This window comes from Salvelinus fontinalis, chromosome 31 (genome assembly GCF_029448725.1).
Source record: "Salvelinus fontinalis isolate EN_2023a chromosome 31, ASM2944872v1, whole genome shotgun sequence".
Lineage (NCBI taxonomy): Eukaryota > Metazoa > Chordata > Actinopteri > Salmoniformes > Salmonidae > Salvelinus > Salvelinus fontinalis.
Window position 1 is genome coordinate 49011731 of NC_074695.1, and position 121896 is coordinate 49133626.

The following is a 121896-nucleotide window of genomic DNA, read 5'->3' on the forward strand; positions in this document are numbered from 1 at the left end:
TATGTAGATTGATGAATAAACAAAAATGTAATACATTTTAGTATAAGGCTGTAACATAGCAAAATGTGGAAAAACGGGTCTGAATACTGTCCGAGTATACTGTATTTTCAATCCTTTGTGCTCCATGGCATTTATCCCTTCAAAAGACCATGTAATTGATAAACCCAAACATGATTATACAACACTATATAATTTTTATTTATTTCAAACATGTTTCTTTAACTCCAATTTGTTATCTTAAAAGCAGGACATCAAGACAATAATGCCAAAGTAACATCTGACCACAACCCTGACCCCGCTCCAAAAACATTGTGTTCATTAAAAACATCAGCATTTTGTTTTCCTCCTCACTGTGGTGATTAATCATGTTGTCCAATTAGAGAAGCAACTGAGGCACTGTCCTCGTGCATCTATCTCCTCCATCATCTTAAAGGCCATTGTTTACAAGCACAATTTCCACTGTTGTTATACCAGAGAAACAGGAAACACCAAGGCAAAACAGACAGAGAGGAACCAAGAGGGGAAGAGGATGATTTCTGGGTCTGTAGCGTGCCACTGAGGTTATAAAGTTGGATGCAGAAGTAAGTAATGCAACGGGCCCAGACTTCTTGGCTTTGTGGCATGAAGCATAGACAACACTTAGCCCTATGCGGTTTTGGTTGCAATAACAGGCTCTCACCCTTGACAACAGAGTCGGTAGAACGTTCCCCGGTGGAAATGTACTACCATTCTCTTTTTCTCATGTCTGCAGTCCCTCCTCAGAACAGTACATGCGAGAAGAGAGATGTTGTTTTCAATTCAGCTACATTTCCTTACCTTCACTCTTCAGCAATCGATCCTTTGCAGAGATGTGATTCAATTGCCATGTTTTGTGTTTGGAGGACATGCAATGCTGTTCCATACAATACATAGCCTACCATCTGTCGGCCTTTCATGCCAGGGAACAGCTCTGCTCATTTTAACGTACCTAACACAATTAGTTCATATGGAAGCTTCAATAGATACCAAACAGATGTACAGCGTTGCAGATGGTACTGGGCTTAAATAGGGTATGGTTAGTGAAACAGCATATTTGTTAGACATGAAAAGCAGACTTCAGTGCATTAGGAGTAACATTGGTGTCCCGGGATGCCGCCCCCACCTGTTTCTATGGGCACAGGCACTGTTCATGACACACACTGTCAGCACCCTGCTTATTTCCTGCAATTCTACAACTGTTGTCATTTGGTGCAGAGAAAACGTTCCTGTTTAAAAGCACATTTTCTTGAAATTCTATACATTTTGCCTTGTGCAATGTGTATTCGTGTGCTATTTGAGTGACTTGAACATTACTACAAAATATATGGGCTAAAAAAAACGTAGCTAAGAAAAGTTAGATGACATGGGCTAGTTGATCTGGTCATTTCTGACAAGTTATACATGGCTCTATGGTATGCGATGACTGACATGATGAAGAAAACTGAAGATGCCGTATCCAATTTCAAAATGTGCACCTTGTGCATTCTACAATTACAACTTTCAAGAGTAAGTTGAACGCCGGGACAGAGGTTACATTTTTTAAAATAAATGGTCTCGCCACACAGTTTGGGGACCACTGGACTAGAGTAAGGGACATAAATAACATCCTGACCTGTGCCCTTGTCTGCGTGTTTATCTGTCTTCCCAGGAGACCGAGAGACAGACAATAGACATCATTCACCGCTGCTGTCAATGTCAAAATCCTAATTTGCTATTATTTACGGATTACTACCAGAGAGATAGTGGTAAGCCCCCATACTTAGCCAGAGACTGACCTGGAAAGCTATCTCTCTCTTTACTCGGTCCCTCACCATCTCTCCTTTCTCTCTCTCTCTTTACTATGGCCCACTCTCTTTTTTATTTTTTGCTTTATTTAACCTTTATTTATCCATGGGAGTCAATTAAGTAAAAAATATTATTTACAATGATGGCCTGTGTCTCCCTCACCTCTCTCTTGCTCCCTCCCTCTTCCACTCTCTTTATTTCTAATCTGTTCTCATGTCATCTTAATCCCCTCCCAATCCTTAATGTCAATCGTCTCATTGCTCCCACACAGAGACACACACGACACCCCTCCTGCGACTTTGACACCACATGAAGGCAGTGGCACTCTCTTTAGAACATTTAATCAGTATTAACACCCCTTTGCCTTGAGTTTTAACGGCACAGTATCAATCAGACTGATGTCTATGGTTTAGTAATCATGATCAAACCCTCTCTGTGACATCTGAGACCTGACAGGTACATCCCCGTCTTCAAACAATGTCTGACATTTTGTGATTCAATTTCGATGCTTAGCGGGCATGGGTCCAGGGATTATTTAATATAAGGTAATATATGTTGAGCTAAGCTTTTTGTCAAGAGGATCACAAGATTGTGTCCTGAAAGGCAAGGGATTTAGGCCCAAGTGTGGGGAGTCCTTTCATATTCTTTCTTTCCCTTTCCTCAATGTCAAACCATGACCAAGGCCACGCTGAAGTTGAAGATGAAGATGTATATACAATTTCAATAACAGTGTTTATAGTGTAGGAGGCTTATCTACTTGGAAATCTGTTTATTTCCATGCTCTGCGTTGAAGCTCCTCTTGACATTGTGTGAGAGTCAGATGCTTACACTTCACATGACTTAGCCCAAGTATTATGGGATTAAACCTTACATGCTCACTTAAATCATTAGGCACCAAAACACAGACATCAGGCTTCCCTTGAAGAACATCTGATATTCATGTTTATGCACACAGTGTGTTTATATCTGTGTGTTCTACATGCATGTTTCTACTTTTTTTTTTTTTTACATTTCATTTTCAGACAAGTGTGAAGTTTCACATGTTCATTTTTCAGGTGTTTTTCTTTTTTTCACACATTTATTTTACACCACTTCCAGCCATATCTGGTCTCCCATCCAGGGACCACCAACCAGAATGACCCTGCTTAGTTTCAGAGGCAAACCAGCAGTTGGATGCAGGGCGATACAGTATGTTGCTGGAGTGAATGTGTCAAAACTTGCAACTGGAAAAAAGGCAGCGAAAGCAAAGGCCAGGGTAACAACCAAAGACAAGGAAAATTGCAGGAAAGAGGGAGGAGTTTTATTTAATTGTTTCTTTTTTTTATTCCATTTACGGTAATTTGCTCTCGCATTTAAAATGTATTTCTTTGCAATATTTTGTTTTGCTATCAATACTTTTGGGTTTATGTATTGCTTTCAATATCATTATTTCTGTTTGCAATGCTAATAATGTTGTCCTCGGCTTCAGAAATGTTGCTTGATATTAATGGCACAAAAATAACTAAGTACCATACCACCATCATGCCTGACCGTTGGTACAAGGTTCTTACTGTGGAATGCAGTGTTTGGTTTTCACCAGGCACAATGGGACCCATGTCGTCCAAGAAGTTATACTCTGACCATAGAACATTCTTCCAAAAGTCTTGATGATCATCCAGGTGCCGCCAGGTGCTATTTGGCAAACTTCAGTCAACTTTTTGGACAAGATGGGTCCCATTATGTCTGCCAAAAACCAAACACTGCATTCCACAGTAAGAACCTCATACCAACGGTCAAGCATAGTGGTGGTACTGTGAAGGTTTGGGAATGCTTTAATGCCTCAGGACCTGGCCAACTTACCTTAATAGAAGGAACCATGAATTCTGCTCTGTATCAGAGAATTCTACAGGAGACTGTCAGGCCATCTGTCTGTGAGCTGAAGCTGAAGCGCAGATGGGTCATGCAGTAAGACAACGGTCCAAAACACATAATAAAGTCTACATGAAAATGGCTAAAAAGTAACAAATTTGAATTTTTGGAATGGCCTAGTCAAAGTCCAGACCTAATCCCAATTGAGATGTTGTGGCAGGACTTGAAAGGAGCAGTACATGCATGAAAACCCACAAATGTCGCTGAGTAAAAGCAGTTCTGCATGCAAGAGTGGGCCAAAATTCCTCCACAGCGATGTGCGAGACTGATCAACAACTACAGAATGCATTTGGATGCAGTCATTGCAGCTAAAGGTGGCACAACCAGTTATTGAGTGTAAGGGGCCAATTACTTTTTCACACAGGGGAATTGGGTGTTGCACAACTTTGTTAATGAAATAAATAAAATAATTATATATATATTTTTTTGGGTAAATTCAGGTTCCCTTTAGCTAATAGTAGGTTTTGGTTGAAGATCTGATAACAATTAGTATCAAAAACATGCAAAAATACAGAAAATCAGAAATGGGGCAAATATGGGTCTACATTTTATGTGTGTACTGTACGAGTTATTAATAATGTTTGTGTGTGCATTTGTAGCTGTGTGTGTTTATGTATTTGTGTGTACATGCTCTCTTTGAAGTGAGTCACAAGTTTGATAGTCGGGGAACAGGCTGGGCAGCTGTGAAGGGAAGATTCAGACAGCAAGCGTCTGCATGTGAGAGACAAAGAGGATTACATCGTCACCATGTGACTGCCCTCAGACAGACCTCTAACAATAGACAGACCTCTAGGACCAAGCTGGTAAACATAGGCAACAACCCATGCATGGAAAATCACTGGAGAACATCCCTCCCTAAACTACCTCCATAGTCAGATAACACTTCTTGTCGTGAGTTAACCCTTAAGTGGTGTTCATGTTTTTGGTGTTCACCAATGTTTGCGGGTCTGATGAACCCACAACATTATTGGATTTTTAAAACAATACAGCCATAACAATTTACGTAAAAAATACTTAATACTTAGATGTTGACTTATATCAATTACAAACAATATAGACAGCATACATGGTTAATATTTGCCATTTAAATCTGATAGATGACATTTATCAATAAAGCGCTATTCATTTTTTGATGAAATATGATTTTTGTAAATAAAAATCAATGATAATCAAGACATGGATGGAATAAATCGAGTTTATCTTGAACAAATATAAATGAAATAAGGTTGGACAGGCAAAAGGGTCAAAACCAGTTCAGAGTCCAAAAGGTACCGAAGGGCAGGCAGAATCAAGGTCAGGCCAGGCAGGATGATCAGGCAGGCGGGAAAGAAGTCCAGAGTCAGGCAGGGGTCAAAACCGGGAGAACTATCAAAAAGAGAATAGAAAAAGGAGTATGGGAAAAACACGCTGGTTGACTTGACTAACATACAAGACGAACTGGCACAGAGAGACAGGAAACACAGGGATAAATACACTGGGGAAAACAAGCAACACCTGGAGGGGGTGGAGACAATAACGAGGACAGGTGAAACTGATCAGCGTGTGACAGTACAGGTTTGCAGGACTCTACCCGTAGGGGCAGGTCCCGTGTGGACAGCCATACCCTCTGCCCAATGTGGTAGCGGGGAGCTGGGGTCCGGCGATGGTACGCTTGTCGACGATACCTGGAGTTGGTCTTGAGAATAGCTGGCTCTTCTCCAGGTACGTCGACAGCGGCAGACAAACATCTGGGCCGAGGGTACACTGACCTCCTGCTCTTGTTCAGGGAAGAGTGGAAGCTGATACCCCATGGAGCACTCGAAAGGGGAGAGTCCCGTGGCAGAACTGGGAAGAGTGTTCCGGGCATACTCCACCCAGACCAGTTGACGGCACCAGGTAGTCGGGTTGGTTGAGACCAGGCACATTACGGTGGTCCCCAGGTCTTGATTGGCTCGCTCAAACTGTTACTTTGGGGATGGAAGCTGGATGACAGGCTGGCCGACAACCCAGTAAGGGTGCAGAATGCCTTCCAGAACTGAGACGAGAACTGAGGACCCCGATCGGAGACCATGTCTACCGGGAGTCCATGGATCCGGAAGACATGCAGGACCACAAGCTGTCCGTTTCCTTGGCAGAAGGTAGTTTGGGGAGAGGGATGAAATGGGCAGCCTTGGAGAACTGATTGACTACCGTCAGAATGACAGTGTTGCCATCAGACGGAGGGAGCCCAGTGACAAAGTCCAGAGATATATGAGACCAGGGACGATGAGGAACTGGTAATGGCTGCAGGAGGCCAGAAGGAGCGTGGAGTCTTGTTTTGAGCACACACAGTGCATGCGGTGACAAAGGCAGAGACTTCAGGGACCATTGTGGGCCACCAGAAACGTTGTCAATGGAAGGCTAGTGTATGCCGGGACCCTGGATGACAGGTCAGCCTGGAGGAATGAGCCCATTCCAGGACCCGGGACCAGACTGGATTAGGGACAAGCAGCCGGTTAGCCGGGCCCCCTTCAGGTCCAGGCTGGGAGCATTGTGCCTTGCGGACCGGGTTCTCAATGCCCCAAATCCACAGTGGCAGCAAGGCATGAGGTAGGGAGAACGGTTTCAGAGGTTGAGGGTGTGGCAGAGGAACTGTATAGGCGGGAGAGGGCATCGTGCTTCACATTTTTTGACCCTGGGTGGCAGAAGATGGTGAAGTTAAATCTGGTGAACAGGAGGGCCCACCGGGCCTGCCTGGAGTTGAGGCTCTTGGCTGTATGGAGATATTCTAGGATTTAATGGTCGGTCCAGACCAGGAATGGCTGTTCTGCTCCTTCCAGCCAGTGCCTCCACTCTTCCAACGCCATCTTCACCACCAGGAGTTCTAGGTTGCCAATATCGTAGTTCCTTTCAGCAGGATTGAGATGGTGGGACAGGAAGGCACAGGGATGAAGCTTCTGGTCCTGGGCAGATTGCTGGGACAGGATGGCCCCCACTCCAACATCCGAAGCACCCACTTCCACCACAAATTGACACAAGGGGTCCGGGTGGATGAGAATGGGTGCTGTTGTGAACCGATGCTTCAGGTCCACAAAGGCTTTGTCGACAGCTGGAGACCATTTGAACGGTACCTTGGGAGAGGTGAGTGCCGAGAGGGGAGCCGCCAGGGTGTTGTAATCCTAAATGAAATGGCGGTAGAAGTTTGCAAAACCAAGAAACCGTTGCAACTGCACCCTGGATGTTGGTTAAGGCCAATCCAACACTGCTTTCACCTTTCCAGGATCCATTTGAACATTGCCCTCAGCAATGACATATCCCAGAAAGGTGATACTAGAGTGGTAGAATTCACACTTCTCGGCTTTCACGAACAGTTGGTTCTCCAGGAGGCACTAAAGGACCTCTCTGACATGAAGAACATGTTATTGTGCAGATCGGGAAAAAAACAGGATGTCGTCCAGGTACACGAACACAAACCGGTTTAGCATGTCCCGAAGCATATCATTAACCAAAGCCTGGAAAACAGCGGTGAGTCCAAATGGCATGACCTGGTAGTCATAATGTTCACTGGCTGTGTTGAAGGCTGTCTTCCACTCATCCCCCTCGCGTATCCAAACCAGGTGGTAGGCATTTCGAAGGTCCAACTTGTAAAATATGGTGGCCACCTGGAGAGGTTCAAGCGCCGAGGAAAGGATAGGTATGGGGTAACGATTCTTTACAGTAATGTCATTAACTTCGTATAGCTGAGATCCCACTAACGGGGTCGATATGACAACAGCCAGTGAAAGTGCAGGGCGCCAAATTCAAACAAAAGAAATCTCATAATTAAAATTCCTCAAACATACAAATATTCTACACCATTTTAAAGATACACTTCTTGTTAACTTCTTTGGGATAGGGGGCAGCATTTTCACTTTTGGATGAATTGGTGCCCATAGTGAACTGTCTCCTACTCTGTCCCAGATGATAATATATGCATATTATTATTATTACTATTGGATAGAAAACACTCTGACGTTTCTAAAACTGTTTGGATTATGTCTGTGAGTATAACAGAACTCATATGGCAGGCAAACTTCCGAAAAGGAAGTGAGAATTCTGAGAAAGGTCGATGTGAAAGTCATCGCTTATTCAATTCCCTGTAATATATGGATCTGTTTGCACTTCCTACACCTTCCACTAGATGTCAACAGTCTGTAGAACGTGGAATGAAGCCTCTAGTGTGATGTGGGGCCGGATGGCAGCTATTTGAGTCAGTGGTCTGGCAGAATGCTAGTTCCTGGTCACGCGCGCTAGTCATAAAATGGCCATGTGTGCAATTACTTATACAGACATGAAGAAATGCTCCGGTTGGAACGTTATTGGATATATATGATAACAACATCCTGAAGATTGATTCTCTACTAAGTTTGACCAGTTTATTCAACTTGTAATATAACTTTTTGAAGTTTTCGTCCAACGTTTGCCTGCACCTGCGCCAGCGTTTGGACACGTGTACTACACATGCTAGCAAATGTTGCTAATTGGACATAAGTAATGGACATTATTGAACAAAACAACGATTTATTGTGGAACTTTGATTCCTGGCATTGCATTCTGATGAAGATAATCAAAAGTAAGGGAATATTTATGATGTAATTTCGTATTTCTGTTGACTCCAACATGGCGGACAAATTTTGTTAAATCTGAGCGCCGTCTCAGATTATTGCATGGTGTGCTTTTTACTAAAGTTTTTTAAAAATCTGACACAGCGGTTGCATTAAGAACAAGTGTATCTTTAATTATATGTAAAACATGTATCTTTCATCAAAGTGTATGATGAGTATTTCTGTTATTTGACGTGGCTCTCTGTAATTACTCCGGATATTTTGGAGGCATTTCTGAACATGGCGCTTATGTAAACCGATATTTGTGGATATAAATATGCACATTATCAAACAAAACATAAATGTATTGTGTAACATGATGTCCTATGAGTGTCATCTGATGAAGATTATCAAAGGTTAGTGATTAATTTTATCTCTATTTCTGCTTTTGTGTGACTATCTTTGGCTGGGGAAAATGGCTGTACTGGCAGGAGATGCAGACGGACGGCCCCAGTGGCCAGAGACTCCTCTATGTATTCCTCCATAGCTTTGGTCTCTGGACCAGACAGAGAATACAATCGACCCTGAGTTGGTGTAGTACCTGGGAGAGGATCAATGGCACAATCATAAGGACCGTGCGGGGGAAAGGAAGTAGCTCGTGCCTTACTGAACACTTCCAGGAGGTCACGGTATTCTGTGGGATAGCAGAGACATCCACAGTCTTGCTAACATCCTGAGGAAGATGACTTGAGGAAGGCTGTGCTGCTTGAAGGCAGTGGGAATGGCAAACTGGGCTCCAAACCAGGATGGAGCTTGTAGTCCAATCAATCATAGGATTGTGCTTTTGAAGCCAGGAAAATTCCAAAACAACCGGAACATGAGGAGATGTAATGAGGAGGAACTGTATTGTTTCACTGTGGTTACCAAAAACCCGTAATTGAACGGGCACAGTACTATGGGTCATTTCCCCTATAGAGCGGCTGTTCAGTGCCCTAGCATCCATGGGCACAGAGAGAGGCTGAGTGGGAATACCAAGCTCCGAAGCTATCTTGGCATCCATAAGATTTTCATCAGCCCCAGAGTCAATGAGCACTCGGAGAGACTTAGATTGGTCTCCCCACAGCACAAGAGCAAAAACGGGTGTGAGGGTGATGGGAATTAGGGAACTCCCAGTCTGACTCACCATAGTACTGGTACCCACTAAAGACAAGGGTTTCCTAATAGGGCAGATAGCTATAAAATGTCCTGCCCCTCCACAGTACAGACAACAGTTACTGTACATCCTCCGTGAGTGCTGCCAAACTGATAGCCTAGTTCATCCCAACTGCATAGGCTCAGGCGTATCCAACTCACCCGTAGTAGATTCACGAGCGAGCTTAGGTGGCTTCGACTCCTCTCGAAAGAGCTGCCTTCGGAAACTTATGGATTCCATTGGATTGGAACGCGCCATATCGGGTGCACAAGTGTTCCCGAGACCAGACCTCCTCTCACTCTTGCGTTCCCTTAGGTGTCCATAAATTTTAATGGTTAAGGCAATAAGGGAGTCGAGGTCCACCAGCAGTTCCCGAGCAGCTAGCTCATCCTTAACCTCCTCAGATAATCCGTGCAGAAAAGTATCGAAAAGAGACTCCTGATTCCAGGCACTCTCGGCAGCCAACGTGCGAAAGTCCACCGCGTAGTCTGCCACACTGCGGGAGTCTTGATGTCAAGTCAAGCAGTTTGCTGGCCGCCTTTTTCCCGGATACCGGAGACTCAAAAACTTCTCACCTCTGCCATAAATTCCTCCAAATGCACGCAAATGGCAGACTGTTGTTCCCAAACTGCTGTAGCCCAAGAGAGCGCCCTTCCCGACATTTGCATAGTTATATACGCTATCTTCGATCGGTCTATAGAAAAGAAAGATAGCTGTAGCTGAAAAATAAGCGAGCACTGAGAAAGAAAGCCCCGGCAGGTACCAGGATTCCCCGAATATCGCTCTGGAGGAGGTAAGCGGGGTTCACGGGGAATCGGGATAGGCTGTACAAACTCACCACAGATAGGGGGAAAAAATTACTGGTTGATTGAGGTTTTTCAGAGGTGGCAGACAGTCTCTGAGCTAACTCCCTGACTTGCTCCATAATAGCCTTTAACCCATGATCGTGTCGTTCCTTCAAGGAACTGAGCCCTTCCAAAAGGCCCTGTAGCAACTCCTGATGTCTCCCAATGGTGGCTCCCTGCTGGGAGACAGCGTGGCGGAGCTGGTCCAAGTCTGCTGGGTATGTCATGGCCAGTTCTATCATGACACACTATCATGACACAAGGCGAGACCCAGATGCAGACACAGGAGGCAGATGGTTGGAGTCTTACAATAGGCAGGGAGACAGACAGGTTCTTGGTGCTATGTTGAAACAGCAGAACCAGGGAGGAGGAAGACATAGTGAAGGCACACAGTAAAAAGTTTTGTTTAATTTTTTCTTATTTTCAAGTGACGCAGTCCAGACGTATAATGGAGTTTTTGTTTGGTTAGAGCACAAGGCTGCAGTACAGAAATCTATGAAAAAGTTCAAGATGGACATTTGCATCTTGGGCTGCACCACTTCCTGTTCCCCTTTCCCCCCCTCTGCTTCTAGTTTGTTTCTTTGTCTTGTGTCCTTCATTTGAAATAAAATGCAGCTAAGAAGTCATGGAATGGAAGAACTCATGGAAAGGAAAATGTATTTAAAGCCTGCTGTCTGTCGTTACTGAATTCACACTACATGCAACACCCAGATTCAAGAACCTGTCATATAAGCACCTTGTTAGAGAACCTACAGCATGAAGCTCATTCATAATGACACCCTTTGCAGTTAAGTAAATAGTGGACTTGAACAGGGTAGGCTATTACACAGCCACAGTATAAGGCTGACATGAAACAACACATATGATTTCACAAAGCAAGCTCGTCAGGTGATCCAGATTCCAAATACAGCTTTAGAACTGTTCCCACCATTTTGTTTGTGTTTGTTCCTATTTCATGTTCTGCAGCTACTTTAGATGCAAGTTCAGTTGCAGTCAAAGTCACAGTCACAAACACCGGTACAAAACACTGCAGATCCTCTTTCTCAGCCATTTCCCTTTCGCTGAGAGAAAACAACGGGTCCTGCAGACAGAGTGTATTGTTCTCTTATGGGAAACGGGCGCTGTAACTCAGGGGACTGGTCGGACCAGCCTGACAACAGTATTTGCTTTGCAAGAGGCTGTTGCATGCTGGCTAAAAGGCTGTGCCAAGGTACCCAGAAGAGGCCACCATGGCTGCTGCCCATCTACAGAAACAATAAAGAAAGGCTCTTTTGATTCAATTCTGAAGATGAAGAAATGACATGTAGCCTTGAACCGGCTGCTCAATGTTACACAAGAAATGAGTCATTGTTATAGAGGGCCCGAAATCACAATTTCCCGTGATATTGGCCATATGTAAAGAAAAAACTCTTTGCAACCATGGAATACTTTCCAAGGCCACATTGTCACGACATGTCATGACATTCTTTGTTTGCAGAATTGAATTTGCATAGTGTAGGCCCTACAATGTCTCATTTGGTACACCACGCATGAAGGTAGCACTGTACCCCCAAACATAACTCTGCATGGAATATATACATTATGTCACAAACCACATAGCTACACAAATGGTAAGTGTGTCCTGCCCTCGCCATAGAGAGGCTTTTATTCTCTATTTGGTTAGGCCCGGGTGTGACTAGGGTGGGCATTCTAGTTTCTGTATTTCTATGTTTTCTATTTCTTTATGCTTGGCCGGGTTTGGTTCTCAGAGGCAGCTGTCTATCGTTGTCTCTGATTGAGAACCATACTTAAGGTATCCCTTTTTTCCACCTGTTTTTGTGGGAAGTTGACTTTGTTTAGGGCACATAGCCTTTAGCTTCACGGTTTGTTTTTGTAGTGGTTATTGTTTTGTTCAGCGTCATTTTGATTGGAATAAAGAAAATGTACGCTCACCACGCTGCACCGTGGTCCTCTCCTTTCAACAGCTGTGACAAAGTGATAGTTCACTCCAAAACCAAAGTTTGTCAGATGATTGCAAAAGTGGTTTAATGCTGGGTAGTATTGTTGTGAAGATCCAGGTATGTCTCAACCGGAAATGCATGGTATAGGCACAGTAAAAATTATAGTGTGCCTTTCTTTTCCATTAATTTGGGACTGAGGCAAAAAGCTTCACAACAGATGGCATGGGGTTTTGGAGTAAACTATCACTTTGACATCTACCTTCTGTGGTTCACATATAGAAATGTAGAATGCATTGCATTTGGTGTGACTGGTTTGTCCCCAGTGACTGAAAAAGTGTGTCCCACAAAGCTCCGCCATGCCAACACATAGCCTTGCCATCTGTTTGGGTCTGGTTTGTTGTCTGTCGGCACTGGATAGCTTACTACATGCACTGAGCTGAACAAACACGCTAGCTAGGCTACTTTAACATTCTTAGGTTGTGCTATGCTGAAGACAGATGTGATGGTACTTGTCCTTGCCTATGTTTTAGGAATTATTGTTTGTGTAGGCTGTGTGGGTTCTAGCTAATGTAATGTTTCACTGGTTACTATTAGCCTGTGATGAAAACACCACAGCAGTCCATCAAGTCCTTTGCCCTTTCCATCCCATTCTTGGCTGCATTTGTGAGTCAGCATGCGCATGCGTCCCTTGCTTTGAGACTTGATCGAGAGGGATGAGAGCTCCGAGCAATGCAAATTGAAAGGTACCTGAATAAGCTCTCCTGATGCACTGAGAAGCTGGTGATTTTCCCCTCAAACTGATATTAAATGCGCACAAAGGAAAAAAGGGTCAGAGAGAGAGAGAGAGAGAAGCTTGTATTTAATTTTCCATACAATTGTTTTATTGAGCACTCACTGCACAGCACAAAACAAGGAACGAGGGGCATCTCAAGCTATAAAAATGGTTTAAGACAGTTATAAAACCCGATAATAGATTGCATGCCTTGACCTACTTCTTTTGTTTCCACTCTTCTTTTTTTCAGAGTTGCAAAGAAAAAGCCGTATCTCAGACTGGCCAATAAAAAGAAAAGATTAAGATGGGCAAAAGAACACAGACACTGGACAGATTAACTCTGCCTAGAAGGCCAGCATCCCGGGGTCGCCTCCTCACTTGACGTTGAGACTGGTGTTTTGCGGGTACTATTTAATGAAGCTGCCAGTTGAGGACTTGGGAGGAGTCTGTTTCTCAAACTAGACACTCTAATGCACAACTCTTGCTCAGTTGTCCACCGGGGCCTCCCACTCCTCGTTATATTCTGGTTAGAGCCAGTTTGCGCTATTCTGTGAAGGGAGTAGTACACAGCGTTTTACGAGATCTTCAGTTTCTTGGCAAATTCTCGCATGGAATAGCCTTCATGTCTCAGAATAAGAATGGACTGACGAGTTTCAGAAGAAAGTTCTTTGTTTCTGGCCATTTTGAGCCTGTAATCGAACCCACAAATTCTGATGCTCCAGATACTCAACTAGTCTATGGAAGGTCAGTTTTATTGCTTCTTTAATCCGCCCAACAGTTTTCAGCTGTGCTAACATAATTGCAAAAGTGTTTTCTAATGATCAATTAGCCATTTAAATGATACACTTGTATTAGTTAACACAACGTGCCATTGGAACACAGGAGTGACGGTTGCTGATAATGGGCCTCTGTACGCCTAGATAGATATTCCATAAAACATCTGCCGTTTCCAGCTGCAATAGTCATTTACAACATGAACAATGTCTACACTGTATTTCTGATCAATTTGATGTTATTTTAAGGAAGAGTACTGATGTAGAGTACTGATGTATTGAATACTGATGTTAACCTTTCTGGTTATAACCTTTTTCGGCAAGACAGATCTTCCAAAGGTGGGGGAGTGGCAATCTTTACCAAGGATCACCTTCAGTGCTCGGTTGTCTCAACCAAGTCTGTCCCCAAAGAATTTGATTTCCTTGTTTTAAGCATTAAACTTTCAAATAGCTCTTCGTTGACTTTGCTGGGTGCTTTCGTCCTCAATCAGCACCGGCCCATACACTACCTGCCCGAAGCTCTCTCCTGGCCCCTTACACTAAGTCTGAATTTGTCCTACTAGGTGACCTAAACTGGGACATGCTTAAACTACCTGAGCAAGTACTAAAGCAATGGGACTCCCTAAATCTTTCTCGATTATTACCAATCGCCAAAGGTATGACTCCAAACACCCAGAAAAGGATACTCGCCTCAATGTTATCCTCACCAATAATCCTGATAGGTGTTTTCTGTAATGACCTGAGTGATCACTAATTTACAGCCTGTATTCGTAATGGCTGCTCAGTGAAATGACCCGTCGTAATTTGTCATAGACTCTTGCTAAAAAACTTTAATGAGCCAGCCTTCCTCCATAAACTGGCCTCTGTAAAATGGTATAGAATCAGCTTGATCCCCTCTGTCAATGATTACTACCTCTGAGGGTTCAGAGCTTGAGGTAGTCACCTCATACAAGTACTTGGGAGTATGGCTAGATGGTACACGGTCCTTCTCTCAGAAAATATCAAAGCTGCAGGCTGAAGTTAAATCTAGACTTGTTTTCCTCTATCGTAATCGCTCCTCTTTCACCCCAGCTGCTAAACTAACCCTGATTCTTACCCATGCTAGATTACGGAGACATAATTTATAGATCGGCAGGTAAGGGTGCTCTCGAGTGGCTACATGTTCTTTACCATTCGGCCATCATATTTTCCACCATTGCTTCGTATAGGACATGTCACTGCACTCTATACTCCTCTGTAAACTGGTCATCTCTGTATACCCGTCGCAAGACCCACTGGTTGATGCATATTTGTAAAACCCCCTTAGGCTTTACTCCCCCTATCTGAGATACCTACTGCAGCCCTCATCCTCCACATACAACACCCGTTCTGCCAGTCACATTCTGCTAAAGGTCCCCAAAGCACACACATCCCTGGGTCGCTCCTCTTTTCAGTTCGCTGCAGCTAGCGACTGGAACGAGCTGCAACAAACACTCAAACTTGACAGTTTTATCTCAATCTCTTCACTCAAAGACTCAATCATGGACACTCTTACTGACAGTTGTGGCAGCTTTGTGCGAGTATTGTTGTCTCTACCTTCTTGCCCTTTGTGCTGCTGTCTGTGCCAAATAATGTTTGTACCATGTATTGTGCTGCTACCATGTTGTGTTGCTACCATGTTGTTGTCATGTTGTGTTGCTACCATGCTATGTTGTTGTCTTAGATCTCTCTTTTGTAGTGTTGTCTGGTCTCTCTCGTCGTGATGTGTGTTTTGTAAATAAGAATTTGTTCTTGAATGACTTACATAGTTAAAGAAAGTTTCAATAAAATAAATATAAAAAAATAAAATCAAGCTTGGCACTCCTGTATTTAGGGAGTTTCTCCCATTCTTCTTTGCAGATACTCTGAAGCTCTGTCAGATTGGATGGAAAACGTTGCTGCACAGCTATTTTCAGGATCAGGTTTTTAGATCGGGTTCAAGTTTGGGCTCTGGCTCAAGGACATTCAGAGACTTGTCACGAAGCCATTCCTGCGTTGTCTTGGCTGTGTGGTTAGGGTCGTTGTCCTGTTGGAAGGTGAGCCTTCGCCCCAGTCTGAGGTCCTGAGCTCTCTTGAGCAGGTTTTCATCAAGGATCTCTCTGTACTTTGCTCTGTTCATCTTTCCCTCGATCCTGACTGGTCTCCCAGTGCCTGCCACTGAAAAACATCCCACAGCATGATGCTGCCACCACCATGCTCCACCGTAGAGATGGCGCCAGGTTTCCTCCAGACACTTGACATTCAGGCCATCAAGTAAACTCTTGTTTTTTTTCAGACCAGAGAATCTTGTTTCTCATGGTCTGAGAGTCCTTTAGGTGCTTTTTAGCAAACTCCAAGAGGGCTGTCATGTGCCTTTTACTGAGGAGTGGCTTCCATCTGGCCACGCTATCCATAAAGGCCTAATTGGTGGAGTGCTGCTGAGATGGTTGTCCTTCTTGAAGGTTCTCCCATCTCCACAGAGGAACTCTGGAGCTTTGTCAGAGTGACCATTGAGTTCCAAGGCCCTTGGCCCTTCTCCCTCGATTGCTCAGTTTGGCCGGGCGGCCAGCTCTAGGAAGAGTCTTTGTGGTTCCAAACTTGATGGAGGCCACTGTGTTCTTGGGAACCTTCAATGCTGCAGAAATGTTTAGGTACCCTTCCCCAGATCTGTGCCTCGACACAATCCTGTCTTGGACCTCTATGGACAATTCCTTCGACCTCAAGGCTTTGTTTTTGCAACTATATTGTAGCTATACTGACGTGTGCACCTTACTACTGAGCCAGTATCCATGCTAATCGAAATAACATCTCAATGGGTTCAAGCAGCTCTATACATTATCCCACATCTCTGTTATCTAAGTAATTGTTGTCCATTAACACAATGATGTGCAAACTAGAGCCCAACCAATTTATAGTTTCACCAACATTATAGGCCGATATTGGCCTTTTATCCAATATTGGATGATAATTCCATTGTTATTTGATAAAAATTATGAAAAAGGAAAATGTGTTCCTTTTTTATATGTTATTATTACTGTTAGGAGGCTCAAACACAGACATTACCACAGTACAGCAGCAAGTCGCTTTCTCAGAAAAACATCTTTACAGACCTAGCCTGCTTCCAAATCTGCATGTGCTTCAGGAAAGATAACCTAGTTGCGAAGTAGCACAGAGCCATGGCGGAGTGACTGCTCAGCTCCAGTGTTTTACTGTAAAGCCCAGGGGTTAATATTTGACTGTGCATGCATGTTTGTCTTCATGTTGTGTTCCTAGTGTTGTGTCTGGGTTTGGATGCATGCGTGTGGATTGATGCGGGCCCTCAGATCTTCTTCTCCTTTTCCATTGTCACCTATGAAATTGTCAGGAAAAGAGCTTCTTCTCCATAAGATTTGTTTCATGAAATTGTGAATAATCAATGTCTGTTGTGAATTTAAGCGATTATGATTCTTAGCATCATAAAAACAACATTTAGAGGAGTCGGACTGCAAGTTCCAACAGAATCACCTATACTCACAATAGTCCTATTTTCCTGACATTTTCCCGACATGTGTGTGCCACAAGGCACTGGGAGGTACCCTTAGTGTCTGCACACAAAACAAAAAAGTATTTTACAATTTGGTACTAGATGCTCATACGCTTGTTTAAGGACGTTGCATAATGTCATCACACCCACCCGTGGTGAGAGCCTGCTTGAGCTGTTATTCCCATAATCTATGCCTACGTTGGTTTAAATTGGATCGAACAACTAAATGATATACTGCTGACGTACTGTAGAGCTGTGTTCAAATACTCATACTACACGCACTAACCGTACTATTTGTGACGTGAATTGAGTGTATAGAATGCTTATTAGTCCTAGTATGGATATAGTTAGTATGCCAGAAGTTCCCGGATGTCGTACTAAATTCGCCAAAATACGATGTAAACACGCAGAGGACACTATTTCCGTACTTTAGGGCCCATAATGCAATTCTTCAGGAAATGGGCGTGGCTTCACATTGTTTTCACTTTTGAAGAAAATGGCGGGAAAATATGCAACCGAAGTACAAGAGCAGATGCAAATTCATTGCTTTAACTAATTATGACAAATGTTAAGAAAATCTTGAGCAATATAATGAAGTAATTACTTTACAAATAAGTTACTTTACACGTTATGTTGGCTGACAATTTGTTAGTTACGCTGTCCTTAAGAACCACATAGCATATCAATACAGCAGCATGTACCGGTGTGTTGGCTACTTATACATCAAACTTGACAGTATATTAACTATAGGCTATCTAACTACCCAATGTTTATTGACTTGATTATTCCTGGCATTCTTAGCTTAGCTAAATGGTATTGTTGTTGTGAGTTCTCAATCAACATTTGGTTGCATTTGTAAATTTGCTCTGGCTATTTACTCCGATTTCAGAGCACTCTCGTCTCAGTGTACCAGAGCGCAGAATAATGAATTGAAGAGCGTTCTATACCCGTTGAATATGGCCAGTGTCAGTAAACGTTGCAAAAAAGCATCATTCAATTGTTGCCAGCAGCACAGTTACAGTCACCAATGCTCTGGATAACATGAAAACTGCCTAACCAGCTCTGCCCAGCGTGAGTAAAATGGTCAGAGTGATCTCATTTGTGTCTGGAAGTAGCTAGCAAGCTAGCCATTGTTATCTTGGGTGCTTGACTGCCGTTGTAAGGTCAGAACGCTCAAATCAACCCAACCCTACTCCTCGGCCCGAGTGTCCAGTGTGCAGCCCGAGAGCAAAACGCTCTGAATTTGCGAGCACACTCTGGCACTCCAGATTGAATTTAAGAACACACCCAAAGTTGTAAAATGTCTAACTAGTAATTTGTTATGCTAACTAGCTAGCAAGAGGTTGCATAGGCCTTAAATGTATTTAATTTGCTTAAAGGTCCATTGCAGCCATTTATATGTCAATATAAAGTCATTTCTGGGAAACAATTAAGTACTTTAGTGTGATTGTTTCCAGTTAAAATGGTCAAAGAGAAACAAAAATAGCTTCTTAGCAAAGAGCAATTTCTCAAGCAAGAATTTTGGAATTATTACGTTGTCTTAACCTCTATTTTCTAGACCTAGTTCTGAATGGTGAGGGGAACACTGAAAACTAGCTGTAAAAGGCAGTGTTTGGAACTCTCTTTCTTATCGACCTATTAAAAAATTTACCGCATGGTGATGTAACTAGGCAGGCCAAAACTTCAGGCCGCCAAAAACAGCACAAATCTCTGCCTGTCTTTTCCAACATCTCTTACACTAAAAGGGCATTATCATCATTTTCACAATTTCACAATATATACAAGGCAAATCACGTTTCTGACGGCAAGACAAAACCCCTTGAGGTAGATCATGTTGTTTCTTAAGGGGTCCAGAGAGCTTGTTTGGAATGAGTGGCTGTCTCGGATGTGCATTATTTGATTAATGTTTCCACATTATGTTTCCGTATCATGCTACACGGTGAAATCCTGTCATGTTGAAATAGAGGGTCGCTGTGGTGAGATAACTTGTGACCAGATCGTTATGAGCGCATTATTGCACTATTGCAACATGAGCTCACGCCCCAGTGATTGCAACATGCACGACGCTCCAGTGGATGGAGCTAGGCATGATATTGCTCCTGCACTGAGACATACACTTGAAGTCGAAAGTTTACATACACTTAGCTTGGAGTCATTAAAACTAATTTTTCAACCACTCCACACATTTCTTGTTAACAAACTATAGTTTGGGCAAGTCGGTTAGGACATCTACTTTCTGCATGACACAAGTCATTTTTCCAACGATTGTTTAAAGACAGAAATTGTTTACAGACAGTTTCACTTATAATTCACTCTATCACAATTCCAGTCGGTCAGAAGTTTACATACACTAAGTTGACTGTGCCTTAAACAACTTGGAAAATTTCAGAAAATGATGTCATGGCTTTAGAAGCTTCTGATAGGCTAGTTGACATAATTTGAGTCAATTGGAGGTGTACCTGTGGATGTATTCCAAGGCCTACCTTCAACCTCAATGACTCTTTGCTTGACATCATCGGAAAATCTAAAGAAATCAGCCAAGACCTCAGAAAAAAAATTGGAGACCTCCAAAAGTCCTGTTCATCTTTGGGAGCAATTTCCAAACGCCTGAAGGTACCATGTTCATCTGTACAAACAATAGTATGCAAGTATAAACACCATGGGACCACACAGCCGTCATACCGCTCAGGAAGGAGACGCGTTCTGTCTCCTAGAGATGAACGTACTTTGGTGCGAAAAGTGCAAATCAATCCCAGAACAACAGCAAAGGACCTTGTGAAGATGTTGGAGGAAACATGTACAAAGTATCTATATCCACAGTAAAACAAGTCCTATATTGACATAACCTGAAAGACCACTCAGCAAGGAAGAAGCCACTGCTCCAAAACCACATAAAAAAAGCCAGACTACTGTTTGCAACTGCACATGGGGACAAAGATTGTACTTTTTGGAGAAATGTTCCCTGGTCTGATGAAACAAAAATAGAACAGTTTGGCCATAATGACCATCGTTATGTTTGGAGGAAAAAGGGGGACGCTTGCAAGCCAAAGAACCCCATCCCAACCGTGAGGTACGGGGGTGGCAGCATCATGTTGTGGGGGTGCTTTGCTGCAGTAGGCACTGCTGCACTTCACAAAAAAGATGGCATCATGAGGCAGGATAATTATGTGGATATATTGAAGCAACATCTCAAGACATCAGTCAGGAAGTTGAAGCTTGGTTGCAAATGGCTTCCAAAGGGACAATGACCCCAAGCATACTTCCAAAGTTGTGGCAAAATGGCTTAAGCACAACAAAGTCAAGGTATTGGAAAGGCCATCACAAAGCCCTGACCTCAAACCTCCAGAAAATTTGTTTCCCGCTAAAACCCCTCCCGATCCCAAGTTCGATTGTCATCCCAGTGACCGGCAGACAACCCCTTTCCCCCCGAGAGAATGGGACCCATCCTTCAAAAAGAGCACACAGTGCCACGCATAGAACAGAAGCACATCAACCGCCAAAAGCATTTCCATCGCCCTCAACTCGATTTGCATTATATACAGCTAATTAAGAATAGATATAAAAAAAACGGTTTATCTTAATTTCCTAATTAACTATTCATATTTGTAGTAATGTAGGTAGTTCATGCAAAGGATTGCTACCTCTATTCCCTAGCTGTGTATTGCCGCTTTCCATGTTGTCTGTTGTTCGTAGCTTGTGAGGTGTGGAAACGCTTTTATGAATTTTGTCTTGCTGCTTTTTGTTCTATGTTGCTCTGTCTGTATGCTACGTCTTGCTTGTCCTATGCTGCCCTGCAAGTGCTCACTGCTCAATGATTGTCTATATTGTAATTGTTTTTAATAACCTGCCCAGGGACTGCGGTAGAAAATGAGCCGGCTGGCTAAAACCTAAAACCTTTTACTGAAAAGTTGATTCATGTGCACTGTCCCTGTAAAAATAAAATAAACAAACTAAACTAAACTCTTGCCACGATTGCCATTACAAAAATGACATTTTGGCAAGCAAGTATTATTTTAGCAAACAAATATTATGACTCATCCTGTACTGTCACTAACATCTTTACTCCCTAGCAACTGTTGTGGGATACTGAGCCCAACTCAAGAAAGAACTTGATTTACGAATGCATATACAGACGCAGAAGAAATAATGAATGCGAGAAAGAATGCAAAATATTGAGAAAAAAAATGGCAAAAAATGTGGAGATTTGATTAAACATTGTCAAGTCCTAGGTGATGGAGATCAGATACACTCCCTTCCCCTGAAACACACACACGCTGGTCCCCCGTTGTGACCATATTCCCAAGCATCTCTGTGCAGTCAGACCTTTGATGATTTTGTGCCACCGGGGCCACAATAATATACCCCCTCTCTGAATGTCCGAGTGTGACCCCCTCCCCATGGGTTACTGCAGCTAGTGTTGCCAGCACTGCCACTACCTGGGTGGGGGCACCCCACCAGAATCCCCACCGGCTAGGTACAAGGTAGTCAAGAATCTCATTAGCAGCTTTGATAATTTCCTTGTATATTATGCTCTCCCATCAGGGGGCTTTGGCTTTGTAGGACCAACCCTGCCAGGCAGGCTCAGAATCTTGAGGGGGGGGTGCTGCTTTAGTAGGTCTCTGAACACATTTGCAAAATTGATCAAAAACGGGTTCATCTTTCTGATTTGGCTGCGTATAGGCTACTTACAGTAGGCCCATAAAATAGATAAGGACTTCTCCTTAGTGTATAGGTCACTCAGGTAGGTATCTAGAGTATAGGGATAGGGACCATTCCATTATGATAGAACAGTAAATAAATAAAATGTACATCCCATATCTGAACAAAATTGAAAGTTCTCTCTCACAACCCCTGCTCACAAACACACATGGGCTCTGGGATTTGCAACCCCTATCCTTTCACTCACTTAACTCCACACTTTTCCAAACACAAAAGCACACAGCCCACCTTCCATCACAATACATCCGCTCATACCCAACATACTGTGCCTTCTATGTCCTCTGTGTTTCATCTCTACAATGTTGATTGAGTACTTTTTGTGTTCCAGTTCCTTAACTTTGAAGATTATATTATTTCTCTAATTATCCTTTCTTCTAATGCCGTTTTATCAATTCATGAAATACTATAAATGGAAAGTCTAAAAATAATTATTTTCCAACATTCCCTGTCTAGAATGGTTTAGTGTAGTTGTAGATTATTTATTTAACAATTGTTGTATTTTATTGCTTTTCTATATATTGTTTTATTACAATCTCTACCATGGCTAGTACTGATAATATATTTGATAATATCTTTGAGATAAATGTCTTTTAGTGAATTTAGTGTATGACTTAATAAGTCAAATATCTTTGAGTAGCAAACAGGGAAACAGCGAGTCCCAGACAGTTCTCAATAGAACATGTGTTTCTTTGAAAACATTGCCCTGGCTGAGGGGGCAGAATTCTGGAGAAAGTAGCCTCATTCATCGAACAAAGATAAATGATTTCTGAATCATCATGGAGACGGGTTTCTAATGGCTCCACATATCACGTTTCAGGTAAGACCCAAATGCAGACTGTGTCAAAGTAACAATGTTTATTACAGCAACAGGGGCAGGCAAACGACAGGTCAAGGCAGGCAGGGGTCGATAATCCAGAGTAGTGGGGAAAAGGTACAGGACGGCGGGCAGGCTCAGGGTCAGGTCAGGCAGATGTCGGTAATCCAGAGTAGTGAGGCAAAGGAACAGGACGGCAGGCAGGCTCAGGGTCAGGGCCGAGCAGAGAGGTCCTAACCAGGAAAACTAGAAAACAGGAACAATCGAGAGAACAGTAGCAGAGGGAAAACCACTGGTAGGCTTGATGAAACAAGATGAACTGGCTACAGACAAACAGAGAACACAGGTATAAATACATAAGGGATAATGGGGAAGATGGGCGACACCTGGAGGGGGGTGGAGACAATCACAAAGACAGGTGAAACAGATCAGGGCGTGACACCATATCTCACTCTCCATATTTTGTTTTGCATATTTAGAGGTTCACACACAAATTCAACATAAATACCAAAAACATAAATTTCCACGTAATTTCAATGAAATTCTCTCAGAGAACTCTGCTGAATTCCCTCAATTGAAGGTCAGCTAAGTTAACCTAGGCTACTTTACATTACTAGCTTGGTATTTGAAGTTGTGACATTATCATTAGTAGTCAATTATCAGGTAAAAGCCTATACTTATTATTCATAATAAATACTCAAATATTTATTAGCTAATCATTCAGTCAAATACGCTATGCTACAACCATTGATTCTGTCTTTGAGCTTTAAGGGAAGTTAATGGCTAGCTCGGTCCACGACATTGTTATTATGTTTCTCAATCTTGAAATACAAGGCCAAATGTAATTAATCAGTGACTGAAATTTCTTGCTCTTTTGATATTCACTTCCGGACTTGGGGAGCGCTGCTGTCACGTTCCTGACCTTGTTTTCCTTTTGTATAGCTTTGTTTTGTTGGTCAGGACGTGAGCTGGGTGGGCATTCTCTGTGTTTGTTCCTTGTTAAGTGTCAGGGTTAATTGACCTTGTATGGCTCTCAATCAGAGGCAGGTGTTTTCGTTTTCCTCTGATTGAGAGACATACATAGGGAGGTTGTTTCACATTGTTTGGTGTGGGTGGTTGTCTCCTGTGTCCGTATTATGTTACCACACGGGACTGTATCGTTGGTTTGTAGTCGTGTACCTGTTCGTGTGTTCTTCGTTATATGTAAGTTCACATGTTTTAGGTCAGTCTACGTTCGTTTGTTGTTTTGTTAATTATCAAGTGTTTTTCGTGTGTTTAGTTTCGTCTTGTAAATAAAATTCATTATGTCATCATACCTCGCTGCAAATTGGTCTTCCGATCCCTCTCTCCTCTCCTCGTCTGAGGAGGAGGAGGAACTAGACAATCGTTACAGCTGCGTTGTGGAACGCCCCTCTGAATAAGGGGCGTGGGAAAAGTTTTGGGGAAAAGTTGGGAAAAGTAAGACGCATCCTATTAGATTACAAGATTTTTTTAAACGAGTAAACAGTTAGCTTTTTGTTTTCAACGTCTAAAGGAAATATTGAATAAAGAGAAACTGAATAATGATTTGATTATTCAAATGTTTTGTTTTCGATTATCGGTTCTGGTTCAACCCGTGCACCGTATGTTTTGGACAAGTAATATTCGGCTTCCTGAACACACAGAAAATGATAAATGGGTTATTCTTCATGTTTTGATTTGCATATGAAATCAAATAATCAGATTAACATAATTTACAGATTTTTTGGTTTCGCATTCCAATGATTTGATGATTGATAGTCATTGAAGTGGGCCATGGGATCAGTCCAAGTTGGTCTAGGTCAGTGAGACAGCCACTTCCACAACTCTTACAACCATATGCATTTGTGGCTCATTTGCATATTATTGCATTTTGCACACCTCTAGCCTATACTGTCCATTGCTTGTAATATCCATTGATTGGCCCTTCTACAACACATTACTCAGGTGCAACTTTCCAAGCATAGTGGTTGCTGCATCATGTTATGGGTATGCTTGTATTCATTAAAGACTGGGGAGTTTTTCAGGATTAAAAAGAAACGGAAAGGAGCACAGGCGAAATCCTAGAAAAAAATCTAGTTCAGTCTACATTCCACCAGACACTTTCAGCAGGACAATAACCTTAAACAAGGCCCGATCTACACTGGAGTTGCTTACCATAAGACAGTGAATGCTCCCCAGTGGCCAAGTTATAGTTTTGACTTCAATCTACTTGTAAATCTATGGCAAGACCTGAAAATGGTAGGCTAGAAATGAACAACAACCAATTTGACAGAGCTTGAAGAATTTTCAAAAATAATAATCCGGGTGTGGAAAGCTCTTAGGGACTTACCCAGAGAGACTAAGAGCTGTAATCGCTGCCAAAGGTGCTTCTACTAAATATTGACTCAGGGGTGTGAATACTTATGTAAATTAGACAATTCTTTATTTCATTTTCAATACATTTGCTAAAATTTCCAAACACATGTTTTCACTGTCATTATGGCATATTGTGTGTAGATGGGTGAGAAAAACTATTCATTTAATCCATTTGAAATTCAGGCTGTAACACAACAACATGTGAAATAAGTCAAGTTGTATGAGTACTTTCTGAAGTCACTGTACTGCCTGAGCAAGTCATGATGTTTTTAAATTCGTTTGAGCTTTACACTCTCTGATTCTGTCTTTGATGCTTCTATCTCAGCAAGTCAACAGTCTGAGACAACAATGCAGTTTAATATTAACTTCTGACACTGTGGAATAAACTAAATCTATTCTCAGATATGCGCCCCAACATTTCCTTCATCCTCGAATGATATCAGGTAAAGTTAGGGGTCTACTGTTTCATATCTAAATTTGGCTTGACTTGACGCTGACTTGACTATCAAAGTTCCCTCCCTACTCCTCTGTTGTCTGCCAATTTGTAATGGAACACAAGACAAATCTCCACGCAACTCAATCACAGTATGTTTCTTCTGCAAATATCATGTGAGGTGACTACTTCTGTGTGTGCAAAAGCCTGCCAATAGCCAAGCTCTGTCCTCTTGTCAAAGGGATTGCGCAAATCCTGGAGTCAAGTTTAAGACTGTATTTAATTGCCACTACCATGCCAGCTTTTGTACACGTGACATCCTTGATGAGTATATTGTGTCTTAACAGAACAGGGTCAAATACAGCACCTATCCCGCTATTAGGCAACGTTATACAGCACACTGTACCTGGTTTAAGTTTCAGAGATAACGCGGCACAAGTTATGTCTGAATGGAGCAGAAGGCTTCCAAATACACCACAGACACACATAGACACTTCCCTGGTTATATCCGGATGCCCATTAACAACACTTTATTTATATTCACAAATAGTTCCCTTCGAGATGTTTGGAAGTCTTTGCTGTGATGTGAAATGACACATAGTCATAAGGGGTTATAATGGGAAGCGTCCCACATTCCGATGCTGCTATGTGGGTGTGGGACAATAAGACAGTAACATGGTCAGCCAAGCCAGTCGTCAGTCCCTTCGGTCCCTGTCCACCCACCACCTCTCACCCACATAATGATTTAAGAGGGGTCCTTTCTCCTGTCCAGAAGCTGTCCCATGAGGCTTGATTTCCCCTCCATGCTGCTGATTTCCCCTCCCGCCCTACCCCCTCCCTCCCTTGCCACCCTACCCTGTCATCTGTTTCAGTTACACGAAGAAGAGGTGCCTGTAACACATGCAGGGCAAAGCATTCAGCCCCAGTCCCTCAGCCCCAGAGGAGTGTGTGTGTGTGTGGGGGGGGTGGAAGTGGGAAGTGGAAATTTACAGTCCCGAGTCAGTATCTGGATAGTTGGTCCGCGGCTATGAGGCAGTGCCCAATCTCCACATAGGATTTAATTGTCTTTATCTGAGGGGCGGGCCTCGCTGTCAACTCCACTTCTTGTGAGCTGTGTTGGCATAAAGGCGTTCAGTACAGAGGAATGTAGACAGCTGAGAGAGAAGCACACTACACATAGCCACACCATGAAGGAAATGTAAGTCCTTGGAATTACTCGACTGGAATTAGAAAATAGCCTTACCTTAATATTTATGTCAAGTGATTATTAAGGTGTTTTGTTGGCTGCTTTTTTGTTTCAACTGAATAAGCAATTTCATGTAAGTACTTAAAAACCCTCGAATGAAAACATTTGAAATGTCTTTGTTGATGTTTGTGAGTGTGAAAATAGGAATTGAAATTCACAAAGACTATGGATTGCATTCGGTTCTTTCTGTCTGTTTACCTTTTTACGGGATCTTTCTTTGTGTTTGACTGACTATTGGATGCTAAGTTGGACATGTTTCCAACGCTGTGTTTACAGATAATGACAGTGTAGTGTTTTTAGAAGGGCTTGAGAATATCTGGTCATGGGTTCCTGGGTGGGCCACTTAGCCATCCCAAGGACGGTTTGCCTTAAGTCTTACCCAACGGCAGACAGCCTCCCAGCACCCAGCAGGTGAAAGCACAGAGAGACAGAGAGACAGAGAGACAAAGGGACAGAGAGAGAGAGAGAGAGAGAGAGAGAGAGAGAGAGAGAGAGAGAGAGAGAGAGAGAGAGAGAGAGAGAGAGAGAGGAGAGAGAGAGAGAGAGAGAGATGAGAGTAGAGAGAGAGAGAGAGAGAGAGAGAGGAGAGAGAGAGAGAGAGAGAGAGAGAGAGAGAGAGAGAGAGAGAGAGAAGAGAGAGAGAGAGAGAGAGAGAGAGAGAGAGAGAGGAGAGAGAGAGAGAGAGAGAGAGAGAGAGAGAGAGAGGAGAGACGAGAGAGAGAGAGAGAGAGAAGAGAGAGAGAGAGAGAGAGAGAGAGAGAGCTGATCCAGTTATGTAATAAGGTTTGCGAGTGGACGGCGGTTCATGTTGACTTGTCATGTATAACAGAGAGAACCTAGAATAGTACAGTGCAGAATGAGTCCTGAGCGACGCAGAGGAAAAAAAGAGTAGATGGATTGAGTAATGAGGGGCTGTGTTGTTGTAGCTCTAGCATCCTTTTAACAATTGAACAAAATAATAAGCAGTTATTTTACACTGCAAGACAAGTTCCCTTTTTTGTTAGACTCCAAAACAGAAGCACATATTGGTCACTGGTCAATGTTTCCAGCTTTGCATAGCATTTTCATAATGTGGTAGTTGTCTGTGAATAACTACAAGGTGTGTAGAGTAGTTTAAAAGCGTATCTGTTCTGTTTCTCACTCTGCCTGTACAGTTGCTACATGATGTTCCTGTATGGAGTGTTAGTCATGTGACATGGTGAATGAAGATACCTTTTTGAAGATTTATAGCTGCCTTTCAACTGAGTGTAGTTTGGATAGATTGTTCTGGTAATATGTACTTGTTGTAATTGTTGACAATATGTAATTGTATTGTCCAACTATAAATCAACTTTGAATAATACTGTCACTTTCAGTGGCTAAAAGAGAAACATTTACTCATTGGAGAATCATTTGTTCTCCAGCTATTCTTCTGTGAATATTTTTGGAAACCAAGCACATAGTCGACCGACTCGTAGGCTTTGGTTAGCAACGCAATACCCTATAACAGATTTCCATTGGAGCCAGCGAGAGTAAAGGGGAAGCCTTTGTTTCTGTTTCTGCCAACTGCACTTCAGTGTGGGACAGCCTCAAAAGGAGAGGAAACCTTACCCCGGTACACTGGTATATCAGCCTCACAATTAATCATAGCAGCTTTTTTCATTCTTCCTGTTTTATACAGCGCTATAAATTATATTCCAGCAGTAAGTAGTATTATATTCCATCAATTTGTGTCTTAACATGTCCAAGCAATTCCTTACCTTCTGCCCTGCCATGGGTTGGGTGTTTTACAGCCCTTTGGCACAGGCAGGGAAACGGCATACCTAAGACGCTAATGACAAATCTTGTCTTTCTTGGAAAGGATGTTTACAATATAAACATTCAGTGAACTTAAGCTGTGGGATCTTCCTGGAACCAAACCAAGCTTTCGGAAAACACAGGGATATCTTCTTCTGTAAATTTGGACTACGTTAGTCCAACTGCTCTAAGCATTAGGCAAATTATTTGAATGTGATTCGGGATATATATCTATGGTGGATATCATGAGTTTGTCAGTGTTATTTAAGATTATTTTTATTTTTATGCTCGGTCTGAAAGGCATACAGTATATCATGTTCAAAACTTTCCCTTAAAGTATAAAAAATAATACATAATCAAGATGTTATTAAATATGTTATATTATGCACATAGAAATGATAGTTGTACAGCATAACTGTGCGCAAGTGAGTAATACCATCAAGTAAAAAGATTTTACCATAAGTTATCTAGTCCAACCCAGAGGGATTTTCAATGCAAGATTGAACACAATATCCAAAGTGAAGTAATTTAAAAAGGACTGTGCCGAGGTAGTAGCCATACAGTAACTCCTGTTGCAGTTCTTATAGCTGAATAACTGTACCACACCATGGCTAACTATACAGCACATGAGACACCCTTATCATGCTAATGCGCCGTCCTATCTCTGCCTTATCCGGCTCAAGTCTCTCTCTATCTCCCCCTTCTTGCCCTCTTCCTGTTCGTCTCGCTCTCGCTTTCTCCTTCTCTAACTCTAACTCTTTCGCAATTTTTTTCTCTTTCTCCTCTCTTTTTCCTTCCCCTCGTCCTCTCTACTCTCAACCTCTATAGAATGGCACAGAAAGAGAAGCTACAAAGTCTGAAAGATTTCCACAAGGACACACTGAAGCCTTCGCCAGGGAAGAGCCCAGGCACTCGACCGGAGGATGAGGCAGAGGGCAAGCCCATCCAGAGGGAGAAGTGGGCCAGCAAGTTAGACTTTATCTTGTCCGTGGCCGGAGGCTTTGTCGGTTTAGGGAACGTGTGGCGCTTCCCGTACCTCTGCTATAAGAATGGTGGAGGTAGGCATTCAAATGAACATGGGCCCTTTCTCCATAGAAACAGGTCTTATTAAAATGGGCGGTCAATCAAGTTAGATATTTTTTTCCCAGCAACCTTCAAAGAACTCAACTCGGGGACAGCAATTACAGGATTTTGATTTGTGAAATGGCTGTGGGTAGGCACATACTGTAGACCCTGTAGATTAACTGTCTCTCTTTCTCTCCTCCACTCAGGTGCGTTTCTCATCCCCTACACCATCTTCCTGTTTGGTGGAGGCCTGCCGGTGTTCTTCCTGGAGGTGGCTCTGGGCCAGTATACCTCTGAGGGAGGCATCACCTGCTGGGAAAAACTCTGCCCCATCTTCACCGGTGATTCACCACACTTCCTATTGTCCCAATACCATTCTCCCATATTGCCCTTAGACCAGTCATCACCAGGGAAGGTAGGCAGGGAAGAGGACACGGTGTAAGCCTACTTGGGCATGGTGTGATGTACTGTAGGTGGAAGGTACTGTAGAGGAATTAGTGAAGAGCCTAAACACTGCAGAGTTTCCATTAGCGTTGCTTAGGCGGGGCCTGCTCTGTGCCAAGCCTACTCCGTGCCTGCTTAGTGATGTTGAGGTGTCCCTCGCATCGTAGAAAAAAATCTAAAATGAAAATGATGTTGCCAGCCCTTGATCTAGCCTTGATGTTCTTCACATCCTGCTTAAGAAAAACTACATCCAGTGACAATACCCAGCCTGTGGTTGGCATTGTTGTTCTGACTGCTCTTGCATAACTCACTAACAACATCCAGCAGCACTGATAGTGCTGTCTGTCTATGGGTTGCTTGCCTTCGTGTACAGACATTGTGTTCTACTGAGGTGTCCCTCGCTGGGTTCCAATAGGTAATTGGACCAGACTTACTTCATTCATTAGCCGGCTCTGTGATGTGTAAAATACATTATTCAGAATAGCACAAGGAGTAGCCTAGTCCCAGATCTGGATGTGCCTCAGCCAATTTCTCTGACTATGCTTTTGTCTTCACGAGGATTTGACTGAAGCACATAAACCTACTGATCTGGGACCAGGCTAATTGAGGATTGCCTAATCTACATTAGAGACTGGACGTCGTCAAACACCAAACATTGAACACTCACCAAACATTGAGACTGGCCTATTTTTGGCAGGTAAATACATACACACCACATATTTTCAGCCTTGGGTGTGTAAAGGAATGCTGAGTTCTGTGTTACCATGGAGTAGAGAAGAGTGAGCACTCCGTAAATGACCTATCGATGGGATCTGTGTGGGTCTGATGAACAGACATTAGCATGATGTTGTTATTGCAGTCCTGGTGTCAAGTTATGGCCCAAAAACGTATCTCCTTCTCAGTCAGGGTCCTGCCATAGATTTTCACTGTAATATACTATAGGAAGACCAGTTCTATCATGCAGACCAGTAAGTAGTGAGACAGCTGAACATAACAAAGCAGCAATAGACCCCCTTCAGATGTTTTAACACTCTAGTGAAGGCTCCCAGCCATGAGCTGGTATTCCATGAAGCCGGGAGGGACTGGTAGAAAGAGACAGCTGAAGACAAGGGCTGGGAGTGCAGCCGATCTTTAGCGGCTGTTGATGAGCTTGAATAATCAAGGAGTGCTGAGGCAGCTGTCTGTCTGACTGGCAGGGTGTGTGAACTGGCACAAACATGCACGTGTGCGCACGCACACACAGTCACAAGTCCGCACACGCGCACACACAGACTACAGAGAGACAGACTCCCACCGGTGGCCTATAGGTGGCTTCCACTATCCCTCTTAGTCTTTTTTTACACATTCAGAAGGCCTGCCTCACCCACCACACACACAACCATGGATTCATTTGTCTAACAGTTTGTCTGTGGAATGTGGGGGCTGAGAAGGGAGGAAAGGGGGAAGAGGCGGGAGAGAGGGGGTTACCGGAGGTGACAACAGTCTAATAATAGTTCAGAGGAGTGGAAGAGTACAGGGGATTTCTGTATCTAGGTGGGGACCAATGTCATATCTAAAAATAACATACAAACACTAAGGTCATTATAATTGTAGTTAGTACACTCAAGCCAGGGAAACATCCTCTCTTTGAAAAAGGAGCGAGCTGAGTTGTGAACCATCTGAGTCAGTAGATTTGTTTCCATTGGTTATATATAAATCTCCTCAAAAGGCACTAGGTCAGTGTTCACTGAAGTGCTTCAGCTCCAATGTTGGCTTTACATTTTGGCGTTTACAAGGGGATTTAGTGTCACGTACTGTCGCCCCTATGACATTGTATTGCTAGGGACTACATTTTTTCTCTTCTCTGTAGGTATTGGATACGCCTCCATTGTGATCGTCTCTCTCCTGAACATCTACTACATAGTGATTCTAGCCTGGGGACTCTACTACCTATTCCAGTGCTTTCAGCCAGAGCTGCCATGGGCCAAATGCAATCAGCCATGGAACACAGCCCGGTGTGTGGAGGACACATTCCGCAAGAACAAGACCCTGATGCTGGCTGCCAACATCACCAACTTCACCTCCCCCGTCACTGAGTTCTGGGAGTGAGTACTCACTGTCCAACAGCTGGGATAACTCTGTTCTGACATACACGCAGACAAACACACACAGAGAAAAGCAGAAAAGCCTACACACAAGCATACACAAATCAATATACACACATGCAACCACACACACACACACACACACACACACATAAACACACACACACATTCTGTCCACATATACAAGGTCAAAAACAAACTCAAATAAAACAGACAACATGAACACTACAGATACTGTACCTCTTCCTTGTTTGCAGTAAACATATGTTTGGATTGGCTACATTTCCAGAGCAGAAAGCACACTGAACTTGAATAAACTCCCTGTTCAGTCATGAGGTTCATTATATCTTTAAATTGGATCTTTCACTGCACTATATTTGGATCAATGGATAATATCGTTTTCCTTTCCTTTTAAAAGTACTGCCAATATGTGTCCTCTTGGGGAGACACAATCACTTAACTTCAAATCCCAGTTCAGTGTAAAATAATGCTCACTTACATTTGGTCCACACAAAATCCAACAGCTTAGATTATATCTACTTTCTACCACATCCATGGGCCAGACACTGATGAGGTAGAATATCCCACAGAAATATAACACATAGAATGAAAATAACATACTGTCATCTCTTAATATTCTCTCAGGGCACAGCACATTCAGGCGGAGCTAGAGCAGAGGGGGGTTTGTGAAAGCTTAACCTCACCAGATACATTATTTCCCCATCATCAAATCGTCTGTCTATTTGCTTTTCACTGCTTTGATGTTACCGCGGTTGGCATGAAACCTTGGTCAGGACCCACAGGAATTATGAGATGTCACACTTCCCCTACTTTAACAAAAACGAAAAAAATGTACTATACTTTACTGCACCATGCAGGGGTCTACATAGACTTACAGTTCCATCAGAGCCTCTCCCCAAAGACCGTAATTGACCTGTATCCTGTCTGTTCCCTCCCTCCTAAGACGTAACGTGCTGAGCATCTCTTCTGGGATCGACGACATCGGCCCCCTAAAGTGGGACCTAGCCCTGTGTCTCCTGGCAGTATGGATTGTCTGCTTTTTCTGCATCTGGAAGGGAGTCAAGTCCACTGGGAAGGTTTGTAGAAGCTTGCTGTGGTTGTTATCAGACTTGTTTGCAGTCTCTAAAAAGAGTGTTTATGCACACACCCAAAAAAGGGAGATTTGATAAGTGGACAGAATCATTTTTGGGTGGACAGGTTAATGGATTACGTTCAAATGGTTACATAGTTCGGCTGAATGAAGGTTACTGCCCCCCAATGAGTCCCACCGCGAAGCTGGCGCAATATGGACTAACCCCTTTCAAGCATTGTGTTTTGACCTACAGACGTCTGGGTTGTACCATTGGATTAGTCTATTTCTCCTGAATCAGTGTGATTAACAGGGGCTGAGAGAGAGTGGTGTTTGTGAAACAAGTGTGGAACCTGAAGGGACCCGGGAGCCAGGTCTTCTTTACAAACATTTCTGTAGTATCCGAATGGTTTGAGCTACAAATTATTAAAAGCTATCTATGAAAATCGGAGACTCTCACAAACCAGCACATAAAAACACTGTATAGCCTAAAAACATGGTTAAAACGATCATTTTCATATCATGGATAGTCAGTCCTTGCATATATAGCATAGTTTATGGATTTGAGCGTGTTTGTATTTCTCCAGCCCCATCCCTCAGCTTTTTACTGAAACTGTGGTGGGGATAACACATTGTTAATGTTTCAATTAAGGATTTGGTGCAGTTCTCTAGTGAGCAAGTTACTTTTGAACCATGTGGTCCCGTGTGGCTCAGTTGGTAGAGCATGGCGCTTGCAACGCCAGGGTTGTGGGTTCAATTCCCACGGGGTGACCAGGGTTCAATTCCCACAGGGGGACCAGGATGAATATGTATTAACTTTTCAATTTGTAAGTCGCTCTGGATAAGAGCGTCTGCTAAATGACTTAAATGTAAAATGTAAATATCAACCAAAACTTCTGAAGTGAAGAACAAAATTCTTAGTATTCTTAGAAAACAAAAATGATATTGAAAGCAAAACAAACCCAACAGTATTGACAGTAAAACAAAATATTGCAAAGAAATTAATTGTAAATGGATGCAAAAAAAAATTATCTTTAGTGATTAAAAAAAATATATAACATAATTAAATAAAACACATCCCTCTTTTCTTTTACCTTGGCCTTTGCTTTGGCTGCCTTTTTTCCAGTTGCAACTTTTTGGCCCATTCATTCCAGCAACATAGCGCCTTGCATCCCACTGCTGGTTTGCTTTTGTAGCTAAGCTGGGTCAATACTGGTTGGTCCCTGGATGGGACACCAGATATAGCTGGAAGTGGTGAAAAGAAACATGAGAAAAAATAAATGTCACAAAAAATGTAATGAGGGAAAACTGTGTGAAAAATGTACATTAGTATCTTCACACGTGTCCGAAAACCATGTCTGACTGTGAAAATCATATGAACCACGTGTGTTTTTTTGTTGTCGTTAAGGCTGCCCTACGGAGTGGGTAGAAGTTACCCCTAAACTAACCACAGACTGAGGAGCAGATATTTTCTCATCACCTTATTGATGGGGGATAGTAGATCTGTAGTTGGGGGCAACTTCTACCTAAAGCATCCTCTCCAAGATCCATTCCATTACGGAACCTTTACATCAGCAGATGGAACTATCTCTGTCCCATTGCATCATGGAAACTGGACATCAGCTAATATGTCTCTACCTCTCTGTATCTGTTTTTTCTAGGTGGTGTACATCACAGCAACTTTCCCTTTCGTCATGCTTATCGTGCTGCTGGTGCGTGGAGTGACTCTGCCAGGGGCATCCGAAGGGATCAAATTCTATCTCTACCCCAACCTGACCCGCCTACAGGACCCAGAGGTAGGAGCGAGAACCCAGTATCCTAATCCCCACCCCTCTACCCATCTTTACTGTCTCCGTACAGTCCCCTCCGCCCACCCCTAATGACCTTATGCCACATCAATGCCTATCTGTTTACTTACACGTCTATCAGGACCTCTTACTGATATCGCTACATCGCAAAGTCATCTAGACGGCGGAAAAGGAACCAGTCCACAGCCGTTGTTAGGTCTTAGGTCTGGTTGACTTATTAGTGATACTATAATTGAGAGAACATGTGTTCACAATGCAAAAAGCCGCTAGAACTCGCCAATCTTCCAGGTTTATGACATAGTTCAATTAGCTCCCTCCTCTGGATTGACGTGACTAGCTATGCCTAGCGAACCTGAAAAAGTTCCATGACAATCATTTTGCAACATCATGTGCTTTTGGATTGTTTTTTATTACATTCTCTGAGCCAAAAGCTAAGAGTTACTTTTGTTGGATAATTTCGATTTGCAGCATGGCATCCCACGTGTTCTTTTTGATTTCCGATGTTATAACAATAGAGTGTTCAGTTTTGATGGAAATGTTCCTTTTTTTCCCCCCCCAAATTGTATTTGCGATCGCAACATGTTTCATCAAGTAGCTATTTGTCTTAGACTCAGAAGCTTAGTTCGTTTTGCATTCAATTAAACGGAGATAGAAAAAGAAGTAATAAAATGCTTAATCAAATTAAATGTCAAATCTCATCACATTAGGTTAATCTAACCCAATTATGTCCCAGCAAAGATGAAAAAGGTTGCCAACCAAGTGACCGGAAGTGTATGATGAATGGTGAACTGAACAGACTGGCGTCATGTTGTTGCTGTTGCTGCCTCAGGTGTGGATCGACGCGGGAACCCAGATATTCTTCTCTTACGCCATCTGTCTGGGGGCTATGACGTCACTGGGGAGCTACAACAAGTACAAATACAACTGCTACAGGTGAGTTTCGTTGTCATGGGGACGGGGGACGGCTGTAGTAGGAGTGAGATCAACTCGTGTCAAAGGCGGTTGGTTAAGAAAAAAATGGGAACTTCGGTTCCGTCTGTGTAAATTAACATCCTCCATGATATATGTGTGACATAGGGACTGTTTGCTGTTGGGAGGCCTGAACAGCGGTACCAGTTTTGTGTCTGGCTTCGCAATATTTTCCGTCCTGGGCTTCATGGCACAAGAGCAAGGGGTGGACATTGCCGATGTGGCAGAGTCAGGTACGAGGGTCAAAGGTCAACAGTGAACATAGCGGTGATGGTGGGCACTGCTGAAACGACAATGAACGACAATGCTGAAATGTAGTGCTATCGGCAATTGCACACTCCTTGAATAAAGGCCTGAAAGAAAGAGACGTGTTGCTTTTTGTACGATGTGTTTTCCACAGTGAATTTGGCCCTGGTTGAGTGTTGTGCCGTGTGTCTGAGCTACTGCTGAACCATGTAACGCTGGGTTAAATAAAGAGCCACTCTAATCAACCATACTTATAATCACAGCTGTACTCTACCATCCACAGCCACCTGGGCTCAAAGGCACCAGGTGGGCCAATCTAGGGTTTCAAATCTATTTATGATATTAGTGTTTAAAAAGCGCGTCCCCAGCGCTAGCGTCACTGGGGACGCTAGCGCTGGTGCCTTTGACCCCAAGTGTGGCAAGTGTGGATGTATTCAATTAAGAAATTGTCCAGAGGAGTTGCTGTAATGTCCAGTAAGCCAAAATAAGAAAATCTTGGGCATTCTGTTCCAATAAAATTGGTAATTGTTATAATTTGTGTTATAACAACCAGTGCTCACCACCAGTAAAAATAGTTGTTGAAAACAAATGTGCTAAGTATTGTAATGTAGCTGTATGTTAAGTACTTTACTGTATTGAGCTGTGGATCCCTGAAGTGGAATCTAGCTAGCCCAACATGATATTATATTCCATGTGGATTTCGAAGGAGATGCGTCTTCTTTAAGCGTGCCCGCTCTGTTCAGTTCAGTGTTGCTAAACAACAACCTGGTTTAGAGAGAACCTGTTTCCATGTACTTTTACTTGAATTATTACGAATAGAGAATTCTATTGTGCTGCGACTGTTATAGCTATGTTTATGTCAATTGGAATGAAAGAAAATAAGTGGTTGATCAAAGTTTTCTTAAATGCTATAATTCATGCACATTTATTGGAAAAAGATTAACTTCGAAAATAGGTCATATTTGCAAAAAGGTTACACTAAATGTAAATTGTTGTTGATAACAGTGAATAATAATTACAAAAATCTGTGCAAAAGTTCATGTGTTATTCTGCCTGGATGGACTTGGCAAGATTTAATGATAGTTTGTTGAGTTTGCTGTCATTTCGTATATGTTCAAGTGCCCTTGAAATCCTGTTGAAATAGCTTTTGATCAAACCTCTACCTGCTTTGACAATATTTGTTTAGCCTGTAAACTAATGCAGGATGCTAGAGTCACACACAGCATATGACCAGTAGCAGATACTTAATGGATAGTTCCTCCACCTACCTATCCAGTCCCTACATAAGACAAACCTAAAGCATACAGAAAGGTTTACCACTTAGTCTCTTCCAGTACTGTAAATGCAACATTACCATTTGAATGTGTTTAGTTTAACGTTTTTACCCCCCTCATTACCGTCCAAGCTCAAATTAGATGGATTGGTTCATTCTCTTCTCCTTCTCTCCCCCCTGCCCTCTCTTCACACCTCTAGGTCCTGGCCTGGCCTTCATTGCTTACCCTAAGGCTGTGTCCATGATGCCTATGCCCACGTTCTGGGCTATCCTATTCTTCATCATGCTTCTGCTACTAGGCCTCGACAGTCAGGTCAGTACTAAAGCAGTAACTAGTATACACTTCTATTGGTAATACGGTACTTGGTACATGTCTCTAGTTTCAACGACCCTGCAACAATATATATCTACACTGTACTTACACTATGTAGTTAGTGTATCTACATTGTGGTTATACTATGCCTATGTCGTTACAATGTAAATATATAGGTAGTCGGGACACATGCAGTAGTGTAAAGTATACTGAACAAAAATGTAAATGCAACAAGCAACAATTTCAAAGATTTTACTGAGTTACAGTTCATATAGGGAAAACAGTTGAGAACTCTGGACATTACAGTGAACTTATAATAAGATACAAAATCCAGACAAGAAGCAACCCAGAGTGGAAAACAGTTAAACCATGTCAAAACAGTTGTTACATCTTGAAGGCTTGAACGTAAATAGTAAATCGTTTTTGTAGAAGTATGTGAACCAGTAATAAATCAGTTTCTGGAAATAATTTAATAGATAGAACCAAACAGTTTAGTCTCATAGCTTTCTCTTGAGGTGTCCATTGCAGGCCAGACTCCCGAGGTGTTGACTAAGACGAACGGAGGCGAGGCCAGGGAGGCATCAGTGGGGTTCTCTCACTATCACATTTCCTGCTTCCAAGTGTAATTTTACTTTCTGCTAACTCGGTCCTCCTCATGGCCAATGACATCTCAGCCAAACACCAAATACTTATGCTTCAAGTACGGTTATTTCCATTGGCAAGCAGATCAGTGGGAGAGTGAGTGGGCATCATTCTTGACCACACATTTTACACAGATTAGTGGTGCTGAATACAGTATTGTTTCATGGCTCTTATGTACATGCCATAGTTATGAGGAGAGGTCTTGTTATAGGATGTGGAGAGAAAAACACTTTCAGTGTATGCTAAATAACACGGTTTATTTCACTAAATCAGAGAAGTGTGACTCCAGATACATTTCCACGACAACAACAGCAATGCCTATAAATTATTCAGCCAATGGCATTATAACTGGATAAGCCCGAAAAGGAGAGGGTTTCCGTGAAGAAGAGAGAGAGAGAGAGAGAGACGTTGTTTTGCATGAAATAGCCAATTGGAGGCCCAGCCAGTGTTCCCAAGAGGAGCCTTGTATAAAATGTCTCATTGTTGCACAACAGAGACAGCAGTGATTCTTTAGTCTAATCAGTGATTTGAGGAGGAGGAGAAAGTCCATGTATGGAGGCAAACTTTGGTCCCACATTTCAGGCATTTTTCCGTATTTGGAACCTGTGTACATGCTCATATAGTATGTGCTCGATTGACAGTTCATTAGGTACACCCATCTAGTACCGGTTTGGACTCCACTGTGCCTACAGAACAGAGAACAGCCTGAATTCTTCAGGGCATGGAAACGTTACTCAATTGGTGTCAAGGGACCTAACCTGTGCCAGGGAAACATTCCCCACACCATTGACACCAGGCAGGATGGGGCCACGGACTCTGGACTCTTCTGCCATCAGCAAGATGCAACAGGAACCAGGATTCGTCGAACCAGGCAATGTTTTTCCACTCCTCAATTGTCCACTGTAGTTGCAGCTTCTTTTTTTTCGCTGATAGGAGTGGAACCCGGTGTGGTCGTCTGCTGCAACAGCCCATCCGTGACAAGGACTGATGAGTTGTGCGTTCTGAGTTGATGTTCTGCACACCACTGTTGTACTGCGCTGTTATTGGCCTGTTTTTGTCCCGCTTGCACAATTCTAGCCATTCTCCTTTGACCTCTCATCAACAAGCTGTTTTCGCCCACAGGACTGCCGCTGACTGGATGTTTTTCGTTTGACGCACCGTTCTCTGTAAACCCTAGACACTGTCGTGGGTGAAAAGCCCAGGAGACTGGCCATTTCTGAGACACTGGAACCAGCGTGCCTGGCACCGATGATGATACCACGCTCAAAGTTGCCCATTCCAATGTTCAATCGAACAGTAACTGAATGGCTCGATGCCTGTCTGCCTGCTTTATATAGAAAGCCCCGGTCCTGTGGCTCACTGTCTGTAGAAGATAACCATTTTCGTGAACGGGGTGGTGTACCTAATAAACTGGCCAACTGAGTGTAGGCTGTTACTTTATCATGTATTTAGCATTCAGAAGGCCTAAAAGCAATAACAATTACAATGGTAATGGCCATCAGCGTTCTGGTAGGACACTATGGTTAATGGCTTTCTTTATGTCTCCCCAGTTTGTCGAAGTGGAAGGACAGATCACCTCCCTGGTGGATCTGTATCCATCAGTCCTAAGGATCGGTTACCGCCGTGAGATCTTTATAGCTGTGATGTGTTGCATAAGCTATCTTCTGGGACTTACCATGGTAACAAAAGTAAGTAGACTAACAGCACTTCAGTGTAACTTTATGCACTACAGGTTGTTCTTACCTTACAATTATTGTATTAGTCCTTGACATACTATAATTTCTGGGACCATTGCAATGAAAGTAAGTTCACCTACAGCAACAGGTTCATAATTATTGTCACCCTTGATAAAGATGAACAGAAAATACTGTGTAAAATAAATAATTCAAATACCTAGTTATGTTGTATGCTTAAACAAAATGGGAAAATAATATTATTATACACTAATACAATTGCTCAGAGAAAGAGATTTTGTTTAAGTAATAAAGCAATTATATTAGTGTTTGTTATCCTAGCAGGGGAGGGTGCTAGATTATTGAAAACAGGGGTGCCAATCATTTTGAACCCTATCTTACTTGTTGAACCAAATCTCTTTCTCTGAGCAATTGTATTAGTATAAAATCATATTATTTTCCAATTTTATTGTGCATACTGTACAATTTAGCTCAATATTTGTATTATTTATTACTATATTTTTTGCTCGTCTTTATCAAGGGTGCCAATAATAATGAACCTGACAGTATATGAAAGACCTTGAGATTCTATCATTGCAATTCAGGTTAGTGTACAAAATAGATAACACATGACTTTTTCCACATGCTTTGCCGTTGTCACACTTTTGCAACCAAATAGGGGGGATTCGACTACCGAGCTCTCATAGCACATCCTGTGTGTTTCGCATCACGAATGGAACAATTTGGAATGTCATTTTCCAGTTAGCACTTCACTTTTACTTCAATGACATCTCATCACCTGTTGAACTCTCCTTTCATTTGGCCCAGTGCCAGCATTCGTATGAATCAACCACTTTTTCCTATCCATGACCAACCCCATCTCTCGCCGTCTTTCAGGAAACTAACTTTCGCTTTCTTCGTTCTTTTCAGGGTGGCATGTATGTGTTTCAACTCTTCGACTACTATGCAGCCAGCGGTGTGTGCCTTTTGTGGGTGGCATTCTTTGAATGTATTGCTGTAGCCTGGGTTTATGGTAAGTTTGTACCTTTTTGGCCATATGAAGTGTTAAGCCCACATTTAGGAACAAACGTTATGAGTCTGTTTTATAACGGGGAAAACAGCAGCGACGCATGGGTTATGGCCTCGCTTGGAGTATGACAATAGCCTTGCTGTTCCTTTTCACGCTTATCGTAAAACACTTCAATTGGCTTCCACGTATGTCCCGTTGGCTTCTATGGACTTCTATTGAAGACAAATTAAGAACTAATGCCACCTTTATAAGGAAGAGGTGAACAGGAGCACAGCAGGCCACGTGTCTTATCTAGAGGTGTTGTTGACAGCGCTGTGACGGACGTTGCCATTATTAAGAGAGCAAGCATGCTGCTTTTGTAAATACTTGTTTTGTAACGGTTAACAGTAAGCTAAAGCGAGATTGTCCATGCCATATGACTTCATGGTGATGAGGGTGTTTATAGAGGCGATGATGGCGTCACACCCTGTACTGTAGCTCTTCTCGTGGTCTAGAGATTGGATACTGATTCTGTTTTATAGTTGATAGTGAGATGTCACCCTGTTTTACCTTGAGAAAATGCACAGGTCTCATATGATGGTTGACTTCGCTGCGTTTGAGACTAGGAGTGTGTCGCTAACAACAAGTATGTTATTTTGTATTATTGACAGGCGCTGATAATTTCTATGATGCAATTGAAGACATGATTGGCTACCGACCTAACCCGTGGATGAAATGGAGCTGGACCTTTATCACTCCCGTCCTCTGTGCGGTGAGTATTCAACAGCCTAACACTCTTAATGTGTGTTCCACAGCCTTCCACTGTCATAAAGTGTTAAACAGCCCAACACTGTGGTGCTGTGGTTTTGAAAACATGAGGAACCTCTTGGATCCGAGTGAAGACGTACCGTGAAATAAGCGATCATGTCCTAAACCATTTTTCTTGTTGTTCCCAGGGTTGCTTTATCTTCTCATTGGTGAAGTACAAGCCCCTGACCTATAACAAGGTGTATGAGTACCCAGACTGGTCTATTGGCCTGGGCTGGTCTCTGGCCCTCGCCTCCATGATCTGCATCCCCATGGTAATGGTCATCAAGGTCCTCCAGTCCGATGGACCGCTTATAGAGGTACGCAAACACAAAAAAATGATGCTAGATAGCTTCTAGTTGTATGAATACAAACACTGCCTGAAAGGGAGTGCAGCATTGTGGTAACGGCATGCAGTATGCAATTGCGTAACTTGTATTATATTGCACACATGATATAAGCCGTCTACATGATGCAGTATACCATGTCACGTGGCATGGTACAAGGATTTCTACAGTGGCCTTTTTATCATTGCGTTATTTTCATGCCATGTGGCTCATTTGACATTCTCCTCTACACCCCACAGAGGATTAAGGCAGTGGCGGCCCCAGTAAAGGGAGGTGCGAGTTCTCGCCCAAAAGAGTACAGCGTGAAGGGCAGCGAGCTTACCCAGCCTCTGAACCCCAATGGGGACAACATCCTGATCAAGCCCACCCACACCATTGTAGAAACAATGATGTGAGCACTCTCTGTGAGAGGAAATACTGATTGGCGTGCTGTCTAGGTTATTATCATTTATTTGCTAACTTTGATAGTGGTAGAACCAGGTTTACATTGTTCTATATATCCGCACTAGGAATATTCTGGTTTGGTTTCTATGATAATGATTAAGAGTTTTATATATATAAATACACTGTATATATTGCTGTTGGGTTGTTTTTTTATCTTGGTAATTTTTTATCATATTGTTGTTGGCGATGTCAGTTTGGGCAGTATTTTGACATAGAACTACATGTTCTATGTTAACTACCTTTCTGTTGATTGTGGAACATTTTCACTCAACAAAAATACAGTAAACTGAATGTGTAACTAATCGTGTAACATGTTAGGTAGCAAACTATTAAGATAATATCCTTACGTTATTGTGGCAGTAGCCTTGTCTGACGCCATTTGTTGTGAGATGCAACTGAATGAACCTTCTCTGCGCTAGCGGCGGACGCCAGCCACTCACACCTGCTGGTAGAGTAGCCATCTGTACCACCTAGGCTGAACGAGCGTTGGGCCATTAACCGAAAGGTCGTTGGCTCGAATCCCTGAGCTGACTAAGTGAAAAATCTCTCGGCGTGCCCTTAAGCAAGGCACTTAACTCTAATTGCTCCTGTAAGTCACTCTGGATAAGACCTAAATTACTAAAATATAAATGTAACATGCAGTGTAGATATAGTAGTTCATAGGTACGTCCTTATGGTTACTATGGCCCTGCCCAAATACTGTACAAAATGTTCCCGGAAGGATAATGTGTTCTTAAAAGGGAGGTGAGAAAGTGAAAGAGAAAAGGGAAGAAGCATTTTAAGAGTATTTGTACATTGCCTAAGATCGTCACAGTCAGTCCCAGTGGATTTATGGAAACTTCTTTTTTCACTTGAGTTTCACCTTTATTTTAGTGATCTGTTATGAGAATTGTCACAAGACCCTGCAGTTACATTTGCAACATTCATTTCAAAATAAACCCCTATATAGCTTCAAACCTTTTTGATATTGTTCATATCTATCCGTTCAAACATGAGCATTATACTCTCACTCACTTATTATAAATATAAAAAATAAAATAAAGGTGGAACATTGTCAATACAACGTTCTGTCTCTCTGTGACTAAACCTGTGATAGTTTTGAGAACCATCATTTAATTGTAGCAAAAAAATATAACCTTAACAAAATGATTTAAATGTTTTGAAATAATAGTTCTTTCTCCAGTGATCTCATTTTAATCGCAGTAATGGTCAGTAAATAACTGTATCATACAACATTTCCATCAGACTCAATTGTATTTTAGTATTTTACTTGTTTGTGAATCACGTATGCCTTTTTGTATTAACAATTTTATACTGTCATTGATGACCCATTTCTTCTGAATACAGTCAACAATTCATATTTAATATTAAATGTTATGAGCCCAAATGAAATTTGAAGTGTGTAATATTCATCAAATAAAATGGTCTATTACGACTCAAATTATTTCAGTTTAAAAACCGATGTAAAAATATTAAACATGATATGTGACCAACATACAAAATTTGAACGTCTAAAGTTAAATTGAGATTCCTTAACAAAAAGCATGTACATGAAAATCCTCAGTACAGTGTTTGGTCAACAAAATTCCTTGTCCAGAAGGCAATAAAAAATTGTAAAAAAAATACCTGTTGGAAAATAAAGTGTATTTTTGTCTAACATCCATCCCCCTTTGAGATGCACCTTGCACCATCTCTTCCTAGATTGAAAATAAACATATTTTTCTTTACATGTCTTAGAGTGAATTATTCATTTGTTCTGTGAGAGCATTTAAGGGCCTACTGGCCTGTTTCTTCTGGCCTGCTTCTTCCTCATAAAGACAGCTACAGTATAAAAACACCCCACAAAAAAATACTATAGTATATTATGCTATAAATACCCTAGTATTCACTGTAGTGTTTTTGCAGACTTTACTATAGACTAACGTTTGCGAAAACACTACAGTGAATACTTTAGTATTTTCTGTAGAATTTATAGTTAACTATAGTATAAATATTGTAGTAAAAGTAAACTGTAAAATATACTATTGTAATTAATGTGGTGTTTTAGCAGATTTTAGTATACTGTAGTATATACTGTAGTGTCTTTGCTGAATACAATATACTGTAGTATTTACTGTAGTGTTTTTGCAGAATGCAGTATACTGTGGTATTTACTGTAGTTGTCACGATCGTCTATGGGTGAGAGAGAGGACCAAGGCGCAGCGTGTGCAAAATACATTCTCTTTTATTTCGAGAAGGGAAAAACACGCAACGAACACTATAACAAAACGAAACAAAACAAGCGATCGTGAAGCTATAAACGTAAGTGCACACACAAGCTACAAACGTACAACATAGACAATTACCCGTAAAACCCCAATGCCTATGACTGCCTTAAATATGTCTCTCAATTAGAGACAATGAACCACAGCTGCCTCTAATTGAGAACCAATCTAGGCAGCCATAGACATACAAACACCTAGACAAGACACTGACCCATATCCCATACAAAACCCCTAGACAATACAAAAACACATACATTCCCCATGTCACACCCTGACCTAACTAAAATAATAAAGAAAACAAAGAATACTAAGGCCAGGGCGTGACAGTACCCCCCCCCCCCCCCCCCAAAGGTGCGGACTCTGGCCGCACAACCTGACATTGAAGGGGAGGGTCCGGGGTGGGCCTTATTATGGCGACGGCTCGGGTGCGGGACGTGGCCCCACTCCACCATTGTCAATACCCACTTTGGTGGCGCCTCTGGAGCGGCGACCCTTGTAGCAAGTCCCGGACTGAAGACCATCCCAGAGGGCGCCACCGGACGGAGGGGTAGCTCCGGACTGAGGGACGGCAGCTCCGGACTGAGGGACGGCAGCTCCGGACTGAGGGACTGCAGCTCATGGCTGGCTGACGGATCTGGCTGCTCATGGCTGGCTGACGGATCTGGCTGCTCATGGCTGGCTGACGGATCTGGCTGCTCATGGCTGGCTGACGGATCTGGCTGCTCATGGCTGGCTGACGGGTCTGGCTGCTCATGGCTGGCGGACGGGTCTGGCTGCTCATGGCTGGCGGACGGATCTGGCTGATCATGGCTGGCGGACGGATCTGGCTGATCATGGCTGGCGGACGGATCTGGCTGCTCATGGCTGGCGGACGGCTCTGGCTGCTCATGGCTTGCGGACGGCTCTGGCTGCTCATGGCTGGCGGACGGCTCTGGCTGATCCTGTCTGGCGGACGGCTCGGGCTGATCCTGTCTGGCGGACGGCTCGGGCTGATCCTGTCTGGCGGAAGGCTCGGGCTGATCCTGTCTGGCGGACGGCTCGGGCTGATCCTGTCTGGCGGACGGCTCTAGCGGCTCGGGACAGACGGGCAGCTCTGATGGCTCGGGACAGACGGGCAGCTCTGATGGTGCTTGGCAGACGGGCAGCTCTGGCCGGCTGAGGCACACTGTATGCCTGGTGCGTGGTGCCGGAACTGGAGGTACCGGGCTAAGGACACGCACCTTCAGGCTAGTGCGGGGAGAAGGAACAGGGCATACTGGACCCTGGAGACGCACATTAGGCCTAGTGCGTGGTGCCGGCACTGGTGATACCGGGCTGGGTACACGCATCTCAGGGCTAGTGCGGGGAGCAGCAACAGGACGCACAGGACTCTGGGGACACACAGGAGGCTTGGTGCGTGGTGTAGCTACTGGTGGTAATGGGCTGGAGACACGCACCATAGGGCTAGTGCGTGGAGGAGGAACAGGGCTCTGGAGACGCACAGGAAGCCTGGTGCGTGGTGTAGGCACTGGTGGTACTGGGCTGGGGCGGGGAGGTGGCGCTGGAAATACCGGACCGTGCAGGCGTACTGGCTCCCTTGAGCACTGAGCCTGTCCAACCTTACCTGGTTGTATGCTCCCCGTCGCCTGACCAGTGCAAGGAGGTGGAATAACCCGCACCGGGCTATGTAGGCGAACCGGGGACACCATGCGTAAGGCTGGTGCCATGTAAGCCGGCCCGAGGAGACGCACTGGAGACCACCGGCTTCATGGCACCTGGCTCAATCCTCAATCTAGCCCGGCCGATAGAGGAGCTGGTATGTACCGCACCGGGCTATTCACACGTACAGGAGACACCTTGCGCTCTACTGCGTAACACGGTGTCTGCCCGTACTCTCGCTCTCCACCGTAAGTACAGGGAGTAGGCGCAGGTCTCCTACCTGACTTCGCCACACTCCCTTTTAACCCTAACTCTAACCCTAACCCCAATAAATTTTTGGGTTGTACTCGCGGGCTTCCAGCCTTGCTTCCGTGCTGCCTCCTCATATCGCCTCCTCTCGGCTTTAGCTGCCTCCAGCTCTTCCCGAGGGAGGCGATATTCTCCCGGTTGTGCCCAAGGTCCCTTTCCATCCAATATCTCCTCCCATGTCCATGAATCCTCTATGCTCTGCTCCCGTTGCTGCTTTACACACCGCTTGGTCCGATTCTGGTGGGTAATTCTGTCACGATCGTCTATCGGTGAGAGAGAGGACCAAGGCGCAGCGTGTGCAAAATACATTCTCTTTTATTTCGAGAAGGGAAAAACACGCAACGAACACTATAACAAAACGAAACAAAACAACAAACGATCATGAAGCTATAAACGTAAGTGCACACACAAGCTACAAACGTACAACATAGACTGTTACCCACAAAACCCCAATGCCTATGACTGCCTTAAATATGGCTCTCAATTAGAGACAATGAACCACAGCTGCCTCTAATTGAGAACCAATCTAGGCAGCCATAGACATACAAACACCTAGACAAGACACTGACCCATATCCCATACAAAACCCATAGACAATACAAAAACACATACATTCCCCATGTCACACCCTGACCTAACTAAAATAATAAAGAAAACAAAGAATACTAAGGCCAGGGTGTGACAGTAGTGTTTTTGCTGACATTAATGTAGTATTCACTATTGTTTTTTGGTTTTATTATCTTTGACATAGAAGCGGAGGCTTTCTCCTTGAGGAAACTAAAATAGCACATTTTCCATAACCTGTAGGTAGGTAGGACTGGGAAGGATATGGATAGATAAAGAGCTTCTGCTCTTTTGAATAACATGTACGGAACACACTATATGGTCTATACTTACCATGTATACCCACTTATGGGTGGCCAAATTTGGATATGGTTGAGGGGAACGGGCAGGGTATATGAAATACTGTAGTATTTACAATAGTTTAAAAATGGTAGTGTTTTTGTGGACTGTAGTGTTTTCGGACATTACTGCAGTATTTACTATAGCATTCTACAGTATACTACAAAATTATACATGATCGAGGGATAGTAGTGTGTAGTATAGTATTCTACAGTGTACCACATAATTCGATAGTAATGTAGTATTATATGGTAAACTGTAATATTTTTTCATGTGACTACACACATTCACTTCCAACATGATACAAGGTGTTTTCTACATTCATCCATATACCCAATATTTACATATTGACTGTGACTTAAAACAAGTGCATTAAAATAAGGAGGCTTAAATAACCACACAATAAAAGTGTAGCTTGTGTAATTATCTAAATAATGTTGGTGTGAAGAGCAGACTAATACTTCATTTTAGCAATCACAGAGTGAATAAAATATTATTGCCTGTAATACTGACACCCAAAACCCAAACATATGGCAGCAGATCTACAAGGTCTGCCATGAGAGGTGACTGTATAGTTCCCCTAAGGAAAAGCACCTTTAGTAAATCCGCTTTCTCTGTGAGAGCTTCCCATGTCTGGAATACACTGCCATCAGACACACATAACTGCACCACATATCACACTTTCACAAAATGCTTGAAGACATGGCTAAAGGTCAATCAGATTTGTGAACATGGTCCCTAGCTGTGTGTTGCCGCTTTCCATGTCTGTTGTCTGTAACTTGTGAGGTGTGGAAACACTTCGTTGCTTTTATGAATTTTGTCTTACTGCTTTTTGTTCTATGTTGCTCTGTCTGTATGCTACGTCTTGCTTGTCCTATGTTGCTATGTCTGTATGCTATGTCTTGTTCTATGTTGCTATTGTCTATATTGTAATTGTTTTTAATAACCTGCCCAGGGACTGCGGTTGAAAATTAGCCGGCTGGCTAAAACCGGCACTTTTACTGAAACGTTGATTAATGTGCACTGTCCCTGTAAAAATAAACTCAAACTCAAATTTGAATAAACTGTATTCACACACCCCATCAAAATGACAACTCACAGACCACTTACGCCTGGCCACAACGGCGACCCAACCAAATTCACATAGAAATGTGTTATAGATATCATTCTCGTTGAAAGCAAGTCTAAGAAGCGATAGATCTGTTCTATGTCCACTATTTCTATGCTTCCCATACTGAAGTATGTGTTTTCCATATTTTACTTTAAACAGCTTCAAACAGCTGCAAATACAATATTATTGGTTATGGAAAATATATTTCACAGTGGTTTAGATGGTACAGTGACTCAACACTATACTTGCTTGTTTTGTCACAAACTGAAATTTAACTTCCAACAGATTAGAAACAGAGACGTCATGCCTATTGAAACGTGCCTCCATTAGTTTAATCCATGTAGTGTTAGCCAAAATGGACATTTTAGCGTCACCTTAAAAGGTACAAGGTGACACCTTGGAATGGCAGACAGAGACATTGAACAGTTGAGAAGTCCATCTGGTGTTGGGGAAAACTCTGACCCTGTCACCAGGGCAGGAACATGTGCGTTTAGTGAAATTTGTGATGAGTTACCTTGAGTAATCTAATACCTGATTAATACTGAAAGGAACATAGCATCACTGCTCATCTTCCCGTCACCTTCATTATCAATACTGTTTTGTTGAGCAAGTGCTGCTTCAATGAATCACAATACAACTTGCACTCCACCCCCCAAAATAGCCAATTATAATTATTTGAGCTTGAATCTTCCTTTGCCCCCTTGCTTCGGCCTTACATTGACACAGGGGTGTCAAAGATAGTCTTTTCAATCCGTCCCACAGGTGGCTAGTTAAAAAACATATACCTTGTGGATGTGATAACAGACCTATTGTATATAGTCTCTTCACTCTATCCAGCTTGCTAAAGGTCCTCAAAATGAAATCAAGAAAGTCAGGGCGCACCGAAAATGTTGAAATCGATGGATAGAGGACTAACTTTTGCAAATTTCTAAAGCGAGGAAATATAATATAATACACTAGTTTGACAAACCTGCATTGACATTTCTGGTAAATGATCCTAGGTGTCCCTTCTAGGCAAGTGAAAACCATGTTGACACCTCACCCACAAAGACGTGATGGTCACATCTACAGAGAAGTGAGGGTGGCGGGACTGAGACCATTGTAGATTTATGGCCAGCTTGTTACCTGGGATCGACAGTGTTAGGGGAGGCTGGCCAAATCTGGCTGGAGCAAGGTCTTTCTTGGTAGAAATATGCATGAAATCATGATTTAACTATATGTTTCAGGACATGTTCTTTCTGCAAACCTTCCTTTGCTTAATGTCCAAAGGTAGACTGGGCAAAGATAAATGGCTATCATAGAAGAATTCAAGAAAGAAAAAAGACTTTCCTCAGATCTTTATTTTCATAAAAAGCAGGAAAAACATCTCTCACTCAAGAATCCAATAACATCTTACAAACCAATTTCCTTCAGCCCCCCCACCACTTAAATAGCTATGCTTGGATGCAGCTGGGGGACAATGTAAACAGAAGAACTGTACAGAAAACAGATACTGCACTAAGTCACATCTTACATACAAAACCACATATGCAGAACGTCAGTTCAAATAAAAACACTGTACTTAGGAAGGGAGACCATGTTGTATAGACTTTACTGAATAAAACTCAGAACCACCTCAAATAAAACAAAATAAAACCAAAAATGGGTATCTGTATCAAACGTGTGACAGTATGAGAGCAACATAAAAAACATTCTCAAAACATGTTTCCTCTCTGAGGATTAAAAAGCAGTGAGTTGAGTCCTGAACGGGACAGCATGACTCTGTCTCACATCTCTTCCCCAGCCATTACATGACAAGAAACAAATCGTATTTCCACTGAGGCAACTTGGTAAGCAGGCCAGGGCGAGACGTGTTACGTAAGAGCTTTATAAAAACATAATGGCATGATTAAATGGGAACAGCTCTGGAGAAGGTTCTATCTGACTGAGCAGGACAGAAGATGGCAATTGTTCAGCAGAGAAAAGCTTTAAAATTCCCCCTTGTGAACAATGCAAGCTTTCTATGGGTGGGACATTAAATCCTATAGCTACATGTTTATGCTTACCATGATGGGAGGGAGAAACAGCCATGGAAGCTGGGGGAAATACTCTCTAATCCAAGTCCATACCCTATGGAGTGTTGAGGGCTAATACTCAGCAGATACATTAAAATGGGTTTAAAAGGAAATCATTCATCATCTCAATTGAAAGGTATTTCGTTCCACATTTGTCAGGGGATGTGATTCACTTATGAGGGTTTTTGTAGAGAAACCACTGTACACCTGAGAGTTGATACTGTACTGTAAGTACCTCTGGTGTAATGCCTTCTGAAACATGTTTGCATAGGACTAAAGCCATGAGGTTTTTCTAGTCAGGAAAAACCCCTGGCCTCACAAGATATGCTGATACTGAGGGTACAATTTTAAAGAGGTGTAGGAGAAAAGTGAGCTCCCGGAACATAATCAGAATACTATGTTTTAATGACAAGGAACACTCCTTTAGAGTGTGACACAGCTTTTCAAAACAACGACTGTGACATTATCCCCATTAGTTGTATAATACATTTAAATATTGAGTGATAAAGCATGTCAATTCTAGTGCACGAATCTGATTTAGGTGACCTTACTAGTGCAGACAAGCACAAACGGTGTGTGGTTTGGTTTCAGAAAGATGGTGAACTCGATTACGTAAAACCATTGACAAGAACCTTGAAACAAAAACGCTGATCCCAAAAAGTAATGAATGACAATTGTCTGCTCAGTCTATCCAGTAGCTAATAACATGGTGTGAGAAATGTAACAAGAAAAAAGAAACATTCTGCAACAACAAAGGAGTGATAAAAAAAGGCCTTGGTAAGTATTTGTCTTCACGTGACGCCCATAAAACTTGGACCCAAATCAATTTTCACAAACATTTTAGACTTTAGGACAGAGAGTGGGGTATCTAAAATAGAAATGTCTGCAATACTTGGCAAGTAACAGTGAATGCCAGCTTAGCATTCTACCTATTTTGTGGCGCTAACAGTGAGGGGGGCTCGCTGGCCAGGTCGGGCTGAAGGGAAGGAAAGGGCAGCCAGCCAAGACATGGCTAAAATAATAGTCCAGCACAGCATGCCTGGACTCCTCGAACACCCACATGTGCGCACGTTCGTGTGTCAAATGTGTGTGTACGTGCAACTCCACCATCCCCCAGCAAGAGGTCACAGAGTGTCACAATTGCACACATTTAACTTTTCTTTTTGTTGAACAAAAACTGAAAAAAAACACTGTGGTGGTGCTGTATCCCGAACACACCTTCTCTGAGAGGGAAGTGGGTGTTTGTTTCTCTGGGATTTCTGTCGAGTTGAGCAGGCTGAGTCAGACGCTGTTACCTAACTACATGTGGTTCTGCCCGAACAGCCCCAGAAGCCTGACTGAGCCTTCTCCGCTCTAGATCACATGAACACAGTGACTAACATTGGTCACAGCAAATGTATGTGTGTGGGAGTGTGAATTAGTGACTGACTGTGTGTTTATTCACGTACACATGTATTCTCACATGTGAATGTGATTCTGTGTCTATGTACAAGAGATATAACAAAACAAAACCAGCGCGTGAGACGTGCAGTGCCTACATGTCACATGGTATAATGTGTAACACCATTTGAATGTGCTATTATCCATTACCTCCCCCCTGCACCTTTGTCACAGGGCGATACTATTGGTCCTATAATGTAGGAAGCTGAACAGGGAGTCAGAAGGGTCCTCGCAGTCCTGAGGTGGCCCATTATCTGCCTGTGCCAGGGAGTTTCTGCTGATGACCAGGTCCAAGCTGTCTCCTGCTTCAGTGATGAGAGAAACAGCCAGGCAGCAGTCAAAGTCTCTGGCCCTCGCTCTGTTCACCTGGGACAGGAGCGTTCAGTTCAACATAACAAAGACACACAGTATTAATAGCAGATTATTTCAAAATGTGAGTTGAACAAATGTGTGTACCTGCAGAATGCGGTCATAGGGTTTCAACCCGGCCTGGTCGGCAGGACCATCTGGTCGGATCATGCTGACGTAGATGCCTTTGTCCAGGAAGCCATCTGACACACTGAAGCCAAAGTCTCCACGGTCTGCGTCCTTCCTCAGGGTCACCTATAGAACAGACAGTAAGGCACATTCACTTGATCCGTGTCAGTTGCCAAGCTCTCCGTTGGGTCCGGGAACAGTGCGGGGTGTACATTTACGTCAACTCTGAGCGTTATGGCGCTGACCCCCAAGGCCTAGCTCTCCGTAACCCTCACAACGACGCCTCCGTTGAAAAATAATGGCTCGCTCGGCGCACTGCCATTCTTGCGGAAGTCATGAGAATTGGGCTTTACAGGTCACATATCGCCACAGGCTAATAAGTGAGTTACGATATGGTTTAGCAATGTCAATGACGCAGATTAGCTATGGAACTGCATTCAAACACGTTGGCTGTCAGAGGAAATTATACCAATATCAACAATCACTCAATTACAGGAGGTTGGTGGCATCTTAACTGGGGAGGACGGGCTTGGGGTAATGGCTGGAGCGGAATAGACGGAATGCTATCAAACACAGCAAACACATAGTGTCCTTGTGTTTGAGGCCATTCCATTCCAGCAATTATCACGAGCCGTCCTCCCCTCAGCAGCCTCCGGTGTATTCCACCTGCAATTCATGTTTGTTTTTAAAGGCGTGGTTAGATTCAGTTACTAAGTGCTTGTGCCCTTATTCAATTCCACTTCCTAACGCAACAGTACACCGCAGCACAATAGAACAGACTGTACTGTACATGCAGTGGGGTCACGGCATGTGGCGAGGGGACAATAGCGCTCACAACACCAAGAGATAGTGCACTACATTATAATGAGCAGGTTCAGTGTGCAGTGTTATGTTCGTTATCTATTATCCCAAACACTGCATGTCCTGACTGGCCTGGCATTGACTGAGTCCAGATACACTCCAGTGATGGGCAGGGTAGCCCGAGGTTCAGTTAGTGAAGGGTGAGGCTCAGGGTAAGATATGAATTGAACCCAACAGGCATGTTCTCCCTGTGCCATATTATACAACGGGTGGTTCTCATCCTGAAGGCTGATTGGTTAAAAAACGCATTCCAGCCGGTGTCAATTCCACAAGTTACCACTAGCTAAATCTATGACGTTAAAAATGCCTATTTACTCTGTTCCATCTGACTGCCGCAATCCACTGTCTCATCAGCCCAGCCAGGCAATTTATACACTTGATCTCCACCATAAAAAGCATGTCGACATTATCTCCCGTTTCTTTTAGACTAACATTTCGTTTTCAACAGCGGAGATTCGTATAAACCTTGCCGTCTGTCTCTCCGACATCTGCCACATTGTTTCAATATTCAAATTCCGATCTCCAGCTGTCCCATGGTGATGAAAGTGTCGGGAGTCGGGACGAGACAGACAGGCTGCGTTTCTCAGCCAGTTGAAATCATGAATCAGCTGGCATCATATGTATGGACATAAACAAAGAATTATCAATTGAAAAACGAAGCTGCAGCTAGTTTGCGGTCTTTCCAGCTTCAGTTTGAAGTGATTGTGTTAGCTGTATTGTTGGCTAGCTCCTCTGAACAACCGTGTCCTGACGAGAGAGCACGTTTTCTATGCCAGGCGAAATCGCGCCTCATTAGCTCATTGTTATGGACGTAACCAAATAAATGTCACTAGAAAACAGATTAAACAAATGCAGCTACTGTTATAATTCTGGCTGCACTGTTTGACGCGATTAAGATAGCCGTAGTTGGCTAGCTAGAAAGTGATAAGAACGTTGCCAGCCAGTATGGCAATGGAACATCTAGAACGAACGACTGGGTCGCGTCCATAGATACAGAACGAAAAGCCTGAACGACTGGGTCGCGCATCTAGCAACCGAAATGATAGAAAGAACAACCAGCCTGCTTGGGTAGAAACCCTAGATTTGTGTCGGGACTATATATGGTGGAAGGATGAAAAAGTATGACTAAATTCATCAAAATAACGTTTATGAAAGTATGTCAATCATTATGTGAATATGTTGGTAACCAGTATGAAAGTGGTAATGTCCTCGAAGCCGGTGTTTGGAGGACATATGTGTACGGTTTTGACTTTGTTTCAGGCTTAACAATACCTGTTCCAATATATGCTCCAAACACCGGCTTCAAGGGCATTATCACATAAATGTGGAGCAGGGTCAGGCTACAGTTCACTGATCAATAGCTTCACAGGGTTGTCTGCATACTCGGTCGATCATATGGTAGCTATCCATGCTTTAAGCATGGATTGGATTGGAAATCAAATCCACATCATTCCCCACGGACCAGGGGTTGATATCAGTTTGCATTTCAAGTCAGTAAGTTCATGAAGTGGACTGAAAATCCAATAATTTGTCAGTCCATGAATAGGAACTGAATTGAGATGCCCCCTCCCACCCTGCTATGCACCTTCAGTAGTTCCAGGGCTGTCTCCTGGGTCTCTCCTCTCCCTCTGGGGGGTGTGTCCCTGGTCCTGTTGGACCTCTGCAGGTTGCCTTTGGTTTTGGGCTCGTCATGGATGGGACCCCTCTTCACAGGACTGATTGTGCTCTGTAGCACTGAGTCTTCCTGGGACGCCAGATACAGGCTAAGAGTGCTGCCTGTCATGGACGCCTGGGAGAAAACAAAATGATGGGCATGTGAAGGAAATAACTTAATATATTGCACGCACGTACCTATCCACACACAGCTTGACTGAATAGAAAAAGTGGCAGCAGGTGTCTGGACTGTCTAGACAATCAGACTTTTGTATTGCTTCATTTAGTAGCAGATTGAAACAGATGGGAGGGAGATGTAGCCTACCTCCAGGTCCCTAAGTATCTCTGATTGGCCGCAGGTCTCTAGGTCCTGCAGGGCCTGGGACCAGAATGTGTTCTCCTGGTTCAGGGTGCCATGGCAACGAGGGGGGCTGGCGTATCTATGACAACGCAGTAACCAGAACATGAGAGGAGCCTTGCTGTTCTGGGACTGGGGATGCCTGCTTCTGGTTTGAAACGGGTGTGGCCTGCAAAGCAGTGGGCATTACACTGCATCGCACTGCGTCGCGGAGAGGTCCTTTAAAAACCTTTCAGGCCTCAGGGAGGGCAAGCGTTAACTCTCTCACTATCACAGTAGAAGGCGCAAAACAGTGTATTCCATTAGAACAGACAGAGCCTTCATGCAGATAGTTCACAGTTTAAAAGTTCGGCCACACAAAAAGCCTTTAAGAGTTGACCATTTGTGGCGGTGAAGGTCACAAGTTGAGAAAAAAATCTAGTGATGAGTCAAGAGTGAGGCAAAAGACAAGGAACAGGTGTGTGTCTATTTGGGCCTTTGGGTGCTTTAGACGGACAGGTTTGGTGAAGACAGAAGCAACAGAGAAAAATATGTGTTTATGTGAAACACCAGGAACCTCACGGGCAGTTAGTAAAGCAGATTAGAGAGAGAATACCTGAGAAAGAGAGAAAAAGCACAGATAGACGAAGCATGACAACATGGATGAATGAAACAACTGTGGGGATTTAGAGAAAAATTGCATATTTCTTGGATTCACTTTACAAATTGATAGCTGGCAGTGAATCAATACATATTGAGTTTTAGACTAAACCAAACTTGTTAATGTTGCTCATTGCTTACATACATCAACGGAGGCATACAGAAGGCATACTTGAAGATGAAAAGGAAAAAATAACAACATTGAAAGCCACAATATTGAACATTGTTTGATGTAAAATTATTATACCTATTACCTATTACACTTACTTAACACATAGTTTTCTTAAAATTTCTTAAAGCATTGTTGGTTAAGGGCTTGTAAGTAAGCATTTCACTGTAAGGTGAATTGTATTTGGCACATGTGACTTAGAATTTGATTTGATATGATCAAATCCATTTGCCATGTCCAGATCTGCATGTGCTTTAAGAGTAGGATAAAGCACAAACAGACCCGGAACCAGGCTGCTAATCCATTGTTCTCGCCTGAAGTAGGCACTCACCCAGCAGCCGTATCCCAGTCATCCTCATCGTATCTCCCATCGTAGAGGTGGGAGTGGTGGGTAAGGGCGGTAAGGCCAGTGGAGGTGAGGTGAGTCCGGGTCGGTTTGGTGCGTCTCCACTCATTAGGCTGGAAGGTCAAATCTGCAGCTCTGTGGAGATACGTTCCTGAACACAAAGGACAAAAACAAACATAAATACACATGATAACATTCTACCCACCCCTAACAACTGATTTCAGGACAGTCATGTGAGAATAGCAATCGTCTAAAGTGGCCTAAGCTGTTTGTCTAAACTGGTAATGACTGTGTGGCCGTGTTCTGTCCTCACCTTGGCTGCCGTAGCCAGTGTCGATGCCGGAACCGTCCCAGGAGCTCACGGCAGAGTACACGCTGGGCCCGGTGGCAGAGTACACCCCTGAGTGTTTACTGGTCTTCTGGGAGTCAGTCAGCTCATCGTCTGTGTCGCTCAGGAATCCTGCCTGCTCCGACATCTGCTGCCCATCCGATTCTGCATGGGAACAGAGAGAGACAGTGAATGGAAAGTCAAGACAGAATCCTAACTCAACGTAATGAAATGTCATGTATTTATGTCAATGAAACTCTTCTAACAAATACAAGGCTCGGCATGCCCTTCCATGCATACTTTTTTTTGAAAGCAACTTGATTAACAAACTTAACAACAGTAGTACATACCGTCTTGGCGTTTCTTGATCTTAAGGGTGACAGTCTCTCCGGCCATTTGGAGTAGATGGATGGCCTCACTCAGGGGTTTCCCCTTCAGACTCACACAGTTGATGGCCAGGACACGGTCCCCTATATGGATGGCACCAGTCCTACAGACAGAAGACAATATGACAAATAATATTTGTATTCCTTCAAAGGAAGACGCCCCTTGTCATTTCCCAGGGTATCATGAGACAACAGATATACATATCAAGCCTATTACAAACATTAGATAAGATAAGTAAACAAGAAGGTAATTGGTTGTTCAAACCACCTAAAACCAACTTGGGCATAGAGGACGGGAATAACAGCTCGAATGACATGCTGTAACGCCCTTAAACAAGTGTATGAACTTGTCTAGTGACAAAATGCAAATACTTTTTAGTTTTGTGTGCCAACACTAAGGGTAGGGGAAAAACACTGCAGCTAAGCAGTCACTACTTCACAGCTCTGTTCTCTTACCTGAAGCACATAACTTACAGGTTTGGAACCAGGCTAGGTCTGTGAGAGGTTTTGCTGAGAAAGCGACTTCCTGCTATCCTGTGGAAACCTTAGCTGTGTTCGAATACTCATACTAACCACACTAACCGTACTATTTGTGACGTGAATTGAGTGTATAGAATGCTTATTAGTCCTAGTATGGATATAGTTAGTATGCCAGAAGTTCCCGGATGTCGTACTACATTCGCCAAAATTTGAATTATACACGCAAAGGACACTATTTCCATACTTTAGGGCCCATAATGCAATTCTTCAGGAAATGGCAGTGGCTTCACATTGTTTTCAGATTTGAAGAAAATGGCAGAAAATATGAGCCGCCGAAGTAACAACGATACAAATTCATTGCTTTAACTAATTACAAGAAATGTTAAGAACACGTTGAGCAATGTAATAAATTACTTTTCAAATAAATTACCTTACACGTTATGTTGGCTGACAAATTGTTAGCTACACTATCCTTAAGAACCACATAGCATATCAATACAGCAGTATGTACCGGTATGTTAGCCAGCTACCTAACGTTAGTTGGCTACTTACACGTCAAACTTGCTAGTATATTAACTACAGGCTAACTACCCAACGTTTATTGACTTGATTATTCCCGCCATTCTTAGCTTAGCTAAACGATATAGTCGTTGTGCGTTCTCAATGGACATTCGGATGCTTTCAAAAATTCGCTTTCAGAGCACTCTCGTCTGAGTGTACCAGAGCACAGAATAATGAATTCATGAGCGCTCAACACCCGTTGAATATGGCAGACGTAATTCAATTGTTGCCAACAGCACAGTTACATTCACCCACGCTATGGATAACATGAAAACTGCCTAACCAGCTCTACTAGGGCGAGTAAAATGATCAGTAGGCTCATTTGTGCCTGGAAGTAGCTAGAAAGCTAGCCAACGTTAGCTTGGGTGTCAGAACACTCAAATCAACCCTACTCCCGAGCGTCCAGTATGCGCTCCGAGAGCGAAACGCTCTGAATTTACGAGCACACTCTGGCACTCCAGATTGAATTTAAGAACCCACCCGAAGTCGTAAAATGTCTAACAAGTCATTTGTCATGCTAACTAGCTAGCAAGAGGTTGCATAGCAACAACATCAACTTCCCGTAGAGAGGAGAAGAGCTAGGACGCTCAACTGAAAAGAGACTGTTTATAGTATACTAAAATGAACTAATAGTATATAGTATGTAGTATATACTCATTAAGTACGTAGTATACTTATTCGAACACAGCTCTAGTGTTTGAGCCTCCTAACCGTAACAATACAATAGATTATTATTTTTATTTTTTTTTACATATTTTCCTTTTTCATCCTATTTATCGAATATCATCAGCTGATAATATTGGTGAAACGATATATGGTTGGGCTCTAATAAGAAGGCGATAAAGGATATCAGTGTGATGATAGCTCCTTCTGTGTTTCAGAGGCTTTTCTGTATGGTTGCGGCAATGAGGCAACCAGTTTGGTGAGAGAGTAGCAAAGAGCTGATTAAGCAAATAACAGACCAGACAGCTATTGTTTATTGACAAATTTTACACAGTGTGGCTTTGAGGGTGTGGCAAAAATCACAGTTTGTCGGGTCCTTATTTCAACCGTAAATCACAACCATAATAGTAGAGTCGAGGTGCATCTCAATAGTCCAACCGTCTAAAGAGGCTTCGACTATCTATATATTATAGATCTATCTATTAAAGAATTGTACAGAAAATCCAGACAGAAAACAGATCCCGGGTAGGCATCCTCCATATTGCTTTCACCTACAGCCTGTCTATACATACAGTACAGATGAAGCAGAGGAGACAAGGAAAGGCTTTTGACACCTATGGAGCCAGTCTACGGGAGAATATCAATGATATACTCATCGTGTCCTCTCTCCTCGCCTCCTTCTCAAAACCCATTAGAGGAGAAGGTCAGAGGGGAGAGGACGCGAGGAGTATGCAATTGAGATCTTCCCTATAGTCTCATCACCTCGAACCACTCTTATAATAGGAGCGCCAACCTCATGCCCCTGACACCTGAACCCCAACCCTCTCACCGTTCAGCCAGGCCCTTCTTGGTGAGGCCTGAGATGACAATAGGGTCAAAAGGCTCCTCTGTGCCTGAGATGGTAATACCCAGCGGGCCGCTGTAACGCTTCAGCTCCACTGTGTAGATAATGGAACCAGACATCTCTAGCTCATCTGACAGGGAGAGAGAGAGAGCGCATAACCACACATGCTCAGTACAAATATGACAGTTATTACATAAGGGATAAATTGGACCAAAAAATAAATTCCACACTAGCTAGCACACATCAGACATGAGTCACAAATGAAACATGTAAAAACAGGCCACTTGACAAATCAAAGCACCATGACACTCTATACTTCATTTTACAGTTCTTTTTCAGATGGTATTTTATATAAAAATGTGCGAAAACAGTGGGCACTTACATCACAACCACATGAACTTTCTTATGACAAATGGTATGTAATGATGTTTGTTCATACTCGGTAAATAGACAGCGATGTTTTGATACAGTCTGGAGATGTGTGCATTAGGGAATTCAACCTCACTGGACAGAAATCTGTACTTTCAACCAACCTCTCCGCGCAACACTGCATCTTTATTGTTGAAGCATGACTCTGTGTTCATCCTACCAGCGTTATCCTCGTCCTTCTGGATCCGGAGCTTGACCATGTCCTCTGCCTGCTGCAGCACGTGCATGGCGTCCTCCATGGTGCAGTTCTCCAGACGCACGTTGTCGATGGCCAGCAGCCTGTCCCCTGGCTCCAACGTGCCTGTCCTATTAGCAGGCAGGGGAGAGGAGGGCAGCAAATTAAACCAGATGAAACATCAAGTGATTACTTGTCTGTTTGTACCTGGCATTCGCTTTGCATCTTAAAGATACTATTACCAGGGCCCTGTTTTTCCTGGTAAGGTCACATGGTGAGGAATAACTCCTGCTCATGACTAGTATCACTGCATTTCAGACTTAGCTAACACCAGAACAGAGGCAGTAAAGCACGTCATTCGTTTCGAGTCATCTAAAAACTGGATGTCTCTTTGCGTATCAGCCTGACTCCCCATGTGATTGGGATGTGGGACATACCTGTGGGCTATGCTTCCTTTTCGGATGTCAGAGATGATGAGAGCTTTTTCGGGTCTCTTGCTTGCTGTTCAGACAGAGACACCGTTACATGAAACGTTAATAACATCCACAGTGATAATAGCAGGGAATAGAAATCACATGGATCAGTAGTTACCTGTAGCCCACATTATTTTCATTTGCTCTGGATACATGCATGCTCCACTTTAGTGCACCCACCCACAACAGTCCCACATCATTGCATATATAACACGTTCACCGTTGGCTTGCCCTACTACTACCTTCAGTATATGTGGTATCACTTCCCTAAAATCCTCTCTGTGCTTACAGAGAATTTCTGTCCTTTGTTTTTCCAGGCTTGTTAAAGTGTGAAAGAGTTGATGATAAATGCTTGCATTAGACCACCATTACTCATCAGACATAATTAGGCAGTAGCTTTCAGTCTAAGAGACCAGTCATGGATCACAGAGCATTGATCCACAGAGAGAGAGAGACAGAAACTCAATTAGACCCAACCAAATCATGAGAAAACAAAAAGATAATTATTTCCAATGTGTCAAGTAATTAACAAAAGAACTGAGCAAACTAGAATGTTATTTGGCCTTAAGCAGAGAGTACACAGCGGCAGAATACCTGACCACTGTGACTGACCCAAACTTAACGAAAGCTTTGACTATGTACAGACTCAGTGAGCATAGCCTTGCTTTTGAGAAAGGCCGCCGTAGGCAGACCTGGCTCTCAAGAGAAGACAGGCTATGTGCACACTGCCCAAAAAATGAGGTGGAAACTGAGCTGCACCTCCTAACCTCCTGCCAAATGTAAAACCATATTAGAGACACATATTTCCCTCAGATTACACAGATCCACAAAGAATTCGAAAACAAACCCGATTTTGATAAACTCCCATATCTACTGGGTGAAACACCACAGTGTGCCATCACAGCAGCAAGATTGGTGACCTGTTGCCACAAGAAAAGGTCCACCAGTGAAGAACAAACACCATTGTAAATACAATCCATATTTATGCTTATTTATTTCCCCTTTTGTACTTTAACCATTTGTACATTGTTACAACACTGTATATATACATAATATGACATTTGTAATGTCTTTATTCATTTGGAACTTTGAGTATAATGTTTACTGTTCATTTGTATTGTTTATTTCACTTTGGTATATTATCTACTTCACTTGCTTTGACAATGTTAACGTATGATTCCCATAAGGATAAAGCCCCTTGAATTGAATTGAGATTGAATTGATATGAAGGCCAAGGATTCTAATGTTGGGCTACGTCGCCCCCTGCTGTTCGCATCTGGTATTCTCACCACTGATTGTGATGCCAAGTTCTACTCCCCTCCTCTTGGGCAGTTTCACATGGAACGTGCCACTACTTGGAACCACTGATTCTAATTGGGAACAAAAACATGAAATGAACAGATTGATTAAAGCATAAATAACACAAATTCAGACTGTCCTTTTAACTCATATTAAGGAAACATGTACTAACTATGACTGTGATACAGTATCTGGTTGTCTCACCTTGCTATCTTAAGATGAATGCACTACCTAAAGTCGCTCTGGCTAAAATATGAATGGATAAAAGGCGATGCCATTTCCAACTTTGATAAACAAACGTTAAAGAAAATAAAAAGGCTATACCTGCTACATCAAACTCGACCTCCAGAGTGACCTTATTGGCCAAAGCTGCATTTCGCAGTAGTTGATTGGCTTCCTCCAGTGTTCCGTTCTCTGTAGGGATTCTGTTGATTAACAGGAGTCTGTCCCCCACCTGCAGAAGTCCACATCTGACAACACAAAGCAGTTAGAAGATAAAAATAGAGGAAAAAGGGTAATTGTGTGTGGCATTCAGCATATTTTAGATGAAAATATAAAACTAATTTTCATACTGAATGTGGCCTTTATACAGTTAGACTAGACAGACATTTATCCAAATGACCAGGTGTTACGAACTGTTTTCCCCAATACTTCTCTCATTTACGGGCCTTCCCATTTCCCAGACCCAGATTAAGCCAACTCTGGAACCAAAAAGCATTTTCAGCGGAGACCATGATAGTCCTGCTGTAAAGCGATAAGAAACCTTATCCATGTTGACTAATACCATGAATCTGTTATATGGAACGAATACACATATACAGATCCATCTTGTTTTCTTTACTCTCATGTAGATTTCAGATATAAGTAAATTCATTAGGCCCTAATCTATGGATTTCACATGGCTGGGAATACACACCTTAAATCTTTAAAAAAATGGTAGGGGCGTGGATCAGAAAACTAGTTCGTATATGGTGTGACCACCATTTACCTCATGCAGCGTGACATCTCCTTCACATAGAGTTCATCGGGCTGTTGATTGTGGCCTGTGGAATGTTGTCACACTCTTCAATGGCTGTGAGAAGTTGCAGGATATTGGCGGTAACTGGAACACGCAGTCATCCAGAGCATCCCAAACATGCTCAATGGGTGACATGTCTGGTGAGTATGCAAGCTATGGAAGAACTGGGACACTTTCAGCTTCCAGGAATTGTATACAGATGCTTGCGACATGGGGCTGTGCATTATCATGCTGAAATATGAGGTGAGGGCAGCGGATGAATGGCACAACAATGGGCCTCAATCTCATCACGGTATCTCTGTGCATTCAAATTCCCATCAATAAAATGCATTGTGTTTGTTGACAGTAGCTTATCCCTGCCCATAACTTAACCCCACCGCCACTATGGGGCACTCTGTTCACCACGTTGACATCAGCAAACCGCTCGCCCACGACACCATACATGATGCCTGCCATCTGCCCGGTACAGTTCAAACCGGGATTCATCCGTGAAGAGCACACTTCTCCAACGTGCCCAGTGGCCATTGAAGATGAGTATTTGCCTACTGAAGTCGGCTACAACGCCAAACTGCAGTAAGGTCAAGTCCTTGGACGACGAGCATGGAGACAAGCTTCCCTGAAACGGTTTCTGACAGTTTGTGCAGAAACTATTTGGTTGTGCAAACCCACAGTTTCCTCAGCTGTCTGGGTGGCTGGTCTCAGACGATCCCGCAGATATATAAGCCGGATGTGGAGGTCCTGGGCTGGTGTGGTTTTGAGGCCAGTTGGAAGTACTGCAAAATTCTCTAAAACTACGTCGGAGGTGGCTTATAGTAGAGAAATTAACATTAAATTATCTGACAACAGTGCTGGTGGACATTCCTGCAGTCAGCATGCCAATTTCACGCTCCCTCAAAACATGAGACATCTGCGGCATTGTGGTTCTGTGACAAAACTGCACATTTTAGTGTGGCCTTTTATTGTCCCCAGCACAAGGTGTACCTGTGTAATGATCATGCTGTTTAATCAGCTTCTTGATATTGCACACCTGTCAGGTGGATGGATTAACTTGGCAAAGGAGAAATGCTCACAAAAAGGGATGTAAACTAATTTGTGCACAAAATCTGAGAGAACTAAGGTTTTTGTGCATATGGACCATTTCTGGGATCTTTGATTTCAGCTCATGAAACATGGGACCAACACTCTTCACTGACAACTGCCATCAACAATCCACTGAGTCAGGACACTGAAGGGCACAATCAATTCATTTTGTTACATTTTTTATTTGTTTTAACTGGTCCCGCCTGTCTTCTTCTGAGCAATGGGAAACCTTTAAGTAAACTTATTTTCCCGAAAAAAATGACTAATATTGAATCAATATGTCACCTAAGTTGAACAAATCTCGATCATCTCTCTGATAACGAAATGACTCTTCACCTTGCTTGACCTTGAATAAGGGCGCAGACACTTCACCAAACCACTTCCATTACGCACACACACAAACACACATGCACCCACAAACCCACACTCCTACTGTACAATCAGACACGTACTTACTTCCACGATCACATAATGATCAGGACAAACACATAGGAGCACTGTGAACTAGGATTCATTCACTAACCCCTGCAATTCATTTACCTTCGCGCCAGGGCTGAGGCGAACATCACAATACGACGTTCTGCTTGAGTCACTCCCTCCCAACGGCGGGAGCCTTTTAATGGTATTACACCACCCAGGGGACAAGGCCTTCTCTGGTTCATACAGACATTACCATTCATCTTACAAGACATGGAGAGAGACCACACACTGGCCTAATCGGTGCTCGCTGTTAATTGGCCTGTATCGTTTTACCTTAATCAATAAACAGATATTAAATGCAAGGATCAAAATGAAGAGTGTTGAAGTGTGGTGTGACAAATAAACTACCGGGAAAGTAGACTAGAATGCTTCTCACAAAAACAGATTCTAATACCACTGCAGGTATTCCAATTACATCAAAGCAAAGTGGCTAATGGAATTGATAGGACACAGTGTATCGAACACTGACGTCTTGGGATAGGTAGGAGACCCAGATTAATACTCCTCAGAGAAAGCAGTGACTCGCCTCATCACTCCTGATGATGGCCCACCATCCTCTTGAGTGACTAACACACTTTGCGTCTCTGTGTGGAAGGCCGTGTGCGCACATGCATCTCTTTGTGTGTTTGTGGGTCACCTTTCGGCAGGGCTGTCGGGCTCGATGAAGCGGATGACTGGGGGAGCGGACAGGGTCTCTGTGGAATAGACACCCCCCTGCAGCTGAACCCCAAACCCTAGGAGTGGATCCCCCCTCAGGACGACCTCGCTGGTCTCCACGTGAACAACCTGACCCCCAGGGCCCACTGAGCTGGATGATAGGGACACTGGTAGGGGGGTTGGATGGATAGGAGGAAGAGAGAAAGAAGAAAATGGTTAGAGTGAAAAGAGCGCGAGAGAGAGAAAGGGAAAGTGAGTGTTCGAGAGTGAAAAGAAGAGAGTGAGTCAGCTATCAGTCTTTCCATCAGTCAGTCTACGTCAGTGATCCGTCATCAGAGCGGTCACCACTTTGACGAGGGGAGGCCGGGTAAATTCTCAGACTATTATAAAACGCTGGTATGAATTCACATGAAAAAAAACAATCCACATACGTGAGCTCTTGTGCTCCTTACTCCGCTGGCATCTCTTGTGTGTAGTGCTGTGGGGGCTTGTGGGGGCGACGGGGGGGATGGGGCAGGGCAGGGTGCTGCTGCCCTGACTGCTGCTGTACCCTGAGGTGGCTGTAGAGGAAGGGGAGAAGCCACCACACACCAGAGCTGAAAGGACACATGCTCATAACATCAAACCAATGCAAAGAGAAATCCCCTTCAAGGTAGAATAATGCAACTCGCCACTTGACCTGTAACTCCACGTGGGCTACATATGATGCTAATACAAAGTCAATGATATCATATCAGATATCATACTGATGATCAACAGCAACTCAAAATACATACGTGCAACAAGAAAAAGTCTATATACTGTACTATACCCAGCAGCATATTCACACATTCCAATTTACATTTGCAGTGGTCCTGCTGGGTGAGCTGGTGGCTGGGACTGCTCCATGTCTTGCAGTGTTGGGTGTGGCTGTAGTTGGCAGTGGGCTCCCAGTGGTGAAGGTTGCTTTTCTGTACTTTCACTACGGCCACAAATAAACAAAACGACATTCAATAATTGTTTATTAGGAAAATATTAAGAAAACCCTGGGGCAGCAGGTAGCCTAGTGGTTAGAGTGTTGGACTAGTAACTGAAAGGTTGCAAGATCGAATCCCCGCGCTGACATGGTAAAAATCTGTCGCTCTGCCCCTGAACAAGTCGGTTAACCCACTGTTCCTAGGCCGTCATTGAAAATAAGATTTTTTTTCTTAAATGACTTGCCTAGTTAAATAAAGGTAAAGTAAAAAAATCACACACAAAAAAAAATTTGCTCTATCTGCTCAGGCATGGCAATGCGCTAAATTCTACCCATAAAATCCTGCTTTCCTTTCCATGTCTACATTTACTCCACACAAAGCCTGCAGGATAACACCATGCAGAGTAATTGATATTTAATGTTTCCTTCATGGTACGCTAGATAATCCTGTGGCATAATGTATTTTTGTCAACACAGGAAAATCTGTGAAACACATTTAATTAAATTAATTGAATGGAGCAAAGAACGACAGAATGGATGATCTTCCTTTTTTAAGTTCATTAACAAGCTTCAACAAAGCTGCATGTAGATTGGAGAGCATTTAAACATTTCAATTTGGGAAGAAAGAAAAAGAAACTGTTTAAAAAACACTGTCAGGTCAGTCAGAACTAACTCTCACTGAGCTAATACTGCCTTGAGTAAAGAGAGGACATGCCATGAGAACCTGCCTTCATTGAACACAGCTGAAACCCGAGAAGCTGATTGCAGATAATGCCTCTGTCATGATGATAAGGCATTTCTGACCTCTCTCCTGATTGGCAGGTCAATACTGACCAATTGAGCGTGAGCTGTCAGTGTCAAACCTGAGGATAAAGGGTCTGCATACAAAGGTTCGGCTTGCTCCTAGAAGAATCGGCTAGGTAAAGCGACAGTCTGTGCTCGCATATTCCCTATTCCCTCGCATATTTTTCTTGAAAAACAAGAAAAAGGCTGAAATATGACTGTTGTTTGTCCCTGCTAATACAACGTAGCAACAACATTTTAATGATTTTTTTATTTTACCTTTAGGCAAGCCAGTTAAGAACAAATTCTTATTTACAATGACAGCCTACCCCGGCCAAACCCGGACGATGCTGGGCCAATTGTGCGCCGCCCTATGGGACTCCCAATCATAACCGGATGTGATAGAGCCTGGATTCGCACCGTAGTGTAGTGTGAACAGTAGTGAACTGTAGTGACGCCTCTTGCACTGAGATGCAGTGCCTTAGACCGCTGCGCCACTCGGGAGCCCTAGCCAGAAACACTTCCTGAAATTAGTCAGAATTAAGAAATCTGTCATAAAAAAGTCTTAGTCGCACAATTTTACATCTCACCAAGATGTTTGGTGCAGTAGTTCTCAAGTGAAAATGTTTGCATTGAAACTAGTCTCTCGTTGACAACACGTTCATGTTTCCACTCCTACTAGAAGTAGTACTGTTGATCAAGTAGTAATTTTCAACAACAACACAAATTGTGAGCACCTACAGCCCCCCGCCAAAAAAAAATGCCTAACATACTGACCAGACTGGACACGTCGCGTGCGCAAGCGTTTCAAAATAAATTTAGAAATCCATGTTATTCAATTATTGCACGCACACTGCTCGCGAGCGTCTGCGATGCCAAGTGCTAAAATAGAACTCCTTTCTATTTCTGACGCAGATCGCACTGACAGTCCTTTCTCTCCCATCTCCTCATTGGTTTATAGAAGCAGGTACCCATGTGCCATTTCCTCATTGGTTATACCCACGTGGGTGATTGAAAGACGAAATGTTTTGCTGGTTGTCGTGGTAAAAGTGTAGATGCCAATCACCATATAAATTCAAAGATGAAAAAGCCTGGAAGGAGGAGAGATGACTAGAAACGATTCGGTTGGCCGTTTTATGTGTGGATTAATTGTAGGAGTAGAAGACCTTGAGCATTTCAGGTAAAATAACAACTCAATGTTTATATCCCAGGACAAATTAGCTAGCAACAGCAAGCTAGCTAAATAGGACAAATTAGCTAGCAAGTGCAAGCTAACTAGCTAAATTGCCATGTTTAATGCTTTTCGACCTGTCCCCAAATTAATGTAATTGGTTCAGAGTTTGTTTTGATATTTTAACCTGCGTGTCGTGATCGCATTTGGTGTAAGGGGACAAAATACATTTATGCACGATGGCAAGTTCATGTGATTGGAGACAGATGCCACACAATTAAGCAATAAGCCACAAGGAGGTGTGGTATATGGCCAAGATACCGCGGCTAAGGGATGTACTTAAGCATGACACAACGCAGAGTGCCTGGACACAGCCCTTAGCCGTGGTAAATTGGCCATATATCACAAACCCCCAGGTGCCTTATTGCTATTATAAACTGGTTACCAATGAATTTAGAGCAGTAAAAATAAACGTTTTGTCAAACCCATGGTATACGTTCTGATATACCATGGCTGTCAGCCAATCAGCACTCAGGGCTCGAACCACCCAGTTTATAACAGAGAATAATGACTGTTCTGAAATGTTCCACTTTTTTGATTGCATTTACAGTGCCGATAGACTTGACTCCTTTTACAAATTATTTGTATTCTTAAATGCTATAAAGCAAAGGTTATAGCCGAAAGATAAAGTATTGGATGTTATTTTCAATGTATTAAAACCAAATTGTTTATGAAACAGGAAAAAAAAAAAAAGGAAAAATATGGAGTTATGCTCCACACTTGAACGCACCCAAACCTTGCAGCTATATTTAACGAGGAGAATTACACACGGCAGTAATCCTCAGTGCTCCATTTGTACAGTCTTAATCTGTGACAGCCTCCCCCCTCACATGGAAGGATTTGCAGGAAACATGTTAATACACTACATGACCAAAAGCATGTGGACACCCACTCGTCGAACATCTCATTCCAAATCATGGGCATTAATATGGAGTTGGCCCCCCAACTATAACAGATCCTCCACTCCTCAAGGAAGGCTTTCCACTAGATGTTGGAACATTGCTGCGGGTACTTGCTTCCATTCAGCTTCAAGAGCATTAGTGAGGTCGGGCACTGATAGTTGGGCCTGGCTAGCAGTCAGCGTTCCAATTCACCCCGAAGGTGTACGATGGGGTTGAGGTCAGGGCTCTGTGCAGGACAGTCAAGTACTGGACCACTCTTTGTGCAATGGGTCATTTTCATGCTGAAACAGGAAAGGGCCTTCCCCAAACTGTTGCCTCAAAGTTGGTAGCACAGAATAGTCTAGAATGTCATTGTATGCTGTAGCGCTAAGATTTCCCTTCACTGGAACTAAGTGGACTAGCCCGAACCATGAAAAACAGCCCCAGATTATTATTCCTCCCCCATCAAACTTTGCAGTTGGCACTATGCATCGGAGCAGGTAGCGTTCTCCTGGCATCATCCAAACCCAGATTCAACCGTCGGACTGTCAAATGGTGAAGCGCAATTCATCATTCCATTAAACGCGTTTCCACTGTTCCAGAGTCCAATGGCCACGAGCTTTACACCATTTCAGCAGACGCTTGGCATTGCACATGGTGATCTTAGGCTTGTGTGTGACTGTTTAGCCATGGAAATTAATTTCATGAAGCTCCCGACTAATAGTTCTTGTGAGAACGTTGCTTCCAGAGGCAGTTTGGAACTCGGTAGTGAGTGTTGCAACCGAGGACAGACGATTTTTACACACTACGCATTTCAGCACTCGCCAATCCTGTTCTGTGAGCTTGTGTGGCCTACCACTTTGCGGCTGAGCCGTTGTTGCTCCTAGACGTTTCCACTTCACAATAACAGCACTTACAGTTGACCGGGGAAGCTCTAGTAGGTCAGAAATTTGATGAAGTGACTTGTTGGAAAGGTGGCATCCAATGACAGTGCCATGTTTGAAAGTCACTGAGCTCTTCAGTAAGCCCATTCTACTGCCAATGTTTGTCTATGGATATTGCATGGCTGTGTGCTCGATTCTATAAATCTGTCAGCAATGGGTGTGGCTGAAATAGCCGAATCCACTCATTTCAATGGTGTGCACATACTTTTGCATCTATAGTGAATAAACCCATGCATGTCTCACAGATTCAGGACACCTGGTTAAGTCCAAGACATTGTAGTATGTCTTATGAATGAATTTAGGTAAACCCCAACTTCCATCTCACTCCGTGGTCCTGTAAACGTTTGGCTCCTGCAGCTTAGAGATAAAACTCACCTAGAGTGCTCTAAGAACGGAGTGCTCTAAGAACTCTATTTCCTATCTTTACTGAGGAAGAGAAACGGCTAATATTTTTGTTGCCATATCAGTCTTACTAAATCCCCCCGCGAGGATTAGACAAATTGCATTTTATGATCACGTATAATACCCAAATCGTATGTATCATTCAAATGTAATGTTGTCGTTGTGGCATTTCATTTCAATAATGAATCTACATCTAGTCCAAGTTTGAAGGACATAAAAAATGACATTTTATAATCATAAATATAAAGTCAGTCAAACACTTCCTGATTTTTTTTCTCCATTATCTTGAGTTCATGGTTAGTGATTACAGTCCAACTCCATTAGGTAGTGGGGGTCTCGCTAATGACTCCACAATGTTTATTTTTCAAAACAACCATAAGAACCGTACACTAAAGCTAAGACGCCCACCACAGATAAGACAGCTACTGTAGTTGAGACTAAGCCACAGCATAGTTCTTCTATGCTCCTGAATCCTGCTTACAAGCAAAAATTAAAGCAGGAAGCATCAGTGACTAGATCAATAAAAAAAGTGATCAGATGAAGCAGATGCTATGCTACATGACTGTTTTGGTAGCAGAATATACTCCGGGATTCATCCGATGGCATTGAGGAGTACACCACATCAGTCATTGGCTTCATCAATAAGTGCATTGATGACGTCGTCCCCACAGTGACCGTACGTACCCCAACCAGAAGCCATGGATTACAGGCAACATCCGCACTGAGCTAAAGGCTAGAGCTGCCGCTTTCAAGGAGCAGGACTCTAACCCGGAAGCTTATAAGAAATCCCGCTATGCCCTCAGACAAACCATCAAACAGGCAAAGCATCAATACAGGACTAAGATCGAATCGTACTACACCGGCTCTGACGCTTGTCGGATGTGGCAGGGCTTGCAAGCCATTACAGACTACAAAGGGAAGCACAGCCGAGAGCTGCCCAGTGACACGAGCCTACCAGACGAGCTAAACTACTTCAATGCTAACTTCGAGGCAAATAACACTGAAACATGCATGGGAGCACCAGCTGTTCGGGAAGACTGTGTGATCACGGTCTCCGCAGCCAATGTGAGTAAGACCTTTAAACAGGTCAACATTCACAAGGCCGCAGGGCCAGATGGACTACCAGGATGTGTACTGCGAGCATGCACTGACCAACTGGCAAGTGTCTTCACTGACATTTTCAACCTCTCCCTGTCCGAGTCTGTAATACCAACATGTTTTAAGCAGAACACCATAGTGCCTGTAACCAAGAACACTAAGGTAATCTGCCTGAATGACTACCGACCCGTAGCACTCACGTCTGTAGCCATGAAGTGCTTTGAAAGGCTGGTCATGACTCACATCAACACCATTATCCCAGAAACCCTAGACCCACTCCAATTTGCATACCGCCCCAACAGATCCACAGATGATGCAATCTCTATTGCACTCCACACTGCCCTTTCCCACCTGGACAAAAGGAACACCTACGTGAGAATGCTATTCATTGACTACAGCTCAGCGTTCAACACCATAGTGCCCTCAAAGCTCATCAATAAGCTAAGGACCCTGGTACTAAACACCTCCCTCTGCAACTGGGGGCGGCAAGGTCAGGTAACAACACATCTGCCACGCTGATCCTCAACACAGGGGCCCCTCAGGGGTTCGTGCTCAGTCCCATCCTGTACTCTCTGTTCACTCATGACTGCACCGCCAGGCACGACTCCAACACCATCATTAAGTTTGCCGATGACACAACATTGGCCTGATCACTGACCACGACGAGACAGCCTATTGGGAGGATGTCAGAGACCTGGCCGTGTGGTGCCAGGACAACCTCTCCCTCAATGTGATCAAGACAAAGGAGATGATTGTGGACTACAGAAAAAAGAGGGCCGAGCACGCCCCCATTCTCATCGACGGGGCTGCAGTGGAGCAAGTTGAGAGCTTCAAGTTCCTTGGTGTCCACATCACCAACAAACGAACATAGCCCAAGCACACCAAGACAGTCGTGAAGAGGGCACAACAAAACCTATTCCCCCTCAGGAGACTGAAAAGATTTGGCATGGGTCCTCAGATCCTCAAAACAGCTGCACCATCGAGAGCATCCTGACTGGTTGCATCACTGCCTGGTATGGCAACTGCTCGGCCTCCAATCGCAAGGCTCTAGAGGGTACTGCGTACGGCCAAGTACATCACTGGGGCCAAGCTTCCTGCCATTCAGGACCTCTATACCAGGCGGTGTCAGAGGAAGGCCCTAAAAATTGTCAAAGACTCCAGCCACTCTAGTCATAGACTGTTCTCTCTGCTACCGCACGGCAAGCGGTACCGGAGCACCAAGTCTAGGTCCAAGAGGCTTCTAAACAGCTTCTACCAGCTTCTACCAAGCCATAAGACTCCTGAACATTTAGTTAAATGGCTACCCAGACTATTTGCATTTCCCCCCTTTTACACCGCTGCTACTCTCTGTTGTTATCATCTATGCATAGTCACTTTAATAACTCTACCTACATGTACATATTACCTCATATTGACTCCGTACTGGTACCCCCCTGTATATAGTCTTGCTATTGTCATTTTACTGCTGCTCTTTAATTACTTGTTCCTTTTATTTCTTATCCGTATTTTTTTTAACTGCATTGTTGGTTAGGGGCTCGTAAGTAAGCATTTCACATTAAGGCCTACACCTATTGTATTCGGCACATGTGAATAATACAATTTGATTTGATTTGATAGTTCTACCACACATCGGTTCCAGTGATCCCTTCCAGCTTCACATGCTAAGAAACCACCGTTGGGCCAGATAGAAGCCTGGGGGAAAAAACACAGTATGAACCTTCCCAGAGAGGTGTGTGTTTGTGGGTGCGTAGCTTGCCACTATGCATAAGAGGCCGGCGGTCTACCCCAGGGCACAAGGCTTGCCTCTCAGCACTCTCCACACTCATCGTGATTCACAGAACATGGGAGGAGGCAGCAAACCCTCTGCAGTGACCTTTAAAGCAGCAGCAGTTAAGAAAGGTCACCATGTAGGGGTGTGAATATGCTGAAAACGCAGGTTATCTGGATTGTGTCTGCTGGGTTACAGACAGTGCCTTCAGAAAGTATGCCCACACCAAGACTTTTTCCACATTTTGAATTTGTAATTGATTCAATTGAGATTTTGTGTCACTGGCTGTTACGTTCCCAGTTTCTGTATTGTAGTTTGTGTATTTGAGTGTGTGTTTCAGAAGATGGCTTCCTGAATTCTCCCCAAGCAGCTGATTGGTCGACTCCATGGCTAATTGGAGCTGACCCCGCACCCTCGTCAAGACGCAGCTGTATCCAATTAGACTCCTGAAGCTATATAAATGCCAGTGTTCTGTTCAGGAGAGAGGAGAATGCAGAGAGAGATTGATTGTGATAGAGAGAATTCAATTGCTGAGAGCGGTGTTGCATGGACTCACTCTGTGTGCAATAATAGTGTTTGATATTATTTTTGAATGACTACCTCGTCTCTGTACCCCAAACATACAATTATCTGTAAAGCACCTCAGTCGAGCAGTGAATTTTAAACGAAGGTACAACCCCAAAGACCAGGGAGGTTTTCCAATGTCTCGATAAAGAAGGTCACCTATCGGTAGATTTTCTTTTTTAACAGCAGACTGAATATCTCAATTACACTTTGGATAATGTATCAATATACCCAGTCACTACAAAGATACAGGTGTCCTTCCTAACTTAGTTGCCGGTGAGGAAGGGATCCGCTCAGGGATTTCACCACGAGGCCAATGGTGACTTTAAAAACAGTTACAGAGTTGAATGGCTGTGATAGGAGAAAACTGAGGATGGCTCAACAACATTGTAGTTACTCCACAATACTAACATAAATGACAAAGTGAAAAGAAGGACACCTGTACAGAAAAAAGGGAGGAATAATGGTCTGGGGCTGTTTTTCATGGTTTGGGCTAGGCACCTTAGTTCCAGTGAAGGGAAATCTTAGCGCTACAGCATACAATGACATTCTAGACGATTCTGTGCTTCCAACATTGTGGCATCAGTTTGGGGAAGGCCCTTTTCTGTTTCAGCATGACAATGCCCCCGTGCACAAAGCGAGGTGATACCTCATGAAGCTGGTTGAGAGAATGCCAAGAGTGTGCAAAGCTGTCAAGGCAAAGGGTGGCTAATTTGAAGAATCTCAAATATAAAATATATTTGGATTTAACACTTTTATGATTACTTAATTATTTAATATGTGTTATTTCATAGTTTTGATGTCCTCACTATTATTCTACAATGTAGAAAATAGCAAAAATAAAGAAAAACCATTGAAGGAGGAGATGTGTCCAAACTTTTGACTGGTACTGTATGTGACTTAGATATTTCTGTATTTAATTTTCAATACATTTGTAAAAATATCTAAAATCATGTTTTCACTTTGTCATTATGGGGCATTGTTTAGATGTGAGAAAAAAATCTACTCCATTTTGAAGTCATTCTTTAACAACAAGATATGGAATAAGTTAAGGGGTACTAAAGCCACTGTACATAGAAAACTACCTAAACATTACATAAACAAAGTCCTGTGAGGAGGGGAGGAGCGGACGCCTTGGAGAGTGTTGGGATATGGCTCAAGTCCTCTGATAGACTGACCTGTGTCTTGGGGTCTCACGGGAAGTCTGCTCTGATTGGCTGGAAGGATCTCCAATTTGACAATGTCAGAGGTTTGGGCCAATAGCTGTGTGGCCTCCATCACTGAACAGTGCTCAGTGCTGGTCCCGTCTATAGACAGGATGAGATCACCTATATGCAATGCTCCACACCTGAGAGAAAGAAGGGGTAAGAAAGGGACAGACAGAGAGGGATTTGAAAGGAGAAAAGCTTATCACATTTATTCTAAAGCTACACAATTTTAATGTAAAATACAGTATGGTCTCTTTGGTACTCAAGTAAAAAGTGAGACATTGTTTGTGACAGGTGGCTTGCCTCACCTTTCCACCACACTGGCTTGTTTGATCTTGTCGATGACGATGACCTGTTTGTTCTTGTACACAGCAGTAGCTAGGCTGACACCCAGTCTGGCTGCAGGACAGTTCACAATCTCCACCAGTAGGGGGCCAGAGGCCTGTTGCACTGACTCTGAGAGACACAGACATACACAACATCAAGGGGGAACATCCATAGTACTGTAGCGAATTGACGAGGTCGCTTGGTGTTGGGTTAAGGTTGCTACAGTACAAAGTGATGAAATCCGTGTCTGAGTACTTAGGACATATTGGAAATGTGAGCAAGACAATGGAGCTGATCGTGGATTACAGGAAAAGGCGGAACGAACAGGCAACCATCAACATGGACGGGCTGTAGTAGAGTGGGTCGAGAGTTTCAAGTTCCTTGGTGTTCACATCACCAACAAATTATCATGGTCCAAACATACCAAGACAGTCGGGAAGAGGGTACGACAAAACCTTTTCCCCCTCAAGAGACTGAAAAGATTTGGCATGGGTCCCCAGATCTTCAAAATGTTCTACAGCTGCACAATCAAGAGCATCCTGACCAGTTGCATCACTGCCTGGTATGGCAACTGCTCAGCATCGGTAAGGCACTAAAGAGGGTAGTAGGGCCATCCAGGACCTACACAATAGGCGGTGTCAGAGGAAAGCCCTTAAAATTGTTAGAGACTCTCTGCTACCGCACGGCAAATGGTACCGGAGCGCCAAGTCTAGGACTAAAAGGCTTCTACCCCCAAGTCATAAGACTGCTGAACAAATAATAAAATCGCCACCGGCCAATTTACATTGACACACACCACTCCCCTCCCCTCCTTTTTTTACACTGCTGCTACCTGCTGTTTATTATCTATGCATAGTCACTTCACCCCCACCTACATCTGCAAATTACCTGTACCCCCGCACAATGACTCGGTACCAGTGCCCCTTGTATATAGCCTCGTTATTGTTATTCTTATTGTGTTACTTTTTATTACACATTTTATTTTAGTCTAATGGCTAAATATTTTCTTAACTCTTCTTGAACTGCACTGTTGGTTAAGGGCTTGTAAGTAAGCATTAAATGGCAAAGTCTACACATGTTGTATTCGGCGCATGTGACAAATAAAGTTTGATTTGATACACATTTACTTTCTCTTATGGTGGAAAAATGCAAGATGATGTTATAATAGTTTTATTGCATCAAATGGTTGTTTTATGCAAATGAATCTAGGATTCTTATATCTATTGTGTGTGTGTTCTACTGAGGATGGGCCTCTGGGAAATAACACTGACAGGAGATTTACAATGTCTTCTGGGTGATAAAACCTAAAGAGCATTCCAGAGCATGAGTTAATGTTTCTGTTCTATATCGTACCAGGGAGACATGGCTCCAGTATGGAGTTGGGGGGCCAGACACTGGTCTCTGCTGTACACAATGAAAACTGTTGACACAGCAGATACTGTCTGCTATGAATTATAGGTGCCTTTCATACAGATCTTAACCTTGTGACCCATTCTATACATCTGTTGTTCGTCATGTAGGTTGAAAGGGGTGTATATTGGCTATAAAATACCATTGTACTTTTGTCTCGGGGCTCTCAACGAATCATCTGGGCGCAAATCGTTGACCAGCCATCATTATCGTAGAACAATCGATCAATTCACTTTGTATGTGTGCGTTGCATTGACCTGCTCCCTTATTAATAAGCGATTAAAGATTTAGTTTAAGCATAACTCTGACTTGTGTGATAAGTTTGTCTCTCCTCATTTGATAGTAAAGAAATGAACCACCACACTCTTCATTATCTCCTCTCTCGAAACTGATGAGCCCATTATATTACTTCAGAGGGCATTTGGTTTGATCATGATGCTCTCCAACTATATTTGAAACAAAGATGTTCCCTTTCACCTCAACCCACCTCCCTTAACACTCAACTATGGCAGTACAGAGGTCAATCTGTCTCAGCTGATGACATATGAGAGAACCTATCCAGTGATACAGAGAATCGACAGAGCTAGGGGCTTGCAGCGCAACAGAAACATCCGCTTGTCTGAGACCTTGTATGGGACTTACGTACAACCTTGTCCTGCCTGGGGAGTGTCATCGTGCCTGGGAAGTGTCATCGTACCAGAGGAGTGTCCGAGACCCGGGCTGACTAACCCAGGCATGACTGTCACTGACTTAAAGCTGTACTGAGGGGCGTGTGCTGCTTGCCAGATGAAGGTAGTAAAATCATTTTCATATTGGAGGAGAACAGACTGAAGGGCTATTTAACATTTGACCTCACCAAACGGGTGCAATCTCTGTCCTCAACATTCTGTATCCTTTTGAGGGGCTCGCTCTAAAGCAAGAACGTCTGTCTGTCTGTCTCAGAAAGCACTCGTGTTAATTAGGACTAATTCGGGTATATGAAAGCCTAGATCTCCGTTTGCTTTTTAACTTAATTAAGAAGAATAAAATAATTAGACGCAACCCGCAAAATGTATATATATTTTTAAATCACCCTAAACCTCCGGATTGTTAGTCTGTATACTTCCATGCAATATAGAGTAGACTTCTATATTGGAATTATTAAAGTATATTTATCGATTGTATGTATGTACCTGCTATACCATTCCTACTCAGTGTTTTTGGAGCCGTGTGAATCCTGGGGTTGGGTCTTGCGCAGACAACACCCTAATACATTCTTGTGGAACTGACACATTATTTACCCTCAGAGCGATGTTGCCCGGCCTGCCGTATTCTCACATATTCCCCCTCCGCCAGGCGTGTGTGTGCTCACCCATGAGGGAGACATCATACTCAATCAGGAACAGGGCTTCCTGGCTACACTGCATCAGCATAGTCAGAGCGTCAGCATGCTTCTCTCGGTTTAAGGACATCCCGCCTATGCTCAGCACACGGTCACCAGCCTTCAGTGTGCCCTCTCTGGTAAAAGAGATGGGGGGGGGGGGGGGCATTGAAAAAAGAGAGAAAGGAGAGAGAGAAGAGAGAGAAAGTGTAAATGTAAAGGAGGGCAGTGAATATAGGCACTCAGTCCACACAGGCACATTAGACTGCCATCTTTCTGTTTGCGGTCTCTGGAAAAAAATAAAAATAATTCAAAAGGAAAGAAAGGGGAAGAAAGGGGTGTTTTGTACTCTCTCTGGTAAAAGAGAGATTCTATCTCTGACCTTTCAGGAAATGAACAAACATAAATAATATCAATATATTCTCTCATGGTGTACACCATACTCACCATGTCACTGCTTGCTATACAAAAGTCATGTTGCCCTCAATATTCGGAGAAATCTTGGAACGGTGCAGTACAGCATTCCGTTAGCTAGTCCCTAGCCTTAGGATGAAGCTTGCCCTTTATACTGAGAATGTGGATTTAACATTAATGCATGACTGCATTTCCATAGGTCTTTGAGGCAACGCGCATCCCTACATCTTTTCAATAGCATTTGCATTGAAACAAACGGCAAAGGAGCAAACCAGGGGTCAGCAAGCTATAAAGATTGCTTACAGATCCATACACTGACTGAAAACAAGGCACTCCAGAGCATCCTAAATCACTTACTCAGTGCTATTTCTAGGCATAAGTAAGTCAGTCAGGGTCTCAACTCAACTCGGATAGTAGAATATACAATGTGCAATTTCGAAATTTGGTAGTAAATCAGCAGTTTTCCTATTGGTATGTCAGTCACTGAAAGGCAGTCAATTAGCCCATGTCAGCTAACATTTTATAGATTGCATGACCGAATTACTGCCCGGACCTCTGGGGGGCCACATTGATTTTGTTCATCACTCTCACTCATATCATATGAACATGGCGTAAGTCGTGGCAAAATGTGTAGAATTGCAGGAACATTTGCTTTAAAACTGCAATTTCTTCTCTCAACCTCAAATTAAAAGATGGTGCTGCAGTGGTTAACGGCCATTTTATGAGCTCCTGACCAATTCTGCTATTTTGTGTTAATTTATGCTGATCTTAGCTTTTTTACATAATGTCTCCGCCATCATTCCCTATGATCGAAAAAGGCTTTTGGACATCAGAACAACGATCACTCATCTTGATTTGGATGAGGAGCTCTACTTCAACAAGTCACAGCTTTTCTGCTTACTCCGGACCAGACCCTAATCAATGGGACTTGAAAGAGGAAGCGGCGCCGAAAAAGAGGCTGGCTGCCTCCTAACGAGTTTATGCACGCGAACAAATAGACCGCCATTGCCCTCTGTTCTGTTGGGGAATGTGCAGTCACTGGAGAAAAAACTGGATGAACTCCGTTCGAGACTACCCTATCAACAGGACCTGAAGAACTGTAATAGTCTATGCTTCTCAGAGTCTTGGCTGAACAAGGACATGGATAATGTATATCTCGCGTGTTTCTATATGCATCGTCTAGACCGGGCGGCAACCTCGGGTAAAAACTCAAACAGGAGGAACCAGTGACGCTCTCAATACGGAAATAGACCGATAAAGCAGATGCTAAGTTACAGGATAGTTTCACGAGCACAGTCCGGAATATGTTCCGTGAGTCACCGGCTTCATACAGTAACTGCATCGACAACGTCGTCCCCACAGTGACCATAAGTACATAAACCAACCACAAGCCTTGGATTACAGGCAACATCTGCACTGAGCTGAGCTAGAGGCAAACACTGAATCATGCATGAGATCACCAGCTGTTCCGACGACTGTGTGATCTCGCTCTTCGTAGCCGATATGAGTAAGACCTTTAAATAGGTTAACATTCACAAGGCCGCAGGGCCAGAAGGATTACCAGGATGCGTACTCAGAGCATGCGCTGATCAAGGACATCAACCACCCGAGCCACTGCCTGTTCACCCCGCTATTATCCAGAAGGCGAGGTCAGTACAGGTGCATCAAAGCAGGTACATGTTTGAACATGGCATAAGAAACATTAATATAAGAAACATGAATGTGTTGGAAATCCCAAATTGTCAACTTACACAGTGGGGCTAACCAACTTACACATAGCTCTGACACACACACTTATCCCACCAGACATGCCACCAGGGGTCTTTTCACAGTGCCCAAATCTAGAACAAATTCAAGAAAGCGTACAGTATTATATAGAGACCTTATTGCATGGAACTTCCTTCCATCTCATATTGCTCAAATAAACAGCAAACCTGGTTTAAAAAAACAGATAAAGCAACACCTCGCGACACAACGACTCTCCCCTATTTGACCGAGATAGTTGTGTATATGCATTGATATGTAGGCTACGTGTGCATTTAAACATGTTTTATATAGTTCTGTCCTCGTGCTGATGTTGTCTATTGATGTTCTGTATTATGTCATGTTTCATGTTTTGTGTGGACCCCAGGAAGAGTAGCTGCTGCTTTTCCAACAGCCAATGGGGTTCCTAATAAAATATAAAAATTAAAATATCAAATGTTTCAAGCAGACTACCATAGTCCCTGTGCCCAAGAAGGTAAGGTAACCTGTCTAAATGACTATCGCCCCGTAGCACTCACATATGTAGCCATGAAATGCTTTTAAAGGCTGGTCATGGCTTACATCAACACCATCATTAAGTTTGCTGACGACACAACCTCCAGCAGGCCACAAATGTGCATGTGTCTGCTCAAACGGTCAGAAACAGACTCCATGAGGGTGGTATGAGGGCCCGACGTCCACAGGTGGGGGTTGTGCTTACAGCCCAACACCGTGCAGGACGTTTGGCATTTCCCAGAGAACACCAAGATTGGCAAATTCGCCACTGGCGCCCTGTGCTCTTCACAGATGAAAGCAGGTTCACACTGAGCACATGAGCACATGTGACAGACGTGACAGAGTCTGGAGATGCCGTGGAGAACGTTCTGCTGCCTGCAACATCCTCCAGCATGACCGGTTTGGCGGTGGGTCAGTCATGGTGTGGGGTGGCATTTCTTTGGGGGGCCGCACAGCCCTCCATGTGCTCGCCAGAGGTAGCCTGACTGCCATTAGGTACCGAGATGAGATCCTCAGACCCCTTGTGAGACCATATGCTGGTGCGGTTGGCCCTGGGTTCCTCCTAATGCAAGACAATGCTAGACCTCATGTGGCTGGAGTGTGTCAGCAGTTCCTGCAAGAGGAAGGCATTGATGCTATGGACCGCCCGCCCGCTCCCCAGACCTGAATCCAATTGAGCACATCTGGGACATCATGTCTCGCTCCATCCACCAACGCCACGTTGCACCACAGACTGTCCAGGAGTTGGCGGATGCTTTAATCCAGGTCTGGGAGGAGATCCCTCAGGAGACCATCCGCCACCTCATCAGGAGCATGCCCAGGCGTTGTAGGGAGGTCATACAGGCACGTGGAGGCCACACACACTACTGAGCCTCATTTTTACTTGTTTTAAGGACATTACATCAAAGTTGGATCAGCCTGTAGTGTGGTTTTCCACTTTAATTTTGAGTGTGACTCCAAATCCAGACCTCCATGGGTTGATAAATTTGATTTCCATTGATCAATTTTGTGTGATTTTGTTGTCAGCACATTCAACTATGTAAAGAAAAAAGGATTTAATAAGAATATTTCATTCATTCAGATCTAGGATGTGTTATTTTAGTGTTCCCTTTATTTTTTTGAGCAGTGTAGATGGCGTCATGAGAAAGGAAAATTATGTGGATATATTGAAGCAACATCTCAAGACATCAGTCAGGAAGTTAAAGCTTGGTCGCAAATGGGTCTTCCAAATGGACAATGACCCCAAGCATACTTCCAAAGTTGTGGCAAAATGGCTTAAGGACAACAAAGTCAAGGTATTGGAGTGGCCATCACAATGCTCCGACCTCAATCCTATAGAAAATATGTGGGCAGAACTGAAAAAGCGTGTGCGAGCAAGGAGGCCTACAAACCTGACTCAAACCAGCTCTGTCAGGAGGAATGGGCCAAAATTCACCCAACTTATTGTGGGAAGCTTGTGGAAGGCTACCCAAAATGTTGGACCCAAGTTAAACAATTTAAAGGCAATGCTACCAAATACTAATTGAGTGTATGTAAACTTCTGACCCACTGGGAATGTGATGAAAGAAATAAAAGCTGAAATAAATCATTCTCTCTGCTATTATTCAGACATTTTTTTAATTAAAACAAATATTTCACATTTTTTAAATAAAGAGGTGATCCTAACTGACGTAAAACAGGGAATTTTTACAAGGATTAAATGTCAGGAATTGTGAAAAACTGAGTTTAAATATATTTGGATAAGGTGTATGTAAACGTCCGACTTCAACTGTATCTCTGCTGGCCACCCTCTTCAGGTTTCTCCGCAACACATATCTTTCAACTATGCTGTGATGTTTAACTTACAATTTCAATCCATCTAATTGAATAGGATCCACAGATTGAGAGTTGAAGATAAATATTTTTACTAAGAGCATTAGTATATTAGTAATTTACTGACTCGGTCTCTCCAGATCTCCTAACAGTACTATTTCTAGGGTCAATTTTAGATCAATGCTATGCTTTTTTCGGCCATTCCTGAACCTGAGACCAGAAACAGGCTACCTGAGGGCAATACCAAAATAAATGGTCTATTGATTCTGTATCCTCACAACAAAATCTGCAGAGCTTTGATGATTTTAATGCTTCAAATATTCAACATTTTGTTGGTTGCAAGAATACTATATAATCATTTTAGCTGAAAAGCACAAAGTCTTTATTGCGTTGTTTTATATATCAATTCATACACCCTGTACCATGGAATCGGTACATCAAAAATCTCTTCCCAACTATTTTGCAATGTGTATGGCACAGTTGTTAATTAACATCCTGGTCCTCAAATGAAACTGGTATGCTTTCCTATTTATGCAATTTTTATTCCTCTGACAGATTTGATCCTTTATATAGGGCAGACAGACCAGTTCCCTACCTCCTCCCGCTGCCACCTGCCTCCTCCATTTTTGGGGTAATGCTGTAATCAATTGGTTGTACTCTTGGATTGAGCAGACCTTCCCGTACAATTGTGATAACTCCATGAAGGACATAACTCTACCATTCCAATTTACAATAAGTGCAAAATACCTTTCCCATAAATACAAGTATTTTATCAACCAGCGCATTTGAGTTCAGCCATAATATTTGTTGTAATATTGGTTCTATCTTTTCAGGGGGATGAAATTGTAGCCAGCTCTGCAATGCTTGTTTGAAAAAGAGTGATACTTTGAAAAAAGTATAATTTTTAATTAATCAAAAATGAGACATGGCAAATTTGCAAAAAGGCCATTTTTAAACAATGGATGAGCTTTTCTTAGTAATCTACATGAGAACCATTTTGGGTTCAAGTAAAACTTGAACCCAAAGCTTTTAGAGAGCTTTGGGTTCAGCTTTTAGAGAGCTTTGGGTTCAGCTTTTAGAGAGAAGTTTAGTGCTTTTATATTTAATAATCTCAACCCACCCAATTCATATTCATTATATAGATAGGCATGCTTTATTTTGTCTGGTTTAGCTTCCCAGATTTACATTTACATTATGAAGTGAAATATATTTTGCTCATATAATTTGAAAAACGAATAATCAGGAGTAGGCAGCACCATAAGTAAGTGAGTAGACTGAGATATGACTAAGGAGTTGATCGTTGTTCTGATGTCCAAAAGCCTTTTTCGATCATAGGGAATGATGGCGGAGACATTATGTAAAAAAGCTAAGATCAGCATAAATTAACACAAAATAGCAGAATTGGTCAGGAGCTCATAAAATGGCCGTTATCCACTGCAGCACCATCTTTTAATTTGGGGTTGAGAGAAGAAATTGCAGTTTTAAAGCAAATGTTCCTGCAATTCTACACATTTTGCCACGACTTACACCATGTTCACATGATATGAGTGAGAGTGAATTTTTCCATAAATAGACAGGTATTTACCTCTCCATGGTTGCAGGATCATGTCTATTTTTACAAGTTTTCTATTGAAATTCATTGTGGAGAGCTTATTTACATCTTTTGTCATATGAATACCAAGTATGTCGACTTCACCATCAGCCCATTTTATAGGTAAACTGCAGGGTAATGTTAAAGTTGTATTTTTTAAAGATCCAATACGTAATATTGTACACTTATCATAATTAGGTTTTAGTCCAGAGAGTACAGAAAAGTTATCTAGATCTTCAATGAGACATTGCAGGGATCCGTGGGGTGACGCACAATTGGCATAGCGTCGTCCGAGTTAGGGAGGGTTTGGCCGGTAGGGATATCCTTGTCTCAGAATGTAATATGTAATATGTAAAATGTAAAAATGTAATAAAATGTATGCACTCTACTGTAAGTCGCTCTGGATAAGAGCGTCTGCTAAATGACTAAAATGTAAAATGTAAATGTAATCTAGCTTGTGGACTTAATATAAAACTTGACTCATCGGCACCTTCGTTTTTAAGCCTTGGATTTCTAATTCTCTAATGTTGTTGTTGGATCTGATTTTAATAGCTAGCATTTCGATGGCCATAAAGAATAGATATGGTGACAGCGGACACCCTTGTTTAACTCCTCTTGACAATTCAAAACTCTGAGAAGTAGCCGTTATTTACTATTTTACACCTGGGGCTGCTATACATTATTTTTACCCATTTTATAAGAGAATCACCGAAATAAATAAAAATCCAGGCATTTATAAATAAAATCCCGTCTTACTTTATCAAATGCCTTTTCAAAATCCGCCATAAATACCAGGCCTGGCTTCTTAGATGTTTCATGATGTTCTATTATTTCTAGTAGTCGTATATTATCTCCAATGTACCGTCCATGTAAAAAACCTGTCTGATCAGGATGAACAATACCTGGTGAAACCCTTTTAATTCTAGGTGCTATGCATTTTGCTACTATTTTTGCATCAAAACTTTGAAGTGTAAGGGGCCTCCAATTTTTTTTTTGACAGACTGGGTCTTTATATTTGCCATCTGGGTCTTGTTTTAATAATAGAGAAATCAGACCTTCCTGCGGAGTACCTGACAGACTACCATTTCTATAGGAGTAGTTAAAACAACCTACTAATGTCGCTTTTAGTATATCAAAAAAGGCTTGATATACCTCTACCGGTATGCCATCAAGCCCTGGGTTTTTTCCAGAATGAAAGGATTTAATAGCCTCAAAAAGTTATTCCTCTGTAGTTTGGCCTTCGTACGGATCTTTCTGTACATTTAATATATATATATATTATTTGGAAAGAATTCCTTACCGTGATCTTCCTTCAGTGGGAGAGGTTGAGACGGAAAAGAGAACATCTGCCGAAAATAATTTGCTTCCTTTTAAAAATATATTTCGGAGAATCATAGATGACTCCGTCTTCAGTAACGAGTTTCTGCAAATTATTTTTGTTAGCGTTCCTGTACTGGAGATTCAGGAAGACTTTTGTGCATTTTTCTCCATATTCCATCCAGTTTGCTTTATTTTTGTAATACAGTAATCCCTCGTTTATCGCGGGGGTTACGTTCCGAAAATGACCCGCGATAAGTGAAATCCGCGAAATAGAAAACTTTTTTTTTTTTTTACAATTAGCAACTATTACATGTATACAAATACAGTGACTCACGTGTAGGCCGTTTCACTGCTCTTCAGACTGGGCCGCTGCATCCTGACTGCGCTCTGCAGTGTTCTCTTCTTCTGAAGCCCGCGGTGCAGGTGTGTTTGTTCGGGAGAAGAACATAGTGATAGGCAGCTGTTGTCGCTCTTTTTTCTTCTTTGCAAAAAGATCCTTGTACACCGACATGCCACCATCGATTACGTTGGAGAACTGTAATGAACGGCTCATCAAAGGGTCCCATTCCTCAGCTTTTTAGCGAATCAGAATGCAGAGCACAATGCACCAAAAAAAAAAAAAAAAATGCATTATGAAAATCCGCGAAATAGCGAATCCGCGATAAGTGAACCGCGAAGTGGCGAGGGATCACTGTATATTACATTAGATCGTTCTTGAATTAGCTCCTCAAGTTCTTTTTCCTCTAACTCATTTTCTATCTCTGTAGCATCGTTTTTATTGCTATCTACCTATACTATTAGTTAATGGATTTCCCTTGTTAATCTTGTATCTTGTATGTTTTTTAAATTATTGATGAATATTGAATTGAATGACCTCAGAAGGTACATTTAAAGGTATCCCAAACAATAAGGGGATTTGCTGAACCTATATTATACCGGAAAAATTAAGTTATAAATTATTTTGTCTTCGTTAAACTTTGATAAAATTTCCAATATCCCCGATCACGTGGAAAGTCTATAAGAGTTATGTGAATGCCAATTAGATGATGATCCGATCACATACTGTCTCCTATTAAAACTTTTTTAACCTTTGATGGAAGAGCGAAAGAGACAAGAAAGTAGTCAAGACGACTAGCTTGATTAAGTCTCCTCCAGGTATATCTCACTAGGTCGGGGTTTTATAGTCTCCAAATATCCACTATTTCTAATGTGTCCATAATATTTGTGATTTCCTTAAGGGCACGGTGATGATAGTTTGTAGAGTGATTACCTTAACGGTCCATTGAGGTACTTAACAAAGTGTTATAGACTCCTACGATAATGATTTGATCATTTGTTGCCTGTAAGTTCAATAAATTGGTATACATGTTTTTGAAGAAGTATGGATCATCCTGATTAGTTCCATATAGATTAATGAGCCAAATCTCTTTTTCGTCCACTTTCATATTCAAAAAGATCCACCTTCCTTGCGAATCATTCCTGACAATTTGCACATTCAGATTGACATTTTTGTTAATTAATATCACACCTTTTGAGTTCCCTTGTCCATGACAAAAAATTATTTCACCACCCCATTCTTTTTTCCACGCAACTTCATCTAAGGATGTAGAGTGAGTTACCTGCAAACAGTATATGATATATTCCTTTTCTTTTAGCCACGTAAAGACTGATCTTTTTTATAATCTGCTAAACCGTCACAATTATAACTGGCTATACTTATTTCAATTTGCATGGTTGAGTGTCTATGTGTGTAACATGTAGTCCGTATAGCCTTATTCTTCATGATGATAATTGTAATCCATATCGTATCACCGTCATAGTTGCATCATAAGTACCTTTAACATCATGGAAAAACACATCCCAGCATTTCCATAGCAATTGACGTTTCACATGATCATGAAAGAGACCTTGCATTACTCTAGAGACGGCTTCACTAAAGTACAAATGTATTCCGAACAATATGTTATTATTCCCCAATGCCCCTATTCTGATATCTCCCCCTTGCTTGTTGTAAACATATATAAACTTATAGACAAATACATAAAAAAGATAGAAAAACAATAAACATATTAAATTATAAAACTGTTCGATAACAGAGAAGAGAAAAGAGAGAAAGAGAGAGTGAGAGAAGAGGGCGAGATCAGGTGTGTGTATGTACAAGTCCATATGTGTAAGCAAGCATGTAATTGAGTACGTGTGTGTTCATATCCCATACATTCTTTTTTTCGTAACCTGAAGTCCCTGTAGAATTAAGTACAGCCATGGTGTTGTGGAGCTGTCTCGGAATAGCTGTCCATCTATAAAGAGTTTGTCCACAATGATAAAGGCACGCTTACCCTTCTCCCTTTGTACCGGATACAGTCTCTTACGACGTTCGTTTATCTCCCTTGGAAATTGGTCATTGATACCGAATTTGGTCCCTTTAAGCTCCCTTCCCCTGCTTTTGATCAGCTCCTTTTGTTGGTAGTGTTCAAATTTTGTGATCAGTCGGGGACCGTTGGTCTTGTTGCTCCGAGCTCCAAGTCTGTGTACTCGGTGGAAAGCCACCTTGTTTACAGTCTCTATTGGAAGTTAAGGCGGATTGCATGAATTCTCTGATCGCGCCCTCTGAATTATTGGATGTGTCCTCAGGAATCCCAGAAAAAAAATTATTTTCACGCATGCTACGACTTTGTATGTCTAGTAGTGACTCCTTCATCACCCTGTTTTCCCTGAGTAGACAATCCATGTTGGAATCGTGGATTTTTACCTTGGCTGTGAGTGCCTTGTTTTCTCCTTGGAGCGTGAGAATTTCACTCTGGCTAAACTCCAAACTCCCCCTCAGCCCTGCTACCTCCTCCAGTGGCAGGCTGGCCGTCGGGAGCACCGGGACATTTCCCGGTGGCCTGATGGTCGGTTTTGCTTGCTGTGAATAGTCAACTTGACCAGCAATAATATAGCAAGCAGGAATGAGTTGACGGAGAATCCACGCATCAGGCGCGACTCTCACTCTCTCGCCACAGTGTCCCCGCGCGCCAAAAATGACATCAGGTCTTTCCGCGACGCACATAGCAACTGTCTACTGTCTACCTGCGTCTCTACCGATAACATTTTAGAAAAGTCGCACGGCAAAATGGACGGTCAGAAAAGGAAAGGTGGAGCAGAGAAGGGGAGAATAAAAAAGAGAAAGGCCCTTGCCACAGACGCAGCTAAATGCTGCAAAATAAGCAACATGTTCACCAGTAAAGGACCAGGTCAGTCAAAAACACTAGCTAAAACACACACACTGACACACACGATGCCCAGCATGGCTAGCTAAGTAATAATAGTGACACAACGGCCGGTAGGCTAAACAGTTTGCCCGTCTTACGTCTTAGTGGAGGAATTATATCATAGCAATGAGTGCAACATAGCGATCATAATATGACATTGAAGGCAATATGTTTCAACTAGTAAAAAGTACTAAACCTAGACTATGGACTTGCTAGCATTCGGTCATGACTCGTGCCATATAAGCTAGGGAAAGTGTACACTGTACAGCAAAACAGGCTACAATAACGTAACCATAATACATCCATGAACGTAACACAGTAGCCTGTGTAACACAGCACAGGCAATGACAAAGATCATTAGCGTCATTAGTACCAGCATGACAAGTTACTACAATAATATACAACTCTGGGAAAAATTAAGAGACCACTCCAAATTAAGAGACCACTCCAAATTAAGCGACCACTCCAAATTAAGAGACCAATCTTAATTATTTCCAGAGCTGTATTAATGTAGCCTACTGATACACTAATGATAGTGAGTATGACAAGAGAGTATTTTCTTTGCAAATGTGGAGAAGGAAGCAGCAATAGAGCTTCAGGTGCTCCTGCAGAACTGGAGATGGTGGTCAGTTCAGAGTCAGACTCAGAGCAGGAACCTTCAGGTTCAACTGAAGAGCACAAACCTAAACATGTAGGCTATGGATTTACATTAATATATGGTTTATTTATGAGATTATGAGTAGGACTGTAATCGGGGGGCATACAATCGATGACTGCACAAGTAATACAAGTTTAAATTGAGGTTATTTACAATGTTAATCTCATTCTGCAGAGCAACCAGATGTGCAGAGAGAGAGAGAGGTTCAGAGCCCAGTACAGGAAAAATAGAAAGGGACAGCGAAAGCACTGAAAATCCATTTGATTATTTTGCCCATCCTCAGTCCAAGGATTTTGACAAATGTTTTCAGTACCACCCAAAACAAACTCCTCAAAGAGTCATTCCCAATGTATTCCACTCCAAAGATGTCACAAACAGAAAATGGCTGACATATAATGAAGTAACTCACTCCTTGTTCTGCTCAGTATGTCTTGCAAAACCTTCAACCAGTGATAGTGCATTTGTCAAAGGAGGCATGCAGGCCTGGAATTGTTGGAAAAATGACTTGTGACGTGCACAAAGCAGATGTCCTAACTGACTTGCCAAAACTACAGTTTGTTAACTAGAAATTTGTGGAGTGGTTGAAAAATGAGTGTTAATGACTCCAACCTAAGTGTATGTAAACTTCCGACTTCAACTGTAAATAGCCAAGTTATTGTTACTCGTGCATTTATTCCTTGTGTTATTGTTTCTATATATTTTTTTCTCTGCACTGCTGGGAAGGGCCCGTAAGTAAACGTTTCACTGTGAGTTTACACCTGTTGTTTACAAAGCATTTGAGAAATAATATTTTATTCATTTGAAATGTGAATCGCATAAAATGTGTTTTAAAACTGCTAAAATGGCAAAATGTGTAGAATTGCAGAAAATGCCCTTTAAAGCTTCACCTTTTTCTCTGCGCCACCAAGAGGGGAGCCCCTAAAATGTTTGCCAGCGAGTCGGGAGGGGCCCCCAACAAAATTATAGAAACATCCTTGCACTTACTAATGTGAAATTACTCATGATGGTATAAGCATGTGTGTACGCACAAGGTCTCATCTCTTCTGCATGTCTTTACCTATCAGCTGGACCCCCGGGCCGTACGTAGGTCACTACCAGAGGACGAGACCTGTGCCAGTCTTCATGGAACCCTCCTAGAACAACAGAACACAAACCAGCTCTAGCGCAACCTTTCATCCTTTCGCACCCTTTAATATACATTCTAACAGACTTGATGATGCCCACCTCTCATGACGAATCCAAAGCTGTTGCCCTCCTTGTATAGGCATACCTCTATAGTCTTAGCTATAACACTTGTGGGAGTGTTCTGGACTGAAAACAGAAAGGGAGAGTAGTTCAGAGTTTAGACACAATAACAGAATCAGACCAACACCATCTTGCCAACCAACCTCCCAGGACACAAACCCAATCACCATTGCAAAAACACAGTGGCATGAAGGTTTTACCCACCCTTTAAAATAATGGAACATTGTAAGATAGTGTTACAACCTATTGCTGGGTAGCTGTTTAGGAGGTTGAATCCTTATACGTCACCACTGGATCATCCGGTGGAGGCTGGTGAAGGGAGGACGGCTCATGGCTAGAATAAATTGAAACGTGTTGAAGACATAAAACACATTCCACGTTCCATTTCGGCCATTATAATGAGCCCGCCCTCCAATTGAAAATGACACCAGCCTCCAATGGGATAATCAGTTATTTGTTTACTTTTTGGGTCACAGTCCAGAAATAGATGAGCTAGTACTGTACTGGAATAACGTCCGATGGTAAGAATACAACAACAGAGAGAACTGGAGGCTTTTCAGCCAAGAACAAAAGCAAGATATGTTGACCTGATCTGCAATATCGTATATGTCATTTGAAATGCAAAGACATGGACATAACATAACTACTAACCAGAGGCAGGCCTACAAACTAGAAGTGCTCGTACCAAAAGGAGGTAGTTCGTAATCCACTTCCAGAACCACACGCTCTCCTATGTTCTTCAGCAGGCTGATGATCTCATCGTGGCGGAGCTTGGACAGGTTGATGCCGTTCACGGACTTGATGTAGTCTCCCACATTCAGCTGGTCACTCCTGTGCAGACAAGAGGATGGATTAACAATTGAACATGTTGGTTGATGAGTAGGGCCAGGAGCGTTCCTGACCATGTCACTTAGCCAGGAATAACTCTGGGTTGGGTCACATGCTTTGGAAAAACTCCTGGCCCCACTAATGATACTCTCAAAACAACATCTCATGTCCTGATGGCTTGAGAACATTGTTGTGTATTGTCATTTTTGCCCTGTCATGAACACTATTTGGCATCTTTGTAGCATATTGTCTAATTGTAACACAAGCTGTATTAATGCAAATCATTGCTATTGCGATGGACAATAAGAAAAGGTGCTAAGGAGGAGTGCTAAACAATCTCCAGTCAGACAGAGATGAGGAGAGAGATGTTGCTCATGGTGTCTCTCATGTGACATTGTGTGTCAACATGAAGCTCATTTAGATGCTATTTAAATAGATGTACTGCTCTGCTACACCTCTGGGCTACTGACAATTGCTACAGTGATGCAGGACACACACATCCGCATCAGTTAACCAAAAACATTCACCTAAAACATTAGGAAGACCTTATTCTAAAATGGATAACAAACAAAAAAATCCCCAATCTACACACATTACCCCATAATGATAAAGCAAAAATAGATTTTCATAAAATGAAATTAAAAACTGAAATATCACATTTACATAAGTATTTAGACCCTTCACTCAGTACACTGCTGAAGCGCCTTTGGGAGTGATTACAGCCTTGAGTCTTCTTGGGTATGACGCTACAAGCTTGGCACACCTGTATTTCGGTAGTTTTTCCATTCTTCTTTGCAGATCCTCTCAAGCTCTGTCAGGTTGGGTGGAGAGCGTTGCTGCACAGTTATTTTCAGTTCTCTCCAGAGATGTTCAATTGGGTTCAAGTCCAGGCTCTGGCTGGGCCACTCGAGGACATTGAGATTTGTCCCGAAACCACTCCTGCATTGTCTTGGCTGTGTGCTTAGGGTCGTTGTCCTGTTGGAAGGTGAACCTTCGCCCCAGTCTGAATTCCTGAGTGCTCTGTAGAAGGTTTTCATCAAGGATCTCTCTGTACTTTGCTTCGTTCATCTTTCCCTCGATAACGACTATTCTCCCTGTCCCTGCTGCTGAAAAACATCCCCACAGCATGATGCTGCCACCACCACGTAGGGATGGTGCCAGGTTTCCTCCAGACGTGACACTTGCCATTCAGGCCAAAGAGTTCAATCTTGGTTTCATCAGACCAGAGAATCTTGTTTCTCATAGTCTGAGAATCTTTAGGTGCCATTTGGCATACTCCAAGCAGGCTGTCATGTGTATTTTGCTAAGGACTGGCTTTCATCTGGCCACTCTACCATAAAGGCCTGATTGGTGGAGTGCTGCAGAGATGGTTGTCCTTCTGGAAGGTTCTCCCATCTCCACAAAAGAACTCTGGAGCTCTGTCAGAGTGACCATCGGGTTCTTGGTAACCTCCCTGACCAAGGCCCTTGTCCCCGGTTGCTCAGTTTGGCCGGGCGGCCAGCTCTAGGTACAGTCTTGGTGGTTCCAAACTTCTTCCATAAGAATGATGGAGGCCACTGTGTTCTTCGGGACCTTCAATGCCGCAGACATGTCTTGGTACCCTTCCCAAGATCTTTGCCTTGACACAATCCTGTCTCTGACCTCAACGGACAATTTCTTTGACCTCATGGCTTTTGCTCTGAGATGCACTGTCAACTGTGGTACCTTTATATAGACAGGTGTGTGCCTTTCCAAATAATGTCCAATCAATAGAATTTACCACAGGTGCAGTCCAACCAAGTTGTAGAAACATCTCAAGGATGATCAATGGAAACAGGATGCACCTGAGAACAATTTCGAGTCTCATAGCAAAGCGTTTAAATACTTATGTAAATAAGTTTTTTATGTTTTTATTTTTAAGAAATTAGCAAAAATGTCTAAACCTGTATTTGTCATTACGGGGTATTGTGTGTAAATTGATGAGAAAAACAATTTTATCAATTTTAGAAAAAGTCTAACGTAGCAATATGTGGAAAAAGTCAAGCGGTCTGAATACTCCCGAATGAACTGTACATATTTTGTCTTGCCCGCTCCCTTTTGAATGGCACATATACACAAACCATGTCTCAATTAAAAATCCTTCTCCGACCCTTCATCTACACTGATTGAAGTAGATTTAAGTGACATCAATAAGGGAACATAGATTTCAACTGGATTCACCTGGTCAGTCTATGTCATGGAAAGAGCAGGTGTTCCTAATGTATTGTACACTCCGGGTTCACTGTATACGAGACCAACAGACCAGCAAAGAGGCCAATGTTGTAAAGGTTATAATGGTGAGAAGCTGTTCAGCAATATTATGATTGTCATGTCTAGTCGTCCGATCACATTCTACACCGAGATACCTCGGTGGTGGCAGAAAGAATATTATATTCCGAGTATTTCATGTGAGTGTGTCATTAGAGGCTAGCAGTCACATGACGCTTAGTCACTGAAGCGTGAGTGCTTCCCACTGGGTTTTGCTCTCGTGGCTGACATAGTCCAATTAACATTCAGTTCATTTCATTTGTTCCTATCTGTACTGAAATCACATCGCTCCACACTCCAAAATAGAAACATTACATCAAATCAAAGTTTATTTGTCACGTGTGCACCGAATACAACAGGTGGAGACCTTACAGTGAAATGCTTACTTACAGGCTCTAACCAACAGTGCAAAAAAGGTATTAGGTGAACAATAGGTAAGTAAAGAAATAGAAACAACAGTGAAAAATAACAGTAGCGAGGCTATATACAGTAGCGAGGCTATATACAGTAGCGAGGCTGCATACAGGCACCGGTTAGTCGGGCTGATTGAGGTAGTATGTACAAGTAGATACGGTTAAAGTGACTATGCATATACAATGAACAGATGTTGCAGTAGCGTAAAAGAGGGGTTGGCGGGTGGTGGGTGGCGGGACACAATGCACGTAGCCTGGTTAGCCAATGTGCGGGGGCACTGATGGTTGGTCGGGCCAATTGAGGTAGTATGTACATGACTGTATAGTTAAAGTGACTATGCATATATGATAAACAGAGAGTAGCAGCAGCGTAAAAGATTATGAATACCAAGCGGATAGAGGCAATTAAATAAAGCAGGTAGTTGCTTGAAAATGTTCTCTACATAAACGTAATACAAATCCATTCACTGTAGTAAAACGTCATTTCATTTAGTTTTGTGTGATTCCTGAGTAATTGGGAACATCCATATTTATCTTGTTTATTGACATAAGAGACTCTCTCATAGACTGTGTCCTGGTGTAATATCAGTTCCAGGCTGAACATGACCCAGTAAAGAGCTGATTTACTGCAGTGTCCATAATACCTAGGTTAGGGCGAGAGGGTACATTACAGACGACATGTGTGGGTGGCGGGTAACACATACAGACACCTCGCTGCGGTTGCCTGGTTACAGATGTGTCATCCTAGCCAAGATCTCACCTGGCAGCTAGCCCACCTGGCCGCAGGTTTGACACTCTGGGCTTGCCGTCCTTATCGGACCCCCCGGAGATGGTGAGGCCCAGGCTGCTGCCCTCCCTTTTTATCAGGTCCAACGTGGTCATGCCCCAGTAGTCCTCTATAGACACACAGAAACGGACAGGAGGAACAGTGTCACCGAGTCAGCATCCATCTGGGACACTGAGACTGTTTGTCTGAGCTGCTACAAACACGGATTGATTATCTCCGCCTCTATCATTCTGCCTCTCTCGCTCAATCTGACTAACTCTCTTTCGCTGCCTTTTCTATCTCTCCATCTCTTTCCCTCCCTCTCTCCTCTTTGGGTGATGATGACATGGATGGGGTCAGCTCCATTTTAACGCAGTACATTCAACGTAATTGGGTGGAATTCAGTGGATGAATTGAAAATGTAAATCTTGACACAAAAGGGCAATTTTCTAGATGCCTAAATTATATCTATTCATTTCCTGAACAGAATTGAGTTCAAATTGGGGTTGACCCTAACTGATGGCTAGCTAGCCGTAGTGCGTTTAGACGTTGTGGGTTACACTACATGACAAAAAGAACGTGTACACCCGCTTGTCGATCATCTCATTCCAAAACCATGGACATTAAGATGGAGTTGTTCCCCTTTGCTGCTAAAACAGCCTCTTCTGGGAAGGCTTTCCACCAGATGTTGGAACATTGCTGCGGGCACTTGCTTCCATTCAGCCACAAGAGCATTAGTGAGGTTGTGCACTAATGTTGGGCGATTAGGCCTGGCTCTCAGTCGGCGTTCCAATTCATCCCAAAGGTGTTCGATGGGGTTGAGGTCAGGGCTCTGTGCAGGCCAGTCAAGTTCTTCCATACTGATCTCGACAAACAATTTCTGTATGGACCACACTTTGTGCACAGGGGATTTTCATGCTGAAACAGGAAAGGTCCTTCCCCAAACTGTTGCCACAAAGTTGGAAGCACAGAATCATCTAAAATGTAATTGTATGATGTAGCGTTAAGATTACCCTTATCTGTAACTAAGGTGCCTAGCCCGAACCATGAAAAACAGCCCCAGACCATTACTCCTCCACCAAACTTTAAAGTTGGCACTATGCATTGTGACAGGTAGCGTTCTCCTGGCATCCGCCAAACCCAGATTTGTCCATTGGACTGCCAGATGGTGAAGCGTGATTCATCACTCCAGAGAATACGTTTCCACTGCTCCACTGAGTCCAATGGAGGCGAGCTTTCACCACTCCAGCAAACGCTTGTCATTGCACATGGGGATCTTAGGCTTGTGTGCGGCTGCTCGGCCACGGAAACCCATTTCATGAAGCTCCCGATGAACAGTTCTAGTGCTGATGTTGTTTCCAGAGGCAAATTGGAACTTGGTAGTGAGTGTTGCAACCCGAGGACAGACAATTTACCGCGGTACGCGCCTCAGCACTCAGCGGTCACATTCTGTGAGCTTGTGTGGCCTACCACTTCGCGGCTGAGCAGTTGTTGCTCCTAGATGTTTCCACTTCACAATAACAGCACTTATAGTCAAACGGGGCAGCTCTAGCAGGGCAGAAATGTGATGAACTGACTTGTTGGAAAGGTGGCATCCTATGACGGTGGCACGTTGAAAGTCACTGAGCTCTTCAGTAAGGCCTTTCTACTGCCAATGTTTGTGTGTGGAGAATGCATGGCTGTGTGCTCGATTTTATACACCTGTCAGCAATGGGTGTGGCTGAAATGTCTGAATCCACAAATTTGAAGGGGTGTCAACATTCTTTTGTATATATATATACTGTATGTGCTTGGTTCCATTCTGTCTGGCTGTGGACACATTGTGCTGTTAGATGCAAAACGAAGTCCACGGAGGGAGAGGATTCCTTTAGTCTCCAACGACAGGCATGCTACATAGGCATTTTCTCAACCTTATCTTATCAACCAATGTAGCGCAGACGTGATGGAACATGTGCAATCGAACAATCCCAGTGAAAAGCACGACTCTTGTGGATAGCTGTCCATCATGGGGAAAGGCTGAAGACAGTGGACATGGTACCATAGAAGATACTGTAGAATGTAGAAAACGACTGAAAGTTACAGTAAGGTGTAATCACACTGTACCTTTATTAATACTGCGTCTCCTGGAGGTAAGGGCATGGTCGGTCCCTCCAGAGTCCTTGCTGCCCTTAGAGTATGGCCCATCGTCTGGAATAATGAAAGGGACATTTGGTGAATAATCTGGACGTTTGGAAAACTACTATAGTATGTGAGGAATGTGTGCATGCTGTTCCTTAGAGGAGAGGGGAATCTGACACCATCACATCCCCTGTCCACACACTGACAGCTGCCTGGGCCTTGTTTAACCCTTTGATCCCTATTAGATGGAGTGTGAACATTAGAAAGAGGCACAACAGGAAGGAACTCCTCTAACAGGCACTTAGCTAACTAACTCAAAGAACACTGGCGGGTCAATCTCAGAGACCCGCAAGGTCATGCTGCTGTTTCCATGGTAACAGCGGGAGGGGTAAAGAGATCAAGACAGCTAGTTTTAGTGTGAGTAGTATGAACTTGTCCCAATAGACGAAGATAATGTTGCCTTGTTCACCCTAATGGTTAAGATTTAGATTTGGAGGAGCTGATTGTGCGATGTGTCCACGGGCATCTTCTACCCGCAGTGAAACATGATGTCTGCACCAAGATGATGCATACAGTATACATTAGAGCTGGGAAATGCTCTTGAGGGAACATGCTGTGGTTCAAGGACTGTTCAGGCATGTGGAGAATACAGTCAGCTGCTACAGAGGAAACCAGGAAATGTCCTCTGTTCCTCTGGGTTTCTCTTTTGACAGTGGGAGCCATTTCTGACACAGCACCGGGCCCAGATTTGCAGTGACCCTGCCCCTGCCTTGCCATTTGAATCTGGATACAGCATGGGCATGTCAGCCTTTCTGTCCACCGAGGATGAACTTGTCAACCAAATGACTTAAACATCATATTACACACTTAAGGGAAAAGCTAGGCCAAAGTTGTTTAAAAAAAAACATTTGAGGAAAGCTAGTGCCTATGAGAGGTCCATCTATTTCGGCTGCTGCACTGACAGGTAGACTTCATACACTGTATGCTCCAAATATTCTGACATAAGCACTACTCTTACTATTGATTGAACGCAGCTCAGCTTTTCCACTCACTTGCTGAGCTATACAGTACAATGTTACATGTAACACTATTGGTGATGAAAAACAAAGTGCTAATTTAGCCTCGTGACATCCTGTTAATCAGCTTTAGGCGGGATTGTCATGATGATGTGTGTAGGTGATATTTCTGTTCTGTGTTGTCTACACTCAATTAAACATTCATCCACTTTTGTATCGCAACTAATCATCCCTCGTGCATAATATCACATGACCCTTAACTAAATTCACATCATCAATATTCAAATGGGGCCAGCCTTTGGTCAAAAAGGACTAATTTGCCCAAAGACAAAATAACATGGAGTGTATCTCAATAGCCTAAAATAGCTTAGTCACCTTTCTTTCATTTGCACAGATGTAAAAGAACGGGTGAAAACAGTTAGTTGGTACTGGTCTTTCACCTTTCCTACATTTTCAGATCAGTGCATTTGAAGGAAAGAGACGAGCAGAAGGAATGTCTCCATATCATAGAATCATGGAGGCTGATAAGCCACATCTTAACTGTGGAAAATATGCAGACATAATATAAAAAGGAAACTTAATGAGAGTTGACAAAAAGAAAACTCAAGGGCATGCAGGAATATGCATACAACGATAATGTACACTTCCTTGCACAAATATCCTGTTCAACAACCTTAGGGCAGAAGTGCACGGCGGCCACGCACGCACATACACACACACACAGTCTGAATCACCAAAGACACACTGTGACAGGCAGCAGCGTGCGTGGTCCCAAAGCTTCATGAGGGGCCTGACAGTCCAAGCAGCCATCATTGTAGTCAAAAGGCAACGTTTGCTCTGGGTTACAAAGGCCCCATACGCCCCATGTGACTGAATGCAACTTTACCATACAAGAAAAAAATCATTAGTGATCCTGACGGGCCAATCATGGGCCAAATACATTACTTCATGAATTGGCTTAATTCAGCAGCCAAAACAAAAAGCACCCTTGAACTGAACAACATCATAACTGGGTATGGCAGGGCACGAACCTCCTAGTAGGAGCATGTTGTTTTGGCAGAGGGAATACTCATCTACTGTGGTAGCTAAAGAATCAAGTACGGGACTGCAAAAACGATACACTTAAGATCTGCAAACAGGACAGTACTTACAACATTACTTAGAGTGGTGTGCAAAGTAATGTGCCAGAAAAATAGTCACCCCTATTAATTTCTGGCGAGTCAATTAACTTAATCTAATTCAGGGCACCGTATGCTATCCCCTTTAGAACCAATCAGAATGTAGGTTAAATGTGAGGGCCTCTGACAATAGCTATGAAATCACAGTGCTATTTTCAGAGGTAAAACATTATTTATATACTGGGCTTCACTAGACCCAGTTTGCAGTTTGTCATATCTGCTCCAATTTCAGACTGCAGCCTTGTATTCAGTACTGTCTGGCCCTAATTAAATGGCATTAGGTCTACTGTCTGTGCCTTAATAGCGAATTAATAGATATACTGTGAGTAAAATGGTGCTTGACAAAGCTGTCATTTAACAAATCTGAATTCATCTGAATGTGTACAAATATAGGAAAAAAAAGTGTAACATTTCCAGCTGACTAAATAACCTCTAATGACAAAGTCTAACTATGTGACAAGCTACCTCATTGGGCATAGATGCCAATTCAACATCTATTCCAGGTTGGTTCAACGTAATTTAATTGAATGTTGATTCAACCAGTGTGCCCAGTGGGATGTGTGTTACCACCATGCTGAAGACATTGAATCACAGGTAGAAATACTTCACTACACTCTTCACGTTCAGAACTAAATACTGTTACAGGTGCTAATGATAGTCCTAAGCCCCTTACTATTGCAATACTAGGGTGTAGCACTACAAACCATACGACATACAGTGCACACTAGATAGCCTCTGACGGCTGTGACAGTCATTCATTCATCATCACAATCAGTGAATGTCAGGCAGATTTACCGATGCTGCTGTTCTTCGCCTCTCTCCTCAGACCACAAAGCATGGCTGCAGTCCTGTCAAAACATCCGACCTGAGAGGAAAGTAGCTGTTCTGTTGTAAGTGGCCAGCAGACCCAGCGAGGTGCCCCTGGGAATACGTTGTCCTCCGTGACCCAGTCTCCCTCGCTAACAAGCAGGACAAAAAGCTATTTTCTTCTCTTCATATCTATGTTCTACTTGAAGCATATCTTGACTTCACTTATTGCATGAAAAATCCTGTTCCATAGATGTCTATTTCTATGTCCTTTAACTGTTTAAACTTGGTAAAAAAAAAAAAGAATATATATATTGCTAAAATAAGTAATTCCCACAACAAACCCGAAAGCAGGGACACCAAATGATCAAAGCATCTAAAGGAATAGCCATCTCTCCTTTTCCTCCCACCATTCTGAGGATCCTTTTGAGGTATTCATGGTTGCTCTTCCTATTCCATAGGAATAATCATACCCCTCGTTCACATACCAGCTCACACACACACAGCAACCATTACACACAGCCTCAGTGAGTGTGTCGGAGAAGGTCGCTCTCCCTCCCTCTCTATGCCAGAGGGGTGTGATGAAGCAGTCAAACGCTCTCCCCACACATGACACGGTCACACCCCCTGCACACACACCCTGTCTCTCACACACGCACACACTCAGTGCAGTCAAGCACACAATTAACGTTACCCCCACATCCACTGTCACTTTGAGCTCATACAAGAGCAGCCATAAGCAGTTACACATTTTCCACACTAGTCGACACATAAGTAGTGCCCATCTTACTGTGCCCACCATAGTCATCCTACCCACACACATACACTGGCTAACTAATGCTTGCCGCTTTTCCCCTCACATGCCTTAAATTCCACATCCCATTCCATAGGCTCATCACAATGATTATTATCTGCTTATACAAGAGCATCCCCAGTGGTGGAAAAGGTACTCAATTGTCAAACTTGATTCAAAGTAAACATGTCTTAATGGGAAATGTGAAAGTAAAAGTGAAAATCACCCAGTAAAATACTACTTGAGTAAAAGTCTAAAGGTGTCTGGTTTTAAATGTACTTAAGTACAGTGGTGGAAAAAGTACTCAATTGTCATACTTGAAAAAAAGTAAATACTGTACATCAAAATTCCTTATATTAAGAAACCAGATGGCACAATTTCCTTTTTTGTTTGTATATTTTAAAAATCTCAGACCATTTCCAAACGCAGTATGTGTGCTTTGTGAGTCCGCAAGATCAGAGGCAGTAGGGATGACAACGCGTTATATTGATAGGTGCATGAATCTGACCATAATTCTGGCATGCCTGAGTATTCTAAATGTAACGAGTACTTTTTGGTGTCAGGGAAAGGTATGGGACTAAAAAGTCAATATTTTCTTTAGGAAGGTAGAGGTAAAGTTGTCAAAGTACAGATACCCCAAAAAATGGCTTAAGTAGTACTTTAAATACATTTTACTTCAGTACTTTACACCACGGAGCACCCCTACCAATAACTACATGCATGCCGCTACAAAGCCAAAAGAGACTTATTTATTTAACTTCTGACCAGAGAATTCTGTCCTTTATATGAGACAATGGCTGCAATGGATATAAACCAACAATATGGTTTCTCGCTTTCAATCTGTGGTGTGTTGAACATCTCATGTTCCCTTCTCTGGGTGAGAGGGCTCTTTCCCCCACTGCCACTGCGCTGGCTGTCTTCTACCCAGACACACACTTACAGAGGAGTTAAAACGACCGCTGACTGACTGAGCCCCCCACCTGTCTGTCCATTTGTCACCCTCACATGCTTGCCACTTCCTGACTCACCCTCCCTCCATTCTTTCCCCCTATAAGGCCTGAAAATCCCACACAAAGGAACTTCTGTCATAGTCAGGTCTGAGAGTAGGGAAATGACATCAAAGAATACACTAAAGCTCTAAACAGACAAAAAATATGAACTAGAGCCCACACAATAGCTTCAAAGTCCACACAGACGGTGAGGATGAGCTCAACTACAAATTAAAGCTCGTAAACTATACGTGCGGTACAAGTACACCCTTGATCCCGAAGCATAGATTTATTGAGTCTCTGTAGCATTTCCCCTGACCAGAGACACCTCAAACAACTACAAACAAAGCGCTCTCTCCACTGTAAAAGTATTTCTCGCCAATGTAGCATGTCTCCTAATTAGCAGTCTCTTTCCAGTGGACCCAATACTCTTTGGCATAGACAATTTGCGTAGAGTTCCGTCCTTAATAGCCCATTCACTCAGGTGTTTCAGAGCGAAACAAATGAATTTCTTACAGAATAAAGAGGAACAGAAGACGCAGAGCTGTTTGTTGGTCTTATAAAAAACCACACAATTAGGGTCATTATTTTACCTTTATTTAACTAGGCAAGTCAGTTAAGAGCAAATTCTTATTTTCAATGACGGCCTAGGAACGGTGGGTTAACTGTCTTGTTCAGGGGCAGAACGACAGGTTTTTACCTTGTCGGCTCAGGGATTCGATCTTGCAACCTTTCAGTTACTAGTCCAACGCTCTAACCACTAGGCTATCTACCACCCAATTATGTATAGTAGTAGAAGCACACCCACTCAGTGTAGTTCTGTAAAGTAGAATAAATGCTGGGTTTAGACTAGAGAATCAATTACACACAAAAATTAGACACATTCTGCTAGAAAGCAATATGCAATCGATTCTAGATTCAACAGATACTTGACTGTTTAAATGTATATAAAACAGTGCTATTGTCTTACACTTCCAATTAGTGATAGTTCTAAAAGACCATTGTAATACATGTTAAATAAGATATGACATTTTCACTTTCCTCTAAAAGAATAAGCTCTCACATACGTTGGAAGTACAGTAAAAGCTCAACTATGAGCTATTCTCCAACCAAAAGGTAGCAGGGCACATTTTCTAACATGCAGCTGATCATACTGCCAATTCATGGCTATCAGCTCTAGTTGCGAATAAATCTACCAAATGAATGCAGCAGGGATGACAGAAACTTGAGTCAACACACCAATCACGAAATGACTTAGGCTACAAGACAGGCTCAGTGGTGGTGAACATGACTCAGTCATAATTCATAATCATAGTACGATGTTCACCTGCAAGGTAGCTCAAACGTAAACTAAAGGTAAAATATGACTCCATTAATTGATTTTGACAAAACAAAATAGACGAGAAGATAAACTCTAGGTATTGTTCTAGGTATAGATTCTTATTTAAAATGGTCTAAACTAAGAAATAAATGTTCACCGAAGATAATGCAAATCCCTTATAAAAAAAGTAACTCAAAGGTTTTTATTATGTTATTGCCATCTGGTTCCTATTGGAGGCACTTCAGCGTTCACACAACTCAGGCTGGAGCCTGCAGCAGTAGATACAATACAGTAGCAGTATAAAACCCCAATTAACTAGTCAGTTTGGCCTTTATGAACAAAAATAAACAATGTGTGCTCTGCCATCATAAGTATTCATAAACATTGTTGCGTAAGCATTACCTTTGGTCCTCCCTCTGATGATCCCGAGCCGACAACGGAGTGAAAAGGAGAACATCCTCCTCTTTCCCCCTCCTTTCCTCATGGACTTTGTCTGAGAGAAGGCCAGGGTGATGAGCTTTGGGTTGGCCATGCGTCCCTTTCTACATATTACTCTGTCTGCCATATTCACTCTCTAGTCACTGAAAGTTGAAAAAAAAATCTTGCTTTCTCCTTTCGATCGCTCTCTTTACTCAAACGGTTTCTTCTAGCTCTGTCCTGCGGTCTCTTCACAATCCCCACCCTAACTGGAGGAGTTCCAACATCCTCAGGTGTGTCTGAATAAGCCTACAAATGAGATGGAGAATAGGGAGAAAAAAAACTGATCCTACGAAAGATCATATATACATATTCGTAAATCTATGCATATTTATAAACCCACCAGTGTCTGCTTCTCTCGTAACACACACACAATGTGAAATTAAAACTGCTTGCAAACAAAAACATTTCAGGTAAGGTAAATGTTATGCATGTTATATTGTTTGTGATTTTCATCACTGACAGAGTATTTTACATGAACAGAAGGATAGGAGCTAAATACTGCAGAGATGGCACAGCCTGCCAGAACGTAATGGAAACTTTCATCCCAGGTGGCTGGCGGTAGACACTGGCTATTTATTCATGCCAAAACATAGCATTGCAGCATGAATGTGCATGATTGGCAAAGGCATCTAAACATGTTCATGTCTGTAATTCCAACCAAAACGCTATGCGGTTGTCTGAATTAAATTACTTTCATTTATGAGGCCCAATTGTCATAAGCAGAGAAGAAATGAAAGTCATTTGTGTGGAAGAAAACCAAACCGCTTTGGTTTCATCGATATTTCTGAATAATCCTCAAAACTAAGTAAAGTGTTAAATTACAACATATTTGCAAATTAAATCAAGATATATCTTGCTTTGAAAGCATCTGGTTCTGGTCTTCAGACTCATATTGCACTCATGATAATCGAGTAGTAGTTGGATTAATGTCCCAGACATATATTTTTATTAAGTTCCTTCAAGATCTTCAAAGATCTCAAAGGGGATTCAACTACTTCGAGCTTGATAATAAATCCCTGTTGGGAGCATATCAATCGGAAGTTGAAAACATCTTTCATACAAGTTTCCATTGCTTTACTAAATCTTAAATTGTCAGAATGGGGCTAAGGATCACTACAGAGTGTTGGCAAGGATGACTGCACATCCGGCTGAAGTGCCACAAGGCTGTTATCACAACAAACACTGATGCACTTGGGACGAGAGTAGTCAGTAGAGTCAGTGCTAAGTAGAGTCATTGCTATCCAATAGTTTCAGTCGAGACACGTCACACAGGTCTAAAACGTCCCTTGTGTTGCACACAGATCACAGGTCTCCAGTAACCAGGTTTCCGTCTAATCTTAATGCGCGTAAAATACATGACGGATAAAAATAAAGTCAGGGCAGGCCTGATTGAAACAGAAAGTTTGTCATGAACTTGCCAAATGTCAACAAAACACACAAGACAGGGACCTGTAAAATTACCTATGGGAGAAATGGCAGTGGAAATACTGCTATAACAACCCACACTTTGTAGCAAACTTGACATGCGGTCCCCCCACTATGACTTGGGAAAGCATGCATTTTATTAGGCTACAGATGAAATAAATCAGGAACTTCATCGGTTTGGGTAACGTGCAAGGTGGTGAACTTAATGCTCCTTCCCAATAATGCTTGGCTACAGTTTGACGAATTAAAATAAGCTTGCTCTTTTGTCCATAATGTCATCTCGTAGGCAGGCTATACCCGCACCGTATCTGCGAGCTGTTGGCTAGAGCGCATGTGGCAAGATCAGAGACGAATATATAACGCAACATTTCTGACAAAACCATCGGAGTTGAAAATGCAATGGAAACCCATTTAACTAGTATTTTTTTATTCGGTACATGGGAATTCAACCGGAAGTCATTTTTATGTGCACTATGGCATCACGCACAGACTTTCATCCTCAAGTCAATTTGATGGAAACGCAATCAGCATAAATATTGTATTTACGCTGATTGTAGAATATTCACATGAAAATCTGTCACAAATTAGAGAAGCCTAGCTTGTGATATTGAAATATTCTAAATAAAATGGTATTTTTTTTTCTCCGATACAACCCTGTCTGCTCTATAGGGCTGTCTAACAGGTAGGACTATATATAGGATTTGGTCTGAAAAAAAGTTAACTTCTTGAACAAAAACTTTAAGCTAACCCAAGGATGTATTTCATAACCCTTCTCACAAAGGTGCACTCGGAACTTCACACTTTCAATGGTTCTCAAAGAAATCTCAGAACTGTCTAAACCAGTCATGCTAAACCAGACCAATTCCCAACCCTTCGCCCACATGTTTACTCACCACTTTAAAGGGAGGATTGGTGTCAGGAATATGGGGAAAAGGGTAGAGAATTTGAACAGTCTAGCTAAAGCAAAGTCTTAGACCAGAAAAAATTATTTGTCAGGAGACCATACACATTTAAACATATGTTTTATTGGGAAATAATGTCTGGATCACTCGTTCTCCTCGCTGCGGAGTCTGGCATTGGGGTTGGTGATCTTGATGGCCAGCTGGGCTGCTCTCTCCACAATCAGCTTCCTGTTCTTGGAAGACACGTTGTGGGCGATCTCAGCAGCATGGGTCCTACGGAGGCGAGAGCAGGATAAATTGTCAACAGAAATAGTTACTAAATTATTTGTCAAACGCCTATTTTTCAGTGGCAATTAACGAGACTATAACTGACCAAATAGACAAAAAAAAAACGAGACAATTCTCTCTGTGGCCAAAATCTAACTACTAAATGGAGTGGACAAGAGTTTTTGGAACGATTGAGAGCGATAAGAACAAATAATATTAACAGCGCAGTTCTGTTAAGCAGTGGGAAAGATGCGCCATACCTGGCACACAGCCTACATGAACCACACGTGGCACACAGCCTACATGAACTGTTGAGCTGTGGTGGAGCAAATGATGATTGTGGGCACAGGCAGACCAGCTCTGCTCTGATTATACACATCTCGCAGGCGTCTCTCTTGCTTTCCCTGTAACTAACCAGTCACCACCAGCCATCTAGTTAGCTATGTTTTGCCTGGTTAAGTAACACAAGCTGCTTGACGAAATTTAAAACAGCAGCATTGCATTTAATAGTAAAACAGTATAGAACTGTCTTTAAATTTGTAGTCTTCCAACCCTCCTTCTATACCAAGTGTATTTCATAGCCAGGTTCTGTAGCCAAGTAGGTATTTTCATCAAAAAAAGCAACTTGATTCTAGCCCTTACAGTTCAAAAGATATGACCCATAATACGTATAATAATAATAATACGTACACATAATGTCTGAATCGCCGTGACCCAAACCAACCTCACTACTCACTGGACCCTTATGATCACTTGGCTAAGCATGCCTCTCCTTAATGTCAATATGCCTTGTCCATTGCTGTTCTGGTTAGTGTTCACTGTAGAGCCTCTAGCCCTGCTCATTATACCTTATCCAACCTTTCAGTTCCACCACCCACACATACAATGACATCACCTGGTTTCAATTATGTTTCTAGAGACAACATCTCTTTCATCATCACTCAATGCCTAGGTTTACCTCCACTGTATTCACATCCTACCATACCTTTGTCTGTACACTATACCTTGAAGCTATTTTATCGCCCCCAGAAACCTGCTCTTTTTACTCTCTGTTCCGGACGTCCTAGACGTCCAATTCTCATAGCTTTTAGCCGTACCCTTATCCTACTCTGGCGATATAGAGGTGAATCCAGGCCCTGCAGTGCCTAGCTTCACTCCTATTCCCCAGGCGCTCTCTTTTGATGACTTCTGTAACCGTAATAGCCTCGGCTTCATGCATGTTAACAATAGAAGCCCCCTGCCTAAGTTTGTTTTATTCACTGCTTTAGCACACTCTGCCAACCCGGATGTCCTAGCCGTGTCTGAATCCTGGCTTAGGAAGACCACCAATAACTCTGAAATCTCCATCCCCAACTACAACATTTTCAGACAAGATAGAACGGCCAAACGGGTGCAGTGTTGCAATCTACTGCAAAGATAGCCTGCAGAGTTCTGTCCTACTAGCCAGGTCGGTACCTAAACAATTTGAACTTCTACTTTTAAAATTCCACCTCTAAAAACAATTCTCTCACCGTTGCAGCCTGCTATAGACCACCCTCTGCCCCCAGCTCTGCTCTGGATACCATATGTGAACTGATTGCCCCCCATCTATCTTCAGAGCTCATGCTGCTAGGTGACCTAAACTGGAACATGCTTAACACCCGGCCATCCTACAATCTAAGCTTGATGCCCTCAATCGCACACAAATTATCAATGAACCTACCAGGTACAACCCCAAAGCTGTTAACACCGGCACCCTCATAGATATCATCCTAACCAACTTGCCCTCCAAATACACCTCTGCTGTTTTCAACCAAGATCTCAGCGATCACTGCCTCATTGCCTGCATCCGTAATGGGTCAGCGGTCAAACGACCTCCACTCATCACTATCAAACGATCCCTGAAACACTTCAGCGAGCAGGCCTTTCTAAACGACCTGGCCCAGGTATCCTGGAAGGATATTGACCTCATCCTGTCAGTAGAGGATGCCTGGTTATTCTTTAAAAATGCCTTCCCCACCATCTTAACTTCTTTGGGGTAGGGGGCAGTATTTTTACGTCCAGATGAAAAGCGTGCCCAGAGTAAACTGCCTGCTACTCAGGCCCAGATCCGAGGATATGCATATTATTAGGATAGAACACACTCTGAAGTTTTTAAAACTGTTTGAATGATGTCTGTGAGTACAACAGAACTCATATGGCAGGCAAAAACCGGAAAAAAGAATCCAACCAGGAAGTGGGAAATCTGAGGTTTGTAGGTTTTCAACTCTTTGCTTATCCAAGATAGTGGAAAAGGGGTCATGTTGCACTTCCTAAGGCTTCCACTAGATGTCAACAGTCTACAGAACCTTGTTTGATGCTTCTACTGTGAAGGGGAGCCAAATGAGAGGGGATTGAGTAAGGTCTCTCCCAGAGTGCCACAAGCTGACCATGCGCGTTCATGTGAGAGTTAGCTGCGTTCCATCGCATTTCTGAAGACAAATGAATTCTCCGGTTGGAACATTATTGAAGATTCATGTTAAAAACATCCTAAAGATTGATTCTATACATCGTTTGACATGTTTCTACGGACTGTAACGGAACTTTTTGTCCGTACTTTCTGCTGGACTTGCACGCACGTCGTGAGTTTAGATTGTGTACTGAACGCACGAAAAACAAGGAGGAATCTGGACATAAATGATTGACATTATCGAACAAAACAAACATTTATTGTGGAACTGGGATTTCTGGGAGTGCATTCTGATGAAGATCATCAAAGGTAAGTGAATATTTATAATGCTATTTCTGACTTATGTTGACTCCAACATGGCGGATATCTCTTTGGGTTGATTTGTCGTCTGAGCGCCGTACTCAGATAATTGCATGGTTTGCTTTTTCCGTAAAGCCTTTTGAAATCTGAAACAGCGGTTGCATTAAGGAGAAGTGGATCTAAAATTCAATGTGTAACACTAGTATTTTCATCAACATTTATGATGACTATTTCTGTAAATTGATGTGGCTCTGCAAAAATCACCGGATGTTTTGGAACTACTGAACATAACGCACCAATGTAAACTCAGATTTTTGGATATCAATATGAACTTTACCGAACAAAACATACATGTATTGTGTAACATGAAGTTCTATGAGTGTCATCTGATGAAGATCAAAGGTTAGTGATTAATTGTATCTATATTTCTGCTTTTTGTGACTCCGGAAAAATGGCTGGGTTTTTCTGTGAATAGGCAGTCACCTAACAATCGTTTGGTTCACTTTCGTCGTAAAGCTTATTTGAAATCGGACACTGTGGCTGGATTTACAACAAGTGTATCTTTAAAATGGTGTAAAATACATGTATGTTTGAGGAATTTTAATTATGGGATTTCTGTTGTTTTGAATTTGGCGCCCTGCAGTTTCACTGGCTGTTGACGAGGGGAGACGCTACCGTCCCACATACCCTGGAGAGGTTAACAACCCTCCTGACGAGCTTCAATGCCATACAACTCTCCTTCCGTGGCCTCCAACTGCTCTTAAATACAAGTAAAACTAAATGCATGCTCTTCAACCGATCGCTGCCCGCACCTGCCTGCCCGTCCAGCATCACTACTCTGGACGGTTCTGACTTAGAATGTGGACAACTACAAATACCTAATTGTCTGGTTAGACTTTAAATGTTGTAACTTTAATGTGTTACAGAGTTAATGTTTAAGTTAATTCATTGAGCTGTATCTAAAGATATTTCTTTACAGTTATTTACATATGTAACTGTATTGGTTAGTATTGAATTACGCTTTTGACTGCAAGTTCCAGAATGCCTTGCGACAGGAAGTAGAGAGTGAACGCGCTAGTTAAGTGCAATTAACAGGTGATTGATGGCTCCTTTGCGCTAGCATCTTACTGGCATTGCTCTGTAGAATCTAAAGTTGTTAAATGTAACGTGATCAAGAATTATTACTAAAAGAAGCTTTCATATCAAACCCGACGTCCCGAGTCATTACTTTGAAGATAGTTATTCTATAGTAAACTCTCCTTCCAGACTCACATAAAACATCTCCAATCCAAAGTAAAATCTAGAATCGGCTTCCTATTTCGCAACAAAGCACCCTTCACCCATGCTGCCAAACATACCCTCGTAAAACGGACCATCCTACCGATCCTCGACTTCAGCGATGTCATTTACAAAATAGCCTCCAACACTCTACTCAACAAATTGGATGCAGTCTATCACAGTGCCATCCGTTTTGTCACCAAAGGCCCATATACTACCCACCACTGCGACCTGTATGCTCTCGTTGGCTGGCCATCGCTTCATACTCGTCGCCAAACCCACTGGCTCCAGGTCATCTACAAGACCCTGCTAGGTAAAGTCCCGCCTTATCTCTGCTCGCTGGTCACCATAGCTGCACCCACTCGTAGCACGCGTTCCAGCAAGTATATCTTACTCGTCACCCCCAAAGCCAATTCCTCTTTTGGCGGCCTCTCCTTCCAGTTCTCTGCTGCCATTGACTGGAACGAACTACAAAAATCTCTGAAGCTGGAGACTCATATCTCCCTCACTAGCTTTAAGCACCAGCTGTCAGAGCAGCTCACAGATCACTGCACATAGCCCATCTATAAATAGCCCAAACAACTACCCGCTTCCCCTACTGTATTTATTTATTTTGCACCCCAGTATTTCTACTTTGCACACTTATCTACTGTCAAATCTACCATTCCAGTGTTTTAATTGCTATATTGTATTTACTTCGCCACTATGGCCTATTTATTGCCTTTACCTCCCTTCTCACCTCATTTGCTCACATTGTATAAAGACATATTTTTCTACTATATTATTGACTGTATGTTTGTTTTACTCGATGTGTAAGTCTGTGTTGTTATGTGTTGAACCCCCTTTTCCCCCTTTCTATCTTGCATTGGCAGGTTGCATTTTACATTCAAAAAGCATATCGCGGGCCGTTCTGAAACTAGGCTACTTGCGGAACTGCCCGTTAGCCATCTGTTTAAGGCTACACCTTGTTCTGTCATGTTACCTTATTGGCTAGCTATTGCTACAGTAACAACCTGGGGCATGTTCATTAGGAACATTATGGAACGTTCAGATTGAAATATGCTATGTAGACCAACATGCCTCTCTGACATGTTGAATAAGGTCAGCTCTATTCATTAGAATGTCTATCTGCAACTGAAAGTAGCCATGGTAATGTCGCCAGCATGCATGCCAACATTTGGTGGAAAAGAAAGGAAAACAATTTGACTAAATTCCTCTTGCCACCACACCATATCTGACTGGGTAAGTAACTTTATAGAATAATTTGTACACAGCAAATTGACCGCAAGAAGACCAAACAGAAAAAAATATTTGAATAAAACAATCATTTCAAACCTTGTTTACATTTGTATGCGATCAATTAAATTGTATCTCATCTTAAACTCAGCATTGTTCGAAAGGGACGCGTAAGTAAGCAATCTCTATTATGCGTGGGAGTACTTGAGTTGAACCCCCCCCCAAAAAAATCATTTGGAGCTGATTTCCACAGTTTATGTCCAACAATGAATATATAGGAAAAAAAATATTAAAAAATTTGGCTGAGAAAGTTTGGAAGGCCAAACAAAACCACCCACGTCCACCAGTTGGGAAACCCTGCTGTTTAGCATACAGTTAAACTCAGCATTATATTAGCCAAGAGCAGCACTGCAAATATCTCTCTCACATAGTCCGACTGAGTATCTGCGCATAAGCACAGGTCCCCTTCACGCTGTTACATCGTGATCGCTATGTGATCAAAACAGCAGATACTTGCGCTTCAAATTGGCTTGACGTTGGTTTTTACTTCACGCATCACTGACTACCTTTAAGCGTTTGTGTACCAATTAGATTGAGTTATGTATGGACAACATTTGGATTTTCAACCAAAGACAATTTTCTCTTTAAATTCTGGTATTCTATCTAGGTTACAATTAATGTTTTGGCCAAGGCCCGTGTATGTCCATCATAGGATGAGAGTACATATTTCATACTCTTCATGTGACTTTTTGGACACACTCCATGACATTAATGTCATATTTCTTTCATATGCAATTTTTTATTTTTCTTAAATACCAAGCTTGCTAGCTTAGTTTTTTCTCTGCATTATTTCAGACATTTGTCAAGCTGTCTCCAATCAATGTCTGGTTGTGTGTGAATGCTTGGTGGGGGGGGACAGGCGTAACGGTTAAGGTGTTGGCTTACAGTTGCTGGACCCGGGTTCGACTGCCGGTTGGGGGAAGACTCAGTTCGCTACAGCACACTTCCATGGATTGGATTTATTGACGCTCCCCTTAAACTGCCCCTAATTTACCCATTTTCCGACCTGCTAACCTTGACATTTTCTGGGGAATATCACTTCAGTGCGGCGGCCGCACCCCTGGCCCATGCAGGTCTCTACGCCGACTATATTTTACATGAAGCATGTGTGCCCCCAAGTTGAAAGATGCTGGTGCACAGAAAAAAAATTGAGCACAATGAACATTTTATAAAGCTAGAATCCTTAAAGTTGCAATATCTATTTTTGGGCGACCGGACAAAATTCACATGGACAGATCTTAAACTCAAAAGATTTTCTCATTGAAAGCAAGCCTAAGTAGCAGTTCAATGTGCTCTATTTTTATGCTTCCCGCGAGTAAGTTGTTTTTGCGGCTTTTACTTTTTCACACCAGCTTCAAACAGCAGTTTAGATGGTTAAATTATTCTCTACACTAGCATGTTTTGTCACAAACTGAAATAAGGCGAACGATTAGAATTTTAGTAACCAGGAAATGGCGGAGCGATTATTGCATAGTGGATCTTTAATTTTTCTAGGCGCACTGGTGCTCCTAAATGGAAATTCCAGGTCGCACAGAAAAGTCTTTAACCGCATACACAAGTAAAATGGTCGCACTGCAAGAGCCCTGAAGTGGACCCCACGATGTGCACATGTGACACCCACATTGCTCAAATCATACGCAAATTGACCTTTTATAGCCTATTACATAAGTTGGCAGAAGACTGCCTCAGTAGGAATGGTAAACTATAGATTGTTCATGGGTATATGGTAATTGTCTGCGCTTCAGGTCCGGAGAGTGTCAAGTCAACTTCCTCCTCGGGAAGTTGGAGAAATGATGCCCTAGCACTGCACAGCTGATTCAAATAACCAACTAATAATCAAGCTTTGGTTATTTGAATCAGCTGTGTAGTGCTAGGGCAAAAATGCTCCAACTTCCTGAGGGGGAAGTTGACTTGACACCCTCCTGGCCTACACCTACCCAACCTGGGGGGCCCCAGTACAGAGTTTGGGAAACACTGGTCTACCTTACTGTAGGCTATTTGGAATATGAAACAACTGAACTAGGCCTATATGAGCTCGTTTCAGATCTTCATCCACAACCTAATCTATCAAGTTAGTCTTGTCTACTGGGCTACCATTCATTGTTATTGGTAAACTGACTATCACATTATTAGAAGCCTACTGTTGGCATATATCTATATCAAGAGGAAAGATGAAGACATTTTTAACATAGAACTACTAATCTTTTAACAGTCTAACGTAACTTTCTGTGAAGGACAGTATCATCGGAACAGCTGGTCTGTACCCGTCCACGCAGTGACCCACGTTTCATTGCTTGTCAATGCATGCATGCATACTACTGTTGAGGAGATCAAAGCATGTGCAGACAAGTGTTCTCACTTAGTTGACTAAACGCTGTAGCAAACTACCATCGTTGTAATGAAGCCTTAGTTGACTACAAAATAGTGATCGTTCACTTGACAAACAGTTCGTTCTCGATTTTTTTCCTACCCTCCTCACATGAGTGGCATTAACTGACAAAGTGGAGAGCTGCCATCCAGCTCAAGGGAGGAAAATTTGACCAGATACAGAAAAGGAAACAAGACAACACACTAGCTGTTTTTTCTGGTTCAATTAACGTAAATTAACTAAGTAGACCAGAACCAGCTGCTATCGCATTGGTGTCTATGGAAGAGCCAACCCCTTTAAGACAAGTACTGACAATTTTCCCCCAATAGTCAACAGCCATTTATCAACCATCTTTGATAGTACTACGACTACATGGGAGAGAGCTAGAGATGTGGTCCTCCTCGACCAAGTCCTCTGACTGCCTCCGCTACCACGTCAAACGGTTGAGTCAAAAACCACAATGTGCCAATTAGAAGCCTATTTTTTTCCCCCTTTGCATTTTTAAGGTAGTTTTTCATACTAGAGTACTCAAGCATGGTACACAAAATATGTGCAGGTTGACAGGTCCGCATTTTTAGATACAACTTCTGAGTCCACTGGAGAGGACCAACTTGAGCAAAGTGAGGTGTTGAATTACTTAGCTACAAATAGTATTCCCTGTCAAATAATAGGCTTTGAGCTATTAGGATTCCTAGAGCTACGCCTCCCCTGGCTTAGGCGACCCCCCCCCCCCCCCAAACACACACAACTACAGATTGTTTGGAGACAGCTTGTATCAATAAAACATTTCCTAGGATGTTATACCTGTAGCAAACCTAGTGGATAACCCTGAAAAAAAAAAAAAAAAATCCGGTCAAAAAGAAAACTCTAAACAACTTGCCCTACACATTTTGTATGTAGTACCTTTAGAAAGAAGACCAGGATAACTATATTAAAGCATGTTACTGCGTATCTAATGATACTTGTTTGAGTCAACAAGTCAAATGGACCCAAAAGGGAATAATACTGTGCACCCAACAAAACGTACTTGTTGCTCATCATGAGGACCTCAAGCTCCTTGATGTTGTGCACCAGGAACTTCCTGAAGCCAGAGGGCAGCATGTGCTTGGTCTTCTTGTTGCTGCCATAACCGATGTTGGGCATCAGCATCTGGCCCTTAAACCGCCTGCGGACTCTGTTGTCAATACCCCTGGGCTTACGCCAGCTTTTCTGGAGGGGGGGACAAATAAAAAGATGTTACTTATTACTAAAGCAATTATGATCAATGTTCCTCCCGACTACTTTGCTCGAGGGAGATCAATGTCCTTTGCCTCTCTGCATGTGTACCGTATGAAAAGCGCCGCTCACGCCACAAATTACACAACTGTACATTCACAACGGAAGATCTATCATCTTTAGATGATATGAGTGTAGCAAACGCTCTTACCGCGACCTTGACATATCTGTCAGACTGATGGCGAATGAACTTCTTAACCCTCTTCTTGACAATCTTCGGCTTGGTAAGAGGTCGGAGGGCTGCCATGGTGACCTGACCTGTAATGGGGTAAAATGATACTTGTTAACTTAATTGTTGGCAGTGTTTCACAACTGGCAAAAAAACAATCATTGCATATCTAAATCACCCACAATCAGTGGTTGTGGAACGTTAGTCACAGTTTCATGACTAGTAACTAAAAGCCAACAACTCTCATTCGAAAACAAGGCAGCTAGCACGGTGCATGTCATTAAGATTATCCCTTTATCGCAATAGCATACTACAGGTAGCTGACGGTTAACTTCAGTCAACAGACACCTCGACGTGACCTTTACAACAGTCAATCGCATTGAAGTAGCAGGTGTGTTCTAGCTACAGCAACCAACATTGTTTGAGGGCTGGCTGCGTTGTTAGTCTGGTAATTGTTAAAGTAGCCAACAGGTAGTGATATGAATTCCAGGGTGATCCTAAAACCTTAGCGTCGGTCATAAAAAACAAGCTAAATTAAAGCATGGTTTATAGAACGAACACGTGTCGGCAACAGTGTAGAGACATAGCTACAGTCACTAACCCGTTATAATATTAGGAAGGCTAGCTAGCACATGGAATGCAAGCCGTTCGAAACCATGGTATTTCAAAATGTGCAGTGTCTATACTATTCGATAACTTCTGAATGTTGAATTTGCGCCGGTGATTATCTATGTCAACATGATATATTTTGTCTACTATAAACCAGTAGATGGACATAGATTTTGATAAACTCACCCGCCTGTGTAATTTTAGGAAGGGAGTCAGCAACGGCGGAAAGGAAAGGACTTCCGTTAAGGACCGCAAGGTGATATGGGTAGTGTAGTAAATGAGAGAACTGGAAGTTGAGTAGCTCGTCTAGGCACTACTTATCCCAAATTCAGGACATCTCCCTCAAAATGACTCATTGTGAGCTCATGGCAACAAAAGTGTTTTTTGAGATAAACTCTATACATAGGAGTGGACGTATTGATGATATATTGACAGCTTCGAACACACCGACAGCGTTTTTGCGCAAAATAGTAAGCATCATCATCTGGATATGTATGCAACAAAAGTTCAATGCATACAGTTTGACACATACATTCGATAAATCCAACGTATGCACCACACCGAACGCAATGCAACTGCCTCTGCAACGCAATGCTGCAAGGCAAACACAGCTTTCATTGGAAATGAATGATGCGCCGGAGAAGATGGCTGACGAGGGACGTGCTTCTTCTTCTATGAGGTTTAACTGCGGTTGGCATCCAATTTGTTGCATTACCGCCACCTACTAGACTGGAGTACAACTCCCTTATACTTAACTTAAAAAACAAACAAACATGTACTAAATAAATACCCTACCATCTAACACTACGCTCACTAATTTCAAAATTATATACAATAAAATGAACACCGCCCTATTCCACTAATTAAATGTATTTATTCCTACCTCATGCCATCATCCTTAAAGAATGGGACATCACCACTTAACACACCCTGTAACTCTTCGGATGTCAAGTCTCGCACACCCAAATACCTCTCTGCCGCTGCCACAACAACATCAATTTTCTGAGAGTTCTGATCCATCCGTGTAGTACAATTGATAACCATTGCTATAAATGCTAAAAATCCAATCTTACTGAAACTTATTTTACTTTTTGGCCTATTCCTCTGTACTGGTAAATCTCTACTACTCTCATCACTCCTCCCCCTTAACCCATCTGCCTCTACTTTCTTCACTGTCTCAGCATATGAGAACTTCTGCACTACTCTAACCCTGGAAACCTCAACCTGCCTCTCTCGCACGGGACATTTCTGATCCTCAGCTCCATGGGCACCCCTACAATTAACACATTCCACTACTTTCCCCAATACCACATATTCCTTTGCCTCATGCCCTTCTGCACATTTCTCACACATTGGACCCTCCCTCCTACATACTGCTGCCACATGCCGTTAAGCTGGACACCTATAACATCGTAATGTATTTGGCAAATAAGCTCATACAGGATAACTAACTTCACTTTGTCAGGCCAAGACTCAGCTTCAAAACTCAAAAGAACAGATTACCAGAACCTGTACTACGAGCATACACTGACCAATTGGCAAGTGTCTTCACTGACATTTTCAACCTCTCCCTGTCCGAGTCTGTAATACCAACATGTTTTAAGCAGACCACCATAGTGCCTGTGCCCAAGAAAACTAAGGTAACCTGCCTAAATGACTACCGACCTGTAGCACTCACGTCTGTAGCCATGAAGTGCTTTGAAAGGCTGGTCATGGCTCACATCAATACCATTATCCCAGAAACTCTAGACCCACTCCAATGTGCATACCGCCCTAACGGATCCAAAGATGATGCAATCTCTATTGCACTCCACACTGCCCTTTCCCACCTGGACAAAAGGAACACCTACGTGAGAATCCTATTCATTGACTACAGCTCAGCATTCAACACCATAGTGCCCTCAAAGCTCATCAATAAGCTAAGGACCCTGGGACTAAATACCTCCCTCTGCAACTGGATCCTGGATTTCCTAACGGCCCGCCCACAGGTGGTAAGGGTAGGTAATAACACATCCGCAACACTGATCCTCAACACAGGGCTGCGTGCTCAGACCCCTCCTGTACGATAAGTAATTTATTAATCATTACCTCATATGTCTCATTCTGAACGTCGCAGACTTCTTGAATCCGCAAGAACCCCAGCCTTTTCTGATTATTCAGTTCTACACAAATTGTTTCATTATTTATTGACTAACTAAATAATAACACAGAAACACATAGACACTTGCATGAGACAAAAGTCCCGAGTGGCTGACAAGATATTACGGCTTGTTACACAATGGAGAGGGGGTGGGGAAAGAGAGAGCTAGAGAAAGGGACATTTACCGCAGATACATTCGATAACTATTCTCACATTAATCATATACCTTGCACATGAACCACCGCCCGCTTGGGTAAGAAAGTAACAAATGTATTTAAGTGGTGAATGCCTTCATTCGACGTCTATCTCGGTCAGAACCAAGCCCGTCGGAAGGTTGTTTCAGCCGGAAGGTTGTTTCAGCCGTGTAGCCACAGCTACATGTTTGCTGGTCTTAGAGTTTAAACCATTTGTAATGTTTAGCGTACGCTTCACGTCTGCTAGTCTCATGTGTTAATTCTTAGCAAGTCCTTTTAGGCACTCCATCACACTGACACGCTCTTCTGACCTCATTCAGCACGTGGTTTAGGTTAATGTGCAAGGGACATGAAAACTATGATCCGTTATAAAACTAAAATCACATTCCTAGCTTAACAAAAATAGTTTCAACGATCTTCATATTCCTATTAAAATCATATTGGATGGAAACTTAACATCCAAAGGGGATTTCCTCCCTAAGTTACAGTATTCGGTTCATACAGTTTTTATTAACATCACCAAATGAAAAGCAATAAGACATGATTTTTCTTTAGATCCCCACTGACCATTCTTAACATTCTTATCTAGAAATATTGTTCCAAAGTTCCCTCTTTGGAGAGTTTTTGGGCGGCAGAATGTCTCTGTAACAAAGAAATTCCAATCATGATACTAAAAAGCAAGAGAGGGTTCTCTGCTGCATAAGATTTACAATTGGCCTGAGGTGTCATAAAACCGGCCACGTCTCCTTGCTGCCTCCTCATATCTCCGCCTCTCTGCCTTCGCTGCCTCCAGCTCAGCTTTGGGGCGGTTATATTCTCCTGTTATTTCTCGGTCCAGAATTTCCTCCCAATTCCAATAGTCCAGTGTAGGTGGGTCCTGTTGTTGTTGCACACGCTGCTTGATCCGATGTTGGTGGGGAATTCTGTCACAATCGTGTGGGAGTGAGACGGACCAAAACGCAGCATGTGGAAAATAAGCCATCTTCTTTTATTTATGAAGAAGGCAAAACGAAACAAAACACTTACAAACTAACAAAACAGCAAACGACCGTGAAGCTATAAACGTAGTGCGCACACACACACACACACACACACACACACACACACACACACACACACACACACACACACACACACACACACACACACACACACACACACACACACACACACACACACACACACACACACACACACACACACACACACACACACACACACACACACACACACACACACACACACACAGCCTACAAACGTTCAACATAGACAATTCCCCACAAACAGCTAAAGCCTATGGTTACCTTAAATATGGCTCCCAATCAGAGACAACAATATCCAGCTGTCTCTAATTGAGACCCAATTCAGGCAACCATAGACTTTCCTAAACACCTACACTCAACCATAGACACACCTAGACAACTACACTAAACATAAACCCAACTACTCTAAATAAACCCCCTAAACCTTACAATCACCCTGGACACTACAAAAACCCACATCAATACCCATGTCACACCCTGACCTAACTAAAATAATAAAGAAAACAAAGAATACTAAGGCCAGGGCGTGACACCTAGTTTACTGACTTTGGGTATCAGAGACCAGAAAAACATCAGTTTACTCATCTAGAGCTATGCCGTAGATAGAACAATGAGACAGATATTTCACCGGATGTATAAATGTGAAGCATCTGGCACTCACCATCAAATGGTGGTGAGAGGAAGACCAGTGGCTGGCAGTGGGAGAAAATAGAGCGAGATGTATTTTCTAAATATATATACACACTACCGGTCAAAAGTTTTAGAACACCAACTCTGTCAAGGGATTTAATTTATTTTTACATTGTAGAATAATAGCAAAGACATCAAAACTATGATATACTTTACTCAAAGTCAGTGGCATGTCGTTAGTAAACATTGAAAAAAGTAAGTGGCCTAAATAGCTACCCTGGGGAATTCCTGATTCTAACTGGATTATATTTCATAGGCTTCCATTAAAGAACACCCTCTGTGTTCTGTTAGACAAGTAACCTCTTTATCCACATTATAGCCGGGGGTGTAAAGCCACAACGCATGCGATTTTCCAGCAGTAGACTATGATCAATAATGTCAAAAGCTGCACTGAAGTCTAACAAGACAGCCCCCACAATAATTTCATCATCAATTTCTCTCAGCCAATCATCAGTCATTTGTGTAAGTGCTGTGCTTGTTGAGTGTCCTTCCCTATAAGCATGCTGAAATTCTGTTGTCAATTTGTTTACTGTAAAATAGTATTGTATTTGGTCGAACACAAGTTTTTCAATACGTTTATTAAGGGTTGGTAATCGGCTGATTGGTCGACTATTTGAGCCAGTAAAGGGGGCTTTACTATTCTTGGGTAGCGGAATGACTTTAGCTTCCCTCCAGGCCTGGATGGCACACTCTCTATAGTAGGCTTAAATTGAAGATGTGGCAAATAGGAGTGGCAATATCGTCTGCTATTATCCTCAGTAATTCTCCATCTAAATTGTCAGACCCTGGTGGCTTGCCATTGTTGATAGACAACAATAATGTTTTCACCTCTTCCACACTGACTTTACGGAATTCAAAAGTACAATTCTTGGCTTTCAAAATTTGGTCCGAAATACTTGGATGTGTAGTGTCAGCCTTTGTTGCTGGCATGTCATCCCTAAGTTTGCTTATCTTGCCAATAAAAAAGTCATTAAAGTAGTTTGCAATATCAGTGGGCTTTGTGATGAATGAGCCATCTGATTCAATAAATGAAGGAGCCGAGTTGGCTTTTTCCCCCAGAATTTCATTT

General features: G+C 42.7%; 3 protein-coding genes across 8 annotated transcripts; 1 reads left to right on the forward strand and 2 right to left on the reverse strand.

Moving 5' to 3' along the window:
• The first annotated feature begins 26589 nt into the window (after positions 1 to 26589).
• On the forward strand, positions 26590 to 44599 carry LOC129830454 (sodium- and chloride-dependent taurine transporter-like). 2 transcript variants are annotated; one of them, XM_055893031.1, is made up of 14 exons: positions 26590 to 26955; positions 29487 to 29716; positions 29930 to 30064; positions 32017 to 32251; positions 33216 to 33348; positions 35003 to 35137; positions 35979 to 36082; positions 36227 to 36351; positions 37838 to 37950; positions 40143 to 40280; positions 41196 to 41298; positions 41946 to 42046; positions 42231 to 42401; positions 42668 to 44599. In XM_055893031.1, exons 2-14 carry the CDS (start codon positions 29488 to 29490, stop codon positions 42821 to 42823), a joined length of 1878 nt encoding a protein of 625 aa, XP_055749006.1. In that variant the 5' UTR covers positions 26590 to 26955; position 29487; the 3' UTR covers positions 42824 to 44599. The 2 variants fall into 2 exon arrangements, with proteins under 2 accessions (XP_055749006.1, XP_055749005.1); XM_055893030.1 differs by having other exon boundaries at positions 26590 to 26834.
• Positions 44600 to 50419: 5820 nt separating this feature from the next.
• Positions 50420 to 104902, reverse strand: LOC129830458 (glutamate receptor-interacting protein 2-like). 4 transcript variants are annotated; one of them, XM_055893044.1, is made up of 24 exons: positions 104366 to 104899; positions 97845 to 97928; positions 95736 to 95871; positions 92134 to 92279; positions 91428 to 91514; positions 91261 to 91336; positions 78890 to 79035; positions 76110 to 76257; positions 75772 to 75941; positions 66809 to 66928; positions 66399 to 66527; positions 65948 to 66134; positions 63057 to 63202; positions 62723 to 62803; positions 61398 to 61461; positions 60946 to 61091; positions 60342 to 60486; positions 57773 to 57912; positions 57408 to 57587; positions 57080 to 57245; positions 55908 to 56022; positions 55515 to 55718; positions 53048 to 53194; positions 50420 to 52957 (listed from the first exon to the last, which is right to left on the reverse strand). In XM_055893044.1, the coding sequence occupies exons 1-24, from the start codon at positions 104526 to 104528 to the stop codon at positions 52760 to 52762; spliced, it is 3324 nt and encodes a 1107-aa protein (XP_055749019.1). In that variant the 5' UTR covers positions 104529 to 104899; the 3' UTR covers positions 50420 to 52759. The 4 variants fall into 4 exon arrangements, with proteins under 4 accessions (XP_055749019.1, XP_055749018.1, XP_055749020.1 ...); XM_055893043.1 differs by having other exon boundaries at positions 66399 to 66563; XM_055893045.1 differs by lacking the exon at positions 104366 to 104899 and adding an exon at positions 100849 to 101445 and having other exon boundaries at positions 66399 to 66563.
• Positions 104903 to 106873: 1971 nt separating this feature from the next.
• On the reverse strand, positions 106874 to 117050 carry LOC129830460 (60S ribosomal protein L32-like). 2 transcript variants are annotated; one of them, XM_055893047.1, is made up of 4 exons: positions 116947 to 117050; positions 116134 to 116240; positions 115735 to 115916; positions 106874 to 107043 (listed from the first exon to the last, which is right to left on the reverse strand). In XM_055893047.1, exons 2-4 carry the CDS (start codon positions 116227 to 116229, stop codon positions 106914 to 106916), a joined length of 408 nt encoding a protein of 135 aa, XP_055749022.1. In that variant the 5' UTR covers positions 116230 to 116240; positions 116947 to 117050; the 3' UTR covers positions 106874 to 106913. The 2 variants fall into 2 exon arrangements, with proteins under 2 accessions (XP_055749022.1, XP_055749023.1); XM_055893048.1 differs by having other exon boundaries at positions 116951 to 117037.
• Between the last annotated feature and the right edge of the window lie 4846 nt (positions 117051 to 121896).

Coding starts and splice junctions, on each gene's coding strand:
- LOC129830454 (XM_055893030.1), top strand. Junction 37,951..40,142: donor TACTAGGCCTCGACAGTCAG/GTCAGTACTAAA, acceptor ATGTCTCCCCAG/TTTGTCGAAGTGGAAGGACA. Junction 40,281..41,195: donor GACTTACCATGGTAACAAAA/GTAAGTAGACTA, acceptor CGTTCTTTTCAG/GGTGGCATGTATGTGTTTCA.
- LOC129830458 (XM_055893043.1), bottom strand. CDS start 104,528: ATGGCAGACAGAGTAATATGTAGAAAGGGACGCATGGCCAACCCAAAG. Junction 66,929..75,771: donor CGTGAGACCCCAAGACACAG/GTCAGTCTATCA, acceptor TTGTGGCCGTAG/TGAAAGTACAGAAAAGCAAC. Junction 62,804..63,056: donor GGTCGAGTTTGATGTAGCAG/GTATAGCCTTTT, acceptor GTTCCCAATTAG/AATCAGTGGTTCCAAGTAGT.
- LOC129830460 (XM_055893047.1), bottom strand. CDS start 116,229: ATGGCAGCCCTCCGACCTCTTACCAAGCCGAAGATTGTCAAGAAGAGG. Junction 115,917..116,133: donor ACAGATATGTCAAGGTCGCG/GTAAGAGCGTTT, acceptor CCCCCCCTCCAG/AAAAGCTGGCGTAAGCCCAG. Junction 107,044..115,734: donor GTCCTCATGATGAGCAACAA/GTACGTTTTGTT, acceptor TCGCCTCCGTAG/GACCCATGCTGCTGAGATCG.